Source organism: Citrus sinensis, chromosome 2 (assembly GCF_022201045.2).
Source record: "Citrus sinensis cultivar Valencia sweet orange chromosome 2, DVS_A1.0, whole genome shotgun sequence".
NCBI classification, from domain to species: domain Eukaryota; kingdom Viridiplantae; phylum Streptophyta; class Magnoliopsida; order Sapindales; family Rutaceae; genus Citrus; species Citrus sinensis.
Genome location: NC_068557.1, coordinates 22024152 through 22132130, shown reverse-complemented (window position 1 = coordinate 22132130; position 107979 = coordinate 22024152). Strand labels below are relative to the sequence as shown.

The following is a 107979-nucleotide window of genomic DNA, read 5'->3' as shown; positions in this document are numbered from 1 at the left end:
TTTATTTTATAATGATATAAATACATAAGTTATTGTAACAATTATAAGAGAAATTTAAAGAAAAATAAATGAAAAAAGGTAATAATTATATGATAAGAGAAAAATAAATGAAGAATGATAATAGTTATGTAGTGGTTGGTGGTAATTATTACGTTTATTTTAAAAATAAAGAAGGTAGTAGTTGTATGATAAGAGAAAAATAAATGAAGAAGAATAAATAGTTATCTCGTGGTAGGTGATAATTATTATGTCTATTTTAAAAATCATCATTGCATTATATTATTGCGTTTTTGTAAGCGCTCTGTAATTATTATGCGTGTGTGGGGATAAAGCTTTTTAAAATCAAAAGTGTCAAATGCGTTACTCTTTCTCTTGAAGATGTGGACCCGATCTTTCAGATCTTCAATCTTTTCACTTGTTCTTTGCGGTTTGTGAATTGAGATTTACTTCTGGAGTTTGATATGGCAAAGGAGACTAGTGGGGGAAAACAAAAAATTGAAACAATTGCATGTGAATTCTGTCTGTTCATGGCCCACGTATCAGATCTTTAATCAAGTGAAACAATGCACCAATCCTTAATTTCTCTTTCTTTGGCTATATGCATTCTTCCTATTGTGCGTTGTTTATTAAACCTATGTTAATGATATTACTAAAATGGTATCAATTTTTAGATTTTAGCATTTAGTAGTCTAGTCCATACATAAAACCTGTAGGTTTCGTTTCGTTTCGTTTCGTTTCATTCATATAATAGCTTTCTTTTTATATACAGGATGAGGTTTTATTATATGCTGTTATGCAGCTGGATCAATCCCATACTTGTTTTTTTATATATATTATTTTCTATGAATATTGTAGATAAAGAAGAGTACAAACATTAATTATACCGTGATGCTCATAAACCAATGGTTAGTTTTGTAAGATTGTACTAAAGAAACAGAAAAGTGAAAAGACAAATGAATATTGTAGATAAAGAAGAATTAAGCAGCTACAACACGCAAAAGAAAGAAAGAACAAACAAATAAAGAAATGATTCACAAGAGAAGTGCTCGCAGTCTTGCCTTTGCTTTCAAGGCGACTCGCTTTCATATAATATTATTTTCCATGGTGAAATTCGAGAAGAGTACAAAAGCATTACAACAAAGATTATATATATTTTTAAATTATTATTATTATTTTGATAATAGAGCAACAAACTCCTTTTACAAAAGGATTAGTGGTTCTAACATTATTACCATTATAATTTAGCATTATAGTACTTTCTTTTATTAACCTACTAACACAGCAGTGCTAGATGAACAAAGGGACGACATAAACGGTAGCGCCCGCTGTCGTTTCTTTGGGTTCCACTTATGTTTCTCTTTTCGTTTTAAAAAATTAAAATTATGAAAAAGTAAAGTAAGGAAAAAGTAACTTTAAAAGAAGAAAGTAATGACAAAAAGCTAAAATGCAGAAAGCTACTTCTTGCCATCAAAGCCATTATCCTCCAAGTGGACAAAGCCAAACCCGACAAACTCAGATTTGCATTTGCATTAACAAAAGAAAAATGAAATAAAACCAACATTCAAAGATCTGAATTTGGTACCAAAGACCTCGCCAACAAAGTTGATGAAATTGTAGCTAGATAATCGGTAACTTTCAGTTTCCCACTACATTTAAATAAAATTTGTTTTTGGTTGTGTTCTATATATTTAAATTGTTAGAATTTTTTTTCAATTTAAATTATTAGAAAATGATGGATTAAATTTGTAAAAATTCCTGGATGCGTGCGTTTTATATATTTAAATTGTTATGATTTTTTTTTTTTTTTACTTTGAATTGATAGAAAGTAATGGACGGGACAAGTGGAGAAAGGAAACAGAGGGGACGAAGTGTTTAGAGCAATGGTTGGTAAGGGGACGAGTGGAGTTGTGAAACGGAGAGATGATGTGGGTGGAGAACGAGTGGAGGATGGGAAATGGAGGGGACGAAGTGTTTAGAGCGTAAGTTGGTGATGGGGACGAGTGGAGTTGTGAAACGGACGGGAATGATGTGGGTGGAGAACGAGTCAAGGATGAGTGGATGAGGTTTCCTTTATCAGAAGATATTTGAGTATTTTTTCCCTTTTTTAAACTTATTTTATTATCTGTTGTCGGCCCAAAAAAAAATTGGAAAGGAACGCGTGATTGGCTGCCGTTTTTATCGACCCTTTGTCTTGCATTTGTTCATTGACCATTATCCTATTCAGCAATTTATAATGAAAGGATTATGCACAAGAAACAAAAAAAAAAAAAAATGGAACTCTGATTAAACATTTAATTTTTTGTGTTATACCTTGGCATATTGTTGCAAGAAAATAGACGTATGTGTAGATACAAGCTATTAATTAACAAGTATAATTACAATCTATTTATTTATAGCTAATATGTATATGTAGCTCATCAAGAAAGAATGCGAGAATCAAGAAATGATTATACATATCACGTGCTGAAATGATGATGTGCACATAACTAGTTTAATACTAAATGCGCTCTATATATATATATATAAAATATCATTTTCAAGTGCCGACGTTCACATTTTTTTTAATAAAACTCTACGTTCACATTTTTTTTAACTCTCTTAAACTCCACTATTTTAAATTGTATTCGCATAAAAAAAATGAGCACTCCTGCACTAGAGAAGAACTATATGTGTATAATAAAGACCAACTTAAGCCCTTCAAAAATCAAGATTTAAGCAGCATCGATCAAATCTATTTTATGGAATTATGGAAATTATAATAACTGATATAATGCATTGCAAATAATATTCTTATGAATTTTTAAAAAACTCCAAACACAAACAATTCAAACAACAAATTAAATTTCTCTTGAAATAAGCAATCAACACAATACCAGAACATAGTAAACTAACATAGATAGTACTTAATCATCCGATAATAGGAATCTATAAAAAAAAATCTTTAGAATGATGGTGCCTCATTTCTGTCCTCACTCTCCAATGATGAAGCTCACGGCATGGATCTGCTTAAAGTTCCGGCAGCTGTTATTGTAGTTGAATTTGGTGGGCTTGTGCCTGTTTGTTTTGTATTTTATAATGATCATGTGGCTGTGGATTCTCTTAGTGCAGCAACTGCTGCTAAAGTTGGCTGCATTGCCCTTGCTCATTTTGAACTCCAAAACTATTTAGCCTGAGATATGGTTGCTGCTGAAAATCGTACTGTGATTGTTGCTCCTGATACGGATTCTGAAGTTGGAGCTCTGGAAGCTGTTGTGCGGCAGCGCTTATTTATGGATGCATTCATGTCCTGACTGCTACTGCTTCTGGATAATCTAATGAGAGCTCCAATATTAGGTATGTTTTGTCCAAGCACGGTTTTCATATGCTGGATTTCACTCCTTATTTGATCATTCAACGCTGCCAAGAGGAAAAGATCCACAAGAATCTAATTAATGTTCCATGTATCAAATAATACAATAACGACGACCCAAATAAAGGAGGATTAAAATGTTCAAAATTGAAACTATTAAGGTAACATAAGAATTTTACTAAACTGAAGGACTTTAATTTATTCATCAGGAATTCAAAGTAGTGGTGAAATGATCATATTCATCAGGAAGAGAATTCAATAGCAACCATACCTTATCTTCATCTTTGATTTCTTATCTAAATTTAGTAGTCCGCAAATATCTTGTTAAATGCGCAAATATCTTGTTAAATGAGTTTACATAGTCATTCATCGACATGCAAGGTTTATACATGAATTAATAGAGTTTTTTTCTTCATATAAAACCTATTTTCAAGGCTTGTCTTTATGTACTTTTCTTCCAGTATCTTCTACAATTTTTTTGCTAATGTCTCCCTCATGATAGAATATTTTTTATCTTTATCCAGACATAGGCGAATAGTACCACATCCCTGTCTATTGATCTTTATCAACTTTTTGGCATCCGTCTTGTTAGGGTTTTCTTTAAAGGCGATGTCCAACTCTTACTGACATAAGGCATCCGACACCTCACATTGCCGCATACCAAAATTATAGGTACCATCAAATTTCTCCTCTTCAAATTTCACATTCGTTACAATGGTCCTTGTTGATGAAGATGATGTCGTCGCCTTTGCCATCTTTTTTTTTTAATTACTTAACCTGATCGAACAGTGACTATGTTTCTATTTATATAAATAATGCACTAAAAAAGTTTTTAAGACAATATAAGGGGCACAACAGTCCCACGACTCCTTAGACTCCTATCATCTTATTGACAAAACTTTCCTAAACATGCATTTATCCACACAATTACATTGTAGGCTCTTGATACTCCCAAGTACGAACTATTGGCTCTATCGTATTCGTGAATAGTTCTATATATGTAAACAATGCCGTATAACCCAAGCACGAATTATCTGCTTTGATACCAATTGTTGCGAAAGTGCAGATTGAGCAATTATCAATATTCCAGTGATCACGACTTCTGGAGAAATGTAAATGTGGTGATAAACAAATGTAAAGAAAATATGACACAATAATTTACGTGGTTCGACGTAAAGCCTACGTTCCTGAGCAAAGACCGAAAGATAAATCTTACTAATCAATTTGAATTTACAAAAGTAGGAAACAAACTCTCTCAAAACTCACAACTCCAATACACCTAGTTGGATCCTCACTAGAACACTCAAGTAGAAGTTATCTCAAATCTCTCAAATTGTTTCACTTGCAACTGCTCTCAAAATAATAGGGATGATTTGAAGCCCTTTCTCTTCTCTTTATTTATAGTGGCGCTTCATTATCTGATGCACTTAAAAGTCTTTGAAAATTGGCAGCCAAAGTCTTTAAAATCGGCACCGAAATCTTCATGCATGCATCACTTCAACTTGTCAAAATATTTATCCCATCGAATTTGAAATTCAAGCCATCCATGTTTGAAAAACAATCCATGTGGCCACCAAATTTGACTTTTCAACACTTGGTTGTGCACATGGGGAAGTGATTATCATCTCTAATTTTCATACTAAAAGTCTTAGGTGTTATCTTTCCCTAATGAATTCACAGCTTCCTATTGAAAGCCAGTTTGTGTCAAAATTGGCTAATCATTTGATGCGTAAATAGTCCTAGGAACAGTACAAAATGCTATAGAAGCATGCAACTGGATTGCATTATGAAATCCTGCATTCTATGGTACATTGGCACTGGCCGATTTCATTCATACAGTCGTTACAATCTTGGATAAAGTTAATCTAATCAAGTATTACAGTATCAGCAGTTACTTCAAGGCTACAGAATTGGGTCACATTGCAAGCTACAATTGCGTTACTCATGGGACAATATCAATGAATAACGAGCATTTGAAGCCTACAATGGAGGAGACAAAGCTATTGCGGTTGCTCTCCCTTACTGAAGAATTCAAATATGTGACAGTGAAAGAATAAGAGAAAGAAGATCTGGCGAAGATTTTAGACCGAGTTCCCATAATCCAATTCCTGTGAAGGAAAGTTTGGAAAAGCCTAGTGCTGCTAAAGTTATTATTTTACTACAAGCATATGTCTCTCAGCTAAATCCTGAAGGGCTTTCATTGAATTCTGATACCGTCTTTATATCTCTTAGTGTAGGGGCCCTTCTCAGAGCTATTTTTGAGATTGCCTTGTAACGGGGTTGGGCTCAAGTACGCGTTGATGTTGAAATGTGGCCAAAATTGTTAACGACCCAGGAATCTCATCAAAACCTGAACCAATGACTTTCTGAGGAGTAGTTATGCACTTCAACTATCTGTGAAGGAGCAAATGACTTCAACCACGTTCTTGTTGGGTCCGATCTCATGCACTCAAAACAATTCGTTAGAGGGCGCCAGATATTTTTCTAACAATAACCCTCCAATGCTCAAGTCAGTAATTGAGTCTTTTTTCTTGGAAACACTTGTACCACTTACTTGTGGTTTAATTGTAATAGTTTGAAAACTAGCCCACTTAATTTCTTCCAGAGATCTCTTTTTTATATAAAACAAGTGAATTCTTTCCCTGAAGAGAATCTTAGAGAGATAATGTCTCCAGTTCCCAAGAAATTTTTCTCTTCTTTTTTTCTTCAACCCTGTGTTGTGTTACCCATCCGAAATTCGCGGCCCTATCTCCACAATCATTTTCTAGGACGGTTGCACCATCGTGAGTGGGTGGGAGTCGTAACTGCCCTTAAGTGGATCTCATGCTCGGATTCTTAGGGAAAAACCCACATTGTGGATACCTATGTCCTAGGCCTGATTCTTTGACTAATCAAGACTTCGATTATATTTGACCAGGGCCCCTCGTCGCCTACCCCCAACCAAGCGAAGCACTAGAGCGACCAAAACATGGCTCCTCGTGGATAAGAACCCATGATGAGCTAGATGAGGAGAGCACCTTTCTGCTTATGAATCGCTCTAGTCGTCATATTTATCACCACAAACAGTACGAGCTACGAAATTCAAGTTTAGTTTTTTGTTTCTTGTCTATTCATTTATAATAATATTTCTAGTTTTTCCATTCAACTATTTTATCAATTAATGAAAATCTTTTATTCTGAAACCTGTAAATTTCTACTCCCATTGGCAGCCTATTGAATTTTTCCATGAATTGTTGTGTTGCTATGTGGAATTTCCCCAAGTATTGACACAATAAAGTAATAATTAATTTCAAAAATTAACAAATTCATAATCCGTTATATGAGTTCCACATGGCACTTTGGAGTCAAATGTTAGGATTTATTGAAAAAATAAGAGGAAAAAAGACTGTTCAAGGACTCACCTGAGCTTATGTTGCAAATCCAGAGCATATTGGTCTTTTCATATGTATGTTTGCGTATGTAATAAACACAAACTTAACCCTCGTAGAAATCAAGATTTATATAAGCCGTATCGAATTCATCTATGGAAATTAAACTGAAATAAAGTAGGCAAATAATATCTTTATGAAACTTAAAACTCCAAACACAAGTTGTTCCAAACAAAGTTATGTTGAAATAAACATTCAACACAACACCAGAACATAGTCAACGCACTTAATCATCTTATAATAGAAACACAATAAACTCTTTAGAAATCAGAATGATGATGGTCCAATTTATGTTCTCACCCTCCAATTGTGACGCTCCCACCGGCCACCACGGAGCTGCTGCTCAAATTCTGAAACCTATTTCTCTGCTTGTGCCTGTTCATTTTGCATTTGATAATGATCAAATGGCTCTGGATTTTCTAGGTGTAGTTGCTGCTGAAGTTAAAATTTTGCTTCAAGCATTTATCTGTCAGCTAAATTGATACAACCTTCCACATTCAGTCAGATCAACCGGATTGCTTACAAGAAGGGCAGCCCAACAACGAGTCCAATTATGAACAGCCCAAGAAGGAAGCCACATCACAGGTTCAGGAAGAATCAGCTCATGAGGAACAGTACGCAAGCACACGAGTTAGAAGAGCCCCTGGGTGGTTTAAGGATTATGTTGTGTAGTGAAATTACTAGTACCTTATGATTGCTAGTTTGTTTTTGCTGTCATATTTTCTGTTAGAAGTTGCTGAGCTATAATATTTTTGCTAACGTCTTAGACAGAGGAATATATATAGAGCAGAACGAATTCGTGTGGGGCATGAGGAAAATAAAATATCTCTTTCTATTTCTCTTGGCTCTTCTCTTTTTCTCAACCTCTCTTCCATTCTTAATATTCATCTCTGATCTTTCTATTTTTCGAGTTAACACTCACTCGAAGAGTGCAAGTTTAATCGATACATCATTGGGTGTGTAGAGGTGTATCATTGGTGCTTTCATTGCTATCATCATGACGAACCCTGAATGTTAAAAACAATTCAAGAACAGTTCGAGAGCCAAACTTTGTCGTAGCATCAAATGCTGCAACAATATATGGCAACGGTAGATTCTCGCCTTGACGAATTGCGTTCACAGATCCAGGGGTCTTCAATTAACACGGGTCGAGCTCCTAATCAACCACACCCAATATCTTTTTCTATTGAGGCAAATTCCAGTGGTGTTGAGATATCCCCAGTGCTCCGCTCTATGAAGATGAAGGTTCCTAAGTTTGATGGATTTGACCCAAACGGGTGGGTTTTCCGAATTGAGGAGTTCTTTGATTTTCACGGTACACCAGAAACTCTTCGCTTGCGAATTGTTTCTTTTCATATGAAAGGACGAGCGGCAACTTGGTATCAATGAATGAAGATGAATAGTTTGCTTACAACCTGGAAAGCATTTTTGCAGAATCTTAAACATCGTTTTGGTGCCTCTCTCTATGAAGATCCTCAAGGAAATTTATCCAAGTTATCCCAAACTACAACGGTGGCTGAATTTCAGACCGCCTTTGAAGATTTAATGAATCGAGTGACTGGAATCTCAAAGCCACTTCTGATAAGTTTTTTTATCACAGGATTAAAACCCGATATTCGTCTTGAGCTGCTTTTTGCTCGGCCCTCTTCTCTAATGGAAGCATTTGCATTAGCTTAGGCCTATGAAGCACGTGCTGAAGAGGCTAAACAAGGACACCGCTTTTTGACAAAATGGAATAACACAGCACCCACACCTACCACAAACTCCCCGTCACACAAATTTCAGCCTCAACCGTATCCTCTTGCTTCAACACAACCGCATCATTCAACTGGTTTGGTCAACATACCATCTCATTCACAAAATACTCCTCCACCCCCTAAACTAAACACGTTACCACCACTTCTTCCCACACCCAACTTACCGATTCGTTGCCTCACTCCAGCGGAGCTCTGTGACAAGCGTGAAAAATGCTTGTGTTATAACTGTGATCAGAAATATAGCGCTAATCATCTCTGTCACAGTAAGTTTTTGCTCCTTATGGGTACAGATGATAATGAACCTGCTTCTTTTGAGCAAGAGTTGCCACCAAAGTCGGTTGAAGAGGTCATTACAGGGGATATTTCCAATTTGAATGCTTTGGCGGGTCAGATCAATCCCCGCTCACTCCGTTTGATTGGTGAAGTTGGTTCTCACAATTTTTAAGTGTTGATCGATAGTAGGAGTACCCACAACTTTGTCAAACCAACAGTGGCAGAGCGTATGGGCTTATCGATACAACCAACAGCACCCTTCCGTGTTTATATTGGCAATGGGGATTTTCTAGTGTGCAAATACTTTTGCCCTCAAGTTGCTCTCATGTTGCAGGGGACTGTTTTCACCTTAGATCTCTTTGTTCTACCAATTAAAGGGCCTGATATGGTGCTGGGAATCCAATGGCTGCAACTCTTAGGCCGTATCTCGCATGATTACTCTACCCTATCTATGGAATTTTGTTAGAATGGGGCAATAGTGACTCTTCGAGGCGATTTAGCCACTACTCCCTTCTTAATCACCTTTAATTAGTTGCAATCTCTAGTCTACCATGCTGATATTTATAGCGTGTTTGCTCTGCAATAGGTACCTGCATTTAGGAAGGAATCAGCAAGTAATCCAAAGAGTTCTTCCTTCGAATTACCTGCAAATTTAACTCAACCCTTCATCGACCTCCTACACAGCTACCGTAACTTATTTCTTCCACCTACTACACTGCCGCCACATCGTACAATTGATCATAATATCCATCTCCTCCCAAATACCACTCCAATAAAAGTCCACCCTTATCGCTACCCTCATTTCCAAAAAAACGAGATGGAAAACCTTATCCGTGAAATGTTAGAACAAGTCATCATTCAACAGAGTCAAAGTCCATTTTCGTTACCGGTCTTGTTGGTTAAAAAAAAAAGATGGAACTTATCGCTTCTGTGTTGATTACAAGGCGTTGAATGCCGTGACAATCAAAGATAAATTTCCCATTCCGACTATCGACGAATTATTTGATGAGTTAGGCGGGGCAGTAGTTTTCAGCAAGTTGGATTTATGGGCTGGTTACCATCAAATTCGCGTACACCACGCGACATTTATAAAACGGCCTTTTGCACTCATGAGGGCCACTACGAGTTCCTTGTCATGCCATTCGGTTTAACAAACGCACCTTCTACCTTCCAAGCTACTATGAACCAGATTTTCGCTTCTTTTTTGCGTAAATTCGTGATTGTTTTTTTTTATGACATTTTGGTTTACAGTGCTATAGCAGAGGAACATTTGCGGCATCTTTAGCAAGTATTGGTGTGCCTTCATTTTCACCAGTTCTTTGTCAAGCTCTCCAAATGCTTGTTTTGCCAAGAAAATATTGATTACTTGGGCCACATTGTTTTGGCCTCTTGTGTGCGGGCAGACCCTTAGAAAATTGAAGCTATGGTTCATTGGCCGACTCCTCAGACTACAAAACAACTTTGAGGTTTTTTGGGTTTAACGGGTTATTACCGGCGATTTATTCGTGGATATGCATCTTTAGCAGCCCCCCTTACTGATTTACTTTGTAAAGATGCCTTCCAGTGGACATAAACAGCAGCTGAAGCATTTGACGCTCTTAAGAAGGCAATGGTGGAAGCCCCTGTGCTGCGGCTACCAGATTTTGATGTTGACTTTATCCTTGAACCTGACGCATCTAATGGGGGTATAGGGGCTGTGCTTATGCAATCCGAGCACCTTGTATCTTACTTCAGTAAGAAATTAGGCCCTCGACTTCGTGCTTCTTCTACTTACATCAAGGAATTAACTGCTATTGTTGAGGCAGTGCACAAGTGGCGACAATACTTATTGGGCAGATTTTTTGTCATCCGAACTGACCATAAGAGCATTAAAGAAATTCTATAGCAGGTAGTTCAGACTCTAGATCAGCAAATCTACATCAGAAAATTATTAGGCTATCACTTCCTCATTGAATATAAATCGGGCTGTACCAATCTTGCAGTCGATGCTTTATCACGAGTTCAAGAGAAGGCTGGTGTGGACACATCAACCGTGACTGCTTCTTGTTTGCCTCTTCTTAGTCGCCCTTCGTTTGAGTTGTTAGCAACTCTAAACTTAGAAAATTCCAATCTCTCGGATATGATTGCCCTTCATCACCAATTTGCTGTGGGAACTCTTTCAAGGGATTATTCGCTACATAATGATTACCAAGTGCATCTTGATTGAGTTCTGATGGCAGGGCATCTTCTCAGAGTTATTTCTGAGATTGGCTTGAGAAAGGATGGATTTGATGGACTGATGATGTGGCGAAACAAAGTGATGGATTTGTTTAGGAATTTCCCTTAACCAATATTGAAAGGCAGTGAAGGAATTTTGACCCCCTTTAGGTTTTTTTCAAAATAAATAAATAAATAAATAATGCACATCATGGGCCTGGTGGGCTTCGAACTGCAAAAATTGGCCCATTATTTTGGCCATTACCTTTTTTTTTTTGTATTTAACTATAAAATATTATTTATTTTAGTCCAAGTTGTTTTCCTATGAAAACCGTATATATTAGTTTTCTTATTTGACTAAAGATTCCCCAATCTTTTATCACATAATCATTAAATTAATTTCCGTTTATATAAAATATAAATTGTATTTTAAAAGTTTATAATGGTACCACGAGCCTGTCAGGGCTTAGCCCCATTAGCCCAAGCTTTTAAGTTAAACATGATATTTTAGGTTGAGTTTAAGCTGATTTTTTTTTCTCCCTTTTAAGTGCTTGTTTGTTTGAATGACTTATCTAATGGTTATAAGTTTTTTCAATATTTTTATTTTTTGGTTTGATTTTTTTAAGAGTAATAATATGACTACCAACCCTTGTATAATTTTTTTTTTGGTACAAACTTATGTGGCATGGTTAAATTGGATGGATTAAATATCTCTTGGTCATATGATTTATTTTAATTACTTTGTATTTTTATTCAACCAATTATTTAATACCAAATTAGTTTGTATAAAATAAGTTTGTACAAGAGCTTATGGTTGTATCATCACTCTTTTTTTAATTGAGCTATGGAGAGTAGATAAATTATTTTGCTTCTATTAATAAAAGCTCAAATTTTGAGTTTCTAGAACTAGAGGTTGGAGAGTTTTTTTTTTTTCTAGAAAGTTCGATTGTCTAGAATGCTCCTTATTTAGTTTATATTCTTATTTTATTATTTTAATAACATAACTTTAAAACTTGGTAATTTTATAATTTTTAATAATGACTCTTATTGACAATCAAATAACTAATTTTTTTTTTAATAGAAACTCTATATGAATCAGATCTATTTGAGAAGCTATATCAAATGGATCTAAATATATAGGAGATGTATTTTTAAGCAATTTTTAAGGATTAATTCTTATTGTAAATATATTAGTTATTATACCACAAGTTGGATCCAGATTCTTTCATAATCTAATCTTTCCTAATGTTTTAAGAATATTTTGACATGTATTATTTAAATTATTGGATGGACAAGATTCAACTCGATTTTAATTTTTTACTAAACTCAAAAACACATTATTTTAGTAGTAATTTAAAATTATAAAACTAACCAACGTTTCCTTATCCTAGTAGAGTGCGTGTACTCTGTTACCTCTTTTGTTCGTTTTAAGTGTAGAAATTTCTTCCGCAAAAATGTGAGTGCAATCTTTCGGTGGTTTTTTTTTTTTTGGTAAAAATTTTATTTTGTTTTAAACATTTTCTACATTTTAACTTCTTGTTTTGTGATATTACAATGGCATCAGAGGAGTACGGTGATGTTGCAGAGCTCATCAGCAGCAGGTTTCAACTTCTTGCTTTGTAATATTACAACGGCACTAGAGGAGTAGGTGGTGTTGCAGAGCCCATCACGCAGACTGATGATGATAAATAATGATTGGCATGATGCAACCGAGGCATGGGCAGGCTTAATGTGCGGGATAATATTGATGATACTGATCATCATCATGGCAGTTGGTCACAAAACCAACACCAATTGCTCAACCTGCAGAGCCTTGCTTCTCTTCATAAGGCCAATAATATATAAGGTGAATCTTCCTTCGGGAACGTACAGAACTTGTCACTGTCAGCCCTTTTATGAAGAATTTTACTCCAAAGACAAGCTGTTCAAGACAAAGTTATGTTGAAATAATCATTCAACACAAAACCAGAACATAGTCAAAACACTTAATCAACTCATAATAGAAACACAATAAACTCTTCGGAACTCAGAACGATGATGGCTCAATTTCTGTGCTCACCCTCCAATAGTGAAGCTCCCACCGGCAACCACGGAGCTGCTTGTCACGGGATGAGTGTTTTGCGCAGCTAACCCGTGCGGCACTTAGACAACTTTGCCGAATGTTGCTAAGTAAGCCTAGAGCTTCTCGAACTAGAGAAGAGAGCAATTGAGCCAAAGAAGAAACTTGTATTGCACAAAGAGAGAATACAAAGCTTGAGTTGCTTACAAAGCTTGTTGTTGTGTTTGTTGGATACAAATGCCTAATGCTATCCCATATTTATAGGGGAGGCTTTGCCTAACTTTGGCTAACTTTGCCAAACTTGGTCAAACTCTAAAGTATTCTATAATTTCCTAGCTATTTACATGTGCTGGAATTGTATAAAATATTCTAGAATATTTACATGTTCACATGTGCTAGAGTTGCCTAGAACCTTCCGGAATTGGGCCAAGCTAGCACTCTTGACCTTGTATTGGCTCTCTAGCCCGAATTTGTGGGCAATTGGGCTAGCGAATTGGGCGGTCCGCAACATGCTGCTCAAATTTTGGTACCTGTTTTTCTCCTTGTGCCTGTTCATTTTGCATTTGATAATGATCAAATGGCTGTGGATTTTCTGGGTGCAGCTGCTGCTGAAGTTAAAATTTTGCTTCAAGCATCTGTCAGCTAAATCCTGAAGGTCCTTGATTGAATTCTGATGGCAGGGCATCTTCTCAGAGGTTATTACTGAGATTGGCTTGAGACAGGATTGGGCACAACTAGCAGAGAAGCTTTTGAACTTTGGAAAAATGGTTACTAGGAAAATGTGGCTCCAGATTCAGCATATGTTACTAGGAAATTGTCATTCGGCTTTTTATTAATTAATGAAAAATTTATCCCGAAACTTATAAATTTGTGTTCCATTGGCAGCCTGTTCTATTGCCAGCAAGCTGTGCTGCATTAGCATCCACTGATCCGGAAAGAGGAAAAATCTAATATTTTTAATTCAGTAACTCAATACTGCAAAGCTGCAACTAAATTAGCAGGCTCTAAAAGTAGGTTACTAGGATATCAAATAATTTTAATTTTTTTTTAATTATGAACAACAATTTAAGAATAGAAGAAATAGAAGAAGAGAATATCATTAAGGTATCTATTAAATTGACTAGTAACCAAGTGCAAACAAAAGAAATAAGGATTCACAATTATTTTTCTCACTCGTAATAACAAATTACATTTATTTTTCAGAATTGAACTCAGCAGTTTCCTGCCAATACTTATCACATTGAGAATACTTCTATGATTAACAAACTCTACCTGTTTAATATCTAAACAAACAACATACATTATGGATACCAAATTTTTGCAGGCAGCTCCACGAACTAAAGTAATTATTATTTTAACATCCCAAGCAATCTGGCATCTGGGCTTGGCATACCTGAGAGATTGAAACCGGAATAAATAACATCATGCACAATCCCAAACGAAGAAAATACATGAAATTCTTTTGTGCATATAATATATAAGAAATGGAAAAGGAGAATGAAATTCAATGAACTGGTGATGTATGCGAACCTCTCCACGCTCCTTATCTGATGATTCTGAAAACAAAACAACTACTTGGATTAGTTAGAGCAATGTCAAAGGATAAATACGTGACAAATTCTAGGGAATTTAGTAAAATTTTACGCATGCATACCGTTTGTTTTATACAATCAATTCTCAGTGTTAGAGGAAGTAGTCTCAGATGAAATTCCTGACGTCATTGGTACTTTCTCCCGAATTTTCTGCCCCAAATGAAAAATAAAATTAAAATGGTGTGCTAGTATAAGCAGATGTAGAAAATCATTTTACCACCACATACAAATACAATTAAACTTAAAAAAAAAAACAAGGAATTTAACGGGCATGCAATTGTTAACTTGATGTACCTTTTCATTGTATGCGTATTGTTGAACGGTGTGGTTAAGGTTACCCGTCCAGCGATATTCACCAATTTCTAACTCCACACCTTTCAGCAGCTTGGGTGTCAGTTGGTCTCCATAACCAAAGGTCTTCATGCCTGGACAGTCAATTATTTGCAAAGCCTCCAAAGCTAGGAATTCAACAGTAGCATGTAAACCTGATGAGCAGAAACAAGCGAGGCTGTCTAGATCATAGAGTTGTATGCTGAACAAACTTGGAAACGTGATCTTCTCTGTTGATGCTCCCTGCAGTCCCACTTCTCCTTCATCATCCATGATTATTTCTTGCAGTGTTGGGCAGCTGCTTACTTCTAGGCTTTCAAGTCGCACCAGGCTTTTGACCATGGAGGTTGTGAAGAGGTTTCGTAATTTCCCACAACTCTGAATTGTAATAGAAACCAGGTTTCCCAAACTCGGAGTCGGAGAGGAGGTTGAGGTTGTGGCGTGAATGTGAATGTGATCTCTTCTTTTCCTGTACGGCAGCATCACCTCTGCTGGTGCTTTCTTCCCAAGACTTGCCGGAAATACTTGTCTCAACTCATTGCAGCCATGCACTTCTACTTTCTTCAGGTTACGGAGACTTACAAATTGAGTGTCTCCTTTCCATATGTCTGTCATCCGAGGCAGGTCGATCAGAGTCAGTTTCTCTAATGATGAAAACAACTCGATTTCTTCTTTTGCAATATTAACCCTTTCAATTTCGAATACAGACACCAGCAACTCACAACTTTCTACCCTCAAACGTTGAAGATTTTGAAAGCTTTGGACCAAATGACTTGGTAAAATTTTCAACACACTGCCACAATATTGCACATCTAACCTTTTTACATTGCTCAAGCACCCGGCTGGGAGTTCACCGTGGCATATTTCAACAAAGTTCCGGTTATCAGCTATCATCAACCACTCTAGCTTGAGGAGAGTTACTCTTCGTGTCCTTTCCAAAGAGTTCAAGAGACATTTCATCTCATTGCAGCCGAAAATACCTAGAAACATCAATTCGTTAAAGCCATCATTAGCTAGGTCCGAGACTATATTCTCCAAATCGTTGACATCTACCAAAGCAAGAATTTCTGATCTGAGCAGCAAATTCTTAATCCAAGAATGTACCCCTGAAATCCTCATGTCCTGCGAAAGCCCCATTGCTCTCGAGCATCTCTTCTTAAATTTTCTAGAAAATACTTCTATAGCTGCACTGATAAAGCCCGCCGCAAGGTCGCCAATTGTAATCGAAAAGCTTGTCAGATTTTGGAAGGACATATCAGAAGACATGATTTTGCCATTCGGGATGTGAATATGCAAACTAGTGAGTCGACTCAAGGATCCTAACTCAATGAATTTGGCATTACTGCTTGAATCTTCTTCACCCTCAAACTGCCAGTGGTGAAAACTCCTTGACATGTACAACTCCTCTAACTTACGAAGCCTAGACAGGACACCCCGGGGTATTAGTTCTAGGTCGTCACAGTCGGTCAAATCTAACAATCTTAGATGACTCAATCGTCCAAAACTGATCGGAATTTCACTTACATCAGATTTTGAAAGATCAAGAATCTCTAATAGACTTAACTCTCCGATTAAAGGTAGGTCCCCGAAGCGACGGCAATCATGAAGACTTAAAGTTCTAAGGTTAATAAGGAATGAAAGTGAGGAAGGCAGTGAAAACCCTCGGATTCCTCCCATGTCTAAAACTTTCAGATCTTTCATCCCTTGAAAAAATCTGTCAGGAATAACTAAGAGAGAATTTTCCTGCAGCAATAAAGCTTGGAGCTTTGGACACTCCAACTCATCAGGTACCTCATGAATATCATTGAACATCAATGAGATTCCAGTCAGATCTTCAAATTTATTTATGCTTGGCCAGTCTTTTAGCTCGACGCCGGCCTTAATCATGAACTTATTTTTAGACGCTATTTGTTGTGCAACATAACGCACAACGTCGTGCATTTTAACATACCCTTCCTTCCCACCATCAATTAACAAATAAGAAAAAATAAGGGTACTTACAGCACTACGTGCTCTGCCTCTGGCCTTCTCCACTGAATCGACGTTTTGTAAGCACCTCAAGCCCCATCCGTATCTCGCCAACACTTCAATTGGAATATTGTAATCTTCTTGAAAGCAGCTGCAGAGTCGGAAGATTGATTTTGCCTCCTCGCTTTTCAGATAATTGTAGCTCAGCTCCACGCGTGAAACTACAAACTCTTCCATCCCTTCGATGTTCGTTGGGGCAGAACTTTTGAGTTGTTCGGCTGCATCTTTCCAAACATGCTCGTCTCTATCCTTCAGCGCTGTTCCTATTGTGAGAATCGCAATTGGCAAGCCACCGCACCCGTCAGCCACCTCTCTTGCAGTCGGGTTTATTTCAAGATTATCAACTTCTGGACCAGCTACCTCCCTGAAAAGGCTCCAAGATTCTTCGTTCGTTAAAGTTCCGACTTCAACAATTTTATTAGCATTCATTTGATTGCAGACGGCACGTGATCGAGATGTGAGCAAAATATTACAGCCTCTGTGATCCTTCCCGTAAGGAATACCAACCTCAGACAATTTTATCCGCCCCCATAAGTCGTCCAATATGACAAGCACTCGCTGCTTCTCTTTGATTCTTTCCCACAAAAAACTAGCTCTTGCTGACTCGTCATTGTCAGGCAGTTTTTTAACACCTAACCAGCCAGCAATCTCATCTTGAATCTTGGTAATGCTTGGAGTTTGAGACACAACGGCCATCGCTACATCATCAAACATCTTCATTTCTTTTGCTTGCTTCTGAATTTCCTTGACTAGTGTGGTCTTCCCCACACCCCCCATTCCGCATATTCCTATTATGCTGACATTTTCATTCTTCATGGCCTCCATTATATCCTTCATTGCTGATTCCCTGGAATTGAAAGCGTAGAATCCTTCAGACGAAGATATTATTGCTGGTGGAGGCGCAGGACGAGACACATCTTTTCCAAAATTTCCATCAGCCATGAGACCAGAAATTGCCAGAGTCTTCTCCTCTGCCTCTCTGCTGAGTTTGTAACGTGATTTGAGATCAACGCACAACCCGCCAAGGCATTTCTTGTTTACTTTCACCTCATCCTCCAAAAACTTTGCAGCTTTTGGAATGATCTCATCAACTTCTGCTATCCATCTTTGAACCTCATCTTTAATAGCTTCTCCATTTCTTGTTGCAGCATCAATTTCCGCTTGCAAGTCATTTCTTCTGTCTGTGAGCTTCTTTGCTTCCGTCCTCAACGCTTCAATGTTGCGTTTGTACTTACACAAGTAACCAAACTGACGGACGGTTGCATTGAACAACACGTCAACAATCTTCTCCGTAATAGGCTGGGTAACTGAAGCAACAGTTTCCGCGGCCATATTCAACTTCTTTTCTAAGGTTAGGGATGAAAAAAAATAATGGTATAAAAGGTAATGAGCAGGCAGTAATTTGGGCAAGGATGTATGGATTTTCTGGGTTAATGAAGGGTGAGAAAGCAATCAATTGCAATAATACACACTTGAGATTGACGAGCAGATTAATGGTCTTGTGTCAAATTGTGCATTTTAAGAAAAAGGAAGGCATCATAACAGAACGAAAATTGTAATCGGGCAAAGAAGGAGTAAAGTGTCGACAAATTAAATATAAAACAAAAGATAGGGTACAATCAATAATTGAAGAGAGAATGCTCATTAATGAACATGGCAACATATGTACAAAACTTAAAGGCCCTCGCACTTAGGGATGTCAATGGGGCGGGTTCGGGTGGGGATCACGATTCCCGAACCCGATTTAGAAGCAATCCCCCGAATCTGCCCCATACCCAAAAAATTGTAATGGGGAATTATTTGAGTATATCCCCAAAAATCTCCGAATTGAGAGGGGATTAAAACGGGGACCCGATCCCCATTTTTAAATAATAATTTCTAAATATTTTAATTTTCTTTTTTTTAAAATAATAATAATTCTAACAATCTCCATATTTAGAAATAAAATTACAAATAATCAAATTTCATATTAGAAATAAAATTACAAGGGATCAAATTTTAACAACCTCCACATAAATAAAAACATAATAATTTTAAGCCTTCAACATAATTATAAATGATTAAATTTTATATGACAAATCAAAATAATTTTAAGTTTTCAACATAAACTTGTAGCCATCACCATTGATGCACATTCTAAGATTCTTCATAAACCTATAACAACATAAACAAAAAAAAAATTAATAAAAACATGTTTTAACAATTCAACTTAACAAATACTTGACAAGATAATATAAACTAAAACTATATACCTCTATAGCCTCTACATTTGTTTCAATCTCTTGCTCCTCATCAAGAATCTTGGCATATGCTGGAGAGGTCGATGCCACAACTACTTAAAAAATATAAATATAAATATCAAGTTAATTATTAATTAATTTAAATAAATAAAAATGCAAACCATATACCTCCACAAAGAGCGCGTATCTAATTTTGACTACACATCAAAACCTCCAATGTGCTTGGATGAAGTCTATTGCGATATGAGCTTACAAATCGACCACCAGTGCTGAAAGCAGATTCAGAAGCAACAGTGGTAACTAGAATAGCCAAAATATCTCTTGTAATTTGAGACAATATAGGATAGTTACCACAATTCACCTTCCACCATGCTAAAACATCAAATTCTTCCTCAACATTAAATGGTACTAACTTTTCACCCAAATAAGTGTCTAGTTCATCCTTTACTTCCTCATTACCAACATTAACAAAACTAGTAAACCCCAAAATCCATTCAGTTGAACCTTTATAGGAACCTGAACTCGGCATAGAATGAGAAGTACTTAAAGAACTAGAACTATATCCAGGAGAACTAGCAGCTGATGCATATCTAGCTTTGTACTCTTTCACAATACTTTGACAATCACCATACACTATCTGGACACGAGAAGTAGCATCATCCCCATAAATCATGGAAAAGTAATATTCAACCAACCTAATTTTGAACCTAGGATCAAAGATACATGCAATAGACAATATTCCACTCATGTCATGCCAATACTTATCAAACTTTTCAATCATTTTCTGTGCCATGATTCTAAATTCATCATACCTAGGAGTTGAAACCCATTCATTCAGGCACAATCTAATATCACACACATGGCGCAGAAATAGATTAGATGTTGGATAACTAGTACCAGAAAATAATGTTGTACAATCATAAAAACATTTCAAATCATTTTCTAAGGCACTAGCCAATTGCCAATCATGCTCACTAGGCAAACACTTATATTGTCCATCAATATTCTTCAATCGACAAAAAACTAATATTAAAACCTTAAAGTTTCAGTTGATAGCACATGCAAACTAATAAAGCTAATATTACTGACAAACAAATTGCAGCCAATATCCAAAGGAAGTGCTAAAAATGACAATCAGATGCAACTCAATGACTCATTACTGACAAACAAGCACACGCACAGAGACACCCAAATCAATGAAACCAGGTGCAATTCGAAATAAATAAACAAAGAAAGAAAAGTAGAAAAGGCAAAAACCTTGCTGCAGGAGAACCAACAGGTGCAGCTGAGTGTTGGTTGGTGACGACGAACGGTGGCGGCTGACCGGCTGTTAGTGATGACGGCAGCTCACGAACTGTTAGGGTTTCTTTTGGGGGAAAAAATTTGATTCGATGGCATTACAATTTCTAATTCCAAAGTTTAAAATATTAGATTTTTTTTTGTTTTTATTTTCGGGTTGAGTTAGGGGATCCGGAAAATCTCCAAACCCGAACCCGAAACGTTTTGGGGTTTTAGACCCATACCCAAATAAACTTGAATTTATTTTCAGACTTTTTTGGGGCCCTATACCCACCCCAAATTAATCGGGCCCCGCGGGTTTGGAATTCCGTGGGTATTGTTGCCAACTTTACTCGCACTACATAAACGATAAAGATGACTCTTAAAAGAAATACATAATGACGCGGCAAAAAAAAAAAAAGTCATCTTTGAAACACTTGTTTAAATTGTTGGGTAATGATAGATGTCGTCTTTTATGAGTTATCTATATTGCAGAATGCAGATGACTGTGAACTTTATTCGAACAAAAGTCTAGCTTTTTATATTGGGAGTCACCTTTGAATGATAAAGGCTATATTTTTGAATTAATTAATGTTATTTTAAATTATAAAATATTTTAAAATATCTGAATCTACTATTTATTTTTCATATTAAGCTAACATGAATTGGCAAAGACTGCATTATCAAGCATCTAGGAAGTACATAAATTTATGGAAAAAGGATAAACACACCCCTAATGTTTAGGTGAAGGGACAAAATTTTTTCTAATATTTTAAAAAAGATACTTGCACCCTAATTTATTATAATTTTACCATTATACCCTTCTAGCATATAAAAAAAATTATTAAATTATCCAATTTGTTTATATATTGTTAATAAAATTATAAATATACCCTCATTACCTCATTCCTCTATTTAAATTTTTATTAATAACTAATTTTTAAAAAAGACATCTACACACTTAAAATAAATTGTAAATAAATTATAATTTTAAAAATAAAATGGTTATTAATACCATAATAAATAACATAGAAAATTGGTTATAAATGTACAAGTTTAAATGATTGACATATGGAGAATTGTTAAATATACAAGTTTAAAGTTTAAATAAAATTAGTTATTAATAACTAATTTTATTTTTAAAATTATAATTTATTTACAATTTTTTTAGGTGTATAGATGTTTTTTTTGAAAATTGGTTATTGATAAAAATTTAAATAGAGGAATTAGGCAATGAATATATATTTATTTTTTTTTATAATATCCAATTTGTCTATTTATAATTTTATTAACAATATATAGACAAATTGGATGATCTAATAATTTTTTATATGCTAGAAGGGTATAATGGTAAAATTTTAATAAATTAGGGTGTAAATGTCTTTTTTGAAATATTAAGGGAGTTTTTGTCCCTTTACCTAAATATTGGGGGTGTGTTTGTCCTTTTTTCATAAATTTATTGTACAACAAATACTATTTATGATTCAAATGACTGGTATTTCCTGTTTTACACATCCCAAATTGGATATCCATTACATCGTAAATAACAAAACATTCTTTACAAAGGAAAACTACATTCTTCACAAGTGATCAAAACACCCTCTCGGAGGCAACTAACAACATTCATAATCCTGCAACAATACTCCAATACTAAATTAAAATAGTTAAAAATAATGCAACAATTATATGTGTGCATAACCAATATGAAAGATACAAACAAATCAAAATTAATTATAATTTATATACATACCTTGCCAACGTCATGGAGGTGTTCTTCTATATATACTTTGTTCATTTGGTTGCTATTGACTTTATTAACACTATCTTGAGATGGGAGTATCTTATTCAACCAACGACCATTTACACTAATGAGCCTTTGGCCTAGTAGAAAAGTTCGAGTCTCTTTAAAAATATTATGAAAATTAGTTGCAATCTTTCTTCAATTATTTCATAATTGAGACATTGAGTAGTAATAGTGTTATCTCTCACAAAATGTATGAGGGTCAAATTAATGTACACAAGTCCTAATACTATATCGTAATTGTAAATACGTCTGGTATATCAATATTAAAAAAAAAAACCAACTACCATATACAAAATAGCCAATATCAATGCACACAACACTATTAAATTTTTTAGAACATTTTAACTAAATATCTTATCCAACCAACTACAATATGCAGAAAAGTGCATTATGATTAACAATAGAATTATTAGGACTTATCTTACCCACAAAAGAAGAAGAAGAAGAAGAAGAAGAAGAAGAAGAAACTTGATATTGTTATAGTGCGATTTCTTGCTTTTGACTTTTATAAACTAGACTTACCAAATTCGATAATCATTAGTAACCTAAATTTAATTTTGTCTATTATCGACAAGTTAGTTATTCTACCGGTCTCATAATTTTTGTTTTTTTTTTCAACTTAAGTAATAACAATGGCATGTTAAAACTATTATTAGCAAGGATTTCATCATCTCGAGAGTAATAAGTCATGCACTAAATCAGAGTAGATTTCATTTTTATGAAAATATGACTACTTGCACTAAAGAATCAACATACTGATTTTTAAAATTTATGAATAATTAATCAATTTTTACTACAACATAATAAATATTTAAATATCCAATTTTCTTCTTTCCGCTTAAGTATATATCCAAATTTAAAACAATCTAAATAATAATAATAATAATAATAATAACAACAAGAATAATAATGAAAAACTTCATCCTTAAGATACCCGATATTTACTTAAATTTTAAAAAACTATCATTTTTCTTACTAAGCACATGAAAAAATACAATAATAATTTTTAAAATAGACATAATAATTATCACCAATACTATTAGACAAATACTATCTTCCTTCATTTATTTTCCTTCCACCAATCAACCACTATCCACCTTCATTTATTTTTCTTTAAATTTTTCTTATAATTATTATAATAATTTGTATATTTAAATCATTATAAAATAGACGAAAATGACTAATAAAATAACTTGTGTATTTATATCTATAAAAGCGTCATCTGCGATGTCGATAACTCATAAAAGACGACATCTATCATTACTCACCACTTTAAATGACTGTTACAAAGATGCCTTTTTTGTAACGTGATTATATGCTTTTTTCAAGGGTCATCGCGAGGGCCTTTAAGTTTTGGACATCTGTTGCCATATTCCTCAATGAGCTTTCTCTCTTCAATTATTGTTTGTACACTATCTTTTTTTTTTGTTTTATATTTAATTTTTGACACTTTACTCTTTCTTTGTCCGATTACAATTTTTGTTCTGTTATGATGCTCTTCTTTTTCTTAAGAGTACATACTTTGACACAAGACCATTAATCTGCTCACCAATCTCAAGTGTGTATTATTGCAATTGATTGCTTTCTCACCCCTTCATTAACCCATAAAATACATACATCCTAGCCTAAATTACTGTCTGCTCATTATCTTTTATACCATTATTCCTTCATCCTTAACCTTAGAAAACAAGTTGAATCATTTTTAAAAAGACAAAGGGAGGAAAATAATTTTTATTCATGATTTATTGTTTATTTTATAATGATATAAATACATAAATTATTGTAATAATTATAAGAGAAATTTAAAGAAAAATAAATAAAAGAAGGTAGTAGTTGTTTGATAAGAGAAAAATAAATAAAGAAGACTAATAGTTATCTCGTGGTTGGTGACAATTATTATGTTTATTTTAAGGATTTCCTAAGTTACATATATGTAACTTATAACTCTCTCACATAAATAGTGAATGATATGAATTCATTTACTATTTATATGAAAGGATTAAATTATAAATTAAGCGTATGTAACTGAGCATTAGCTTTATTTTAAAAATATCATCGCATGCCATTATTGCGTTTTTGTATGCGCTCTGTAATTATTACGCGTGTCTGGGGATAAAGCTTTTTAAAATCAAAAGTGTCAAATGCGTTACTCTTTCTCTTGAAGATGTGGACCCGATCTTTCAGATCTTCAATCTTTTCACTTGTTCTTTGCGCTTTGTGAATTGAGATTTACTTCTGGAGTTTGATATGGCAAAGGAGACTAGTGGGGGAAAAAAAAAAATTGAAACAATTGCACGTGAATTCTGTCTGTTCATGGCCCACGTATCAGATCTTTAATCAAGTGAAACAATGCACCAATCCTTAATTTCTCTTTCTTTGGCTATATGCATTCTTCCTATGCGATTTATCAGAAAATTATATAAACTTTCTTGTAGTTCAGTAATCATCTATTGTGCGTTGTTTATTAAAAATATGTTAATGATATTACTAAAATGGTATCAATTTTTAGATTTTAGCATGTAGTAGTCTAGTCCATACATAAAACCTGTAGGTTTCGTTTCGTTTCGTTTCGTTTCATTTATATAATAGCTTTCTTTTTATTTACAGGATGCGGTTTTATTATATGCTGTTATTTAGCTGGATCAATCCCTTACTTGTTTAGTAAACCAATGGTTAGTTTTGTAAGATTGTACTAAAGAAACAGAAAAGTGAAAAGACAAATGAATATTGTAGATAAAGAAGAATTAAGCAGCCACATCACGCAGAAGAAAAAAAGAACAAACAAATAAAGAAATGATTCACAAGACAAGTGCTCGCAGTCTGGCCTTTGCTTTCAAGGCGACTCGCTTTCATATATATTATTTTCCATGGTGAAATTTGAGAAGAGTACAAAAGCATTACAACAAAGATTATATATATTTTTAAATTATTATTGTTATTTTGATAATAGAGCAACAAACTCCTTGTACAAAAGGATTAGTGGTTCTAGCATTATTACCATTATAATGTAGCATTATAGTACTTTCTTTTATTAACCTGTAAGAGATAACTAACACAACAGTGCTAGATGAACAAAGGGGCGACATAAACGGTAGCGCCCACTGCCGTTTCTTTGGGTCCCACTTATGTTTTAAAAAATTAAAATAATGAAAATAAAATATTAAAATCATAAAAAAGTAACGTAAAAGTAACTAAAAGGTAACTTTAAAAGAAGAAAGTAATGACAAAAAACTAAAATGCAAATAAAATGTTGGCTCCACCGGCAATAGAGTCCCCTTAAGTGGTTTGACTGGGTTTGTTCCCCAGTTCGAATCGCAGGGAAATCGTCTTTGTTGGGAGAATCTGTGCCTCCCGGTTCGAACGAGAACTTCTAATCTGAATTGTGGTACGGGCTTAAAGGTGCATCTCATAGTTAGGGCCCTCCCCAGGATACCTCAAGACAAAAAAAAAAAGCTAAAATGCAGAAAGCTACTTCTGTGCCATCAACGCCATTATCCTCCAAGCGGACAAAGCCAAACCCGACAAACTCAGATTTGCATTTGCATTAACAAAAGAAAAATGAAATAAAACCAACATTCAAAGATCTGAATTTGGTGCCAAAGACCACGCCAACAACGTTGATGAAATTGTAGCCAGATAATCGGTAACTTTCAGTTTCCCACTACATTTAAATAAAATTCGTTTTTGGTTGTGTTCTATATATTTAAATTGTTAGAATTTTTTTTCAATTTGAATTGTTAGAAAGTGATGGATTAAATTTGTAAAAATTCCTGGATGCGTGCGTTTTATATATTTAAATTGTTATGATTTTTTTTTTTACTTTGAATTGATAGAAAGTAATGGACGGGGACAAGTGGAGAAAGGAAACGGAGGGGACGAAGTGTTTAGAGCAATGGTTGGTGAGGGGACGAGTGGAGTTGTGAAACGGAGAGATTATGTGGGTGAAGAACGAGTGGAGGATGGGAAACGGAGGGGACGAAGTGTTTATAGCGTAAGTTGGTGACGAGGACGAGTGGAGTTGTGAAACGGACGGGAATGATGTGGGTGGAGAACGAGTCAAGGATGAGTGGATGGGGTTTCCTTTATCAGAAGATATTTGAGTATTTTTTCCCTTTTTTAAACTTATTTTATTATCTGTTGTCGGCCCAAAAAAATAATTAGAAAAAGGAACGTGTGATTGGCTGCCGTTTCTGTCGACCCTTTGTCTTGCATTTGTTCATTTACCATTTCCTATTCAGCAATTCATACTGAAAGGATTATGCACAAGAAACAAAAAAAAAAAAAAAATGGAACTCTGATTAAACATTTAATTTTTTGTGTTATACCTTGGAATATTGTTGCAAGAAAGTAGACGTATCTGTAGATACAAGCTATTAATTATAACAAATATAATTACAATATATTTATTTATAGCTAATATGTATATGTAACTCATCAAGAAAGATTGCGAGAATCAAGAAATGATTATACATATCACGTGCTGAAATGATGATGTGCACATAACCAATTTAATACTAATTGCGCTCTATTTATATATATATATATATATATAATATCAATCTCAAGTGCGAACATTCATATTTTTTTAATAAAACCCTATAGTTTTAGAGAGTTAAAAACTAACTCTCTTAAACTCCACAATTTTAAATTGTATTCACATAAAAAAAAAATGAGCACTCCCGCACTAGAGAATGACTATAATGACTATGTGTGTGTAACAAAGATCAACTTAAGCCCTTCAAAAATCAAGATTTAAGCAGCATCGATCAAATCCATTTTATGAAATTATGAAAATTATAATAACTGATATAATGCATTGCAAATAATATTCTTCTGAATTTTTAATAAACTCCAAACACAAACAATTCAAACAACAAATTAAATTTCTCTTGAAATAAGCAATCAACACAATACCACAACATAGTAAACTAACATAGATAGTACTTAATCATCCGATAATAGGAATCATATAAAAAAAAATCTTTAGAATGATGGTGCCTCATTTCTGTCCTCACTCTCCAATGATGAAGCTCACGGCATGGAGCTGCTTAAAGTTCCGGCAGCTGTTATTGTAGTTGAATTTGGTGGGCTTGTGCCTGTTTGTTTTGTATTTTATAATGATCATGTGGCTGTGGATTCTCTTAGTGCAGCAACTGCTGCTAAAGTTGGCTGCATTGCCCTTGCTCATTTTGAACTCCAAAACTATTTAGCCTGAGATATGGTTGCTGCTGAAAATCGTACTGTGATTGTTGCTCCTGATACGGATTCTGAAGTTGGAGCTCTGGAAGCTGTTGTGCGGCAGCGCTTATATATGGATGCATTCATGCCCTGACTGCTACTGCTTCTGGATAATCTAATGAGAGCTCCAATATTAGGTATGTTTTGTCCAAGCACGGTTTTCATATGCTGGATTTCACTTCTTATTTGATCATTCAACGCTGCCAAGAGGAAAAGATCCATAAGAATCTAATTAATGTTCCATGTATCAAATAATACAATAACGACGTCCCAAACAAAGGAGGATTAAAATGTTTAAAATTGAAACTATTAAGGTAACATAAGAATTTTACTAAACTGAAGGACTTTAATTTATTCATCAGGAATTCAAAGTAGTGGTGAAATGGTCATATTCATCTGGAAGTGAATTCAATAGCAACCATACCTTATCTTCATCTTTGATTTCTTATCTAATTTTAGTAGTCCGCAAATATCTTGTTAAATGAGTTTACATAGTCATTCATTGACATGTAAGGTGTATACATGAATTAATAGAGTTTTTTTCTTCATATAAAACCTATTTTCAAGGCTTGTCTTTATGTACTTTTCTTCCAGTATCTTCTACAATTTTTTTGCTAATGTCTCCCTCATGATAGAATATTTTTTATCTTTATCCAGACATAGGCGAATAGTACCACATCCTTGTCTCTTGATCTTTATCAACTATTTGCCATCAATCTTGTTAGGTTTTTCTTTAAAGGTGATGTCCAACTCTTGCTGACATAAGATATCCAACACCTCATATTGCTGCATACCAAAATTATAGGTACCATCAAATTTCTCCTCTTCAAATTTCGCATTCGTTACAATGGTCCTTGTTGATGAAGATGATGTCACCGCCTCTGCCAACCCTTTTTTTTTTAATTACTTAACCTGATCGAATAGTGACTATGTGTCTATTTATATAAATAATGCACCAAAAAAGTTTTTAAGAGAATAGATGGGGCACAATAGTCCCATGACTCCTTAGACTCCTATCATCTTGTTGACAGAACTTTTCTAAACATACATTTATCCACACAACTACATTGTAGGCTCCTGATACTCCCAAGTACGAACTATTGGCTCTATCGTATTCGTGAATAATTCTATATATGTGAACAATGCCGTATAACCCAAGCACGAATTGTCTGCTTTGATACCAATTGTTGCGAAAGTGCAGATTGAGCAATTATCAATATTCCAGTGATCACGACTTCTAGAGAAATGTAAATGTGGTGATAAACAAATGTAAGGAAAATATGACACAATAATTTATGTGGTTCGACGTAAAGCCTACATCCATGAGCAAAGACCGAAAGATAAATCTTACAAATCAATTTGAAATTACAAAAGTAGGAAACAAACTCTCTCAAAACTCACAACTCCAATACACCTAGTTGGATCCTTACTAGAACACTCAAGTAGAAGCTCTCTCAAATCTCTCAAATTGTTTCACTTGCAATTGCTCTCAAAATAATAGGGATGATTTCAAGCTCTTTCTCTTCTCTTTATTTATAGTGGCGCTTCATTATCTGATGCACTTAAAAGTCTTCGAAAATTGGCAGCCAAAGTCTTTAAAATCGGCACCGAAATCTTCATGCATGCATCACTTCAACTTGTCAAAATATTTATCCCATCGAATTTGAAATTCAAGCCATCCATGTTTGAAAAACAATCCATGTGGCCACCGAATTTGACTTTTCAACACTTGGTTGTGCACATGGGGAAGTGATTATCATCTCTAATTTTCATACTAAAAGTCTTAGGTGTTATCTTTCCCTAATGAATTCACAGCTTCCTATTGAAAGCCAGTTTGTGTCAAAATTGGCTAATCATTTGATGCGTAAATAGTCTTAGGAACAGTACAAAATGCTATAGAAGCATGCAACTGGATTGCATTATGAAATCCTGCATTCTATGGTACATTGGCACTGGCCGATTTCATTCATACAGTCGTTACAATCTTGGATAAAGTTAATCTAATCAAGTATTACAGTATCAGCAGTTACTTCAAGGCTACGGAATTGGGTCACATTGCAAGCTACAATTGCGTTACTCATGGGACAATATCAATGAATAACGAGCATTTGAAGCCTACGATGGAGGAGACGAAGCTATTGCAGTTGCGCTCCCTTACTGAAGAATTCAAATATGTGACAGTGAAAGAAGAAGAGAAAGAAGATCTGGCGAAGATTTTAGACCGAGTTCCCTGTTGAAAAAATAGCATAACATGCTATTTTGAGGGCACATTTTGAATGGGTCCCACTTAACGAAAGTGAAAAATATTGTGAGGTTCGGATTCTACTCCGTTGATACTTCAATAGTATAATCTTATTTTCTCAAAATGGTGCTTGGGTGAATGAGAAATTGTCTCTCAAAGTTCACCCTTGAAGTTGGAAATTTGAAAGGAAATGAGGCTTATCCCACATGGGAAAAAGAAGCCTAGGAATTAGTGTTTATATATAAACACTTAACAATGCATGAGTAAGAATTATAAGGATAGAGGCTCTCTCCACAAGCGCGTGCGCATGGGGGGTGCAAATCCAAGACCGGTGTGGTTGAACTCGTGTGCGCCCGCGCGTCCTGCGTACACGAATATCAGCCCAAAATCATCCATGCAAGCTTGGCACGTTTTTAATTTCCTTTTGAATTTTTTATTGTAACAGTTTCATGTTTTGAATTCAAAGAAATTTGTAACAGCTTTTACAATTATTTTGTAGCTGTTATTCACATTTTTTAATTCAATTTTGAAATCAATTCATGGCTGTTATAACAATTAATTAAAACATATTGAATTCAAAAATTCAATACAAAAGCAGCTGTTACATCCTCCCTTGAGTATAAAAAGACACCTTCACTTCTGTTTTTGACACTTGAAAAACCAGCACAAAGCACACTTGTTGTGGTTCGCCGAAATTTCCAACCTGTGCTTGACTGGAAATTCGTACTCGTTGTATCCTAGGAAGCAGATACCAGAAGACCTTAAGCACTCCAAAAAGGTGGTAAATCTATTTTAAGGAAACTGTCTTGTGCAGGCCTCATGTTCCATTTTATTTTTTTGTTTCGGTTTCATCTCTCTTATGTTTTTACCTTCTGTTATTTCATTCAAAATTTTCAGTAGCAGGTTTTCATTGTTTACCTACTGTAATTTGTTGTCTCACTGTTTGTTTTGTCTAACAATCTTAAAACAGAATTAATTATCATTGGGATGGCAATTGAAACCGTTGATGATATTCCATATGTCCCCGTTATTGCACCAACTGTTGTGAAGGAACCAGCCTCTGTAGCAATTCCTGTCAATCATGCGGAAAGGCCTGAAAAATTCAATGGCCAGAATTTCAAACGGTGGCAGCAAAAGATTTTCTTTTACTTGACCATGCTGAACCTTGCGAGGTTCTTGACCGAGGATGCTCCTAAACCCAAAGAGGGTGAAACAGATATTCAAGTTGCAAGTGCAATTGATGCATGGCACCATTCGGATTTTTTGTGTAAAAATTATGTAATGAATGGCCTTAGTGACTCCTTGTATAACGTATACATAGGAAAGAAAACAACCAAGGAGATATGGGAATCCTTAGACCGAAAATATAAAACTGAGGATGCGGGTACCAAAAAGTTTGTTGTTGGTCGCTTCCTAGATTATAAAATGGGATTGCAGAACGAAAGAATAGAACTTTAAAGAAAATGATGAATGCAATGTTGATAAGTTCTGGGTTACCCCAGAATATGTGGGGAGAAGCTGTTTTGTCAGCTAATTATTTATTAAATAAGATACCCTGAAAGCAAGAAGATAAAACCCCGTATGAGTTATGGAAAGGTAGATCACCTTCATATAAATTCTTACGAGTGTGGGGGTGTCTTGCTAAAGTAGTGGTTCCTTCAAATAAAAAAAGTGAAAATATGACCAAAAACTGTTGACTGCATTTTCATTGGTTATACACAAAACAGTAGTGCATATCAATTTTTGGTGCATGAGTCTAAAGTTCCAGATTTCCACAAAAATACAATAATAGAATCAAGAAATGCATCATTTTTCCAACATGTGTTTCCTTGCAATTCTAGAGTGGAATCGAGAGAATTGTGACAATTTCATGAAACAGCACTTAAAAATGAAGAAAATGATCAAGCACCAGAAGAAAAAGAAGAACAAGAAATTGAGGTTAGACGTACCAAAAGAGCTAGAATAGAAAAGTCTTTTGGTCCAGACTTTCTGACGTATTTGCTAGAAAATGAACGTCAAAGCTTCAAAGAGGCTATAGCTTCAAAGAGGCTGTAACTTCAGCTGAAGGCATTTTATGGAAAGAAGCCATTAACAGTGAAGTTGAATCCATTTTACAAAATCATACTTGGGAGCTAGTAGATCTTCCTCCAGGATGTAAACCTTTAGGGTATAAGTGGATTTTCCAAAGGAAAATGAAAGCCGATGGATCAATCGATAAGTACAAGGCTAGGCTTGTAATTAAAGGTTATAGGCAACGAGAAGGCCTTGATTACTTTGATACTTATTCTCCTGTTACGAGAATAAATTTCATACGGATGATAATTGCAATTGCAGCTTTGCGCAATCTCGAGATACATCAAATGGATGTAAAGACGGCTTTTCTAAATGGAGATTTAGATGAAGAAATCTACATTGAACAACCTGAAGGTTTTATAGCTCCAGGACAAGAAAAGAAAGTTTGTAAATTGGTAAAGTCATTATATGGCTTGAAACAAGCACCGAAACAGTGGCATAAGAAATTTGATCATACGATGATCACAAGTGGCTTTAAGATCAACGAGTGTGACAAATGTATTTATGTCAAAGAAACAGAAAATGGCTATGTCATTTTATGTTTATATGTTGATGACATGCTCATTGTTGGGAGTGATGATGACATGATTAAATCTACCAAAAATATGTTGAAGTCTAAGTTTGACATGAAAGACATGGGTCTTGCAGATGTCATTTTGGGAATTAAAATCTCAAAGGCTTCTAATGGACTTATTCTAAGTTAAACTCATTATGTAGATAAAATTCTTGGGAAATTTAATAAAGATGATAATACTATGTCTAAAACTCCATTAGATACTAGTATTCATCTATCGAAAAACAGAGGAGAGGGTATTTCTCAAGTTGAATATGCTGGAATAATAGGTAGTCTGATGTACTTAACAAATTGTACCAGACCAGATCTAGCCTATACAGTAAGCAAACTTAGTAGATATACGAGTAATCCAGGAACTGATCACTGGAAAGCTATTGTAAAAGTACTTAGGTATCTTCGATACACTCGTAATTATGGACTGCACTATACTAGGTATTCAGAAGTATTAGAAGGATTTAGTGATGCTAACTGGATATCAAATGTAAAAGATTCAAAATCTACTAGCGGCTATGTGTTTACACTAGCAGGTGCAGCTGTATCATGGAGATCTTCTAACCAGACCGTAATTGCTAGATCTACAATGGAATCTGAATTCATTATATTAGATAAATGTGGTGAAGAAGCAGAATGGCTACGCAATTTTTTAGAAGGTATTCCAAAGTGGCCAAAGCCTGTGCCTACAATTTGTATACATTGCGATAGTCAATCAGCTATCGGTAGAGCACAAAGCAATATGTATAATAGTAAGTCTAGATACATACGTCGTAAACATAATACCATTAGACAATTTATTTCTACTGGAGTTATTTCTATTGACTATGTGAGGTCAAAGGATAACATTGTGGATCCGCTAACCAAGGGTTAAATAGAGAGCTAGTAGAAAAATCATCGAGGGGAATAAGATTAAAACCCATAGATTGATTAGTTAATAACGAAGGAAAACCCAACCTAGTAGACTGGAGATCCCAAGATCTAGGTTCAATTGGACAACCTATTTGTTAAAGACTAAAGATGGATCACTGTGGGGGTCATTCTCTTGAGAGGATAACCCCATTGATCATTCCTATGATGAAACAGTGATGCCCGTGGGGAATAAGGTTGAGCTAGGCTCTTAATGATTCTTATGCGTCGAAAATTCGAGCGGAGTAATACGGGTTACGCTTAATTAAGATATCACCTATATGAGAGAGAAGTGGGGCCGCTTCAAAGGGAGCTATAAAGGGTTCAGCTCTTAGAAACTCTTGCAGAACCAGGCAGATGTTCAAGGCCAAAACGAGCATAATCATGAGAACTCAACAGTGTTAGGAGAAATACCTATGTGTAATATATGATCGTTTACACTAATGGCAGAACAGTTTAAAGACATTGCGTCTACTGATCAGCTAGTAAAGTAATTATACTATTACAAGGGAAGGTTCAAAGGACAACATCTACCTATCCTGTGCTAGGTATCAATCCAATAAACTCGATCATTAAAAGTCAAAAATGGTTTTGATGTCAAAATTTAGTGGTTTTCCTGTTTTTACTGTCAATTTTCATTCATGTGGGGGATTGTTGAAAAAATAGCATAACATACTATTTTGAGGGCACATTTTGAGTGGGTCTCACTTAATGAAAGTGCAAAATATTGTGAGGTTCGGATTCTACTCCGTTGATACTTCAATAGTATAATCTTATTTTCTCAAAATGGTGCTTGGGTGAATGAGAAATTGTCTCTTAAAGTCCACCCTTGAAGTTGGAAATTTGAAAGAAAATTAGGCTTATCCCATATGGGAAAAAGAAGCCTAGGAATTAGTGTTTATATATAAACGTAGGGGTGGGCAAAATCGGGTTCGGGTCGGGTTCGGATCAACCCGATCGGGTTTCGGGTTCGGATCAACCCGATCGGGTTTCGGGTTGATCGGGTTGGATAAAAATCGATCTGAACTCCACCCGAACTTATAACCCGATCCGATCCGATCCGAATTTAATTTGGATCGGATCAGATCGGGTCAAAAAGTCGGGTGGAGTTTGGATCGGATCGGATGCGGGTTAATTCGGGTTCGGATTAAATTCGGGTTATTCGGATGAATTCGGGTTAATTCGGGTCGGGTGTAATCGGATCGGATTCGGGTTAATTCGGGTTCGGATTAAATTTGGGTTATTCGGATCAATTCGGGTCAATTCGGGTTATAATTAATTAATTTGGCAATTTGGCAATTGGGGATTAAACGTAACTTTAATTGAGTTACTCCATTAATTATCTTTAATTAGAGGGAAGAGAGTGAAAGGGAGGAAAAAGAAATTGTATGACTTTTAATAAAATAACTTATAAATTTAAAAATTATGTACATATGTTAAAATATTATTTGTTAGTGGTTTCATATTAGATTATGAAGACCCAAAACATCACGCTAGAATTTCTCCTGTCCAAAAGTTTTTCACAATCAAAAAATGAATTATTTTTTACAAATTTTAATCTTATCCTATGGTCATGTTTGTTCAAAATTCAAAATTCGATCTTGAGTATCCAGACATCTAAACATACAAATAAATAATTATTAATCATTAATTCATAAATTAAAACACAAAAAGACTATTAAAAAAAATCTACTTAATAGTTAGTATTACAAATTGATTCAAATAATTGTTAATTTAATTTTATGAAACTTTTTGAAATCGATATTTCCAATTTTCCACCATAATGTTTATATATGATCAAGAATTCAAGATGCATATTCCATAAAAGAAAACCAAGAAATTAATGTAATTATTTAATTTATAATATCTAATTATCCATTGGCCAAAATAATATAATATTAATTCATATCCGTATCTTAAATTGTTAATTCTTATTATGCCCACATTATATGTACTTAACCACTTAATATTTACTTATTGGTTAATGGTTATCATGCAATTAATTAAATTGATTAATTATTTGTTGAAGTTGAAACTTAAAACTACTGCAATTAAATTGGTTAATTTTTTTGTTGAAGTTGAAACTATTGTACAAATACACATATCATATGACATATATAATTATAATTTATATTGTAACATAATATTTAATTTTAATTTTAATTTTTAGTCTAACATTACTATTCATACAAAAAATCAATTATTAATTAATAACAGAAAATTAATGCCAAATTATTTTCATTTTATTGATAAAATTAAACAATATATAATTATATATAATTAACATACAAAGTTACAATTAACATTTCTCATATAACATATAACAAATAAAAATTATAATTAATCATTAATGCATATATAATTATATAATATATACCATCTCTTAAATAACTTTAAAAGCCGGATTTGCTGTCTTGCTAATTCGGGCTTCAAGCCTTCAAGTTCCAATTCCAAACTTCCAAGTTTTCCAACTTCCAATTCCAAAACAGAGAGTGAAGAGAGTCAGAGACCTTTTGAGACTGGAGGCTGGATCCGTGACCCGTGAGGCGTGACCGTGAATGGGTGTGGTGGCCGGATGTCAACACTCAACAGCCGTTCTCGGATTCAAGGCGTGGATCTGGCGCTTGGTTGCAACAGATCTGTAGATCGGGTCACAATCTTCGCGAAGTGGTTGCAACAGATCTGTAGGCGTGGATCCGACGCTTGGTTGCAACCGTTCTCGGAAGTGGTTGCTGGCTGCGTGTGGTGGCCGGTTGAAGCTAGCTCCGTGAACTGTGCGTGTGTGTTTGCTGCGTGTGATGAGCGACGAAGGCCGTGACTCCATGAGGCGTGAATGAGTGTGGGACTGTGGGTTGGCTGCTGCCTGCTTGTGCTTGACGGCTGCTGGTTTCAGTGATTTGTGTGTGACAGTGAGGGTTTGTGAATTGTGATAGTGATACCGTGAGTGAGGGTTTGTGACTGTGAGTTGTTACTTGTTACTTTGCTTCGCTTGTGTTGTTTTCTTGGTGAATTACTGAATTGTTTTGTAACTTTTGTTGCGGTGAATAGTTTGGAGTGAATTCCTGAATTGTTTTGTTGCGGTGAATACTTTGTGAAATGTGAATTACTGAATTGAATTGTGAATTACTGTAAATCTGTGAGTCTGTACTCTGTACTGTGATCTGTATTCTGTTTCTGTGAGAGTGTGAGTTACTGACTCAGTGCCTGTACTCGTGTGAGATGTGAGTGTGTCATATGTGTGTCTGTGTGATGCTGTAAGTGTGAATCTGTAAATTTTGCCCAAGTTTTTTGTCTCAACACGATCGGGTTTTCGGATCGGATCGGGTTTCACCCGATCCGATCATGATCCGATCGGGTTGAGACAATTTCACCCGATCGGGTTTTGTTGACCACCCGATCCGATCCGAACCCGAAATTTTGCGGATCGGATCGGATCGGATCGGGTCGGGTCAGATAATTTGCCCACCCCTATATAAACGCTTAACCATTGCATGAGTAAGAATTATAAGGATAGAGGCTCTCTCCACACGCGCGTGCCCAGGAGGGTGCAAATCCAAGACCGGTGTGGTTGAACTCGTGTGTGCCCGCGCGTCTTGCGTACACGAATATCAGCCCAAAATCATCCATGCAAGCTTGGCACGTTTTTAATTTCCTTTTGAATTTTTTATTGTAACAGTTTCATGTTTTGAATTCAAAGAAATTTGTAATAGCTTTTACAATTATTTTGTAGCCGTTATTCACATTTTTTAATTCAATTTTGAAATCAATTCATGGCTATTATAACAATTAATTAAAACATATTGAATTCGGAAATTCAATACAAAAGCAGCTGTTACATCCTCCATTGAGTATAAAAAGGCACCTTTACTTCTGTTTTTGACACTTGAAAAACCAGCACAAAGCACACTTGTTGTGGTTCGCCGGAATTTCCAGCCTGTGCTTGATTGGAAATTCGTACCCGTTGTATCCTGGGAAGCAAATACCAGCAAACCTTAAACACTCCAAAAAGGTGGTAAATCTGTTTTAAGGAAACTGTCTTGTGCAGGCCTCGGGTTCCATTCTATTTTTCTGTTTCGGTTTCATCTCTCTTTTGTTTTTACTTTCTGTTATTTCATTCGAAATTTCCAGTAGCAGGTTTTCATTGTTTACCTACTGTAATTTGTTGTCTCACTGTTTGTTTTGTCTAACATTCCCATAATCCAATTCCTGTGAAGGAAAGTCTGGAAAAGCCTAGTGCTGCTAAAGTTGTTATTTTACTACAAGCATGTCTCTCAGCTAAATCCTGAAGGACTTTCATTGAATTCTGATACGGTCTTTATATCTCTTAGTGTAGGGGCCCTTCTCAGAGCTATTTTTGAGATTGCCTTGTGACGGGGTTGGGCTCAAGTACACGTTGATGTTGAAATGTGGCCAAAATTGTTAACGACCCAGGAATCTCATCAAAACCTGAACTATTGACTTTCTGAGGAGTAGCTCTGCACTTCAACTATCTGTGAAGGAGTAAATGACCTCAACCACGTTCTTGTTGGGTCCAATCTCATGCACTCAAAACAATTCGTTAGAGGGCGCCAGATGTTTTTCTGACAATAACCCTTCAATGCTCAAGTCAGTAACCGAGTTTTTTTTCTTGGAAACACTTGTACCACTTACTTGTAGTTTAATTATAATAGTTTGAAAACTAGCCCACTTAATTTCTTCCAGAGATCTCTTTTTTATATAAAACAAGTGAATTCTTTACCTGAAGAGAATCTTAGAGAGATAATGTCTCCAGTTCCCAAGAAATTTTTTTCTCCTCTTTTTTCTTCGACCCTGTGTTGTGTATACCCATCCGAAATTTGCGGCCCTATCTCCACAATCATTTTCTAGGACGGTTGCACCATCGTGAGTGGGTGGGAGTCGTAATTGCCCTTGAGTGGATCTCATGCTCGGATTCTTAGGGAAAAACCCACATTGTGGATACCCATGTCCTAGGCCCGATTCTTTGACTAATCAAGACTTCGATCATATTTGACCAGGGCGCCTCGTCGCCTACCCCCAACCAAGCGAAGCACTAGAGCGACCAAAACATGGCTCCTCGTGGATGAGAACCCATGATGAGCTAGTTTTTTATAAGGAGAGCACCTTTCTGCTCATGAATCGCTCTAGTCGTCATATTTCTTGTCTATTCATTTATAATAATATTTCTAGTTTTTCCATTCAGCTATTTTATCAATTAATGAAAATCTTTTATTCTGAAACCTGTAAATTTCTACTCCCATTGGCAGCCTATTGAATTTTCCCATGAATTGTTGTATTGCTATGTGGAATTTCCCCAAGTGTTGACACAATAAAGTAATAATTAATTTCAGAAATTAACAAATTCATAATCCGTTATATGAGTTCCACATGGCACTTTGGAGTCAAATGTTAGGATTTATCGAAACAATAAGAGGAAAAAAGACTGTTAGAGGACTCACCTGAGCTTATGTTGCAAATCCAGAGCATATTGGTCTTTTCATATGTATGTTTGCGTATGTAATAAACACAAACTTAACCCTCGCAGAAATCAAGATTTATATAAGCCGTATCGAATTCATCTATGGAAATTAAACTGAAATAAAGTAGGCAAATAATATCTTTATGAAACTTAAAACTCCAAACACAAGCTGTTCCAAACAAAGTTATGTTGAAATAAACATTCAACACAACACCAGAACATAGTCAACACACTTAATCATCTCATAATAGAAACACAATAAACTCTTCAGAAATCATAATGATGATGGCCCAATTTCTGTTCTCACCCTCCAATAGTGACGCTCCCACCGGCCACCACGGAGCTGCTGCTCAAATTCTGAAACTTGTTTCTCTGCTTGTGCCTGTTCATTTTGCATTTGATAATGATCAAATGGCTCTGGATTTTCTTGGTGCAGCTGCTGCTGAAGTTAAAATTTTGCTTCAAGCATTTATCTGTCAGTTAAATTGATACAACCTTCCACATTCAGTCGGATCAACCGGATTGCTTACAAGAAGGGCAGCCCAACAGCGAGTCCAATTATGAACAGCCCAGGAAGAAAGCCATATCACAGGTTGAGGAAGAATCAGCTCATGGGGAACGGTACGCAAGCACACGAGTTAGAAGAGCCCCTGGGTGGTTGAAGGATTATGTCGTGTAGTGAAATTGCTAGTACCTTATGATTGCTGGTTTGTTTTTGCTGTCATATTTTCTGTTAGAAGTTGCTGAGCTGTAATATTTTTGCTAACGTCTTAGACAGAGGAATATATGTAGAGTAAAACGAATTTGTGTGCGGCATGAGGAAAATAAAATATCTCTTTCTATTTCTCTTGGCTTTTCTCTCTTTCTCAACCCCTCTTCCATTTTTAATATTCATCTCTGATCTTTCTATTTTTAGAGTCAACACTCACTCAAAGAGTGCAAGTTTAATTTGATACATCCTTGGGTGAGTAGAGGTGTATCATTGGTGCTTTTATTGCTATCATCATGACGGACTCTGAACTGTTAAAAACAATTCAAGAACAGTTCGAGAGCCAAACTTTGTCGTTGCATCAAACGTTGCAACAATATATGGCAATGGTAGATTCTCGCCTTGACGAATTGCGTTCACAGATCCAGGGGTCTTCAACTAACACGGGTCGAGCTCCTAATCAACCACACCCAATATCTTCTTCTACTGAAGTAAATTCCAGTGGTGTTGAGATATCCCCAGTGCTTTGTTCTATGAAGATGGAGGTTCCTAAGTTTGATTGATCGGACCCAAACGGGTGGGTTTCCCGAATTGAGGAGTTCTTTGATTTTCACGGTACACCAGAAACTCTTCGCTTGCGGATTGTTTCTTTTCATATGGAAGGACGAGCGGCAACTTGGTATCAATGGATGAAGATGAATAGTTTGCTTACAACCTAGAAAGCATTTTTGCAGAATCTTAAACATCGTTTTGGTGCCTCTCTCTGTGAAGATCCTCAAGGAAATTTATCTAAGTTATCCCAAACTACAACGGTGGCTGAATTTCAGACTGCCTTTGAAGATTTAATGAATCAAGTGACTGGAATCTCAGAGCCACTTTTGATAAGTTTTTTTATCACAGGATTGAAACCCGATATTCATCGTGAGCTGCTTTTTGCTTGGCCCTCTTCTCTGATGGAAGCATTTGCATTAGCTCGGGCCTATGAAGCACGTGCTGAAGAGGCCAAAAAAGGACACCGCTTTTTGACAAAATGGAACAATACAACACCCACACCTACAACAAACTCCTAGTCACACAAATTTCAGCCTCAACCGTATCCTCTTGCTTCAACACAACCGCACTATTCAGCTGGTATGGTCCACGTACCATCTCATTCACAAAATACTCCTCCACCCCCTAAACTAAACACGTTACCACCACTTCTTCCCACACCCAACTTACCGATTCGTCGCCTCACTCCAGCGGAGCTCCATGACAAGCATGAAAAAGGCTTGTGTTATAACTGTGATCAGAAATATAGCGCTAATCATCGCTGTCGCAGTAAGTTTTTGCTCCTTATGGGTACGGATGATAATGAACCTGCTTCTTTTGAGCAAGAGTTGCCACCAGAGTCGGTTGAAGAGGTCATTACAGGGGATATTTCCAGTTTGAATGCTTTGGCGGGTCAGATCAATCCCCGCTCACTCCGTTTGATTGGCGAAGTTGGTTATCACAGTTTTCAAGTGTTGATCGATAGTGGGAGTACCCACAACTTTGTCAAACCAACAGTGGCAGAGCGTATGGGCTTACCGATACAACCAACATCACCATTCCGTGTTTATATTGGCAATGGGAATTTTCTAGTGTGCAAATACTTTTGCCCTCAAGTTGCTCTCACGTTGCAGGGGACTGTTTTCACCTTAGATCTCTTTGTTCTACCAATTGAAGGGCCTGATGTGGTGCTGGGAATCCAATGGCTGCAACTCTTAGGCCGTATCTCGCATGATTACTCTGCCCTATCTATGGAATTTTGTTGGAATGGGGCACCAGTGACTCTTCGAGGCGATTTAGCCACTACTCCCTCCTTAATCACCTTTAATCAGTTGCAATCTCTAGTCCACCATGCTGATATTTATAGCGTGTTTGCTCTGCAATAGGTACCTGCATTTAGGGAGGAATCGACAAGTAATCCAGAGAGTTCTTCCTTCGAATTACCTGCAAACTTAACTCAACCCTTCATCGACCTCCTACACAGCTATCGCAACTTATTTCTTCCACTTACTACACTACCGCCGCATCGCACAATTGATCATAAAATCCACCTCCTCCCAAAAACCACTCCAATAAATGTCCGCCCTTATCGCTACCCTCATTTCCAAAAAAACGAGATGGAAAAGCTTATCCGTGAAATGTTAGAACAAGTCATCATTCAGCCGAGTCAAAGTCCATTTTCATCACCGGTCTTGTTGGTTAAAAAAAAAATGGAACTTATCGCTTCTGTGTTGATTACAGGGCTTTGAATGCCGTGACAATCAAAGATAAATTTCCCATTCCGACTATCGACGAATTATTTGATGAGTTAGGCAGGGCAGCAGTTTTCAGCAAGTTGGATTTATGGGCTGGTTACCATCAAATTCGCGTACACCACCGCGACATTTATAAAACGGCCTTTCGCACTCATGAGGGCCACTACGAGTTCCTTGTCATGCCATTCAATTTAACAAACGCACCTTCTACCTTCCAAGTTATTATGAACCAGATTTTCGCTTCTTTTTTGCGTAAATTTGTGATTTTTTTTTATGACATTTTGGTTTACAGTGCTACAGCAGAGGAACATTTGTGGCATCTTCAGCAAGTATTGGTGTGCCTTCATTTTCACCAGTTCTTTGTCAAGCTCTCCAAATGCTTGTTTTGCCAAGAAAATATTGATTACTTGGGCCACATTGTTTTGGCCTCTGGTGTGCGGGCAGACCCTCAGAAAATTGAAGCTATGGTTCATTGGCCGACTCCTCAGACTACAAAATAACTTCGAGGTTTTTTGGGTTTAACGGGTTATTACCGGCAGTTTATTCGTGGATATGCATCTTTAGCAACCCCCCTTACTGATTTACTTTGTAAAGATGCCTTCCAGTAGACACAAACAGCAGCTGAAGCGTTTGACGCTCTTAAGAAGGCAATGGTGGAAGCCCCTGTGCTGCGGCTACCAGATTTTTATGCTGACTTTATCCTTGAAACTGACGCATCTAATGGGGGTATAGGGGCTGTGCTTATGCAATCTGGGCACCCCATATCTTACTTCAGCAAGAAATTAGGCCCTCGACTTCGTGCTTCTTCTACTTACATCAAGGAATTAATTACTATTGTTGAGGCAGTGCACAAGTGGCGACAATACTTATTGGACAGATTTTTTGTCATCCGAACTGACCATAAGAGCATTAAAGAACTTCTACAGCAGGTAGTTCAAACTCCGGATCAGCAAATCTACATCAGAAAATTATTAGGCTATCACTTCCGCATTGAATATAAACCGGGCTGTACCAATCTTGCAGTCGATGCTTTATCACGAGTTCAAGAGAAGGCTGGTGCGGACACATCAACCGTGACTGCTTCTTGTTTGCCTCTTCTTAGTCGCCCTTCGTTTGAGTTGTTAGCAACTCTAAACTTAGAAAATTCCACTCTCTCGGATATGATTGCCCTTCATCACCAATTTGCTGCGGGAACTCTTTCAAGGGATTATTCGCTACATAATGGTTACCAAGTGCATCTTGATTGAGTTATGATGGCAGGGCATCTTCTCAGAGTTATTTCTGAGATTGGCTTGAGAAAGGATGGATTTGATGGACTGATGATGATGGCGAAACAAAGTGATGGATTTGTTTAGGAATTTCCCTTAACCAATATTGAAAGGCAGTGAAGGAATTTTGACCCCCTTTAGGTTTTTTTCAAAATAAATAAATAAATAACTAATGCACATCATGGGCCTGGTGGGCTTCGAACTGCAAAAATTGGCCCTTTATTTTGGCCATTAACTTTTTTTTTTGGTATTTATCTATAAAATATTATTTATTCTAGTCCAAGTTGTTTTCCTATGAAAACCGTATATATTAGTTTTCTTATTTGACTAAAGATTCCCTAATCTTTTATCACATAATCATTAAATTAATTTCTGTTTATATAAAATATAAATTGTATTTTAAAAGTTTGTAACGGTACCACGAGCCTGTCAGGGCTTAACCCCATTAGCCCAAGCTTTTAAGTTAAACTTGATATTTTAGGTTGAGTTTAAGCTGATTTTTTTTTCTCCCTTTTAAGTGCTTGTTTGTTTGAATGACTTATCTAATGGTTATAAGTTTTTTTCATATTTTTAGTTTTTTGTTTGATTTTTTTAAGAGTAATAATATGACTACCAACTCTTGTATAATTTTTTTTTTGGTACAAACTTATGTGGCATGGTTAAATTGGTTGGATTAAATATCTCTTGGTCATATGATTTATTTTTATTACTTTGTATTTTTATTCAACCAATTATTTAATACCAAATTAATTTGTATAAAATAAGTTTGTACAAGAGCTTATGGTTGTATCATCACTCTTTTTTTAATTGAGCTTTGGAGAGTAGATAAATTATTTTGCTTCTATTAATAAAAGCTCAAATTTTGAGTTTTTAGAACCAGAGGTTGGAGAATTTTTTTTTTTTTCTAGAAAGTTCGATTGTCTAGAATGCTCCTTATTTAGTTTATATTCTTATTTCATTATTTTAATAACATAACTTTAAAACTTGGTAATTTTATAATTTTTAATAATGACTCTTATTGACAATCAAATAACTAATTTTTTTTTAATAGAAACTCTATATGAATCAGATCTATTTGAGAAGCTATATCAAATGGATCTAAATATATAAGAGATGTATTTTTAAGCAATTTTTAAGGATTAATTCTTATTGTAAATATATTAGTTATTATACCACAAGTTGGATCCAGATTCTTTCATAATCTAATCTTTCCTAATGTTTTAAGAACATTTTGACATGTATTATTTAAATTATTGGATGGACAAGATTCAACTCGATTTTAATTTTTTTTACTAAACTCAAAAACACATTGTTTTAGTAGTAATTTAAAATTATAAAACTAACCGACGTTTCCTTATCCTAGTAGAGTGCGTGTACTCTGTTACCTCTTTTGTTCGTTTTAAGTGTAGAAATTTCTTCCGCAAAAATGTGAGTGCAATCTTTCGGTGGTGTTTTTTTTTGGTAAAAATTTTATTTTATTTTAACATTTTCTCCATTTTAACTTCTTGTTTTGTGATATTACAATGGCATCAGAGGAGTACGGTGATGTTGCAGAGCTCATCAGCAGCAGGTTTCAACTTCTTGCTTTGTGATATTACAATGGCACTAGAGGAGTATGGTGATGTTGCAGAGCCCATCATGCAGACTGATGACGATAAATAATGATTGGCATGATGCAACCGAGGCATGAGCAGGCTTAATGTGCAGGATAATATTTGATGATACTGAGCACTGACCATCATCATGGTAGTTGGTCACAAAACCAACACCAATTGTTCAACCTGGAGAGCCTTGCTGCTCTTCATAAGGCCAATAATATATAAGGTGAATCTTCCTTCGGGAACGTACAGAACTTGTCACTGTCAGCCCTTTTATGAAGAATTTTACTCCAAACACAAGCTGTTCAAGACAAAGTTATGTTGAAATAATCATTCAACACAACGCCAGAACATAGTCAAAACACTTAATCAACTCATAATAGAAACACAATAAACTCTTCGGAACTCAGAATGATGATGGCTCAATTTCTGTGCTCACCCTCCATTAGTGAAGCTCCCACCGGCAACCACGGAGCTGCTGCTCAAATTCTGAAACCTGTTTCTCTGCTTGTGCCTGTTCATTTTGCATTTGATAATGATCAAATGGCTGTGGATTTTCTAGGTGCAGCTGCTGCTGAAGTTAAAATTTTGCTTCAAGAATCTGTCAGCTAAATCCTGAAGGCCCTTGATTGAATTCTGATGGCAGGGCATCTTCTCAGAGGTTATTTCTGAGATTGGCTTGAGACAGGATTGGGCACAACTAGCAGAGAAGCTTTTGAACTTTGGAAAAATGGTTACCAAGAGAATGTGGCTCCAGATTCGGCATATGTTACTAGGAAATTGTCATTCAGCTTTTTATTAATTAATGAAAACTTTACTCCGAAACTTATAAACTTGTGTTCCATTGGCAGCCTGTTCTATTACCAGCAAGCAAAAGCAATGTTGCATTAGCATCCATTGATCCGGAAAGAGGAAAAATCTAATATTTTTAATTCAGTAACTCAATACTGCAAAGCTGCAACTAAATTAGCAGGCTCTAAAAGTAGGTTACTAGGATATCAAATAATTTTAATTTTTTTTTAATTATGAACAACAATTTAAGAATAGAAGAAATAGGGGAAGAGAATATCATTAAGGTATCTCTTAAATTGACTAGTAACCAAGTGCAAACAAAAGAAATAAGGATTCACAATTATTTTTCTCACTCGTAATACCCAATTACATTTATTTTTCAGAATTGAACTCAGCAGTTTCCTGCCAATACTTATCACATTGAGAATACGTCTATGATTAACAAACTCTAACTGTTTAATATCTAAACAAACAACATACATTATGGATACCAAATTTTTGCAGGCAGCTCCACGAACTAAAGTAATTATTATTTTAACATCCCAAGCAATCTGGCATCTGGGCTTGGCATACCTGAGAGATTGAAACCAGAATAAATAACATCATGCACAATCCCAAACGAAGAAAATAAATGAAATTCTTTTGTACATTTAACATATAAGACATGAAAAAGGAGAATGAAATTCAATAAACTGGTGATGTATGCGAACCTGTCAACGCTCCTTATATGATGGTTCTGAAAACAAATCAAGTATTTGAATTAGTTAGAGCAATGTCAAAGGATAAATATGTGACAAAATCTAGGGAATTTAGTAAAATTTTACGCATGCATACCGCTTGTTTTACACAATCAATTCTCAGTGTCAGAGGAAGTAGTGTCAGATGAAATTCCCGACTCCATTGCTTGTTTTTCCCTGATTTTCTGCTCCAAATGAAAAACAAAATTAAAATGGTGTGCTAGTAGAAGCAGATGTAGAAAATCATTTTACGACCACATACAAATACAATTAAGAAAAAAAAAACAAGGAATTTAATGGGCAAACAATTGCTAACTTGACGTACCTTTACGTTGTATACGTATTGTTGAATGGTGTGGTTAAGGTTACCCGTCCAGCGATATTCACCAATTTCTAACTCCACACCTTTCAGTAGCTTGGGTGTCAGTTGGTCTCCATAACCAAAGGTCTTCATGCCTGGACAGTCAATTATTTGCAAAGCCTCCAAAGCTAGGAATTCAACAGTAGCATGTAAACCTGATGAGGAGAAACAGGTGAGGCTGCCTAGATCACGGAGTTTTATGCTGAACAAACTTGGAAAAGTGATCTTCTTTGTTGATGCTCCCTGCAGTCCCGCTTCTCCTTCATCATCCATGATTATTTCTTGCAGTGTTGGGCAGCTGCTTACTTCTAGGCTTTCAAGTCGCACCAGGCTTTTGACCATGGAGGTTGTGAAGAGTTGTCGTAGTTGCCAACATCTCCGAATTGTAATAGAAACCAGGTTTCCCAAACTCGGAGTCGGAGAGGAGGTTGAGGTTGTGGCGTGAATGTGAATCTGATCTCTTCTGTTCCTGTACAGTACCATCTCCTCTGCTGCTGCTTTCCTCCCAAGATTTGCCGGAAATACTTGTCTCAATTCATCGCAGTTTTCCACTCTTACTTTCTTCAGGTTACGGAGGCTTACAAATTGAGTGTCACCTTTCCATATGTCTGTCATCCGAGGCAGGTCGATCAGAGTCAGTTTCTCTAATGACGAAAACAACTCAGTTTCTTCTTTTGCAATATTAACCCTTTCAATTTCGAATACAGACTCCAGCAACTCACAACTTCCTACCCTCAAACGTTGAAGATTTTGAAGGCTTTGTGCCGAATGACTTGGTAAAATTTTCAACATGCTGCCACAAGCTGCCACATCTAACCTTTTTAGATTGCTCAAGTACTCGGCTGGGAGTTGACCATGGCATATTTCAACAAAGTTCTGATTATAAAATATCGCCAACCATTCTAACTTGTGGAGAGTTACTCTTCGTGTCCTTTCCAAAGAGTTCACGAGACATTTCATCTCATTGCAGGCTAAAATAACTAGAAACATCAATTCGTTAAAGCCATCATTAGCTAGGTCCGAGACTATATTCTCCAAATCGTTGACGTCTCCCAAAGCAAGAATCTCTGATCTGAGCAGCAAATTCTTAATCCAAGAAGGTAACGCTGAAATCCTCATGCCCTGTGAAAGCCCCATTGCTCTCGAGCATCTCTTCTTAAATTTTCTAGAAAATACTTCTATAAAATAACTGAGAGGGTTCTCCTCGCCAATTGTAATCGAAAAGCTTGTCAGATTTTGGAAGGACATATCAGAAGGCATGATTTTGCCTTTCGGGATGTCAATGTGCAAACTAGTGAGTCGACTTAAGGCTGCTAACTCAATAAATTTGGCATTACTTCTTGCATCTTCTTCGCTCTCAAATTGCCAGTGGCAAAAACTGTCTGACATGTATAACTCCTCTAACTTACGAAGGCTAGAGAGGACACCTCGGGGTATTAGTTCTAGGTGGTCACAGTCTGTCAAATCCAACAATCTTAGATGACCCAATCGTCCAAAACTGACCGGAATTTCACTTACATCAGATTCTGAAAGATCAAGAATCTCTAATAGACTTAACTCTCCGATTAAAGGTAGGTCCCCGAAGCGACGGCAATCATGAAGACTTAAAGTTCTAAGGTTAATAAGGAATGAAAGTGAGGAAGGCAGTGAAAACCCTCGGATTCCTCCCAAGTCTAAAACTTTCAGATCTTTCATCCCTTGAAAAAATCTGTCAGGAATAGCTAAGGGAGAATTTTCCTGCAGGAATAAAGCTTGGAGCTTTGGACACTCCAACTCATCAGGTACCTCATGAATATCATTGAACATCAATGAAATTCCAGTCAGATCTTCAAATGTATTTATGCTTGGCCAGTCTTTTAGCTCGACGCCGGCCTTAATCATGAACTTATTTTTAGACGCTATTTGTTGTGCAACATAACGCACAACGTCATGCATTTTAACACGCCCTTCCTCCTCACCATCAATTAACAAATAAGAAAAGATAAGGGTACTTACGGCACTACGTGCTCTGCCTCTGGCCTTCTCCACTGAATCGACGTTTGGGAAGCACCTCAAACCCCATCCGTATCTCGCCAACACTTCAATTGGAATATCGTGATCTTCTGGAAAGCAGCTGCAGAGTCGGAAGATTGATTTTGCCTCCTCGCTTTTCAGATAATTGTAGCTCAGCTCCACGCGTGAAACTACAAACTCTTCCATCCCTTCGATGTTCGTTGGGGCGGAACTTTTGAGTTGTTCGGCTGCATCTTTCCAAACATGCTTGTCTCTATCCTTCAGCGCTGTTCCTATTGTGAGAATCGCAATTGGCAAGCCACCGCACCCGTCAGCCACCTCTCTTGCAGTCGGGTTTATTTCAAGATTATCAACTTCTGGACCAGCTACCTCCCTGAAAAGGCTCCAAGATTCCTCTTTCGTTAAAGTTCCGACTTCAACAATTTTGTGCGCATTCATTTGATTGCAGACAGCACGTGATCGAGACGTGAGCAAAATATTACAGCCGCTGTGATCCTTTCCGTAAGGAATACCAACCTCAGACAATTTTATTCGCCCCCATAGGTCGTCCAATATGACAAGCACTCTCTGCTTCTCTTTGATTCTTTCCCACAAAAGACTAGCTCTTGCTGACTCGTCATTGTCAGGCAGATTTTTAAGACCTAACCAGCCAGCAATCTCATATTGAATCTTGGTAATGCTTGGAGTTTGAGACACAACGGCCATCGCTACATCATCAAACATATTCATTTCTTTTGCTTGCTTCTGAATTTCCTTGACTAGTGTGGTCTTCCCCACACCGCCCATTCCACATATTCCAATTATGCTGACATTTTCATCCTTCATTGCCTCCATTATATCCTTCATTGTTGATTCCCTGGATCTGAAAGCGTAGACTCCTTCAGACGAAGATATTATTGCTGGTGGAGGAGCAGGACGAGACACATCTTTTGCAAAATTACCAACAGCCATGAGAGCAGACATTGCCATAGTCTTCTCCTCTGCCTCTCTGCTGAGTTTGCAACGTGATTTGAGATCAACGCACAACCCGCCAAGGCATTTCTTGTTTACTTTCACTTCATCCTCCAAAAACGTTTCCGCTTTTGGAATGATATCATTAACTTCTGCTATCCAGCTTTTAACCTCATCTTTAATAACTTCTCTATTTCTTGTGGCAGCATCAATTGCCGCTTGCAAGTCATTTCTTCTATCTGTGAGCTTCTTTGCTTCCGTCCTCAACGCTTCAATGTAGTGTTTGTACTTACACAAGTAACCAAACCGACGGACTGTTGCATTGAACAACACGTCAACAATCTTCTCCGTAATAGGCTGGGTAACTGAAGTAACAGTTTCCGCGGCCATATTCAACTTGTTTTCTGAGGTTAAGAATGAAGGAATAATGGTATAAAAGGTAATGAGCAGGCAGTAATTTAGGCTAGGATGTATATATTTTCTGGGTCAGTTTGCAACAAATGAAAGGGTAAGAAAGCAATCACTTGCAATATTGCACATCAACATGCATATATATACTTGAGGTTGACGAACGGATTAATGGTTTTGTGTCAAAGTGTGTATTATAAGAAAAAGAAAAGCATATTAACAGAACAAAGATTGCAATCGGACAAAGAAAGAGTAAAGTGTCAACAAATTAATATAAAGCAAAAGATAAAGAACAAAAAGTACTTAAAGAAAGAATGCTCATCAATGAATATGGCAACAGATGTGCAAAACTTAAAGGCCCTCGGAAGTATTCTTTTTAGTTCACGGCACTCCTGGTATAGAATCTTCATAAGCTTATAATTATGATGTTGTTGATATATTCTTGTGCACCTTAAGAGGAGAAACCCAACAAACACAAATTTCTGAAAAAACACCTTCCCCAGTTGATATGGCGAAGAAGACTAGTGCAAAAAAAAAAAAAAAAAATTGAAACAGTTGCACATAAATTCTGCCTGTTCATAGCCCTTGTATCAAATCTTTAATCAAGTGAACCAATGCACCAATCCTTAATTTCTCTTTCTTTAGCTAATTGCATTCTTCCTACACGATTTATCAGAAAATTATATAAACTTGCTTGTAGTTCAGTAATTATCTATTGTGCGTTGTTTATTAAACCTATGTTAATAATATTACTAAAATGATATCAATTTTTTAGATTTTAGCATTTATTAGTCTAGTTCATACATAAAAACTGTAGGCTCCGTTTGTTTATATAATAGCTTTCTTTTTATTTACAGGATGGTTTTATTAGATGCTGCTATACAGCTGGGTCGATCCCGTGCTTGTTTATGGATATATTGCAATAATATTTGGCTCAATTCTTAGCAATAATCAATTGGATTATACGGTGATTTTCATAAACCAATGTTTAGTTTGTAAGAGTGTACTATAAGAGACAGAAAAGAATAAAAACGAAGATTGTAGATAAAGGAAAATTAAGCAGCCACATCAAGCAAAAGAAAAAAGAACAAACAAACAAATAAATGATGCTCATGAGGAGTGCTTCCATTCTTGCCTTTGCTCTCAGGGCTACTTGCTTTCATATATATTATTTTCTATGGGAAAAGTTAAGAAGAGTAATTATATATTTTTTTAATTATTATTGTTGTCTTGAGAATAGAGCAACAAACTTCGATCGCTGTACAAAAGGATTAGTAGTTCCAGCATTATTACCACTATAATTCTAGCATTGTGGTACTTTTCTTTTATTAATATATAAAATATAACTTTTATTTATACCAAAAGGATTGTACACAATAAGCAAAAAGAATGGACCTGTGATTAAACATTTAATTTTTGTGTTCACCTTAACTTATCTGTACTTTGGAACTTTGTTGCAAGAAAGTAGATATATCTATATATACAAGCTATTAATTAACAAGTATGATTACAAGCAATATATTTATAGCTATTATGGATATGTACATCATCAAGAAAGAAAGCAAGAATAAAAAAATAATTCATATATATCATGTGCTAAAATGATGTCGTGCACATAACCAATTTAATCCTAAACACATTATATATATATATATATATATATATATATATATATATATATATATATATATATATATATATATATATAATCGAATCCAGAACTTTAAAGTGCGGAAAAGTCTGAGAAAACTCATAAGCTGTTGGATTTATTAGCATTAAATTTTAAATTTTTTAATCCCAATGTTTTAAAGTTTTTTCCGAACTCTTCCCGTACTTTCAATCCCGGACCAGAAAACTATATACAGTAGAATCTCCAAATAGAAATACTTTATATAAGAATAACCTCTTTATAGTAATAAAAAATTGTGGTCCCAACTTGAGACCAATTGTAATTAAGAATAAACTCCACATTATAATAAGTCATGTTTTTTTGTAAGTCCTGTCTTAATAAACTTACCTCCACATAGTAATAATATTTCAAAAATATATGCCTTGTTACATTAAATAATTAAGATGAAACAAAATATCTTTCTAAAGTTGTTTGTGACAATGATTTATTCTTTAAAGTTGCAACCACATCTTTTAACTTGCAGGTATGTATTAATTGATCAGCATAGGCATCTTCTTATTAATATCTATCCAATGAATTTGACTCACTTACTAATTAATTTATTAATGTCTATACATTGAATTTGACTCACTTATTAATTTATTAATACATGAAATAATTTACCTCTATATCACTTGCATTAGTGATAATTAAGCAAAGACAATAATTTTTGTACTATACCTCTATTGAGTTATAACCTTTTATAAGAATAAATTTCTCTAATCCCAACAATATGACTATATAGAGGTTTTACTGTATATATATAGTCTTTCTCTAGTGCAAGTACCCTTATTTATTTATTTTTTTCATACAGACACACTTCTAACCCATGCGGTTTAATAGAATCAAATTTTAATGTAATCAAAATTGAGCTGCTTAACAGTGTGTCCACATTGAAAAAGAATGAGGATGCCCGCACATGACAATGATTATTTATATATACACACATATAACAAAGAGCAACTTAAGCCCTCCAGAAATCAAGATTTTCAAAGCCATTTATGGAACTATGGAAATTACAATAACTGATATAAAGCATAGCATATTAAGTCCTTCTGAAATTTTAATTAACTCCAAACAACAAACTAAAGTTCTGTTGAAATAAGCAAACCACAACATAATAAATTAACACCGATACTTAATCATCCGATAATAGGAATCCTATAAAATCCATAGAGTGATGATGCCTCATTTCTGTTCTCACTCTCCAATGTTGAAGTTCCCAGCATGGAGCTGCTCAAAATTTCGGCAGCTGTTGCTGTTGTTGAAGTTGGCGGGCTTGTGCCTGTTCATTTTGCATTTGGTAATGGTCATGTGGCGGTGGATTCTCTTGGTATAGCAGCTGCTGCTGAAGTTGGCTGCATTCTCCTTGCTCATTCTGAAGTCCAAAATTATTTAGCCCGAGATATGGCTGCTGCTGAAAATCATACTGTGGTTGTTGATCCAGATACGAGTTCTGATGCTGGAGCTCTGGAAGCAGTTGTGCGACGGCGCCTATGGATGCATTCATGCCCTGATAGCTACTTTTTCTGGATAATCCAATAAGAGCTCCAAGATTAGGTATTTTTTCTCCAAGCACGGTCTTCATATGCTGGATTTCACTTCTTATTTGATCATTCAACGCTGCCAAAAGGAAAGGTCAGAAGAAATTAATTAATGTTACATATATGTATCAAATAATACAATAAAGATTCAATTCAAGAAATAAGTACATATTCCTTCTTTGATGCGAACGTTCATATTTTTAAAGTGCAGAATTGAAATTTTACAACATTATAAGATCCGAATCTACATTTTAAAAATGAGGGAGCACGCACTGAAAACGATTATATAATATTTAATCTCCCATTATCATTAACATTATAGAAAGCAAGACTTCGCGTGGTTCAACAAAGTAATGAAGCTACAGCATGAATATAAACACAATTAATAATATCATAATTTTCCTTATCATTATGCTCTATTTATATGCATGGAGTCAATAACTGATTCACAAATAACACACAGCAACAGACACACACTAAATCAAACAAAGAGAAGTGTAAGGATATATATAGCAAAGGAGACAGAAGAATTACTTACAGTCTTGCAAGTGAATCTTTTGCAACGTGATCTCCAATCGATGTTTCAGCACGGCCTTTTCAGCATCCAATGAATTGCTTTCTGTCTGCTTGTAATTAGTAGACAAAAATGTTTTTAGAGATACAACATATATCACATATGAAGCGGTTTCTTGTCAATAAACTACAGGTTTATATGACAATTAAATACCTCCAATAGAGTCAATTGAGCAGTTAATGTAGTTGAATTAGATCGCAAATTATGCATCTTATGTTCAAGCATGTATATGTACAGCTTCTTCCGTTCCTTTGCCCTAATTGCTGACATCCGGTTTGCCACGATCCTATGACACATATTCAAAGGAGCACATAGAGCATGATATAGAAACAATCTTTTAACCTTTGTTATAAAACCTACAAATAGGATTAATTAAAATTCATTTTTGCTTGCAAGCATATAGACCTGCTTATATAATCATCATATGCATTTACAGGAAGTATGAAAATGCATGATTACATGACAAATATAGATCAAAAGACGATAACAGTTGAAACAAATCAAGCCATGGACAGAGTACAAATCAAGCCATGGACAGAGTACAAAAAGTTTGAATAAATCAGACGAATTGAGGAAACTTCTATAGATCATTATTCTGTGACTGCTAGTCTCTGGACTTTAATTTGAAAATCTAGATGAATACCAAATACATGTTCACTAAACACTCTTCTAATTAGTTCTTTGATTTGCACATATAATCTTACATAGATTCTATGAATTGAAAGTTTAACTTAAAATTACATTTTATACATAAAATCTTTATCCAAATTTCTATTTTTAGTATCTTTTTCATGCAAAAGACATCGTTATTTACGTGGAAAACAAGCGTTAATGATCACGGAGCTCGCGAAATACTTATCTAATTCATGTCTAATGTTCCATTTCAATGTTTGACAACATTATATAACATCATGTGTTATATTTAAACCAAAATGCAGATTGAAGTTTAGTACTACCAAAACATGAACAACTATTATTCGATATATAAAATATTGATACAAATGTATTCTTACAACTATATTTCTCAATTAATGAATTCAGATCCATTTAGACATAGATTTGATGATCATTGGCGTATATACGACTAAGAAAACATATATAGAACCTATATTTTTTTATAAAAAATGTATCAAATAGATTTTGGGTACCACTTGTGAATTGAGAAATGAACACCATAGAGGTGCTAATAATAACACATTTACTTATCAGCATATTAAAGTAAAACTAAAATGAAGAGAAATAAGTCACTAATAGCACAAGAAAAGAGTGTATGGATAGCAACGATTGTAAGTTTAATTTTGAAAGAAATCTATGTACCTCTTTGCTCGCTTAGGATCAAACATGGCTAGTTGAGCCAGCTCATGAGGAGGCATGGTTTTTTTGAACACAAGTGGTTTATCTTTGTCATCATCAGCTGTTGCCGGAGGTGGCTTATTGCCAGCATGTTTGTGTGAAATTGGTAGTATCGGATCGGCCATTTCATCGTGATAACCATCAGCTTGAGCCATTGGCAAAACTCCGGTGTTTGATGCCGACGACATAGAATATTCCTCCATAGAGGGGACAGGAGCTCCAGCAACGCTCATGCTCAAGAACTTGGAAAAGAAATCTTCCTTGGCCACCTGATCCATGTCATCCACAGCAGAAGCTGCTGTTGTTTCTTTTGATGGGCTGCCTGCACCACATATATTCAAGTTCAACTTAAAAGTTAATGGTTACTAATTTTTTTTTTTAATAAAAGAAAAGAACTAAATAAAATCATCTCTAAATTAACTTATAACTTGTTTGGCTAGGGTTTCATATTTTTCTATCACCTGATCCTTCAAAATTCAAAACACTGAAACCCGGTGGAGCTAGTGGCGTTGGAGGTAAGATCATATTATTTGTATGATAATCATCAAGAGGAGATGACAAATTTTCTTCTTCTTGGATTGGTCTCTTGCCCTTATCCATAACTGCAAATCCCTACAAAACCTTCAAATTCAAAAGCAAAAAAAAAAAAATTGAAAAACAAAGCCACCAGAATTAAGATCATAATATAATTACTAAATAGGTCAAAATTGCATCCGCATCATGTATCAGAATTTCATATCGAAATGCAGTTTCAAGATCTTTATCTCATGATCAACTGATAAATAACTTTTGCAAAAAATATCATGGTTAGAAACCCTAATAAAAAAACTTTTGGAAACGTTGTGATCTAACAAACACTTGACTAATCAGAATCGATCTAATAACTATATATAATCAAGCTTCTACCTATATATGTATGTGTAGATGATGCGTATACATGATGCAATTGTGAAAATAAAAAAGAAAAAACCCCACAAAAAAAAGGGTTATCAGAGTGATTATCTGATGATGACGCTTACAAATGAAATTCACATTTAGAGAAAGATTAAACCCTAGTGATTTTTTTCAAGTTTGTAAGTGAATAGTGATACAATAACAGTCACTGCTAGAACATATTTATAGGAGACCAGAGACGTGGTGGTTGGTGTGAGACTCAATTGAGAAGCAAATGGACAAAGAATTGACAGAATGCCAATGACGGGATGAATTTATTGAGGAATTTTTAAATTTAGTACTTAATTTATGAAATTGTTGTCTTTATCCGAAATCCAACGCAGCCTTTGGGGCCCACCTGGGCTAGGACTCTGCTACGCTTCTTCAGTAACAAGAGAATTTTGGTCAACGTTTGACAGGTCAGCAGATAATTAGGCGCTTGCAGGTCACTTAACAGATAATTACAAGGTTCATTTTATTTATGGCAACCCATCTGGATGAGTATCAGCTCTCCAAATGTGGAGTCTGAGTAAATTTGAGTCCAAAAATGGAGTTTACTTTAATGAGATTTACACTTTAATTATTATAATTATCTATTAGTTAGTTTTCGGTGTAGACGTCAACTCTTAGCGAAAATGCGGATTTAAAATCTAACCATACAACGATATACATTTATTGTTTTCGTTCGAGTTCGGGCTTTATAAAATAAGAATGTCCGCACCAGAAAAAAAAATTTCATAAATAACCAATTGTGTTCATTAATTTCATATTTATTTAAAAGAACAATCAATTTAGTAGTTTTTTTTAATTAATTAGAGTTTCAACCCCATCATCAATTTGATTGTTTATTCAATTTCAACATTATTTGGTTGTCTGACATTAGGAAAATTATTGAATGGACGAATAAAGTGTAGTGGGGATGCAAAAAAAACAAAAGGTACCAATCTTAGATAAGTAGTTGAAACTTTTTGAGCTTTATTACAACAAGAGGAGTAGAGGACCTCAAGTGGGACAATTGAGGTGAAGTGTTACTTTCTTTCTCATTTCATATTGAAAAGTTTTGGCATAAGGCAACATCATTTGCATTATGAAAATATTGCCAATGGAGAAATGAGTCCTAATTGAGAGCATGACTCGTACAAATCAAGATACCGAGTGTAGGTGGGGCAAGTTTGCAATAGTTTCACAAGAGGTAAAACCCAAAAGTTTAAAAATCAGCAAAGACGTTTTTAAAAATTTTCTAAGGCACAAGGGTTGTTATGATGTTATACATGCATCACGTAACTTTCAAAACTTAGATAGGGCATTGGTTTATCTAGAGAAAATAAGCGACACCCCCTCGTGCTTGATTTTGTTAAACAAGAGGAGCAGTTTTACTCATTTTCCCATTTATATATTTGTGTTGATTCTGCGAATGTTTGAAAGTAAAATTTGATATAACAAACTAAAAATGAAATATTCAAATAATTATAATCATCTGTTTTCGTTGTCTTTAGAAAAATCAATAGAATTTATAAATAAACAAAAAAAATAAATCAGTCATTAATCAATATATATAAAATAATTAAAAGGTACATCAATACTACTTTGACAAAAAAAAAATTGTAATATTTTTTTTTAATGGTCCAAATAGCATTTTTCATAAAGTAGTAAAGAACTTTTATTTTCTCATCCACATCCTTATTTCTAGAACAATAGCGATCAAAAACAAGATGGCAATAGTGATCCCATAACCAGCATTCCATCCCTTTCCTTTTTCACCCAAATGAATTCCGTAGAAAATATTTGCTATTGCAAATATGATCAGAATCCTCCCCATGTTGTGATGGTATCAATTCCAATATTTTCTCACTTTTGATTCCTTGTTGGGTCGGGCCAAAAATGCCATTACCTACATAACACAAATCATTAACATTTTACATTTTATATAAATTTAAATTAAATAATCTAGTAACACATAATTAGGAAAAAAAAAGGACAAAAACTTGTTAATGGTTCATCAAATAAAGTATTGTAAATTTTCTAAGAATTTTGCTTTGACGGCAGCATAATGGAGAAATTATATACTTGACTAGGCTATAACATCAAAACGGTAAAATTTCAGAGGCCAATAGTGGGGCTATAATTGATAAATCATAAAATATACTAGGCTGTGAAAATATTATGTATAAAATTTGGGGTCAAAAGTAAAATTAACATGAGATGGGGAAATTTTCATTTAATATTTAATTTTCCCCCGATTTTTTTTTTCCTTGGACTCGGCCACCCTACAAATTTATTTAGTTCCCTCCTGCACATTATGGCTAGAAACAAGGCAGAGCTAAAATTGAAAATTCGAAGTGGCCAAAAAGCATCATAAAAGTAATAAATTTAGAAAGGTCAATCTCTATAAAAAGATATTTAGAGAGATGAGGGGTAAAACATAAATCGTCCAAAGTAATGGGGTCCAAAGTGTAAAATTGTGTGCTTTATATGAAACGAAAGTTAAAATAAGGCCTTGGGTTGGAGTCCGCCCCTGATTAGTAAGTTATATGTAGGGATGGTAAAAATCCCCACGAGGACGGGTACCCTCGGAGATTTTCCCCATTCGGGGAGGGTATGAGGATAATTTCATACCCAATTTCTTATTCGGGGAGAGGACAGGGACATTTTTTTACCCAATTTCTTATTCGGGGAGGGGACGGGGATGAGGTGGAATCCCCATCCCCTACCCATTTCCCCATTTTAATTTTTAATTTTATTTTTATTTTTTAAAATTACTAGTAAATAAATTATAAAATTTGAATTATAAAATTATAAATATTGGTAAAAATAACAAATATCAATATATTTATATTATTAAACTTTTAGACCTAATTAACTAATTAAAGTCCTAAATTTTTATTTAGGATATTAAAAAAACCTGGTAAATTTTATTAGCCCAAAAATTTTGTTTTAATTTTAATATTCATTAAATGTTTTAAACTTAAATCTATTTTTTTAATTTATTTTTAGATGTTATAATTGCCCACAGCGAATCACAATTTTAATATCTAATTTAATCTAATATAATATAATTTAATATAATATTTGCTCTTGATTTGCTCCGACTTAACTATTGTGCTGTAAAAGGAATAGTCCACATTTATAAAGTGCCACGCCACCATTGAAAAAGTTAATTTTGAATCTAAATTCGATTTTATTTGTAACAATTTTACATTAGACTATTAATTTATTCACGATAATTTGTAAAAGAAGTTTGTATCCCTTACATGTTGCGTTACTTACTAATTTAATGTATGTGACTTTTGTAATGGATATTAATGTAAGATATATTTCAAACTTTACTTTTATTTGAATTTTTTATTTTAATATGATTAACTCAAAATCGAAAACAAAAAATGTATTAGTTATTCGGGGATCGGGGACCCTTGGGAATCCCCTGTTATTATTCGGGGAGGGGATGTGGATTCTCTCAAGTAATTCTGACGGGGACGGGGACATACGCAAAATATCGGAGATGAGTACGGGGAGATTGGTCCCCTCCCCTCCCCTCCCCATTGCCATCCTTAGTTATATGTCATCACTCTTTAATATTTTCTCACATTTATTTTAAAAAATGTAGATGTAATCTGTCACTGTTTAATATATTTCATCACAATTAGTAAGATATATTAAATTTTAACAAAGCTTAAATCTTCTTTAAGACTTAAATTCAAGTGAGGAATGATATAAAATTACTTGAAAATCATTCAACATAAATAAATAAATAGAAATTTATGAAGTGTGAGCATCAAACAGAAAAAGAGAGAGAGAGAGAGAGAAAGTCCAAAAATTGCTAAATAGTGTGACCATAAAAAAACCTGGAGGCAACCAAGAACAAGTATGAAGATTCCAAGACCTTTGTGGGTTGAAACATCGGCATCGAATTTATTTTCCAGCACAAGTCCACAAATTACACCAGCCACGCCAAGTACAAATCCCAGTGACTGAACCAAAGTATGTGAATAAAACCAAATTGGAGCCCATTGCTTGAAGTATCGAGCTAATATAGCTCCAATTATCATCAAAATTCCCCAACCTAGCATGTTCGTTATTCCATGGCTCCTCAATTTTTTATAAGGAGTTCTTGATGACGCTTGACCTGTGTAATTATTCCCACACAAAATAAACAATTTCCAATAAATTTAAATCATTTCAAATAATCGAGGGTTTGTGTGTCAATTTTTGTGAAGCTAAATGTATATTTGTGCATTATAGTCATCATTGAAGGTGTGGGTATCTTTTTTTTTTTTAAAGTAAGGGGGTGGGTCAAACCCAAACAATTTTATGTTCTCCTTATCTCCCCCAAGACTCGAACCCGAGTGGTTAGCTGCTACAAGCTTCATATTGTTACCAACCCGACTACGCCCTTGGGGTTGGGTGTGGGTATGTAATCATAACATAAAAGAAAATGTACCCAACATTGTTTTTAAGTTGATAAATTTTTGGTAAGAATTGTTATTATATTACCAGATTAGAGTATAACTCACGTAATATATTATTGGTCATATTAGTAATGCTAGATGTTTTTCTGACGATAACCCCCTAATGTTCAAGTCAGTAATCGGGTCTTTTTTCTTGGAAAAACTTGTACCCTGTGTCGTTTATACCCATCCGAAATTTGCGGCCCTATCTCCACAATCATTTCTGGGTCGGTTGCACCATCGTGGGTGAGTGCCCTTGAGTGGATCTCATGCCCCGAATTCTTAGGGAAAAACCAACATCCTAGATACCCATGACCTAGGCCCGATTCTTTGACCAGTCAAGACCGATCATATTCGAACAGGGCCTCTCGTCGCCTATCCCCAACCAAGCGAAGCACTCGAGCGACCAGAACATGGCTCCTTGCGGATGAAAACCCATGATGAGCTAGTTTTTGATGAGGGGAGCACCTTTCTACTCATGAATTCCTCGTCGTCATATTTTTCACCACAAACAGTACGAGCTACGAAATTCAGATTTAGTTTTTTGTTTCTCACCCATTCATTTAGAATAATAATTCTAGTATTTCCATTCAAATATTTTATCAATTAATGAAAATATTTTATTCTGAAACCTGTAAATTTCTACTCCCATTGGCAACCTGTTGAATTTTTCCATAACTTCTTGTGTTGCTGTGTGGAATTTCCCCAAGTGTTGATACAATAAAGTAATAATTAATTTCAGAAATTAAGAAATTCATAATCCGATATATGAGTTCCACGTGACACTTTGGAGTCAAATGTTAGGATTTATCTAAAAAATAAGAGAAAAAACGACTGTTAGTGGACTCACCTGAGTTTATGTTGCAAAGCCAGAACATATTGGTCTTTTCATATGTATGTTTCCGTATGTAATAAACACAAACTTAACCCCCGCAGAAATCAAGATTTATATAAGCCGTATAAAAGTCATCTATGGAAATTAAACTGAAATAAAGTACGCAAATAATATCTTTGTGAAACTTAAAACTCCAAACACAAGTTGTTCCAGACAAAGTTATGTTGAAATAAACATTCAGCACAACACCAGAACATAGTCAACGCACTTAATCATCTCATAATAGAAACACAATAAACTCTTCAGAAATCAGAATGATGATGGCCCGATTTCTGTTCTCACCCTCCAATAGTGAAGCTCCCACCGGCCCCCACGGAGCCGCTGCTCCAATTCTGAAACCTGTTTCTCTGCTTGTGCCTGTTCATTTTGCATTTGATAATGATCAAATGGCTGTGCATTTTCTTGGTGCAGCTGCTGCTGAAGGTAAAATTTTGCTTCAAGCATTTATCTGTCAGCCAAATCCTGATGGCCTTTTGATTGAACTCTGATGGCAGGGCATCTTCTCAGAGTTATTTCTGAGATTGGCTTGAGACAGGATTGGGCACAAGTAGCAGAGAAGCTTTGAACTTTGGAAAAATGGTTACCAAGAAAATGTGGCTACAGATTCAGCATCTGTTACTAGGAAATTGTCATTCAGCTTTTTATTAGTTAATGAAAATTTTATCCCGAAACTTCTAAATTTGTGTTCCATTGGCAGCCTGTTCTATTGCCAGAAAGCAATGTTGCATTAGCATGCGTTGATCTGGAAAGAGGAAAAATCTAATTTTCTTAATTCAGTAACTCAATACTGCAAAGCTGCAACTAAATTAGCAGGCTCTAAAAGTAGGTTACTAGGATATCAAATAATTTTAATTTTTTTTTTACTATGAAAAAAAATTAAAGAATAGAAGAAATAGAAGAAGAGAATATCATTAAGGTATCTCTTAAATTGACTATTAACAAAGTGCAAACAAAAGAAATAAGGATTCACAATTATTTTTCTCACTTGTAATACCAAATTACATTTATTTTTCAGAATTGACATCAGCACTTTCCTGCCGACACTTATTACATTGAGAATACGTCTATGGTTAACAAACTCTAATTGTTTAATATCTAAACAAACAACATACATTATGGATACCAAATTTTTGCAGGCAGCTCCACGAACTAAAGTAATTATTATTTTAACATCCCAAGCAATCTGGCATCTGGGCTTGGCATACCTGAGAGATTGAAACCAGAATAAATAACATCATGCACAATCCCGAACGAAGAAAATACATGAAATTCTTTTGTACATATAATATATAAGACATGAAAAAGGAGAATGAAATTCAATAAACTGGTGATGTATGCGAACCTGTCAACGCTCCTTATATGATGGTTCTGAAAACAAATCAAGTATTTGGATTAGTTAGAGCACTGTCAAAGGATAAATATGTGACAAAATCTAGGGAATTTAGTAAAATTTTACGCATGCATACCGTTTGTTTTACACAATCAATTCTCAGTGTCAGAGGAAGTAGTCTCAGATGAAATTCCAGACTTCATTGGTTCTTTCTCCCGAATTTTCTGCCCCAAATGAAAAATAAAATTAAAATGGTGTGCTAGTATAAGTAGATGTAGAAAATTATTTTACCACCACATACAAATACAATTAAGAAAAAAAAAACAAGGAATTTAATGGGCAAGCAATTGCTAACTTGACGTACCTTCTCGTTGTACACGTATTGTTGAATGGTGTGGTTAAGGTTACCCGTCCAGCGATATTCACCATTTACTAACACACCTTTCAGCAGCTTGGGTGTCAGTTGGTCTCCATAACCAAAGGTCTTCATGCTTGGACAATCAATTATTAGCAAAGCCGCCAAAGCTAGGAATTCAATAGTAGCATGTGAACCTGCTGAAAAGAAACAAGCGAGGCTGTCTAAGTGACAGAGTTGTATGATGAACAAACTTGGAAACGTGATCTTCTCTGTTGATGCTCCCTGCAGTCCCACTCCTCCATCATCATCCATGATTATTTCTTGCAGTGTTGGGCAGCTGCTTACTTCTAGGCTTTCAAGTCGCACCAGGCTTTTGACCATGGAGGTTGTGAAGAGTTGTCGTAGTTGCCCACATCCCCGAATTGTAATAGAAACCAGGTTTCCCAAACTCGGAGTCGGAGAGGAGGTTGAGGTTGTGGCGTGAATGTGAATGTGATCTCTTCTTTTCCTGTACGGCACCATCTCCTCTACTGCTGCTTTCTTCCCAAGATTTGTCGGAAATACTTGTCTCAACTCATCGCAGTCTTGCACTCTTACTTTCTTCAGGTTATGGAGACTTACAAATTGAGTGTCACCTTTCCATATGTCCGTCATCCGAGGCAGGTCTATCAGAGTCAGTTTCTCTAATGACGAAAACAACTCAGTTTCTTCTTTTGCAATATTAACCCTTTCAATTTCGAATACAGACTCCAGCAACTCACATCTTCCTACCCTCAAACGTTGAAGATTTTGAAAGCTTTGTACCAAATGACTTGGTAAAATTTTCAACATGCTGCCACAATCTCCCACATCTAACCTTTTTACATTGCTCAAGCACCCGGCTGGGAGTTGACCGTGGCATATTTCAACCAAGTTCTGATTTAGAAATATCGCCAACCATTCTAACTTGTGGAGAGTTACTCTTCGTGTCCTTTCCAAAGAGTTCACGAGACATTTCATCTCATTGCAGCGGACAATAACTAGAAACATCAATTCGTTAAAGCCATCATTAGCTAGGTCCGAGACCATATTCTCCAAATCGTTGACTTCTGCCAAAGCAAGAATCTCTGATCTGAGCAGCAAATTCTTAATCCAAGAATGTAGCGCTGAAATCCTCATGTCCTGTGAAAGCCCCATTGCTCTCGAGCACCTCTTATTAAATTTTTCCAAAAATAGTTCTATAAAATCACTGAGAGGGTCCTCCTCAAGGTCGCCAATTTTAATCGAAAAGCTTGTCAGATTTTGGAAGGACATATCAGAAGGCATGATTTTGCCTTTCGGGATGTCAATATGCAAACTAGTGAGTCGACTTAAGGCTCCTAACTCAATGAATTTGGCATTGCTTCTTGCATCTTCTTCGCTCTCAAATTGCCAGTGGCAAAAACTGTGTGACATGTATAACTCCTCTAACTTACGAAGGCTAGAGAGGACATCTCGGGGTATTAGTTCTAGGTGGACACAGTCTGTCAAATCCAACAATCTTAGATGACCCAATCGTCCAAAACTGACCGGAATTTCACTTACATCAGATTCTGAAAGATCAAGAATCTCTAATAGACTTAACTCTCCGATTAAAGGTAGGTCCCCGAAGCGACGGCAGTCATGAAGACTTAAAGTTCTAAGGTTAATAAGGAATGAAAGTGAGGAAGGCAGTGAAAACCCTCGGATTCCTCCCAAGTCTAAAACTTTCAGATCTTTCATCCCATGAAAAAATCTGTCAGGAATAGCTAAGGGAGAATTTTCCTGCAGGAATAAAGCTTGGAGCTTTGGACACTCCAACTCATCAGGTACCTCATGAATATCATTGAACATCAATGAGATTCCAGTCAGATCTTCAAATGTATTTATGCTTGGCCAGTCTTTTAGCTCGACGCCGGCCTTAATCATGAACTTATTTTTAGACGCTATTTGTTGTGCAACATAACGCACAACGTCATGCATTTTAACACGCCCTTCCTCCTCACCATCAATTAACAAATAAGAAAAGATAAGGGTACTTACGGCACTACGTGCTCTGCCTCTGGCCTTCTCCACTGAATCGACGTTTGGGAAGCACCTCAAACCCCATCCGTATCTCGCCAACACTTCAATTGGAATATCGTGATCTTCTGGAAAGCAGCTGCAGAGTCGGAAGATTGATTTTGCCTCCTCGCTTTTCAGATAATTGTAGCTCAGCTCCACGCGTGAAACTACAAACTCTTCCATTCCTTCGATGTTCGTTGTGGTGGAACTTTTAAGTTGCTCGGCTGCATCTTTCCAAACATACTTGTCTCTATCCTTCAGCGCTCCTCCTATTGTGAGAATCGCAATTGGCAAGCCACCGCATCCGTCAGCTACCTCTCTTGCCGTCGGGTTTATTTCAGGATTATCTACTTCTGGACCAGCTACCTTCCTGAAAAGGCTCCAAGATTCCTCTTCTGTTAAAGTTCTGACATCAACAATATGAGCTTGCATTTGATTGCAGGCAGCACGTGATCGAGATGTGAGCAAAATTTTACAGCCTCTGTGATCCTTTCCGTAAGGAATACCAACCCTAGCCAATTCTATCTGCACCCATAAGTCGTCCAATATGACAAGCACTCTCTGCTTCTCCTTGATTCTTTCGCACAAAAAACTAGCTCTTACTAACTCGTCATTGTCAGGCAGTTTTTTAATACCTAACCAGCCAGCAATCTCATCTTGAATCTTGGTAATGCTTGGAGTTTGAGTCACAACGGCCATCGCTACTTCATCAAACATCTTCTTTTCTTTTGCTTGCTTCTGAATTTCCTTGACTAGTGCGGTCTTCCCGACACCCCCCATTCCGCATATTCCAATTATGCTGACATTTTCATCCTTCATGGCCTCCATTATATCCTTCATTGTTGATTCCCTGGATTTGAAATTGTAGAATCCTTCAGACAAAGATATTATTGCTGGTGGAAGGGCAGGACGAGACACATCTTTTCCAAAATTTCCTTCAGCCATGAGAGCAGACATTGCCAGAGTCTTCTCCTCTGCCTCCTTGCTGAGTTTGTAACGTGATTTGAGATCAACGCACAACCCGCCAAGGCATTTCTTGTTTACTTTCACTTCATCCTCCAAAAACTTTTCCGCTTTTGGAATGATCTCATCAACTTTTGCTATCCATCTTTGAACCTCATCCTTAATAGCTTCTCCAATTCTTCTTGCAGCATCAATTTCCGCTTGCAAGTCATTTTTTCTATCTGTGAGCTTCTCTGCTTCTGTCCTCAACACTTCAATGTTGTGTTTGTACTTACACAAGTAACCAAACTGACGGACTGTTGCATTGAACAACACGTCAACAATCTTCTCCGTAATAGGCTGGGTAACTGAAGTAACAGTTTCCGCGGCCATATTCAACTTGTTTTCTGAGGTTAAGAATGAAGGAATAACGGTATAAAAGGTAATGAGCAGGCAGTAATTTAGGCTAGGATGTATATATTTTCTGGGGCAGTTTGCAACAAATGAAAGGGTAAGAAAGCAATCGCTTGCAATATTGCACATCAACATGCATATATATACTTGAGGTTGACGAACAGATTAATGGTTGTGTCAAAGTGTGTATTATAAGAAAAAGAAAAGCATAATAACAGAACAAATATTGCAATCGGACAAAGAAAGAGTAAAGTGTTAACAAATTAATATAAAGCAAAAGATAAAGAACAAAAAGTACTTAAAGAAAGAATGCTCATCAATGAATATGGCAACAGATGTGCAAAACTTAAAGGCCCTCGGAAGTATTCTTTTTCGTTCACGGCACTCCTGGTATAGAATCTTCATAAGCTTATAATTATGATGTTGTTGATATATTCTTGTACACCTTAAGAGGAGAAACCCAACAAACACAAATTTCTGAAAAAACACCTTCCCCAGTTGATATGGCGAAGAAGACTAGTGCAAAAAAAAAAAAAAAAATTGAAACAGTTGCACATAAATTCTGCCTGTTCATAGCCCTTGTATCAAATCTTTAATCAAGTGAACCAATGCACCAATCCTTAATTTCTCTTTCTTTAGCTAATTGCATTCTTCCTACACGATTTATCAGAAAATTATATAAACTTGCTTGTAGTTCAGTAATTATCTATTGTGCGTTGTTTATTAAACCTATTTTAATAATATTACTAAAATGATATCAATTTTTTAGATTTTAGCATTTATTAGTCTAGTTCATACATAAAAACTGTAGGCTCCGTTTGTTTATATAATAGCTTTCTTTTTATTTACAGGATGGTTTTATTAGATGCTGCTATACAGCTGGGTCGATCCCGTGCTTGTTTATGGATATATTGCAATAATATTTGGCTCAATTCTTAGCAATAATCAATTGGATTATACGGTGATTTTCATAAACCAATGTTTAGTTTGTAAGAGTGTACTATAAGAGACAGAAAAGAATAAAAACGAAGACTGTAGATAAAGGAAAATTAAGCAGCCGCATCAAGCAAAAGAAAAAAGAACAAACAAACAAATAAATGATGCTCAAGAGGAGTGCTTCCATTCTTGCCTTTGCTCTCAAGGCTACTTGCTTTCATAAATATTGTTTTCTATGGGGAAAGTTACGAGGAGTAATCTGGTGCTTTTTACAAAAATTATATATTTTTTAAAAATTATTATTGTTGTCTTGAGAATAAAGCAACAAACTCCGATCCCTGTACAAAAGGGTTAGTAGTTCTAGCACTGTTACCATTATAATTCTAGCATTGTGGTACTTTTTTTTTTATTACTCTATAAAATAAAAATTTTTATTTATACCAAAAGGATTGTACGCAAGAAACAAAAAGAATGGAACTGTGATTAAACATTTTATTTTTGTGTCCGCCTTAACTAATCTGTACTTTGGAACTTTGTTGCAAGAAAGTAGATGTATCTATAGATACAAGCTATTAATTAACAAGTATGATTACAAGCTATTTATTTATAGCTAATATGTCTATGCACATCATCAAGAAAGAAAGCGAGAATAAAAAAATGATTCATATATATCAGGTGCTAAAATGATGACGTGCAAATAACCAATTTAATACTAAACGCATTATATATATAATCGAATCCAGAATTTTGAAGTGCGGGAAAGTATGAGAAAACTCATAAGCTGTTGGGTTTATTCGCTTTAAATTTTAAATCTTTTAATCCCCATGTTTTAAAGTTTTTTCAGACTCTTCCCGCTCTTTCAATTCCGGACTAGAAAACTATATACAGTAGAACCTCAAAATAGGAATACTCTATATAGGAATAACCTCTTCATAGTACTAAAAAATTGTGGTAACAACTTGGGACTAGTTTTAATTAAGAATAAACTCCACATTGTAATAAATTATATTTTTTATAGGTCCCGTCTTAATTAATAAACTTACCTCCACATAGTAATAATATTTTTAAAATATATGTCATGTTACATTAAATAATTAAGATGAAACAAAATATCTTTTTAAAGTTACTTGTGACAATGATTTATTCTTTAAAATTGCAATCACATCTTTTAACTTGCAGGTATGTAATAATTGATCAGGATAAACATCTTCTTATTGAAACCAAAATATTTCTAACTTCTTAAGTATCTTAGTAGTTTCTTGGCATGAAACTTTTTGTATTAATTTTTTGAAACTATATATCTTTTTTAATTAATATTTATCCATTGAATTTGACTCACTTACTAATTAATTTATTAACGTCTATACATTGAATTTGACTCCCTTATTAATTTATTAATACATGAAATAATTTACCTCTATATCACTTGCATTAAGGATAATTAAGTAAAGACAATAATTTTTGTATTATACTTCTATTGAGTTATAACATTTTATAAGAATAAATTTCTCCAGTCCCAACAATATGACTATATAGAGGTTTTACTGTATATATATAGTCTTTCTCTAACGCAGACACCCTTATTTTTTTTTTCATACAAACACGCTTCTAACCCATACGGTTTAATAGAATCAGATTTTAACGTAATCAAAACTGTGTTGCTTAACAGTGTCTCAGCAATAAAAAAAAAAAAAAACGATGACGTCCGCACATGACAATGACTATATACACACACATATAACAAAGAGCAACTTAAACCCTTCAGAAATCAAGATTTAAGCAGCATCGATCAAAGCCATTTATGGAACTATGGAAATTATAATAACTGACATAAAGCATAGCATATTAAGTCCTCCTGAATTTTTAATTAACCCCAAACAACAAACTATAGTTCTGTTGAAATAAGCAAACCACAACATAATAAATTAACACCGATACTTAATCATCCGATAATAGGAATCCTATAAAATCCATAGAGTGATGATGCCTCATTTCTGTTCTTACTCTCCAATGTTGAAGTTCCCAGCACGGAGCAGCTCAAAATCTCGGCTGCTGTTGTTGAAGTTGGCGGGCTTGTGCCTGTTCATTTTGCATTTGGTAATGGTCATGTGGCGGTGGATTCTCTTGGTATAGCAGCTGCTGCTGAAGTTGGCTGCATTCTCCTTGCTCATTCTGAAATCCAAAATTATTTAGCCCGAGATATGGCTGCTGCTGAAAATCATACTGTGGTTGTTGATCCAGATACGAGTTCTGAAGCTGGAGCTCTGGAAGCAGTTGTGCGACGGCGCCTATGGGTGCATTCATGTCCTGATAGCTACTTTTTCTGGATAATCCAAAAAGAGCTCCAAGATTAGGTATTTTTTCTCCAAGCACGGTCTTCATATGCTGGATTTCACTTCTTATTTGATCATTCAACGCTGCCAAAAGGAAAGGTCAGAAGAAATTAATTAATGTTACATATATGTATCAAATAAGACAATAAAGATTCAATTCAAGAAATATGTACATATTCCTTCTTTGATGCGAACGTTCATATTTTTAAAGTGCAGAATTGAAATTTGACAACATTATAAGATCCGAATCTACATTTTAAAAATGAGGGAGCACGCACTGAAAACGATTATATAATATTTAATCTCCCATTATCATTAACATTATAGACAGCAAGACTTCGCGTGGTTCAACAAAGATAATGAAGCTACAGCATGAATATAAACACAAGTAATAATATCATAATTTTCCTCATCATTATGCCCTATTTATATGCATGGAGTTAATAACTGATTCACAAATAACACACAGCAACAGACACACACTAAATCAAACAAAGAGAAGTGTAAGGATATATATAGCAAAGGAGACAGAAGAATTACTTACAGTCTTGCAAGTGAATCTTTTGCAACGTGATCTCCAATCGATGTTTCAGCACGGCCTTTTCAGCATCCAATGAATTGCTTTCTGTCTGCTTGTAATTAGTAGACAAAAATGTCTTTAGAGATACAACATATATCACATATGAAGCGGTTTCTTGTCAATAAACTACAGGTTTATATGACAATTAAATACCTCCAATAGGGTCAATTGAGCAGTCAATGTAGTTGAATTAGATCGCAAATTATGCATCTTATGTTCAAGCATGTATATGTACAGCTTCTTCCGTTCCTTTGCCCTAATTGCTGACATCCGGTTTGCCACGATCCTATGACACATATTCAAAGGAGCACATAGAGTATGATATAGAAACAATCTTTTAACCTTTGTTATAAAACCTACAAATAGGATTAATTAAAATTCATTTTCGCTTGCAAGCATATAGACCTGCTTATATAATCATCATATGCATTTACAGGAAGTATGAAAATGCATGATTACATGACAAATATAGATCAAAAGACGATAACAGTTGAAACAAATCAAGCCATGGACGTAGTACAAAAAGTTTGAATAAATCAGACGAATTGAGGAAACTTCTATAGATCATTATTCTGTGACTGCTAGTCTCTGGACTTTAATTTGAAAATCTAGATGAATACCAAATACATGTTCAATAAACACTCTTCTAATTAGTTCTTTGATTTGCACATATAATCTTACATAGATTCTATGAATTGAAAGTTTAACTTAAAATTACATTTTATACATAAAATCTTTATCCAAATTTCTATTTTTAGTATCTTTTTCATGCAAAAGACATCGTTATTTACGTGGAAAACAAGCGTTAATGATCACGGAGCTCGCGAAATACTTATCTAATTCATGTCTAATGTTCCATTTCAATGTTTGACAACATTATATAACATCATGTGTTATATTTAAACCAAAATGCAGATTGAAGTTTAGTACTACCAAAACATGAACAACTATTATTCGATATATAAAATATTGATACAAATATATTCTTACAACTATATTTCTCAATTAATGAATTCAGATCCATTTAGACATAGATTTGATGATCATTGGCGTATATACGACTAAGAAAACATATATAGAACCTATATTTTTTTATAAAAAATGTATCAAATAGATTTTGGGTACCACTTGTGAATTGAGAAATGAACACCATAGAGGTGCTAATAATAACACATTTACTTATCAGCATATTAAAGTAAAACTAAAATGAAGAGAAATAAGTCACTAATAGCACAAGAAAAGAGTGTATGGATAGCAACGATTGTAAGTTTAATTTTGAAAGAAATCTATGTACCTCTTTGCTCGCTTAGGATCAAACATGGCTAGTTGAGCCAGCTCATGAGGAGGCATGGTTTTTTTTAACACAAGTGGTTTATCTTTGTCATCATCAGCTGTTGCCGGAGGTGGCTTATTGCCAGCAAGTTTGTGTGAAATTGGCAGTATCGGATCGGCCATTTCATCGTGATAATCATCAGCTTGAGCCATTGGCAAAACTCCGGTGTTTGATGCCGACGACATAGAATATTGCTCCATAGAGGGGACAGGAACTCCAGCAACGCTCACGCTCAAGAATTTGGAAAAGAAATCTTCCTTGGCCACCTGATCCATGTCATCCACAGCAGAAGCTGCTGTTGTTTCTTTGCCTGCACCACATATATTCAAGCTCTACTTAAAAGTTAATGTTTACTAATTTTTTTAAAAAAAAGAAAAGAACTAAATAAAATCATCTCTAAATTAACTTATAACTTGTTTGGCTAGGGTTTCATATTTTTCTATCACCTGATCCTTCAAAATTCAAAACACTGAAACCCGGTGGAGCTAGTGGCGTTGGAGGTAAGATCATATTATTTGTATGATAATCATCAAGAGGAGATGACAAATTTTCTTCTTCTTGGATTGGTCTCTTGCCCTTATCCATAACTGCAAATCCCTACAAAACCTTCAAATTCAAAAGCAAAAAAAAAAAAAAATGAAAAACAAAGCCACCAGAATTAAGATCATAATATAACTACTAAATAGGTCAAAATTGCATCCGCATCATGTATCAGATTTTCATATCAAAATGCAATTTCAAGATCTTTATCTCATGATCAACTGATAAATAACTTTTGCAAAAAAATATCATGGTTAGAAACCCTAATAAAAAAACTTTTGGAAACGTTGTGATCTAACAAACACTTGACTAATCAGAATCGATCTAATAACTATATATAATCAAGCTTCTACCTATATATGTATGTGTAGATGATGCGTATACATGATGCAATTGTGAAAATAAAAAAGAAAAAACCCCACAAAAAAAAGGGTTATCAGAGTGATTATCTGATGATATTTACAAATGAAATTCACATTTAGAGAAAGATTAAAACCTAGTGGTTTTTTTCAAGTTTGTAAGTGAATAGTGATACAATAACAGTCACTGCTAGAACATATTTATAGGAGACCAGAGACGTGGTGGTTGGTGTGAGACTCAATTGAGAAGCAAATGGACAAAGAATTGACAGAATGCCAATGACGGGATGAATTTATTGAGGAATTTTTAAATTTAGTACTTAATTTATGAAATTGTTGTCTTTATCCGAAATCCAACGCAGCCTTTGGGGCCCACCTGGGCTAGGACTCTGCTACGCTTCTTCAGTAATAAGAGAATTTTGGTCAACGTTTGACAGGTCAGCTGATAATTAGGCGCTTGCAGGTCACTTAACAGATAATTACAAGGTTCATTTTATTTATGGCAACCCATCTGGATGAGTATCTGCTCTCCAAATGTGGAGTATGAGTAAATTTGAGTCCAAAAATGGAGTTTACTTTAATGAGATTTACACTTTAACTATTATATTTTTTATTCTCTAAATATAATTATCTATTAGTTAGTTTTCGGTGTAGACGTCAACTCTTCATAAAAATGCAGATTTAAAATCTAACCATACAACGTTATACATTTATTGTTTTCGTTGGCTTTATAAAATAAGAATGTCTGCATCAGAAAAAAATTTCATAAATAACCAATTGTGTTCATTAATTTCATATTTATTTAAAAGAAGAATCAATTTAGTAGTTTTTTAATTAATTAGAGTTTCAAACCCATCATCAATTTGATTGTTTATTCAATTTCAACATTATTTGGTTGTCTGACATTAGGAAAATTATTGAATGGACGAATAAAGTGTAGTGGGGATGCAAGCAAAACAAAAGGTACCAATCTTAGATAAGTAGTTGAAACTTTTTGAGCTTTATTACAACAAGAGGACCTCAAGTGGGACAATTGAGGTGAAGTGTTACTTTCTTTCTCATTTCATATTGAAAAGTTTTGGCATAAGGCAACATCATTTGCACGATGAAAATATTGCCAATGGAGAAATGAGTCCTAATTGAGAGCATGACTCGTACAAATCAATATACCGAGTGTAGGTACAAGATGTAAAACCCAAAAGTTCAAAAATCAGCAAAGACGTTTTTAAAAATCTTCTAAGGTACAAGGGTTGTTATGATGTTATACATGCATCACATAATTTTCAAAACTTAGATCGGGCATTGGTTTATCTAGGGAAAATAAGCGACACCCCCTCGTGCTTGATTTTATTAAACACGAGGAGCATTTTTATTCATTTTCTCATTTATCTATTTTTGTTGGTTCTGCGAATGTCTAAAAGTAAAAATTTGATATAACAAACTAAATATGAAATATTCCAATAATTATAATCATATGTTTTCATTGTCTTTAGAAAAATCAATAGAATTTATGAATAAAACAAAAAAAATCAGTCATTAATCAATATATATAAAATAATTAAAAGGTACATCAATACTACTTTGACAAAAAAAAAAAATGTAATATTTTTTTTTAATGGTCCAAATAGCATTTTTCATAAAGTAGTAAAGAACTTTTATTTTCTCATCCACATCCTTATTTCTAGAACAATAGCGATCAAAAACAAGATGGCAATAGTGATCCCATAACCAGCATTCCATCCCTTTCCTTTTTCACCCAAATGAATTCCGTAGAAAATATTTGCTATTGCAAATATGATCAGAATCCTCCCCATGTTGTGATGGTACCAATTCCAATATTTTCTCACTTTTGATTCCTTGTTGGGTCGGGCCAAAAATGCCATTACCTATAACACAAATCATTTAACATTTTACATTTTATAAAAATTTAAATTAAATAATCTAGTGACACATAATTAAGAAAAAAAAGGACAAAAAATTGTTAGCGGTTTATCAAATAAAGTTTTGTAAATTTTCTAAGGACTTTGTTTTGACGGGAGCATAATGGACAAATTATATTCTCGATTTGGCTATAAAATAAACACTGTAAAATTAAGGAGGCCGATAGTGGGGCTATAATTGATGAATCGTAAAATATACTGGGCAAAGTATAAAATGTGGTGTCAAATGTAAAATTAACATAAGATGGGGAAATTTTCAATTCAATTTTTTTATTTTCCTAGATTTTTTATTTTTTTCTGGACTTGGCCACCCTAAAAATTTATGTAGTGTTCCCTCCTGCACATTATGGTTAGAAACAAGGCAGAGCTAAAATCGAAAATTTGAAGGGGCCAAAAAGCATTATAAAGTAATGAATTTAGAAAGTTCAAAGTCTGTAAACGATATTTAGAGAAGAGAGGGGTAAAACGTAAACCATTCAAAGTTATGGGTTCTAAAGTGTAAAAATGTGTACTTTACATGAAATGAAAGCTTTTGGAGGGCCTTGGGTCAGGGCCCAAGATCTAAGGCCGTATCGGAGTTCCGACCCTTATTAGTACGTTGCATATAGTTTAATATTTTATCATGCTTATTTTTAAAAAATGGTAAGAGGTATGGACTGTGGACAAAGCTTAAATTATTCCTAAGAATTAAATTCAAGTGACAAATTATATAAAATTGTTTGAAAATCGTTCCGCATAAGTAAATATAAATTTATAAAGTGTGGGCATAAAAAAGAAAAAGAAAAAAAGAGAGAAAAGACTCTAAATTGCTAAATAGTGAGAACAGAAACGAACCTGGAGGCAACCAAGAACAAGTATGAAGATTCCAAGACCTTTGTGGGTTGAAACATCGGCACCGAGTTTATTTTCCAGCACAAGTCCGCTAATTACACCAGCTACGCCAAGTACAAATCCCAGTGACTGAACCAAAGTATGCGAATAAAACCAAATTGGATCCCATTGCTTGAAGTATCGAGCCAATATTGCTCCGATTATCATCAAAATCCCCCAACCTAGAATGTTCAGTATTCCATGGCTCCTCCTTAATTGTTTATAAGGAGTTCTTGATGACGCTTGACCTTTTTAATTGTTCCCACACAAAATAAACAAATTCCAATAAATTTAAATCATTCCAAATAGTCGACGGTTTGTGTGTCAATTCTTGTGAAGCTGAAGGCCTATTTGTGCATTAAAGTCATCATTGAGGGTGTAGGTATCTTAATCATAACACAAAAGAAAATGTACCCAACATTGTTTTTCAATTGACAAAATGTTTGGTAAGCATTGTTATTATATTACCAGATTGGGGTGTAACTCACGTAATATATTATTGGTCGTATTGTTATCATCACTGTTCAAGTGTCCGTAATCATTAACTGTGACCAAAAATAAAGATTAAAAGAATAATTGAACCCATAGTACATTAACTAATCACATATGCTTTCGTAGCGGGCGGCACCAAACTCCACACATTCTATTCTCATCACATAATTAAACGATTACATTAAGCTCTATATGGCCAAAACAATAATATAATTAACTAATCATCAAATTAATAAATATACGTAGAAGGTAGCTCACCTGTAACATAATTCAATTCCGCGGTGACCTGGTCCCGGTGCCGTGTCAACTCATAATCCGTCCCCGTCGGGAAAACTCCGACGGGCCCGACGGAATAAATCAAACGTGTCAGCGGCTGGTTGGTGTTCAACTGAAAAACTAAGTACAAACGTGAAGATTGAGAGAGGATCATTGAAGAATTGCCAGTAATTTGTAGGCTTCCTTGATTAACAACGACTTGGCTTGGCTTTTGACCTCTTAGGGCATACTGCCTTATGGTGGGGGTGCCGTCGGCCGACACCCACCCTACGACGGCGCTTGATCCTACCATCCCCCCGCTGGGTGAGAATCCCATTGCTATGTATGAGTTGTTATCCGGCGCCGATAGAACAAAACTCCACACATCTGTTGACGTCTCAAGATACTGCATGTGCAAAAAAAAAAACTTACTGTAATCAAGTATATTATGATTATTAACGTGCAAAAATGTTACATTTGTATCAAAAGGAAAAGGGCACTAGCATATATTTTTGTTAAAAATTTTGATTTATTATTTTTTTTTCATGCACGATTTTATAAATCTACCAGAACCTCCGAGATGGTATAAGGGAAAAAGGAAGCTTACCCTGAGGATGAAGTTGTGGGGAGCCCAAACAGAAGCGCAATGAAGGGAACTTGAATCGAAGGGGAGGCCATTGAGGGTGAGATTGGTGTTGCATGAATCTGCACCTTGAGAATTCACAGAGGCTAATAATAAAAAGCCACAAGAGATGAAGAAGTAGAAGAGAACTGGAAAATAATGAGAAAGCCTCATGATAATTTTTCTCTATTTGATTCAAGTTTTTCAGAGTTGTTGAGGTGGTTGTTGTTTTGATATTTGGAGAGTAATAGGAGTAATGGGTGGTCTCATGAAGCATGATGACTCACGTAAAGCAAGGGGAGCAGTTGAAAATGATTGATTTGATTATTATTTTTAAGTGCAGACGTGCATCATAGGGTGCAACGATTCTGAATAAAGTAATGGGGCGCATTAGCAAATATTAGGTAAGCTCCAAAAGCCCGGCTGGCACTATTCCCATGATATTCATAGAAGGCAACGTTAACGTTGCTGATAATTTAAGACTGCGCGATTGATAATAGTACAAAGAGAAATGGTAAAAATTGGTCGGCAATTTTAGGATGAGTAGGTTTTGTTCTCGCGCGTCCTCGAAAAGACTCAAATTGGTGGGGATAAAGACATAAAGTGAAAGATATATAGTCAAAATTTGATGTAATATCCAAGTTGGAATAATAAGAATCTTAATTTTAAAAGGGTTAAAAATAATTGGGGTATGTTTTCTCGTTTTGTACGAGTCAAAAAATGTTCAAACCACCATAACTGAATATTTTACTTTATACTTTTTGGCCTTTAATAAAGTTAAAAATGAGAGTTCTTTCGTGAACTCAATCAAGGTCAACATCTTAAATGTCTTACAATTTTTTATAATAGCTGATAAGTAGTTAGATTTACCAGTGAATATGCCATCTAATTAGTAGTTGAATGACATGTTATCTTCATAATAATTTGTATGAAATAATTTGTGAATTGTGTTCATAACATCACTCTTTATAAATACAAGTTTAAATTTATAGTCAAATGACTAGACTCATAGTTTGCTTCGCTGAGATTTTTTATTTGAGGCCTTGTAAGTACTCTCTCTCTCTCTGAGACAATAATAGAATTCACCTAAATTTAGATGTAATAATGAAATTATTTGCTAAAATGGACTATATTTGATTTGGAAAATGAATAAATATGATCCAATGTTTCACATTTCACATTTCACAATCTTTAAAAGTATAACTTAAAATACAGATATTGTTAAAGTGATCCCACGAAACAAATAATTTTAATATTAATTTTAAATAATTAATGTAATAGTTCATGTGATTGTATTAGATTGTAGGGAAAAGGACATTCAACTCCCCAACGTTTAGGAAAAGGGACAAAAAACCCCTCAACGTTTTAAAAATGACTTATAACCTCCTTTCTGTTAACAAACACCGTTTGTTTTAACAGTAAATTTATTTTTAATTTTTAATTACTATTATACCCTTATAATAAATAAATTAATATATTAATTTGAGATATATCACAATTAATAATTTTTTAAAAGCTTAAAATTGAGATCCAATTATTTTTTTATCTCTCACTATAAGTGTCGTCGTCAAGTCAATCTAGTGTAATGGTTTTGATTCCTCAAAGAAAAAGGGTTTAATCAAATTTCGTTTTATTAGTAATAATCACATATGAAAGGTTTGATCATTAGAAAGGTATAATTTATAGCAAATCATTTGGGCAAAAATGTAATTGTATCTCAATTTTTAGTTTTAAAAATTATTAATTGTGATATATCTCAAATTAATATATTAATTAATTTATTATAAGGGTATAATAGTAATTAAAAATTAAAAATAAATTTACTGTTAAAACAAATGATGTTTATTAACGGAAAGGGAGTTATAAGTCCTTTTTGAAATGTTGAGGGATTTTTTGTCTCTTTTCCTAAACATTGGGGGGTTGAATGTCCTTTTCCCTAGATTGTATGATGTTAATGCTCGTGCACCCGATGCCAGAACATCTCAAAAGAAGTAAATATTTTTCCCAAAGCTTGTTTTAAAGATTAATCAATCTTTTATTTCATATATTGACAAAATGTATATTTTGTAAAGTGGCAGGTCTACTGGAGAGTGGAGACTAATAAGTAACAAGAAACAGAATAAAGTTTGGGTATTTTCGTTATGTTATTTCAATGTCTTTTCAGTCTTTGTAAGCCTTGCAAAATTGGAAGAAATATATATGGCGTAATTTGTTTTATTAATTAAACACATACGCACACTACATGAGACTCGAACTTAAGATTGAAGTCTTGATAAGACTAACCAATGGGCCTTTGGTCCAGTGGGAGAGCCCTTGCACTTAGAATAATGAGTGCAAGGGTTCGAGCCTCCATAAAAGTATTTATGGGACTTATTTACAATCCTTCCTCAATTATCACATAATTGAGTGGAGTCAGTCTATTCCTCACGAAATGTGAGTAGAGTGGACAGCTCTCGAATATTTGAGAGGGTTTGAAGAATTTGGGCAGCTCTTCAGAGGAGTACATGCCACGATGAAGGTCCCAATTGTAGAATCTGTGTGTAAATATTAATTGTAATATCTACAGTCCTGTATAAACAGTATTAAAAAAAGAAAGTCTTGATAAGACTATCACTAATAAATGAACCTAAGTTTTAGTAAGAAAGGATTTAATTTAGTGAAGATATAAAAATATCTTATTTTAATAGAATTTATAGATGATAAAAGGAAAATTATTAGCTATCCACCCAAAATTTATGTTATTATAAAAAAATTTAAATTTGTCTGATTTTATACCCATTATTTACATTTTCTATCTACTGACCACCAAGATGTTATAGTCCATGGTTGATGACTTGACTGATGATAGTATTTTAATGATTCTATAAAATTTAAAATATAAAAGAGATATTATCATTTTATAACCTAATTTTTTTGACATATCAATTTACCACTAAAATTTCTTGACAATTACTTTTCCCCATTTAATGTTTCAGTTTTTTATCATTTTACTATTAAATCATTAAAGTTACTAAAATTTTAATAAAAAAATATAGTAAAAGTCTAATTTACTCTTAAAGTGTATAAGTGTAGTTTAACACTCTAAATAAAAAAAAATTAATCATATACAAATAAATAATGTTTTTACCAATTGATTATTTATATAATTAATTGATAAAATTACAAAATTTTATATCTTGTGAAATTTTTAAAATAATTTAGTAGTAAAATAATAAAAATTAAAATATTAAATAAAAAGGTAATTGTCAGAAAAGATTGATGATAAAATGATATATAAAAAAAAGGATGATAAAATTATAATGTCTTAATATAAAAATTAAAAAGAAGAATAAAGATAAAGGTAAAGATAAAAACTATTTTTATAATAAAAAATAATTTAAGAACAACCTAAAATCCCATCACCACCCACTTATCTTTTTTGCTTTAAAATTTTTCCAGGATACCGAATTAACTTCTCTTTCAATCCCACTATCAAATGCGATTTTCAGGCCTTGAAATTAGAACTTGCGAACTTAGGCGTGGTACCATTGCTTTGTGTCCCCTGCAAATCCCAATTTTCAGTACCAATCAGCTGCCACGAAACCCTAATCACCTAATAAACAATATAAATTGAAGAATTTCACCACTCAATTCAATTCTCATAAAATCAAACCTGCCCTTGTTGGTAAGCGCAATTGGGGTTTGCAAATACCCAACAAAATCTTGATTATACCAGTCAAAACCAAGATGAAAACTCCGAACTTTTAGGGTTATGTTTCTGACATGAATGGCTAAGAAGGTTGTTGCGCTCGCAGTGGCCCCGCTGCTGGTTTTGGAAGGCAGCGAGGAAAAGAAATGAAAGAAAATAATAATTAAAGGAAAATGTAAAAAATAATTTGTCTATTTTTTCAAATTTTTTAGTTTTCCAAATTTTGGTTTTCTACTATCTTATTTTGGTTTCTTTTTCTTATTTTATTTTCTTATTTAGGGTTTAAATAAAAAAAAAACCTTGAAATTTAAGAGTAAAATTTGTCATTTTACTATCTAGATTATGTTAAATATTATAAAATGTAAGTTATTAACATTTACATTCGTTTGAAATTAATACAAAATGTAAATAATAATTTTGAAGTTAAAGAAATTAAAATTTTGTAATATTTTTAAAAAGAGAATACCTTCAATGATGAGTGACTTACGGTGTATTTGGTACACTATTTTATATTATGTTATATTATATTATTTTAATACAGGTATATTGAATTATATTATATTATATTAGTATTATATTATACTAATGTTGTACAATGTTTGATGTCACACTATGGTACATTAATTTTTAATTATATTATATTTGATATAATATAAAAAATAATAAATACAAAATAATAAATTATATTATTAAATTTATAAATAATATATTTAATTTAAATTTTATATTTAGAAAATAATATTTATTAGTACATAAAAAATACAAAATATAAAAGTCTTAAATTTTATAAATTTTAATGTTTTTTAATAAATATGTTAAAAATATCATAATTCTTCCTAAAGATTGAAGCTTATAACCTTAAATTTTCATAAGTATATTTTTTAGTATTTTCTAAATATATAACCTGTGAAATAAAGATTGAAGCAAATAATTTAATAAAATAATTTTTAAATAATTTAACAACATAAACAAATATTTAAAATCTTCAAAATTAGTTTAAAAATCATCTTAGGATAATAAAATAAAAGTTTATATATATCACAAGACAATAATAAAATAATTAAGTGATACAATTATTGTGACATATTCACTAAGAAAATGAATTGTGCTAAATAATCCAGTAATTATTTATATTATTACTTAAAAATAAGTAATTTAATTATTGTAATGTAATTAAATAATGTAATATTATATTATATTATTTAAGTATTTATTATTACTTATATTAATTTATTAAAGATTAATCAATTTTATATATTAATTAATATAAGATAATTAAATAATACAATATTTAGTTTTAATGTAATAAAATTTGAAATATAATATACTATTATTTTTAATAAATTAATAAATTTATTTATTTATATTAAAAATTATAATGTAAGAAAAAATAAAATATTATATTATATTAAATTAAAAAATTATATTTATTATTAATATAACAAAGTTTACAACAAAAAAAAAGGCCAATGCGCCCTAATACCGCAATTGGATGCTTTAAGTGCATATCTAAAAAACTCTTCAAATAAGATTTTATTACTTATTTGAAGAGGCAAACACTCCAATTAAGATTTTTCAAATAAGAAATGATTCCTTCTTTTTAATTTTGTAGAGTTGTTTTTTACTCTTCAATTTATATTTTATTACTTTTTATTGGAGAGAGAAAGAGAAGTTATTTAATTACCATTTATTTTTTTACTCTTTTTTTACCATATAAGTAAGCAAATAAATATTTGAAAAGTAAAATTAATAGAGTTTTTTAGAGATGATCTAATCATAAGGTTGAATCTCATCAATGAGAGGTGTGCCAAACAACACCTATAATTTTCTATATAAATTTTTTTAAGCATTCGTTGCTCCTTTACAATTTACGTCACTTATTTTGATTTGGGCCAATAACATCCCAACCCTAAATTTCCATCATCATCATCATTAAGGATGGGCAAACTGTTCGGTTTTTGCCAAACTGAACCGAACCGAATCGAACAAAAAAAATTCAATTTGGTTCTAATGACAAAAATTGAATGGTTTGAAAATTTACGAACGATTGGTTTGTATTTGGTTTGGCCCAAAATGAACCAAACTGACAAACCAATCAGTTCGTTTGAATTTAATTAAAATATATATTAAATTTAAAATATAAAAACCTAAAATCAATTTTCATTTGCTAGTTCCTAACAAAGAACAACCCCAATCGGTAAATCCCTAAATCGACATCCATCTTTCACGGTCAACAGCGGCACGATAATCTTTCTCGGTCGCAGCCTCTCACGGTAACGCCGTCGTGGACGCAGCCCCTCAAGCACGATCATCTCGCGGTCTCACTCATCAACCATCAGTCGACTTAGCTCGTCATCTTCAACCTTCGCTGCTTGTCTCACCGTCGTCAATCATTACTCATGCTTTATTCACGTTGCTTGTCTCTCACTCATCACTCCTAGTCGGCCCGTCATCTTCGCTATTGCAGGTGTTTATTTATTTATTTATTTATTTATGCTGCGTGTTTGTTTTACTTCTGTTTGAATCTTGTGAGGGGTTGCTTTTGTGTTGGCTGTTTGAATCTTGTGGGATGCGGCTACTACAAGTGTGAAATTAACTGTTGTAAATTGCTTTTGTGTTGCTGGTGTTTGAATTTCGTGGGCTGTATTGCTTTTGTGCTGATGTATTTTGTTTTTGTGCTTCTAGTGTTTGAATCTTGTGGGTTATGGCTACCATAAGTGTGAAATCGGTGTGTATAGTGAGAATCCATTTGCGAGAGAAACATGTGTATTTAATAGTTGGATTTAAAGTTTATCATGCTTTTATGAATGAAAATTTAGAAGATATATGAATTGAACCAAACCTAACCAAACTGAATTTCAAAATCAAACCGAATTCAATTCGGTTTTAAAATTTGGTTTTTATTCGGTTTGAATTTTTAAGAACCAATCGGTTTTGGTTCGGTTTCAGTTCTGGCTCCAAATCGAATCGAACTATAAAACACCCACCCTAATCATCATGACCATCATAATAATAATAATAATAATAATAATAAAAGACATAATTTATCAGTGTGAATGATCAAATTAGTGAATACTAGCATTGAATTCTAATTCTTATTTACGACTTACAACGTACGAGGAGCCTCTTTGATACTAATAGATAAAGTACATCTTGCGTAAGAACTCATAATAATACGGGGATCTAAACATTATTTTGCCCTCTGAAAAAATATACTTCAAAGATGCAAAAATCAGGGTGAAACCGGAAACAAGTCCCAAATAACAAAGCCTTTCAAAAAATAAACAAATCCCAAATCCTCCTCAACAAAAATCAAACCTCAAAACTAATCCATCACCAGGGGGGAAAAAAAAAATACAAGAGCAAAATGAAAATGGAAATAAACAGTAACGTGTCTTAGCCCACGGCATAGATAGAAGCCTCGAAGAAAGAGGAAGACGAAGAAGAAGTACAAGCACAAAATAATTTTGAAATAAAAAAAAAAACAAATATTTTCACATCTCCTCTTTCCTTGCTATTATTAATCTAACTCGGTTCTTTCTTTCTCCTTTTTTGTTTTCCTTTTCCTTTTAAGATCATTGTTAATTTTCAGTTTATAAAAAAAAAAAACTAATTATTCAATAATTGACTGTTTACCCTCCAATTTATTTCACCTTCTTTTGATGCCCTTCATTCATTTTTTGTTCCTTTAGCCATCGCCTTGCCCCAGATCTGAATCATTACAGAAACCAAATTTCAGTTCAATCACTGCCGTCAGATTTGTTTTTGGAATTAATGGATGAATTTCCAAGTCTTTTGGCCCGAGATTTCGGCTTCAAACCGCAAGGCAAGTCGGCTCCAATGGCACCGTCTCGTGCTAGCAATTCGAGTTTCGTACTCGGATCTAATGCATCCGAATTCCCAAAATCCTCCTCGCTAAGATCGACGGATGTGTTCGACGATCACGATCGCGATGGACCCTTTTTCAACGACGTGTTCGTCGGTACGCCGAAGTATTCTTCCACTTCAGCCGTCGATTCTCGCAGCGGTAACACGTCGTCGTTTGATTACGGCTCTATTTCCGGTTCTTCGAATGCGAATTCGATGCCGGTTTATGATAAGCCGGTTTATGATGACGATGTAGATATTTTCAAAGGATTGCCTGGATTAAGGACCTCATCGACTCCGGCTGCGGCGGCTTCGTCGTCGGGCGCGAATTTTGATGACGTGTTTGCCTCGTTCTCGAGATCGTCGGCGAAACATGAGAGCGCCAGAGAGAGTTCGCCCTTGGATGATCTTTTGGGCAATTTAGGTAAAAAAGAAACGGAATCGAGGGTGAAATCAGAGAAAGATGTGTCGGCTTTTGATGATTTGTTGCCTGGTTTTGGTCGCAGTAGGTCTCCTAGTAGTAACAGGTATGTTCTTTTATCTGCATTTTGATTTAATCTTTTAATTTGATGTGAAATATGACATTTTGATGTGTTTGCAAATATAGCTCTATCCACCCTAGAAATATGAGCAGTACTATTGGAGTGTAATTGGTGGCAATGTTTGAAAATCTAAGTCTGGAATGTGGTGTTACGAAACAAAAACCATGTCATTATATATTGTAAGTAAAATGTTGCTAGTCTGCAATATATTTACATAAAGGTGGCATTTGCAATTTTTTCGTAGTGTTTTACTCTTGGAATGTGCTTGCTGCGACAAGATTAGTGTTATTTTGTTCAATGTAGTAAAATGTGTCCTAGCAAGTCGTAAAAGTCCCTGCAGACCTAGGAAGCCATATTGAAGCCAAATTATGTTGTTTTCTGTAAGACATTGCAGAGGCATTCTATCTTTGGGCAGTGAGCCAGCAACTTTGTTTTGTAGAAGAATTGAGTGTTTTTAGGGCTAAGTTGTCACATCAATTTGTTTTTTCTACAGCAAAATTCAGTAATTGGAATGATATGAGATTTATGTAAATCCTGATTGGAAATCTAACAGAGGATGTTCTAATTGAAGAAAATAAGATTTCAGCTGGACAAGAGACAGAAATTCAGCTGAGGGTTTTGACAAGTCAGTGTCGTAGTTTCACTTTCATGTATAGATGTGGGAAATGCAATTAACATAAAAATGTGACAGAATTTGTTTTTGGTTTTTTCCCGCTTTTCTTTGTCATATTCAACTTTATACCACCCTTATAATAGAAAGTATATGTGATTCAGTATGACATGATGCCCTTTGTGTTATAGTTTCTGCCTACGAATTAATATATGCAGCTCCTATCTATTTTCCCTTGCACAGGTCAACATCAGAGTCCAGTCAGTCTCAAAAACCACCTTCTAATTCAACCAAGACAGCATCTAGTGTGATGGAGGATCCCTTTGGAGTTTCGGAATCAACTTCAACCCACGTGGGTTCGTCTTCAGAGGTGTTCACTGATCGACTGGAAGAAATTGGTAAATTTGGTGGCTCTGGAAGTGCAAAAGTAAATGGATCATCTGTAAGTGGGGGAGTATTTGATGATTTAGATTCCCTTAATATTCTTGGGAAATCTGTGCCTCCAGTTTCACCTGAGATCAACAAGAGAGGGAATGATAGATCTTTAAGAAGTAAAAGCGTGAGTGGCACCCAGACTCATCCCAGAAAAGAATCAATTGATAGATCTTCAGTGGAAAACTTTGATGGTTATGCACAGAATAATACACCTGTTGATAATTTTCAGGGATCCAATGACACCCTTTTTAACATGCCGAGTGTTGCAACTGATTCTTCTAGATCTGCTGGTAGAGCTACTTCCCCCCCATCCTATATGAGTGCAACCGATTCTCTTAGATCTGCTGGTAGAGCTACTTCTCCCCCTTCCTATATGAGTGCAACTGATTCTCTTAGATCTGCTGGTAGGGCTACTTCTCCCCCGTCTTACACAAGTGCCAGTCCTAGCGAGACAAATTCACAAGTCAACACAACTCCAAAATCAGAAGATCTGTTTGATTCAGCTGAAGATTTGTGGCTTACTGTTTCAGAGATTCCTCTTTTTACGCAGCCCACAAGTGCTCCTCCGCCTTCAAGGCCCCCACCTCCAAGACCTACACGAGTTTCTAAGTTAGAGACTGGTAATGCAAGAAAGAAGGCTAATGAGTATTCTTCTTTCTCAAATTCCCCTCAATGTACTCATAGCCCTAAGTCAACCCATGCTGGAACAAGGAGCTCAGCAGCATCTCAAATTGATGAACTTGAGGATTTTGCTATGAGTAGGTCCTGGAATAATGTTAATGAATATGGAGAAGTTCCTTCTCCTGAAGATGTGGAAAGCTCCATTGCTGCAGCTTCTGCTGCCGCAATGAAGGAGGCTATGGATAGAGCAGAGGCTAAATTCCGCCATGCTAAGGAAATGAGGGAGAGGGAGTCTTTCAAGGCTGCAAGAAGTAGAGAATCTGTTCAACCAGATAGAGAGGAGAGAGCTACGCAACAAGATGCTCAAGAGAGATTAGATCGTGAGATGCAACAGAGAGAAAAGGGGGAAGAACAGAGGAGACTTGAGAGAGAGAGGGAGAGAGAAAGGGAGGAAAAAGAGAGAGAAAAGAAGAGAATTGAGAAAGAGAAGGAGCGAGCAAGGGAGATTGAGAAGGAAAGAGAAAAAGCGAGACAAGCTGTGGAAAGGGCTACCAGAGAAGCACGAGAAAGAGCAGCTGCTGAAGCTCGCCTAAAAGCTGAAAGGGCAGCTGTTGATAAAGCAAACGCTGCAGCCCGAGAGCGTGCGGAAAGAGCAGCTGTTCAGAGGGCACAAGCTGAAGCTCGTGAAAGGGCTGCGGCAGAAGCAAGAGAAAGGGCAGAAAGAGCTGCTGCAGAAGCTAGGGAAAGGGCAAATGCAGAAGCAAGGGAGAAGGAAGCACGGGAAAGAGCGTCTGTTGCAAGGACTGAAGCCGAGGCACTGCAGAGAGCTGAAAGGGCTGCTGTACAGAGGGCTGCTTCAGAGGCCAGGGAAAGAGCTGCTGCAGAGGCTAGAGAAAAAGCTGCTGCTGCAGCAAGGGCAAACCAAAACCAACAAAAGAATGATAATGATCTTGAGTCCTTTTTTAGCATGAGTTCCCGACCAAGCAGTGCTCCTAGGCCAAGGGCCAACACTTCAGTGAGAACCTGAACTTTAAAATCTGTCTATGTTCAGACTTTCTACAGTTTCAGAAGCCTTATATATTGAATCTCTGTATTTCAGGATTCCCTGTTTGATAGCCAGAGCAAAGGAGGCCCTGAGCCAGCTAGGAGGACATCAGTTGGAGCCTCATCTAACATGAGGAAAGCATCTTCTACTACAAATATTGTTGATGATCTTTCTTCGATTTTTGGAGGTAATACTACAAGATATCTTGTTTTCTTTTCCGTATAATACTAATTGACTGGACTACTTCCTTCCATTAGCTGCTGGATCATCAGCTGGAGAGTTCCAAGATGTTGAAGGGGAAACTGAAGAAAGACGAAGAGCCAGGTTAGAACGCCACCAAAGGACGCAGGAGCGTGCGGTATGTATTATATGTTGCATGAAAGCCATTATTCTACCTTTTAGGGTTGGTCCATATGCTCAGTTCCACCTCCTTTTGTTAAGTGCATGCAATTTTTGTTCAGGCAAAAGCTCTGGCTGAGAAGAATGAACGTGACCTTCAAGCCCAAAGGGATCAAGCTGAGAGACATGTAAGTAGGGCACAATGAATTTTAATTGAATCATGTTTGCTTACAATGAATTTTATTTGAATCATGTTTTCTTGTCTCATTATTCTTTCTTTCCCACCATCTGCTTCTCTATAAGAATGTTGGTTGTTGTGTTTGAGGGGGTCAACCTTAGGACTCTTATTGCTACAGCCTTCGCTGCTACTGCACTGTACAGTTATATTACCTTTTTTTGGGGTTTTTTTTTGGTTTTGTTGTTGTGGGGGGGGGGGGGGGGTCTTGAGCTGGGAACCTTCTTACTGTTTGTGGTTGAGGGCTGGGATAGGGGCAGTTCCTTGCAAATCAGTTTCCAACTCAGTTTGGGTTTTAGTGCAGGTCAATATAACCTAGAATAGAAACCAATTCTAAGTTGTATTTATGTGCAGGTCATTTAGGGAAACTCAATCCTAATTGTCATTTACTAGAAGCTATGAAACAAATCAATTAGATTTGATAATTAATCTTGTTTTAAGGAGTGCAGAATGAAATATGATGTATACATATATTGTTTGCATGTGCTTTCCCCAGTGAACTATCTCCTTGTTGAGGTTACTTCCATTTCTCATTGTCTGTCTAATATTAGTCTATGTTGATTCCAGAGGATTGCAGAAACTCTTGATGTTGAAATTAAGCGCTGGGCTGCTGGAAAAGAAGGGAATATACGCGCTCTCTTAGCTACAATGCAATATGTGAGTTATTCTTGTTTTGTGTGTATGTTCTATTACTTTACTGTATATTGAAAAAGTACTCCCATATCATTCCTATATCTCATGGTTTTATGATAAGTTGTTGTTGTCGCAACTCTGTAAATCTTGCCTGCAATCTTCTATGTCATCATTTTATAAAATATGTTGCCTTGCTGTGCATGCATAGACACACATCATCTTATCACTGTATTTACACCATATCTCTAGACACACATCATCTTATCACTGTATTTACACCATATCTCTATTCTAGTTTTCTAGGTTTTGGCAATCTGCTGTCTGTATTTCTGCTGCGTAGTGTCGGGCAGTCAGAAGCTTGACACTATTTGGCATGATACGAGTACTCATTAGATGCATTGCCCTTAAACTAGACACTATTTGGCATGACACTAGTACTCATTAGATGCATTGCCGGTTTTAAGTCTTCTCTTATTGAGTCTGGAAACATAATAAGTGTAAACTATTTTCACTATTCTGACATTTTCGACCATCTTATTGTGAACAATATGTACAGAAAGAATAAACTTATTTACTTCTACGTAATGCTAGACCATAGGTAGGTTTTAGAATTATAACTTTCTTTTTGGACCTCAAAGTTTGGCTTCGAGATAAGAATCCTGCTCTTTCGATGGTACTGTTAGCTGATGAGAGATTGGAGAAGCTTGAAGTACCTAATACAGATTCTAGATCGTAAGAAATCTAAAATGTTTGAGGACCAAGTAGTGCTTAATGTAGCAAAATTTATTATGAGAAAGTTTCTACATGAGTCAAATTTTGTGTACTAGGAAATAGAACTATCATCTAGTTATCAAGCAACTGTTAAGTTAGACACGCACGTGCAGAGATAGAGAGAGATGGAGAGCAATGTTTGTAGATCTCTTAATTCCCCAACCAAATTGACTTTCCTAAGCATGACCGCTGCTATAACTACTTTTCTTAGGTTCTGCAGAATGAGCAACTTCGTTTAATTAGTAGTTTTACTATACTGTTATCACCATCTGATCTTATGAATCTTTTCTGCAACAATTAGGTGCTCTGGCCTGAAAGTGGTTGGCAACCTGTTTCTTTGACTGATTTGATTACTGCTGCTGCGGTTAAAAAGTGTTATAGAAAGGCAACTTTATGCATCCATCCTGATAAAGTGCAACAAAAAGGAGCCAATCTCCAACAGAAGTATATTGCTGAGAAGGTGTTTGATTTGCTTAAGGTACAACAAATATACTGTCGTTTTTTCATACTATTATGCCTTGAAGGCTTCAATCTTACTATGCAAGATAGTTTTTTAGTTTACTATTTTGGGTGTTTCACTTTTTGCTGTCAATTCGATGACAAGCTACTGTTACATGCAAACATGAATAGTGAAAAATATGCAATTGGAGTTTCTATACACCGTGTTTAACGCATTTACGTCTGAATAGTGAAAAATATGCAATTTGCGCTCATTTTTCAATTGTTAAACAAAACAGGAAGCTTGGAACAAGTTCAATTCGGAGGAGCTCTTCTGAGTTCAAGTAACAATTATTTTACTCAAACTTCTTGATTCTTGGGAGTGGAACCATATTGACTGTCTCAGCTGATACATTCTTCAATCTGCTGTCACATTCTGCTTCAATTCACGTCATATTATGTCTATCAGCTGATAAGAGGGAGGCTCGGGGGCCCTTTCGCATATGCCAAGATGCCTATGTCCAAGTGTCTGCGCGCTATTCTTTTGCTGTAAACAAATGTTCCTGCATATGCATCAGGAGGTGTAATCTTTTGTTCGTGTAGAGTAATATTTGGTGCTCGAGTTCAGTCATCCCATTTTCATGAGACGGACGTTTGTATTTTTTGTGGTGTTAATTCATTTATAGTTATTATTTTCGTGGGGGTTTTTTTGGCCGTGGGTCTTTGGTATATTGAGTGAATACCAATATGTTCGTTACTATCAAACCGACTGTATGAATGATCCTTGTATGATTGCTGCGTTGGGAAGCAAACTCTTGGCAGGACGTGGCAAATATATGCTATCTATTTCTTCCATTCCATTTTTTGTTTTCAAGCAGTATACCATGCATATCCATTTTCTGGTTTGAAAAGTTTAAAACAATCATATACATCCGTAGGAACCACTATTATTACTAAATGATTAATAAACCGTAATTATTGCAGTCAAAATTTTTTAAGAAAAAGGACAGTGACTCCTTAACATTTGGGAAAAGGAGGTTTTAAAAAAGATATATAATCCTTATTTTTATAAATAAATTTTATTTATCTTAATAGTAAATTTATTTTAATTTTACAATTACTATTATGATCTTATGATAAATAAGTTAAAATATTGATTTAAGACAATGAACTTCTTGGTTTTACTTTCTGTTTATTCAATTTACCTTTCATCCGTACATAAGTCTATTTAATATCTTATTTTGCCTGATTTGTTCTAGAAGAAAATAAATTTGATTTTAATTTTATCTATTAGTCATTATTTTTTATCATCCTATCATTAAAAAGAGTATATTTATAATTTAGAGTGAATATTTTTTGTAAAAGGTAATTTCATCTCAATTTTAAGTTTTAAGTAAAAAGTTATTGATTTTATTATACACGTCATCGATGACATGTCTTAAGTCAATATATTGATTTATTTATTATAGGGACATAGTAGTAATTATAAATTAAAAATAAATTTACTACTAAAACAAATGAAATTTACTAACAAAAATGGGGTTATATGTCTTTTTTGAAACATTAAGAGGTTTTATGTATCTTTTCTAAAAATGTTAGGGGGTTCATTGTCTTTTTCCCATCTTTTTATAGTAATAATTTATATAAGAATGTTTTCATATAATTATAAAAAATTATGATCTTAATTTAGATCAATTATAAATATGAATAAACTATGTATTATATAATAAGCTACGATTTTTCAAAATCCAATCTTAAAAAACTTGTCTTCGTATTATAATAATTGTTTGTATATTTGAAAAATATATGTTGTATTACATTAGAGGTTTAAAACTAAATTAAATATTTTTCCTAAGTTGCTTAGGATAATGATTTATTTTTTAGAGTTATTACCAATTATTATATAATATATATAGAAATTGCGTTACGAGAAAAAAATTGAAAAGAACACAAACATTTAAACTTTTTAAGATGACTTAGTAGATTCTCAATCATATAAAAATAATGTAAAGCATTCTTTATTTCTACATCACTTGTACTAAGAATAATTACGTCACACCAATAAAATTTTCTATTAAATTATAATGTCTTCACATTAATAAAAATAAGTTGAAACCAACAATATGACTACGGAGATATTTTCCTATAGGGATATTATCATTTTTCTATCAAATGTATTTTGACACATCATGTCAGGACCACGGTTTGGTAAAACCATCAATTTACCACCAAACGTTTAAATTGTTAGTATTTTTCCACCATTCCGTTAAAACTCAATTAATATGTAACGGAAAATTCATAAAAGGTCAATTTTACCCTTGGAGCGTAAAAGACCATATAATTATCACACGAATTTAGTGGATGAGTTTTTTATTCACATCCAAATAATCTTTAGGAGAAAATTAAAAAAAAATGGATTGGGTCCTCTGGTTAGGGCAAATTAAGAATTGGAAATTTTGGAGCGAAATGCCATAGGATTTAATTTTTTGAGGGGTTAATGCTTAATAAAAAGTATGTTAATTTTGAGGTAAGATATTAAACTTTTAAAATGATAGGGACCAAATAATATTTAGTTGAATAAACCTTTTTTCGAGCCTTTTCACACGGAAAAAAATATTTATTTTTAAAATTTTTTAAAACCCAGACTATTACATTAACATGATAATTATATTGTTTTTATTATTTTAAATTTTACTCTCACAACCATCAAACAATTCAAAATCTTTAAAGAAAATACCACATAATGCTAAGTAAGTGAATTAACATTCTCAAATGAGAGATCAACTAGAATTTTAAATGTAAGTCACTTGTTGGTTAACTAAAACTTTAATTAAGTAAATACTTAAACATAATTTCTTAAATGACATAATTTTGTAATTTGATTAATATTTTAATCTTAAATCACATAAAACTCAACTTGTTGCTGAGATAAAGCAAAAGCTCAATTTTATAAGCTCAAGGTTAATTACATGATCTTTTACGCTCCAAAGGTAAAATTGACATTTTATAAAATTTTCGTTACATATTAACTGAATTTTAACGGAACGGTGGAAAAATACTAACAGTTTAAACATTTGATGGTAAATTGATGGTTTTATCAAACCGTGGTACTGACATGATGTGTCAGAATACCTTTAGTGGGAAAATGATAATATCCCTTTCCTACATAATCAATCAATAAACCAATGTCGACAACGGTTTGAGATTCGAGTTGGAAGCGGGAATTGAAAATATACAACTTAAATCTGGTCTAAGGGACTAAAAAGTACAAAAGATCTGGTCGAAGAGGTATTAGCATCAACTCGAGAAGACCACCATGCGCTTTGCTGAAAGCATTAACCTGATATCATTCTTTTGTGGTTTTACTACCTCTGAAATCTAAACAAGCAGAACATCATTCACTGGTAACAACTTACAATACTTGTAAGGTACCGTATGCATGTAGCCAATGAAAGAAAACTGTCACTGTGGGATCAAAATTTAAGAAGTTATGCAAAGATGAAAGAAGCTATATCACAACCTCGAATGTACTGCAACCTTGACAGAAAATGTACAAAGCAGTTAACCCAAAACTAGTCTCAAGGCGGAACTTGGGTTTTAATCTACAGCCCCGATCAAGATGTTCTGTGTGCACATCAGCCAGTCGATTTCGAAGGGTAACCACATTGATCTCATCATCTTTGCTGAGCTGAAGTTCACACCCAGTGCAATAAATAAGTTGGCAGTTCTCTTGCAACTCTCCTCGCTTACATATGGGGCACCATGTCTGTTCACATGGCTAAGTGTACCCAACATCAGAAACCATATTGTTTTCATTTATGTTCAGAATTGGGTTAATGGAAAGGCAAAGACAAAAAAAAACCTCATGATTCTTACATATGAAATTATACCTGGTCATTTAGGTGCATATGCTCATAAACTGCGTTAGCCAAGTACTCATCTTCTTGATCTTCCCATGTTTCAACAGGGATTTCTGGTTCTGCAAAAAGCTAGAGTAAGAATTCAAGCTCAAGATATGATTACACCATGAACAAACTCCTAATGTGCACACATACACACAGGCAGATTCTCCAATCTGTGTGCAATGAGGAGAAAGACAACGCAAAACTACAAGGCCTAGCAAACTTGGAAACAAGATGAGGTAAAGCAGCATGGCAAACACAAGATATGAGTACAATAATATAAGGCAGAGAGGAGAAGTGGAGAAGAAGAACAAAGTCCAAGAACAAACAGAAAGGACTACAATCTATACCTAGTTAACTAGAAGATGATAAAAAGCACATCCACAGAAGTTTTCACAAAATATTTACTTGCACTGCAATGCATATTCTCCTCCTCCTCTGGTTATCAGGAGAATATAATCAGATTTGTAGAGCAGCAACCATAATTCACCTTTTCTAGTTGGTTCAGCCCTGAGATCCTCATAAAAGATCCTCTGCATCTCTAATAATATTTCTTCACATTCGCCTTGATAGGTGCTGTGAAGACCATCATATTCCCATAATATATCATTGGGTTCGGCTGTAGGAGATGATACTTCCATACAGTCATTTGGTTTTAATGGCAAGTTCTTGAATTTTTTCAGTTCATCGGAAACTATGTCTTGAAAAGCAGATTTGATGAAGTCCTGGAACCAAGGAAAAAAAAAAAAAGTGAACAGCTAGGGATTATACAGGGAAACTAATTCTACAAAGAATTTCTCCACAAGGTAGAGAAGAGAACTAAGGGCATGCCAGAACAAAATCAGTCACTACCGTACGTCAAAGCAATTAATTGGATTCAAATAGTCTGACACAAATATAAAGAAATGCATACTTTGCAACAAAAAGAAAGATGACAATTGGATGTCTTCATAAGAAGGTGTCTAGAAACCCTGAGTTTCTCCAACTATGAAAGCTGATGGGAGCTAATATAGAACCAGAAAAATGTTTTAACGAATCATCAGTTCTTCACTGTCTTAATATTCCACAATGCTTCACATACAAATACGAATGAAAAGCAAGAAACCACAGATGGCCATTTTACATGTTCAGCATTTTAAATTCACAATTTGCTTTCGTAACGGAATTTCGAGGTTCCAATGCAAGATTATTTGAAACAGCATGCTAAATGCATAAGATAATCAATCGTATACCAAAAAAAAAATAAAATCGAAACAGGTACAAGAAACGAGTGATGTGAAGTAACAAATTAAACCTTGTGGTTTAAAGATTGAGCAGCAGGCAACCTCATTTTCCAAAGCAAACGGCTCCTGTCCTCTCGTACTCTCTTGTAACAGTTGTCTCTAAGCTACAATTCGTCAAACAAAAGCAAACAAAATTAATCCATATGACAAACCCACATCCAATTTCATATCACAATTGTTAAATGATTAAGAAAAATAACATTAAATACATTGGGGAAAAAAGCAAAAATAAAAAGAAGTGAGAATTAAAAAAAGAGGAACCTTGGCTTTCCAAAGTGGGTAATTGTTGAAATGCGAACTGGGTTTTAGAGAAGGGCGATTCGGAACTGCTTCAGGTTGATGATTATCCGCCATCGTTTTGACTTCTGAAAGCAAATCCTCCGCAGGTGAAAAACGAAAATTTCACGAAAACGGAAAAGATTTTCAGATTTTCGAATGGAACCTGACCAAATTTTATTTCCCCCGGCGCCTTTTGATTATTGGGCCCGTAAAAGCAAGCCCAAACTCCTACCATAGGCCCGAATTAAGTATAGCCCAATAACCGAGCTCGATCAGACGGTATCGGATCGTCAGAAAGAAGTCCATTTTGAAGAAGATATTTTTATGGTTTCTTGATTGACAAGGCCGTAGTTTAAAAGATAAAATCCTCAAAACGCAAAATAAAATACAAAAAAAAAAAAAAAAATCTAAAACGAAAATATAAAAGGGAAAAAAGAAAAAAAAAACCTCAAAAAAAAAGGACAGTAGATATAAAAATGATGATAAAACCCAAAACCCTACAATACTCTCTCTCTTCTTCTACAAAACCCTCACACTCTATTAGGCTTCTCTTGCATGATTCACATTTCTATCTCATCGTCACTCGGGTCACGTACGTCTCCGCTTCCCATTTCATTCCTTTTTCTTCGCTGCTTATTATATAAGCTGAACCTTTCAGTGTTAGTTTGACACTCTTTATCACTTGTTTTTTTGGTTTTGATTGAAACGTTTCTGGGTTTATTTGTTTACTTCGTTATAGTCAGTAGAGTGAATGATTGATTTCTGTTTATGTATTTGCGTTTCTTTCTTGAACTCCTGGTTTCTTTGTTCTTTATAAAATTTTCTTTTATTTATCTTGTTTTCTGTTTCATCTTGTTGCAGATTACAGGGAATTAAATGGGTTTAGCTTGATTTGGTTTATTGATATAACGAAGGAGTGGACAGAATATGGAGGTGAAGAGGAAAACGCCGTTGCAGGCTAAGGCCCTCCTGAAATTCTACTCGGGTATGTGGGAATTGCCTTTTAATGAGGTTTTGTTTATTTGATATTGAAGATTTTGTAACTTCATAATTACTGGGTGTTAGATAAGAGTGTTGTGTTTTCAGGTTTACTGTTCATCCATTACGTTTGAGTTGAGCAGTCTTATTTCTTCTTTTTAATAGGATTAGTTTTGAGTTTAACTTTATGGAAGTTCTTTTCTGGCTTTAAGTACTGGGGATATGCTTTTTTCAAACTTATTTTGTTTATTGCTGTAGTTCTTGAGATCATGTATTTTGCTGCGTTGATATTACCACCGTATTCTTCGTTTTAGTGATTTGTTAACTTGATGCTATTGCGTAATGCAGAAGAGAAGTATCCTACAAAAAGTGAAATGGAGGGCCTTGCTGCAGCTTTGGATTTGACGTACAAGCAGGTCCGGACATGGTTTATTGAGAAGAGAAGGAGGGACAAAGGTGATAATGGGATAGTCATACCATCCTCGTCAAGCAAGAAACTAAAAGGTTTCCATGGAAGAAATCGGTTGGGAGTTGTCTCTGCAAAAATAGTTAAAAAACAGGACTCCTTAATTCACAATAAACATTTATCCTTGATGGTTTGCAATGGGACTGGTAAGAAGAAGAATGCAGTTACTGTTCTTCAGGATTTGTTAACTCCTGATTACATTCTGAAGAAGGTATTCCGCAAGGATGGCCCTTCACTTGGTGTGGAATTTGACTCTCTTCCTTCTAAAGCATTTTTCCATAGTAAAGGTATACTCAAGGATCTTCTGCTTGTTTGTTGCTTTAGTAGACGGTATATATGTAATTATACGTGTAGATGTTAGTGCATTGTATTCCACTGGGTTGTTGTGAGTGGGACACTTTATTTTATTGCCAAGCTCAATCAAGGTCAAAATATTATTTGAGAGCATAATGGTAGTGTATGTCTCATGGATATTTGGTTCTGTTAGTTGGAGCTTGATAGTTCCTGCCATGCATTTTTTTTAACTGGGGCATGGAGGTTTTAGTTACCTTATAATGACTACTATATCAATGGCACAATTATTATTATGAGCGCATGAATGTGTATAGCAACTGACTGCCATTGTTTCTTTTTCTCTTTCATCATCAATTCAGAAGATAGAAGTTATGTACATTTGATTAGATTCATAACTCAATATTTTCTTTAGTTCTATGTTGACTTAGTTAATATCTCCAGTATAAATTTTACTTATACTCTGTTTTCATGTTTAGATTCTATAAATTCTTGTCCTCCTTTGCAAGAGAACCAAACAGCAAAAAGAAAGAGAAAGGTACTGAAAATGTATTTATTGGCATCGTCAGATACTGAGATTACTGCTATGAGGCTTCTTTTGATTTAACCAACTCTTTGCTCCTTTCCCCAAATTCTTTTCTGGGCGATTTTTGACATTTCTTTTCATAATGTTTCACTTCCATTTCAAGGTTTCCATTCATGATGAGTTAGATCATCAGGAGTGTTGCACAAATACAGATCATGTGAGGAAGCATGGTATGGGAAAAGGTTTGATGACTGCCTGGCGGGTAATGAATCCAAATGGTGGGACTGTTCCTACTGGCATTGATGTTGCTGATAGACAAGTCACTGTTGTACCTCAGATGGCAACCCCTCTATCACAAAAGCCACCGCTTCGAAAGAAAAGGGCTCAACAAATTGTTTCTCTATTGGTTAGTATATTAATCTGCAACTAATCATGTACTATTTTTGTTGGCTTGCATGGCATTTGAATAGAATAATGTAGCAAATGTTAGTAACTTTGCTGATAATAAGATGCATTTTCAGAAACAGAGAAGGTTAGCCAATAATCTGCAGAATAAGAGGAAGCCTGTTGCCAAAGGGAGACAGGTGAGTGTGATTCTAATATTACAAAATTTGGCTTGGAATAGCTTGTTGCAATAGTGACTCAGGTTTAACATGCCAGGTGAAATTGGACAAAGGGGAGAGGCTGAGGCAGCCAAACAAAGAGAAATGCGAACTCGCTCCGGATAGCGTTATATCTCAGGAGCGCCTTGATCAAATTGCAATGCTAGTAGATGATGAGGAGCTCGAGCTAAGAGAGTTAGAAGTTGGACCCAATCCACCAACATGTTGTGATCATATTTCTACTAAAGGACTGCATGGTTGTTCTCTTTGTAGAGGTTGGTATTTATAATGCCTGGTGGTTTTTTTTTTTTTTTGGTCCCCCGGTTCGGGAAAGAAATATAATGTCTAAGATTAGTTAAACAAGATTGGCTGTTTATTACTATAATGTGTCTATTTTGTGCATGCATAAGGTGTTCTAGAATTTCAATATCAGGAATCTTTTGTGATTTTTCCAGATTTACTGGCCAAGTTTCCTCCAAATTCTGTTAAGATGAAGCAACCATTTGGTACTCAACCTTGGGATTCTTCTCCAGAGACTGTCAAGAAATTGTTTAAGGTAAACAGAGAGGACTATTGCTTAATTAATAATGTTCTTTTATTTCCACTTGCAATGTTATTTGGTTTATGTGTAGTATGTCAAATGGGTCCGCTGATGTTCAATTTGTTGGATGAGGTTGATGCTATTTGTACCAATTATGGAAGCCAACTACTTATAATGCTCATCTCTCATGTTATAAAATTCTGTTTTAAGTGCTGACTGATAAAAGAAATTGTAATGTTAAAGATTTTTCTGCTATGGCTCTTTGGCTAGGTATGTAGGTTTTCACCTTGGAAGGTAGTTAAATACCTCAATTTGGTTTCATACTTTGGTTTTAATTTTCTTGATAAATCATAGAGTGCTTGTCTTGACAGGTCTTCCATTTCCTTTGTACTTATGCTGGTATTGTAGATATATGCTCATTCACACTCGATGAGTTTGCTCAAGCATTCCATGATAAGGTTATTTCTCATCTTTAAGCTTACCTTAAAACTCTACTGGTTCATTTGAAGCTTTGGATTAGTTATTTCTGAATTTGATTGACAATATATTCTTTGTTGTTGATTTCCTTGTTGCTGATATTATGTGCCTCAGGATTCCATGTTATTGGGTAAGATTCATGTGGCCCTGCTCAAACTTCTTTTATCTGATGTTGAAATGGAACTTGGCAGGGGGTGTCCCCCTCATTTGAGCGTATCATGCAAGTTTCTTGCATTACTTCACTCGGTGAGTATGCAACCCATTTAAGTGAAAGGCGTCAACAATGGTATTTAGTTGATCACTATGCTGTCTGTCTCATATCATTCTTCCTAGTTGCTAGAGTGTTTCTTTGGAGACAAAACCTCTGCATGCTATCATCAAATTTTCACCTTAATTTTTTCACTAAAATTGATGATCTAGATTTTCAGCCATTGATTAAATTATAATTTTTCAAATTGCATTTGTTGGTTAAACTCTTCTTTTAGTTTAAAAACAAAGGATTTTGGTTTTTTATGATCCTTTTGACTTATGCTACTCTATATTTTAGTATTTTCGTCCAATTTTTTTAATATATTTTTTTATGTTGATTACACCCGCCTTTCTCTCCTGTACTTGAGTTGGTTCATATCAAAATCTCTGTATTATTAGTAGCAGAGATATGTAACCATCAAACAGATTTGTATTACTAATTCCATTGATTTTCTAGGTTGAAAATCAAGAATTCTTTGTGGAGTTTTGGAACAAATCGTTGAACCCTCTAACATGGACTGAAATACTGCGACAAGTATTGGTTGCAGCTGGTTTTGGTTCGAAACAAGGGTCGTCAAGAAAGGAGTCCCTTAGCAAGGTATTCACTAATTGGCACCTGCTCAATGATTTTCTTTCGTAATCGAGAAGTTATTCTAATCATCGAGAAAGGAGTCCCTTAGGAGCTCTATTTTCATCAAATGAAAGTCAATGGGTCTGTTGTCTGTTTGCTTCTCTTGGCTTATTTTGATTGTTTTAATTTTGTGTTTGTGGTATACTGCTTGAATTGCTCTATATCCTTGACGAAATGGTTTTTTGGTTAGTTCGTATCATTTTTTTATTTGTAAACAGTTTTCTTAGGTTATCTCAATATTTAAGCTTGGATGTTGATATTTAGTTATCATTCTTATGTTGTTAAGGAAATGATCCTCATGCTGAAGTATGGCCTTCGGCCGGGTACCTTGAAAGGCGAACTATTTAGAATTCTGTTAGAGCAAGGAAATAATGGATCGAAAGTCTGTCAATTGGCAAGATCTTCACAGGTAAGATATTGAAAAAGTTATTTTCTTGCATTTCTATTTAGATTATTCATCATTATTGCTACATGTTATGCTGCACAGAAACCAGCGATAACTCCAAATATTTTGACCTTAAATATTTGTTTTTGCTGTGAAGATTGCTGAATTGAATCTTGAAAGCACGACTGAGGAGGTTGAACTTTTAATATCTTCAACACTTTCAAGTGATATTACTTTGTTTGAGAAGATAGCTTCATCTACATATCGTCTACGTATTAACACTTCAAAGGAAGCCGATGATTTTGAATCAGATGCTGAGGATATTGGCAGTGTTGATGATAACTCCGACGATGATGACACATGCAGCAATCGTGATGATTCTGAATGTAATTCAGAAAATCAACGTCAAAGAAGACCTAAGTACTTGAATTGCTGTAAAAGTGAAAATAACATGTTGACAGTATACATGGAGATTGATGAGTCTCATCGAGGAGATGTATGGTTATCGGGACTTATGGAAGGCGAGTATTCAGATTTAACCATTGATGAGAAGTTGAATGCTTTGGTGGGTTTAATTGATCTTGTTAGTGCTGGATCTAGTATCAGAATGGAGGTAATCATTTTGCACTTTGCACGACTAAATTTTTGAAGGCTTTTCTTTGCTGTTGTTTTCGTCTCCATCAAACCCCCCAACCCTAACGGAAAGAAACCCTGTCAAAAATGATGATTTTAGTATATCCATTTTGATTGGATTGGGTCTTTATTTTTGGATTTTTGGTTTGAATCAGTAACTATTGTGTTGCTATTAAATTGTGATGACTGTTTTTGGTAATTGTATCTTGTCTACATATTTGTCATGTTCAGCATTATTTGCTGCTCAATTATGACCTTCAGAGATATTATACAAGTTGGACATCTTATTAGATTGAGCACCTTTCTAATTTTGTATTTGATTTGATTCAAGACCGATTGCTTGATACCCAATCTGTTGATTTTCTTTAGGATCCTACAAAAGCCATTGCTGAAAGTGTTCCTAGTGTTCGTCATTATGGTTCAGGAGCAAAAATAAAGAGAGCATTGCCAAACCAACATAGTCTCCCTAGGCCGTCATGGGTCCATGCTGGGGACTTCCATGGTGTAAGAGAAACAAACACATCACGGGAGTTGCATCCGCTTGATTCTTTTTCATTGATATCAAAGTCTTGTGGAAAAGAGAAATCAAGCAGTGTCAAAGATGCAAAAGCAACAGAAGTTTCCACTGATTTACACCCTATGCAATCTATATATTTGGGTTCTGATCGTAGGTACAATAGATACTGGCTTTTCTTGGGCCCTTGTAATGAATATGATCCTGGCCATAAGAGGGTTTATTTTGAATCTTCAGAAGATGGTCACTGGGAAGTGATTGATACAGAAGAGGTAACTTTCTCAGCCTTTGTTCTGGAGTTTGAAATTTGCTGATTTGTTTATTTTTTCCGGTGAAGTTTAATTCTATGGGTCTTTTCTGTATTATCTGACCATTTCATAACTCTTATAATTTGCTTGTGTTTACTTTATCCAAGTGCAGGCTTTGCGCGCCTTGTTGTCTGTTTTGGATGACCGGGGGAGGCAGGAGGCTCTTCTTATAGAATCTTTGGAGAAGCGAGAAGCTTTCCTCTGCCAGGCAATGTCAAGTGGACTGGTAAACAATACTGAAATCAGGCATGTAGCACAATCAGATCAATCGGAGCTAGATTTAGTTAGAGAAGACAGTTCTTCTCCAGTTTCTGATGTTGACAACAATTTAGCGCTGAGTGAGATTGGAAAAGAGTCTTTGCCTTCATGTGGAGCTATAGTTCTTGATGTGGGAAAGAAGGGAGAAGAGCAGCACAGAATGTGGAGCCGTCTCCAAGAATTTGATGCATGGATATGGAATTCCTTTTACTTGAATCTTAATGCTGTAAAACATGGTAAAAGGTCTTACCTTGATGCTTTAGCCAGATGTGAACGTTGTCACGATTTGTACTGGAGAGATGAGAAGCATTGTAAGATATGCCATACCACATTTGAGCTTGACTTTGATCTAGAAGAAAGATATGCTGTCCATGCCGCTACATGCAGGGGTAAAGGAGACCACTTGGTTTCAAAGCATAAAATCCTATCATCACAATTGCAGTCCCTGAAAGCTGCAGTTCATGCAATTGAGGTGTGTTGTCATTTGGCTATTTGGCTTTGTTTAGTGTGTAGAAGTGAAAAATCAATAGTGATGCTTGCTTTCTATATTTCTGAGAGTATGGAAAATAGGAGCTATATATAAATTGCTATGCAATTGGACATATTCCCTTTTCCACACTGAGGTCCTGACTCCTTGATAAATACCATGGGTGCACCATTGTACTTATATGGCTATGCATTCTTCTATTATATCCTTATTTTCTTTTCCTGCTTGATGTGTGCAGTCGGTTATGCCTGAAGACGCCTTGGTGGGTGCTTGGACAAAGTCTGCTCATAAGTTATGGGTCAAACGGCTGAGACGCACCTCATCTTTGGCCGAGCTCTTGCAGGTTTCATTTTGTTTTCTCTTTGAAATGTTTATAAAGGGGTTTCAAGCAGAAACTTGTTTTGGTTGATGCCTATCCTAGTTTCATTTTATGATGTTGAATCCATTTGGCAGGTTGTTGCTGATTTTGTCAGTGCAATCAATGAGGGCTGGTTGTATCAATGGAATGTACAAATTGCTGATACTGTCATGGAAGAAATCATTGCAGTCTTTCCAACTATGCCGCAAACATCATCTGCACTTGCATTGTGGTTGGTAAAATTGGATGCCATCATAGCTCCATACTTAGAGAGGGTTAATTCCGGAAAGGAGGATGCAAGGATGAGATGTAGAGGTATCTTCTTGTTTCCTCAAAGACCCTTCATATAATTTTTTTTTTTTTTTGGGGGGGGGGGGGGGGGGTTTTAATAAAGTATGGGCCTTATTAATTACTGATCTGGGTTTTGCAAATATCTTAAAACGTTAAATTGTGACTATTGTAATTCAGTTCTTAGGTTACTCTCTTTCTTGGAAGCATGTTTTTCTTGAGCATAGTGTTCTCAGGTGTCTCTGGAAGCTTTAATTTCTTTCTTGGTGTGATGGGAAGTTTTGCTGCAAGCCTGCATTTAAACTAGAATGCATTATTTTTCGGACTTTTCCCCATTTTTTCTAGAAGTTGCTGCATGTACCTTTCAATTTGAATATCCATGAAGATGTGTATATTGTTTTTTCTCACATGTTTAGTGAGTTTACAACTTGCTATTGAATTGGAACTGATAAACTGACATGTTGTCCAGGTAAGCAGGCTCTTGTCCAATAGCCCCACATCTGGTCTACTGCATGGCAAGCGGCTTGCGGGTTTAGATTTCAGCATATGGATTACTTGTTAGTGGCTTGTGGTCACTACATTCACCGGTGGTCATACCAGGCTAAATCTGAAATCAGCAAATCACTTGCAAGGTTTTCAGGATTTTGGCTGAAGAGTATCATTTTGACACATTCCAGGTCCAAATGCAACAGGATGAAAGCAATACACTAATTTGTACAGAGCAGAGTTTTCGACTCTTCCAATCTTTAGCTGTTGCTTTACTTGGGCAAAATTAACGAGTTACATATTGTACAGCATTACATCGCTACATACATATTCAGGATAGCTAAAAAGCTTTTGGTACATAAAGTTGTTTACCAAAATTCCCCTTGGTTGCAAAATAACCTGATTCCTTGATTTTCTTGTAGAAAGGGTTATTGCTCGCTCCTACTTTTGGTGTTTGAGTAATCAAAATTTTGTCCGTGTATAATTATCAAATTTACCGTTGTCAATAAAGGGATGAATTTAATCCACGAACTCTTGCCAGCAAGAAAGGGTGGGTAACTTTTTTAACTTTTCGCTTGCAATTCATAAAGACGGTCGGATAGTTTCAGATGAGATACTCATCTAAGATTAAAACTTAAATCAACCCCCATTCAGTTATTGGAAAAGTGAATGCTTTTGTCCAGTCATAAGGCCGATCTTAGCATCCGCACTTCCACAATTTTATGTGAATCTCTAGAGATTTTTAAGTTTTGTTTAGGGCGGGAATTTCACTATGGTATGTGTTACAAGGTTTGATTCTTTCGTAATTGAAATAAGACTGGCCTGATTGAAAATTCAGGCTTAGTAGTTTGTGATCTGCTTAATTTTATTATGTTATTTTAAAAAGAGAGCCTTCAAGTATTGGTATGACTTAAATGATTTCTTCTTGTAATTTTGACTACAATTGTTATCTTGTTGAGTAGCAGATTTAGACTTAAACAATAATGGTACTTGTTGTAAATAGTGATGCGGAGGCTTGGGAATGCAGTTGCATTAAAATATTTGTTGGGAGAGCTTTACCGGGGCTCAATATAGTTTTCGAATACTAGATGATTTAATGCACCCAAAAATAAATAAATAACTATCAACTTGGTATTAATATTCTAGAATTATTATAGAAAAATTGTTGTAATTTTGACTACAATTGTTATTTTGTTGAGTAGCAAATTTGGACTTAAACAATAATGGTACTTGTTGTAAATATTGATGCGAAGGCTTAGGAATACAGCTGCGTTAAAATATTTGTTGAGAGAGTTTTACCGCCTAGTAGTCCTACTTGGCTCAAATTTGGATTAGTCGGGGCTCAATATAATTTTTGAATACTAGATGATTTAATACACCAAAAAAAATAAATAACTATCAACTTGGTATTAATATTCTAGAATTATTATAGTATAGAAAGTGTAATTAAGAAAAATGTGAGAAAATTGAAATTGTTTTAGGAAATGTTTCTAGAAAAGAATCTGGAAATATTTTTTAAAAAATTTTGAAAAATATTTTTGGGAGAATATTGAAAACGTTTTCTCATATTGTTTTTGGGAAAGCGTTTTCAGATTGAATGTAAAATATTAATTTTTTTAAGAAAAATGAATTTTGAAAATGATCTTTACTTACTTTAATTATCTCTTGAATTACTGAATTCCAAACCCATGCAATGCCTCTGTTCTTCAATGCAGGCCCTTTATATAGACAAATGATGACTTCAAAAGTCAACAAATGCATACTTTGCATTTAATATTAATGCAAGTCATTCCATGCATTCATTCGAATATTCTGTTCATGCATTTTACCAGTCATTCCATGCATTCATTCTAATACATGTCCTTGCGTTTAATTGTAATGCATGCTCATCCAAAGTCAGCCTATTTGCTACTAATTATTTATTTATATTTATTAACTTTTTAACTTTTAATTCAAAAATAAATAAAATAAACAATCGGTGTAGCGAACTAACAATGTATGTTCGTGATTTAGGATTTAATATTTTAAAATAGATATATATTTTTTTTTAAGGATGATTGGTCATTTCACAAGGCATTCTCTTATAGATTAAAGTCTCCCAAATAGACTTAGCTAAGGATTTAATGTAAATTGAGTCTCGCTTTAGTATATTCATACTTTCTAAAATCACAACTCACAGTAGTTGCTCTGTCATTGTGACCCAAGTTATGGGTTGGGGTGAATCTTTGAGCATAACATCCACATTTAAGTAGTAATAAGTTTTAAGAGCCTTAAGGTTTGTTCTGATCTCAGATGGAATTCACAATGTGTGGAGCTCCATTGTTTTCTTCACATTATATTTTAGTACCTCTCCAGCACTTCACTTTTATCATCTTATATCTATTAAGGTGTTCATTTGACTTGTTCAATAATGACATTATATAGAACTATCACATAAATTATCAAATAATATACGCAATCTCAAGTAACACTTGAGTGTAGAGAATCCGAAGAGAACTGACAAATAAGCGATAAGAATTAAAGAGCACGCGAGAAGGAATTGATGAGTGAAGGACCCAAATTCCTTCAATTACTGGAAACAACGGATTTATCTTTCGTGTTCAAGCTTCTAAAAGCTTCAAGAGCTTCAAGCGCGGATCCGGTGGCTGCAAAAGGCATTCTCTGCTCAAATTAGTCTTGATTCATGAGAAAATACATGATTAAAAAAAAAGGGTTAACTTTGGATTGCCCCTTTTGAAATGATAATCTTTAAAATATCCTTTAAATTTTGTAAAGCTCAACTTACTATCTATTTTTACAAAGAAGATTATAAAAAAAAAAAAAAATCATCAATGAGCCTGCATCTTTTAAATAAAAACAACGATAAGTCGGATTTATAATTCTTTGAAGGTATTTTAAAATTTGTCATTTAAAGATGGAGTAAACCGAAATTTATCCTAAAAAGATGTATATAATTAATTTTGAGTTGTCTGTCTCTCTCTATTTATGAGAGAGAATCGATTAGTTAATTTCTCAGGACTAATGTTTGTATCCCTTTAATTAATCAAGACTTCTATCAATAAAAACTTTTCAATTGGAGAGAGATTAGACCTCTTTTTTATTTTTGGATCGATCCGGTCCGTTTCATTTATTTATCTGTCACGTGATTTTAAGTAATCTGTGTGTTTTATTATTTTATTTTACTGCACACTTCTAGAGTTATTTACCAACTCTATGGCGTCTTTACCATCTTAACTCACATGTGGCACAGTGGCGGCTAAATTTTATTGCACTTACGATCAGAAAAATAAGAATAAAATCATGAAAATTTTATCTTAAGAACAACATAAGGTGATTGCAGTGAGAATGAGAATGTGACGAGAAACTGAATAAAATCTCATGATTAGAAATATTGAAGAAGACGAGCCTTCCAAAATTTGATTTCCCAAGAGAATGGCCTGCGTAACTCCACCCACAAATACGGGTGGGCATATCGGATTTTGGTTCATATTGTTCGGATTTCGGTTTGGATTTCAATCCGATTGGGTTAGAGTTTGAACCCAATCAAGTTGAAAACGTCAACTCGAAACGAATCAAATTGAATTTAATTTGGTTCGGTTCGGTTCGGGTTCGTAATTCGAATCGGATTGAGTTGGTAATTCGGGTTAAAATTTCGATTTAGGTTAATTCGAGTTAATTTAAGTTAAAACAATTCAATCTAAAAATTTGGGTTAGAACGAGTTGGAACAATTTAATCCACAAATTCTACCAAAAACCACTTAAAATCCAAAAATCTCAAATCAAAACATCTTTAACAACAAACATCAACTAAAATCATTAATCATCCTTAACAACATTTCAACAAGTCTTTTTAAAGTTAATAAAACATAAAACATATAGTCAAAGATTTTTTTTAATACATATATATTTTTTAACTTTTAAAAGCCAAAACTAAAAAAAATAAATAAAAAATCAACCCGTTCGGGTTAAAATTCGGTTCGGGTTTAAACAGGTTGCTAGTTTAAATCCGTTCGGGTTGCAAATGTTAACCCAATCCGAATGCCCACCCCTACCCATAAAGCAGAAAAGTAAATTAC

General features: G+C 34.8%; 9 protein-coding genes across 14 annotated transcripts; 2 read left to right on the top strand and 7 right to left on the bottom strand.

Annotated features, from left to right (window-relative positions):
* Positions 1–14134: 14134 nt before the first annotated feature.
* LOC102622731 (uncharacterized) lies at positions 14135–64242 on the bottom strand. The gene is made up of 5 exons (XM_052435074.1): positions 63067–64242; positions 62839–62926; positions 62715–62740; positions 62562–62577; positions 14135–14445 (listed from the first exon to the last, which is right to left on the bottom strand). The coding sequence occupies exons 1-2, from the start codon at positions 64234–64236 to the stop codon at positions 62855–62857; spliced, it is 1242 nt and encodes a 413-aa protein (XP_052291034.1). The 5' UTR covers positions 64237–64242; the 3' UTR covers positions 14135–14445; positions 62562–62577; positions 62715–62740; positions 62839–62854.
* On the bottom strand, positions 14210–49956 carry LOC127898653 (disease resistance protein At4g27190-like). The gene is made up of 5 exons (XM_052435072.1): positions 47605–49956; positions 14949–16001; positions 14717–14804; positions 14593–14618; positions 14210–14455 (listed from the first exon to the last, which is right to left on the bottom strand). The coding sequence occupies exons 1-3, from the start codon at positions 49939–49941 to the stop codon at positions 14733–14735; spliced, it is 3462 nt and encodes a 1153-aa protein (XP_052291032.1). The 5' UTR covers positions 49942–49956; the 3' UTR covers positions 14210–14455; positions 14593–14618; positions 14717–14732.
* On the bottom strand, positions 46050–46980 carry LOC107175692 (uncharacterized). Its single transcript, XM_052435076.1, has 3 exons — positions 46552–46980; positions 46324–46411; positions 46050–46225 (listed from the first exon to the last, which is right to left on the bottom strand). The coding sequence occupies exons 1-2, from the start codon at positions 46927–46929 to the stop codon at positions 46340–46342; spliced, it is 450 nt and encodes a 149-aa protein (XP_052291036.1). The 5' UTR covers positions 46930–46980; the 3' UTR covers positions 46050–46225; positions 46324–46339.
* LOC107175717 (probable transcription factor PosF21) lies at positions 52692–55404 on the bottom strand. The gene is made up of 4 exons (XM_015527436.3): positions 55064–55404; positions 53900–54032; positions 53711–53795; positions 52692–53251 (listed from the first exon to the last, which is right to left on the bottom strand). Exons 1-4 carry the CDS (start codon positions 55375–55377, stop codon positions 52866–52868), a joined length of 918 nt encoding a protein of 305 aa, XP_015382922.3. The 5' UTR covers positions 55378–55404; the 3' UTR covers positions 52692–52865.
* LOC102623024 (cytochrome b561 and DOMON domain-containing protein At3g07570) lies at positions 57595–77027 on the bottom strand. 2 transcript variants are annotated; one of them, XM_052435075.1, is made up of 4 exons: positions 76723–77027; positions 76119–76521; positions 75333–75616; positions 57595–57923 (listed from the first exon to the last, which is right to left on the bottom strand). In XM_052435075.1, the coding sequence occupies exons 1-4, from the start codon at positions 76909–76911 to the stop codon at positions 57864–57866; spliced, it is 936 nt and encodes a 311-aa protein (XP_052291035.1). In that variant the 5' UTR covers positions 76912–77027; the 3' UTR covers positions 57595–57863. The 2 variants fall into 2 exon arrangements, with proteins under 2 accessions (XP_052291035.1, XP_006469476.1); XM_006469413.4 differs by lacking the exon at positions 57595–57923 and adding an exon at positions 74124–74444 and having other exon boundaries at positions 76723–77024.
* On the bottom strand, positions 69092–70608 carry LOC107175693 (probable transcription factor PosF21). The gene is made up of 3 exons (XM_015527383.3): positions 70480–70608; positions 70291–70375; positions 69092–69830 (listed from the first exon to the last, which is right to left on the bottom strand). Exons 1-3 carry the CDS (start codon positions 70594–70596, stop codon positions 69451–69453), a joined length of 582 nt encoding a protein of 193 aa, XP_015382869.3. The 5' UTR covers positions 70597–70608; the 3' UTR covers positions 69092–69450.
* A 6668-nt stretch (positions 77028–83695) lies between the features above and the next one.
* Positions 83696–90821, top strand: LOC102620227 (auxilin-related protein 2). Its single transcript, XM_006469317.4, has 8 exons — positions 83696–84819; positions 85688–87515; positions 87600–87732; positions 87803–87903; positions 88007–88072; positions 88687–88776; positions 89825–90001; positions 90261–90821. The coding sequence occupies exons 1-8, from the start codon at positions 84200–84202 to the stop codon at positions 90297–90299; spliced, it is 3054 nt and encodes a 1017-aa protein (XP_006469380.1). The 5' UTR covers positions 83696–84199; the 3' UTR covers positions 90300–90821.
* A 2282-nt stretch (positions 90822–93103) lies between these two features.
* On the bottom strand, positions 93104–95591 carry LOC102620514 (uncharacterized). 4 transcript variants are annotated; one of them, XM_025095727.2, is made up of 5 exons: positions 95408–95591; positions 95158–95250; positions 94354–94588; positions 93852–93934; positions 93104–93739 (listed from the first exon to the last, which is right to left on the bottom strand). In XM_025095727.2, the coding sequence occupies exons 1-5, from the start codon at positions 95498–95500 to the stop codon at positions 93470–93472; spliced, it is 774 nt and encodes a 257-aa protein (XP_024951495.1). In that variant the 5' UTR covers positions 95501–95591; the 3' UTR covers positions 93104–93469. The 4 variants fall into 4 exon arrangements, with proteins under 4 accessions (XP_024951495.1, XP_024951497.1, XP_006469381.1 ...); XM_025095729.2 differs by having other exon boundaries at positions 93104–93727; XM_006469318.4 differs by having other exon boundaries at positions 93852–93940; positions 95408–95589.
* Positions 95592–95859: 268 nt separating this feature from the next.
* On the top strand, positions 95860–104430 carry LOC102620965 (homeobox-DDT domain protein RLT3). Of its 2 annotated transcripts, none has more exons than XM_006469320.4 (18): positions 95860–96017; positions 96287–96410; positions 96752–97156; positions 97640–97698; positions 97850–98092; positions 98208–98270; positions 98347–98563; positions 98744–98844; positions 99201–99287; positions 99421–99552; positions 100013–100153; positions 100473–100595; positions 100729–101184; positions 101574–101990; positions 102139–102756; positions 103010–103114; positions 103225–103444; positions 103887–104430. In XM_006469320.4, the coding sequence occupies exons 2-18, from the start codon at positions 96353–96355 to the stop codon at positions 103907–103909; spliced, it is 3468 nt and encodes a 1155-aa protein (XP_006469383.1). In that variant the 5' UTR covers positions 95860–96017; positions 96287–96352; the 3' UTR covers positions 103910–104430. The 2 variants fall into 2 exon arrangements, with proteins under 2 accessions (XP_006469383.1, XP_006469384.1); XM_006469321.4 differs by having other exon boundaries at positions 95883–96084.
* The last annotated feature ends 3549 nt before the right edge of the window (positions 104431–107979 follow it).

Coding starts and splice junctions, on each gene's coding strand:
- LOC102622731 (XM_052435074.1), bottom strand. CDS start 64,236: ATGGGGCTTTCACAGGACATGAGGATTTCAGCGCTACATTCTTGGATT. Junction 62,927..63,066: donor AATACGTGTACAACGAGAAG/GTACGTCAAGTT, acceptor CATTTGGGGCAG/AAAATTCGGGAGAAAGAACC.
- LOC107175692 (XM_052435076.1), bottom strand. CDS start 46,929: ATGGTCAAAAGCCTGGTGCGACTTGAAAGCCTAGAAGTAAGCAGCTGC. Junction 46,412..46,551: donor AATACGTATACAACGTAAAG/GTACGTCAAGTT, acceptor CATTTGGAGCAG/AAAATCAGGGAAAAACAAGC.
- LOC107175717 (XM_015527436.3), bottom strand. CDS start 55,377: ATGGATCAGGTGGCCAAGGAAGATTTCTTTTCCAAGTTCTTGAGCATG. Junction 54,033..55,063: donor GATCCTAAGCGAGCAAAGAG/GTACATAGATTT, acceptor TATGTGTCATAG/GATCGTGGCAAACCGGATGT. Junction 53,252..53,710: donor AAAGATTCACTTGCAAGACT/GTAAGTAATTCT, acceptor TCCTTTTGGCAG/CGTTGAATGATCAAATAAGA.
- LOC127898653 (XM_052435072.1), bottom strand. CDS start 49,941: ATGGCCGCGGAAACTGTTACTTCAGTTACCCAGCCTATTACGGAGAAG. Junction 16,002..47,604: donor TGGAGAATATAGTCTCGGAC/CTAGCTAATGAT, acceptor ATAGTCTCGGAC/CTAGCTAATGATGGCTTTAA. Junction 14,805..14,948: donor AATACGCATACAATGAAAAG/GTACATCAAGTT, acceptor CATTTGGGGCAG/AAAATTCGGGAGAAAGTACC.
- LOC102623024 (XM_006469413.4), bottom strand. CDS start 76,911: ATGAGGCTTTCTCATTATTTTCCAGTTCTCTTCTACTTCTTCATCTCT. Junction 76,522..76,722: donor CCCACAACTTCATCCTCAGG/GTAAGCTTCCTT, acceptor TTGCACATGCAG/TATCTTGAGACGTCAACAGA. Junction 75,617..76,118: donor GGAATTGAATTATGTTACAG/GTGAGCTACCTT, acceptor ACAATTAAAAAG/GTCAAGCGTCATCAAGAACT.
- LOC102620514 (XM_006469318.4), bottom strand. CDS start 95,500: ATGGCGGATAATCATCAACCTGAAGCAGTTCCGAATCGCCCTTCTCTA. Junction 95,251..95,407: donor ACCCACTTTGGAAAGCCAAG/GTTCCTCTTTTT, acceptor GACGAATTGTAG/CTTAGAGACAACTGTTACAA. Junction 93,740..93,851: donor ATATGCACCTAAATGACCAG/GTATAATTTCAT, acceptor GGGTACACTTAG/CCATGTGAACAGACATGGTG.
- LOC107175693 (XM_015527383.3), bottom strand. CDS start 70,596: ATGTCAGCAATTAGGGCAAAGGAACGGAAGAAGCTGTACATATACATG. Junction 70,376..70,479: donor CTCAATTGACCCTATTGGAG/GTATTTAATTGT, acceptor AATTACAAGCAG/ACAGAAAGCAATTCATTGGA. Junction 69,831..70,290: donor AAAGATTCACTTGCAAGACT/GTAAGTAATTCT, acceptor TCCTTTTGGCAG/CGTTGAATGATCAAATAAGA.
- LOC102620227 (XM_006469317.4), top strand. CDS start 84,200: ATGGATGAATTTCCAAGTCTTTTGGCCCGAGATTTCGGCTTCAAACCG. Junction 84,820..85,687: donor AGGTCTCCTAGTAGTAACAG/GTATGTTCTTTT, acceptor TCCCTTGCACAG/GTCAACATCAGAGTCCAGTC. Junction 88,777..89,824: donor TCTTAGCTACAATGCAATAT/GTGAGTTATTCT, acceptor TGCAACAATTAG/GTGCTCTGGCCTGAAAGTGG.
- LOC102620965 (XM_006469320.4), top strand. CDS start 96,353: ATGGAGGTGAAGAGGAAAACGCCGTTGCAGGCTAAGGCCCTCCTGAAA. Junction 98,845..99,200: donor CTGTCAAGAAATTGTTTAAG/GTAAACAGAGAG, acceptor TTGTCTTGACAG/GTCTTCCATTTCCTTTGTAC. Junction 99,288..99,420: donor CTCAAGCATTCCATGATAAG/GTTATTTCTCAT, acceptor TATGTGCCTCAG/GATTCCATGTTATTGGGTAA.